The sequence below is a fragment of the Pungitius pungitius genome, chromosome 14, assembly GCF_949316345.1.
Source record: "Pungitius pungitius chromosome 14, fPunPun2.1, whole genome shotgun sequence".
Taxonomy (NCBI): domain Eukaryota; kingdom Metazoa; phylum Chordata; class Actinopteri; order Perciformes; family Gasterosteidae; genus Pungitius; species Pungitius pungitius.
Genome location: NC_084913.1, coordinates 14,416,152 through 14,533,821, shown reverse-complemented (window position 1 = coordinate 14,533,821; position 117,670 = coordinate 14,416,152). Strand labels below are relative to the sequence as shown.

General features: G+C 44.3%; 11 protein-coding genes across 23 annotated transcripts in view; 6 read left to right on the top strand and 5 right to left on the bottom strand.

Moving 5' to 3' along the window:
• sobpa (sine oculis binding protein homolog (Drosophila) a) overlaps positions 1-16,432 on the bottom strand; it is a 28,624-nt gene extending 12,192 nt beyond the window's left edge. For 2 of the 4 annotated variants that reach the window (XM_037487319.2, XM_037487321.2), the window contains exons 1-5: positions 15,948-16,432; positions 7,818-7,938; positions 6,691-6,900; positions 4,170-4,321; positions 2,866-2,889 (exon numbers count right to left, since the gene is read on the bottom strand). In XM_037487319.2, coding sequence (XP_037343216.2) covers positions 2,866-2,889; positions 4,170-4,321; positions 6,691-6,900; positions 7,818-7,938; positions 15,948-16,043 — 603 coding nt within the window. In that variant the 5' untranslated portion in view covers positions 16,044-16,432. The remainder of the gene's footprint in view (positions 1-2,865; positions 2,890-4,169; positions 4,322-6,690; positions 6,901-7,817; positions 7,939-15,947) is intronic. The other 2 variants (XM_037487320.2, XM_037487322.2) reach the window with 1 other exon arrangement.
• Positions 16,433-21,232: 4,800 nt separating this feature from the next.
• Positions 21,233-37,210, top strand: pdss2 (prenyl (decaprenyl) diphosphate synthase, subunit 2). Its single transcript, XM_037487281.2, has 8 exons — positions 21,233-21,757; positions 26,802-26,936; positions 30,607-30,805; positions 33,423-33,497; positions 33,815-33,979; positions 34,835-34,966; positions 35,294-35,329; positions 36,884-37,210. Exons 1-8 carry the CDS (start codon positions 21,510-21,512, stop codon positions 37,037-37,039), a joined length of 1,146 nt encoding a protein of 381 aa, XP_037343178.1. The 5' UTR covers positions 21,233-21,509; the 3' UTR covers positions 37,040-37,210.
• A 5,835-nt stretch (positions 37,211-43,045) lies between these two features.
• On the top strand, positions 43,046-48,011 carry bend3 (BEN domain containing 3). Its single transcript, XM_037486562.2, has 4 exons — positions 43,046-43,830; positions 44,644-44,698; positions 45,011-45,189; positions 45,294-48,011. The coding sequence occupies exons 2-4, from the start codon at positions 44,647-44,649 to the stop codon at positions 47,487-47,489; spliced, it is 2,427 nt and encodes an 808-aa protein (XP_037342459.2). The 5' UTR covers positions 43,046-43,830; positions 44,644-44,646; the 3' UTR covers positions 47,490-48,011.
• A 233-nt stretch (positions 48,012-48,244) lies between these two features.
• Positions 48,245-50,732, bottom strand: mtres1 (mitochondrial transcription rescue factor 1). 2 transcript variants are annotated; one of them, XM_037486564.2, is made up of 4 exons: positions 50,642-50,732; positions 49,141-49,603; positions 48,771-48,843; positions 48,245-48,668 (listed from the first exon to the last, which is right to left on the bottom strand). In XM_037486564.2, the coding sequence occupies exons 2-4, from the start codon at positions 49,581-49,583 to the stop codon at positions 48,486-48,488; spliced, it is 699 nt and encodes a 232-aa protein (XP_037342461.2). In that variant the 5' UTR covers positions 49,584-49,603; positions 50,642-50,732; the 3' UTR covers positions 48,245-48,485. The 2 variants fall into 2 exon arrangements, with proteins under 2 accessions (XP_037342461.2, XP_037342463.1); XM_037486566.2 differs by having other exon boundaries at positions 50,626-50,728.
• Positions 50,733-51,207: 475 nt separating this feature from the next.
• tmem151bb (transmembrane protein 151Bb) lies at positions 51,208-56,292 on the bottom strand. The gene is made up of 2 exons (XM_037486563.2): positions 55,469-56,292; positions 51,208-54,986 (listed from the first exon to the last, which is right to left on the bottom strand). The coding sequence occupies exons 1-2, from the start codon at positions 55,544-55,546 to the stop codon at positions 53,577-53,579; spliced, it is 1,488 nt and encodes a 495-aa protein (XP_037342460.2). The 5' UTR covers positions 55,547-56,292; the 3' UTR covers positions 51,208-53,576.
• A 2,865-nt stretch (positions 56,293-59,157) lies between these two features.
• utp25 (UTP25 small subunit processor component) lies at positions 59,158-65,728 on the top strand. The gene is made up of 12 exons (XM_037486053.2): positions 59,158-59,313; positions 59,696-59,735; positions 59,985-60,165; positions 60,251-60,475; positions 60,632-60,720; positions 60,821-61,240; positions 61,764-61,980; positions 62,064-62,266; positions 62,435-62,617; positions 62,870-62,979; positions 63,443-63,688; positions 64,345-65,728. Exons 1-12 carry the CDS (start codon positions 59,213-59,215, stop codon positions 64,598-64,600), a joined length of 2,271 nt encoding a protein of 756 aa, XP_037341950.2. The 5' UTR covers positions 59,158-59,212; the 3' UTR covers positions 64,601-65,728.
• A 168-nt stretch (positions 65,729-65,896) lies between these two features.
• On the top strand, positions 65,897-76,660 carry zmp:0000001267 (b(0,+)-type amino acid transporter 1). Of its 3 annotated transcripts, none has more exons than XM_037486056.2 (6): positions 65,897-67,553; positions 75,492-75,625; positions 75,746-75,875; positions 75,954-76,078; positions 76,172-76,259; positions 76,375-76,660. In XM_037486056.2, exons 1-6 carry the CDS (start codon positions 66,855-66,857, stop codon positions 76,603-76,605), a joined length of 1,407 nt encoding a protein of 468 aa, XP_037341953.2. In that variant the 5' UTR covers positions 65,897-66,854; the 3' UTR covers positions 76,606-76,660. The 3 variants fall into 3 exon arrangements, with proteins under 3 accessions (XP_037341953.2, XP_037341954.2, XP_062413228.1); XM_037486057.2 differs by lacking the exon at positions 65,897-67,553 and adding an exon at positions 69,618-70,352; XM_062557244.1 differs by lacking the exon at positions 65,897-67,553 and adding an exon at positions 73,464-74,539.
• Positions 76,661-77,542: 882 nt separating this feature from the next.
• On the bottom strand, positions 77,543-80,673 carry adprs (ADP-ribosylserine hydrolase). Its single transcript, XM_037487191.2, has 6 exons — positions 79,968-80,673; positions 79,527-79,623; positions 79,229-79,436; positions 78,844-79,031; positions 78,645-78,745; positions 77,543-78,422 (listed from the first exon to the last, which is right to left on the bottom strand). The coding sequence occupies exons 1-6, from the start codon at positions 80,353-80,355 to the stop codon at positions 78,028-78,030; spliced, it is 1,377 nt and encodes a 458-aa protein (XP_037343088.2). The 5' UTR covers positions 80,356-80,673; the 3' UTR covers positions 77,543-78,027.
• A 521-nt stretch (positions 80,674-81,194) lies between these two features.
• On the top strand, positions 81,195-102,562 carry LOC119227962 (zinc finger MYM-type protein 4-like). 7 transcript variants are annotated; one of them, XM_037487182.2, is made up of 30 exons: positions 81,195-81,356; positions 83,395-84,007; positions 84,746-84,798; positions 84,887-85,036; positions 85,299-85,362; positions 85,816-85,923; positions 86,507-86,703; positions 87,864-87,988; positions 88,247-88,472; positions 88,588-88,803; positions 89,283-89,433; positions 89,744-89,859; positions 89,987-90,349; positions 90,468-90,618; positions 90,731-90,906; positions 91,028-91,205; positions 91,394-91,507; positions 91,602-91,645; positions 91,844-91,982; positions 96,302-96,441; positions 96,553-96,670; positions 96,812-97,060; positions 97,486-97,562; positions 97,882-98,005; positions 98,123-98,274; positions 98,356-98,470; positions 98,833-99,081; positions 99,288-99,399; positions 99,501-99,569; positions 100,364-102,562. In XM_037487182.2, exons 1-30 carry the CDS (start codon positions 81,321-81,323, stop codon positions 100,506-100,508), a joined length of 4,770 nt encoding a protein of 1,589 aa, XP_037343079.2. In that variant the 5' UTR covers positions 81,195-81,320; the 3' UTR covers positions 100,509-102,562. The 7 variants fall into 7 exon arrangements, with proteins under 7 accessions (XP_037343079.2, XP_037343085.2, XP_062413365.1 ...); XM_062557381.1 differs by lacking the exon at positions 81,195-81,356 and adding an exon at positions 81,662-82,146 and having other exon boundaries at positions 88,591-88,803; XM_037487181.2 differs by lacking the exon at positions 81,195-81,356 and adding an exon at positions 81,662-82,146.
• Positions 102,563-103,088: 526 nt separating this feature from the next.
• LOC119227964 (tubulin beta-4B chain) lies at positions 103,089-105,888 on the bottom strand. The gene is made up of 7 exons (XM_037487190.2): positions 105,717-105,888; positions 105,373-105,481; positions 104,969-105,079; positions 104,565-104,809; positions 104,114-104,436; positions 103,670-104,014; positions 103,089-103,550 (listed from the first exon to the last, which is right to left on the bottom strand). Exons 1-7 carry the CDS (start codon positions 105,771-105,773, stop codon positions 103,403-103,405), a joined length of 1,338 nt encoding a protein of 445 aa, XP_037343087.1. The 5' UTR covers positions 105,774-105,888; the 3' UTR covers positions 103,089-103,402.
• Positions 105,889-107,374: 1,486 nt separating this feature from the next.
• Positions 107,375-116,577, top strand: nrde2 (NRDE-2, necessary for RNA interference, domain containing). The gene is made up of 19 exons (XM_037487189.2): positions 107,375-107,451; positions 108,296-108,401; positions 108,690-108,887; positions 108,995-109,135; positions 109,364-109,623; positions 109,720-109,952; positions 110,270-110,494; positions 110,786-110,975; positions 111,219-111,352; positions 111,633-111,753; positions 111,872-112,044; positions 112,138-112,309; positions 112,412-112,632; positions 112,730-113,213; positions 113,575-113,978; positions 114,128-114,267; positions 115,471-115,612; positions 115,876-115,947; positions 116,132-116,577. Exons 1-19 carry the CDS (start codon positions 107,391-107,393, stop codon positions 116,255-116,257), a joined length of 3,603 nt encoding a protein of 1,200 aa, XP_037343086.2. The 5' UTR covers positions 107,375-107,390; the 3' UTR covers positions 116,258-116,577.
• The last annotated feature ends 1,093 nt before the right edge of the window (positions 116,578-117,670 follow it).

Here is a 117,670-nt window from a genome sequence, read left to right as displayed (position 1 = left end):
TGCGTTTGAGGTGATGTGACATTTCTGGGCTGACATGAAGAGACACTCTGCCCCCTCCCGCCTGGGGGGTGCTCCCGGGTAAAGACACTGATGGAGGTCTGAGGGTCCCCGGGGAGGAGTTCCATGGTGTGAACAAAAAGCCCCACGCTGAAACACAGGCTGGAGTCTCCTCCACTACCTGCTTTATTGCTCTTTTCAATACTTTGGAAACGGAGGATTTCATTTCTTACATGAAGTTTGACGATATATAAAGATAAGATGAAGCTTTAAAAAAGCAACAACAATGGGATCCTTCCATGACAAAATGTGCTAAAAAAACTACAGTTGACAAACACTAAGCCACTCTTGGGGATTTTGAACGAGGAGTCTCTCTAGCTGCTTTTCAACAACAACAACAACAACAACATATTTAGACCAACAAGTGAGTATTATTTTCCCTGGGGAATTCAAGCCCTGCCCAAAAAAAAACACCTGCACACAAACCGAACTGCAGGGAAATGCAGATTGTCGGAGCAGCAGAAAACGTTTCATCACAACCGATGTCCCAGCGACTCTTCGATGATCCTCCATTGGTGAGCAGATGAGCCCGTTCATCGTTGCTCGTGTGGAGATATCGTGCAGGTCTGAGGGCCGTGACAGTCGAGCAGCTTCTACCTGTGGCTGGAAGCAAAGCTTCACCTTTAACTCAACGCCTCTAATCCCCTCTAATCTCAGCAAAACTTTCCCCTCAGGTGGTATCTCGCCAGCACTCAAACTTTGACTTGGGTCAATGGTGGAGAAGCGAGGTGACAGACTAATTGAGATGGTGCGAGCGGCGAGGAAGCGGCTCCCTCCACGCAAACTAATCCAGAGGCTTAAGGCGTACAGTATACAGGCGCATAACCGATTAGCCGCAGTTAAACCATCAATCATCCATCGCCGCACGCTACATAATGAGGATACATATGCATATATAGAGAGAGCCATGCAGGGTGAGGAAGAAGCAACCAGAGTCACCCTAGGAGGGGATTGGCCTTCTTGGACGAGGCAGCTGAAGATATTTCATGCAACATAATCCCCCATAAACCCCCCCAGCATCCACTATCCAACGCACACGCAGTCATGAGATGAGACTTCTTTTTCGGCCATGGCGATATTTTGCAGTTGGGGGTTAAAAAAAGGAAAAGCTGCAGGCTGCGATGTTGTGGCCAACCTCGTGGGTGCCCGAGAAAAGAAACACGTGGGGATTGCTTACACAAAGTGTGCGAATGTGCGAGAGCCCGACAACATATAGAGTCCGAGCCGCCGTGGCAGAGCAGGCCCTTCCTGTGTTTGGGATGTCTGATCGCTGTGCATTCAGAGGCCGTGCACCAAAGAAACATGGCCGAATTGCTTCCCGCGGGACGGCGTGCGTGAACGATGTGATGTTGCTGGACTGTAGTTGGGCGTTTCTGTTCTGGTGAGCAACGGAGGCGTATTAACTTTGCGATAAGATAATATTACTACCAATATGTTAGTGATCTCTATTAAAGACTTTGGAAGAAAATTCTGTTAGCTTCAATATAAGTCTTACATTTCAATTTACTAGCCAAGATTTATTTGTTGGAATTGCTTAAGAAATTCTGATTCACACAAAGCATCATTTATCACGGGTTACCCATGGTTACACGTCTCCAGCCGGCTTGGACGCTCTCAGGAAGTGGTAATTACAGCGAGATGAAGCTACATGCTCCATGCTTACTATTGTGTGAATAGCATGCCATTTCAGTGCTTAGTTCCATGTGGTTTCACAGAAAACAAGTGGATTTGATGATTATTTATTGTTAGCGTCTTAACCGGAAAAACCAGAGTATAAATTTAACAAGTCTTGGATGTTAAGTAGAAGGTAGCGTGGTTTATAAGAACCCAGGAAGTAGGTCATTGTCTTTAAGTCAACATCAAGATTTTTTGGTTGTATTGACAGGAATTTTGGCTGGAATTATTTTCACCTTGATGTGTAACTTAATAATGGCTTTTTTACACTGGCACATAATTAAATATAATTGCATCAAGCAGTTGCTGTCATAATCAAAGTGTGATTAAAGTACAGGGACTGAATGCTAAATTGAACAATAATTCAAATAAACCGAATGAATGTGTCTTATGAAGCTCCTTCTCAGTTTTATAGCAATTGTTATGTTAATACCAGCAGAAACATTGACTGGCATGCTGTGTGTCAGCGCTCATGAGGAGAAGCATTTTCTCTACTAATGATATGCTCCAGTCTCTCACTTTATAAGTAAACTTTACATGAGTAGAACTTTAGACTCTTTCTTCACAGCAGCTTCATATTCAACGTCACGTTGAAAGCCTTCCCGGATTGATCCGTGTCTGACACGGAGCTGCCTTGTCAACTTTGTTGTATGCCAAATGACATACGCTCTTATCCACCTATTTTCTGAAGCTCAGAGAACAAAACTAAAGCGGTTCAAACGCTGTGTTTTGATGGCATTTGAAGCTGCGCACAAAGGTTTTAACACGTCAGACTCGTCGTCGGGGCGAGACAGATCACCTGTTTAGTACAATGAATTCAAATCATTCATTAAAAACAACTAACTTTTTGGATTAACTTGAATGAGCTAAAATGTCGAGGTAAGAAAATGAAAAACACATAGTATGAGCAACAGTACAGTAGACGCAAGGCTCAGCTTGATTCTCATGCTTTGGGAAAAAAAGTGTCAGAAAAGAAAAAGAAACTGGATTTCACTAACTGAAAATGAACAGACAGTACTCAAAGTGCACCCCTACTACTACCTTCTCCAGTGCAGTGCTTGAAAAGTGATTATGTTTAGATGAACAACTGACTTTGGGACAGACAAGCAGGAGAGTAAAACACATCATACTCACAGCGTAATTCCTTATATATCCCAGCTTTGGTACAAGAGAGAAAGGAGATTGTTTAACTACAGTCATTGGGGAGGAGGGAATGAGAACACAATAAACACTTTGATATTTGCTGTCTGGCGTCTTATGCACCGTTATTAACAAGACATTTGGAGTTGACTGCCTTGACGGCGTTTTGTAGTAAAGTCTATGATTTACCCTGTTTAATCGGGTCTTATGCATTTTGTACTCTTTGAAATGGGATGTTTCCTTCTTGATTTTTTTAAAGACGTTTTAGTTGAAATTGCCTTTGATTTTGATTTCTTGAGTGCGATCAAGCGCAATAAATTGCAGAAGTTACAACAGATAAAGCCACTGCTCACAGTAAGCAGAAGCAGTGTATTTTTTTAAAGAGCTTACCAGATGACGTAACATTATCTGGCAGCCATATTCTGCTCTTGCTTTAGTTACAGAACTGAACTCCATGTGTTTGCCCCCTAAAAAAATCATTACATAATTTGTAAAAAAATGTCAACAAAGTTAACTTAACTATTTTTTGTGTGTAAATAATGTGAGCTAAGTGCACTAGCAGTATGACGTTAGCTAAACTTCCAATTGCATGTTGCAATTGCTTGTTGTAAATACACTTAAATACTATTTAAAATGATGAAATCTTGGTATTGTGGGAATGTTGTTAACATGGGTGCAATGTTTTCCCAATGGTTTTCCCTCTCTAAATAGATTACAGTGACGGAAGGAGAAATGGCAAAAAAACGGTAATAGTTCTGACATTGAAATGGTGTAAAAAGAAGGTGGTAGAATATAATTTATAAACCATGTGTTAAGTTATCACGTTACGCCCGTGAGTTAGCTTAGCAAAAACGGACTCATTTCAGAGCACTTCTTTTAGCTACCTAACTTAACTCTAATAACTCCAAAGAAACTCCAAAGAAAGAAATAGCGGACCGTTATGGGAAAAACACAAGTGACACCTTACAAAACCACAAATAATCTGTTTTTCATTACTGCCTGTGCTGTGGCAAATGCGATCAATGCACCTCAACCACCGGTCCCTGTGCTAAGCTAAGCTAATGTAAACTGTTTAAATGTATTTCTCAAACTACTCCTTTAAATGTTAAAACCTTTATGTACCCGATGTCATCACGGTAACATTACATGTATCACGATACATATAGAATCTTCTGCCCCTAGGACTCACTGATGAAGATCACATGTACTTGCCAGGAGATGTGTGACACACTGTATCAGTAAAGCCTAAAAATGGATTATATTAAAGTGTCCAGCTGATGAGGAGAAAGGAATTTTACCTTGTTTCTCTTGAAATAAGCCCTGCGGCAGGCGGCAAAGCACTTCTCGCTGCAGAAGCTCTTCAGCTCGCTCCCCATGCTCAGAGAATAGCGCTTGACACCGACCTTCTGGCACCAGGCGCACATGATCTGCATGTTGGATGCATCTTCATCTGGAAAAGAAGCACCCAGCAGTGAGAGATAGGACGGATCCCAAGGTTTCACGCTTCTTTTTTTGGAAGATCATTTTCCAGGATTTCTTCTAGGATATTTGCAGAGACGATCTGGCTGTTGTATGTGTAACTACCCACACACACGCGCAAAAACTAAACAAGTCAAACAAAAGACCAAACGGCATTAACTCCAACTGACTCAGCCCAGCTGCAGAGACGGATAAATCCACTCAAAAGCCAAGCCACAAAACCACTGTACGATTTGTAATTAAGGCCTGCCATGGGTAAATGTAGCACACCGGATGAGTCGGGGACATCAGAAGAGGATATTAATGGCTGTGCTGTTTGGGTGTATAAGGGAACCTGAAGTGGACACAAAGATGTACTTTTTTATATGCTCCTGTGTGAGTATTTACCACAACAGCGTCACAGGAAATGTTTCAGTGATTCTCTGTATGAGAGTTTGTGTTGTTACATTATGCAAGATGGATGAGGTTTGTTTTGCAGGACAATACTGCACATATTTTAAAAAAAAAGAATCTTTACTGTAATATTTTTATTTGGACCGCTTATTGAGGGGAGAAAGCCAACAAAGCGTAAGGAAAACGGACCAGATTAACATACAACTTATATAGAATAGACTGAAAAATGTGATTTGAAAAAAAAAGAATTCCCAATTAACAAAGTGCAATGGAAAAATGTATTACGTAAGAAGTAATGTGGAGCTGTAGTTTGAGGTTGTTTGTTTGTGACTTTGATTTAAACGTGGCTGCAGTGGCTTTCGAGTGCTCAATATGAATATTATTTGAACATTTCCTCGGTGTGACAGTGAAATGCCTCTTCTGTGGTAAACTCTGACTGCTGGTGACGAGCTGCTGGCTTTTAGCGCCGTCACTGTTGTAATAAGAGAGATCCTCCAAGATTCCCTCCAGTATCTCCAAATTATCACATTATGACTGCGCGGGTGTGAGGACGCCAAAACGCAAGCCCATTAGTCTCCCACCCCCGCTCACCTCCTTATCACAAGCTTTTCACCTCTTGTTGAGCTTAATGGATCTGCGGGGCCATCACATTTTAAGTAAAGACTATCTCACAATTAAGGGAATAACTCCCCGAGGCCCTAAAGAAAGCACAGAGGACCCAACATGCATATTTGATGTCTTTCCTCGTCTGCTGCTCTGTCTCATTCCGGTAGTGTCTGTGCCCGTATTTGTCTGGATAGCTGCCCACTGCAGTGATAACCCAAAAAACTAAAAACAAGCTATAGTTTCATTCTGGGCTGACTGGGTGGGTGGATCAGGGTGTGTGCATCTCATGGGATGATGTCGGTGTCACGGAGTAATGAACAGGGTCCAAGGCGTCTTGTGGTGGAGTTGTTGTGTTTTTTTTTCACGTCCTGGCATCTCATACCAAGCCCGTCTCAAAACACTCACATCTGCACGAGAGGAGGTGCAGGGGGGGGGGGGCGGCTGCTAGTAATTATGCAGCCTCCATACTAAATGCCACCATCGTCCACCGTACCTGCACCTCAAAAGGTCCTTTGTCGGATTCTGCGGGGCACATGAATAATTCAGCGTGTGTGAGGAGGGGTTGGTGGGGGGGGGGTTGAAGGAGGTGGCGGCCGGGTGGCGGGTTGATGCTGGGCTTTAAGTGGGACCACACCATCTGTTTCCCCGCCTAGGCAGGGCCAGCGGGGACTCCTCTTGGGTGATGCCAAGGCGGTTTCGCTCCGTCCGTCGGGGCGTACCAACCTCCTGTGCCACAGCAGACGCAAGGGATAATGAAGCCCTCTGTCTGGCCCAAGAGCGCCGAAATTTCCTCAGAGAGTTGACGGGGCTATATTGACACTTGGGCAGGTGGAGGAAAACAAGGTGTGCAGCGGGTAGAGCTGGCTCATTAGTCGCCTGTCCCTGCCTGGTTTGGACGGTTTGGAGGGGTTCATGATTCATAAACATTGTCCTGCTTTAAGAACCAGCAAGTAGGTTTTGTCCTTTTACAACAATGTAATCTGTCTGGAGAACAGCTGTGGACGGGATCATTGGCCGGTCTTCGCGTTAGGTGCTTTGACTGCAGCAATGACTGCTTGTGTGTGTTTGCTTTGGGTTGCCAGTTTGGGAGAATACATCAACAATCTGCCATGGGCTGGAAATGACCTTGATCTATTTACAGAGGCAAGCTGTAGCCAAGTTCAGATCACACACATTGGTGAACATAAAACAGTCATAATGTATGTTCTGCCATTTAAGAAGACTGCAGTTTTCTGACAACAAGTCTTTTCCTGATAAACAAGGACTTGTGGTGTATGCCAAAACTAATTTTAATTAATCACCTGAATGTGACTTTCCAACAACGGTATCAGTGCTCCATACCTGCAGGGGGCTTGATCAATGGCGGGGGGATCATGGGGACTATGATGGGCAGGTTGCCATGCTCCTTGGTGCTGTGCATGGAGGTGGACGCTGTGCAGGAGGACTCTGTGACTCCGTTCCTGGAGGCTGGCACCGACTGGGAGATGTTGGCTCGATCCGGAGAGCCTTCGCTGCTCTCCGTTGAAGTTGGAATTTTTGGCAACAAGTTTTCTAGACAGGGGAAATTTGAGTGAAACAAAGCATTACTGAACAACTGATGAGAGACTGTGACAATCGCTGCAAATCCTGCCACGGTGTCAGAGCTTATTGGGCCTAAAATCTGACACCAAGGGCCACTTTCTACCGTACTAGGGGTGCGAGTTACGAAGGATGCTTTTTGGGTGTAACCCTACTTATCAACAGACCATATGTAAGGTGATCCATAACATCCATGAGCTCATTGTTATGGTTTTCCAGCCCACAACTTTGCTAATGTCGGTCTTACCGCTTGCGTCAGCCACGTACTTTCTTTAGCAAAAGGCAAAAAATACCTAATTTTACAACTACCCACATGCATCCGTGAGGAAGCATTATCAGCTGAAACCACGGTTACATCCTGCTCAAGACGGCATTACTGCAAAGTTTCAATTAATTGCCTTTCTAGTTTAAACAACATTATTTGATAAAGTGTCTTACTTTCAACACTCAAAAAAAGTCACTCTGCTTCATCCGAGGGGATGTGGTTTAGACCAAGATTCAGCAGAATAGCAGAAACAGCCCATCTGTCAACATATTTATTATTCCATTCATTTAGGATTTGCAAAAATCTGATCGATTTACACTTTTCCAAATGAAAAACTGCTCCCTTAAGTGTCATTATCTAAACTTAATACAATTGAGTTTTAACAATTTGAAAAAGAAGTGGGTTCATGTGCAACCTCATTACTTCCGTAAGTAGGTTTCATAATTTAAGTTTTAAGGGACTTCCACACAATAACAGATAATAGTCGTGTTGCATTTAACATCATTCACAATCCATTAATTCAATGTTAATGCACAAAATCTCATAGTGTGTAGTGAAGGAACAGACTGCTGAATGCGAGGGCAAAGAATGCACATGCTTTAAAAAGAAAAGAAAAGTTCCATACCCTTGAGGACGGAGATGTGCTGCGGCGTCTCCCCGATCTCCAGGTTTTCAGAGTCTCTCAGTTCCACCTTGTCGTAGCCGTACCAGCCCAGCAGCTCGTTCATGGTGCTTTCTGCAAAACTCTGCAACGCAGACAGTCGGCTGGTGAGACCCAACACAAACTCAGAACATATCGTTTCAGTGACAGCAGAGATGAGGGATGAACTCATGCGGTTTTAAAGCTCCCTCCTCCTGTTTACAGATTCTCTGATAGGCTGAAAATGTTATCTCTGCTGACAAAAATGGCACAGGGGTTAAGTGCCCCGGAGGGACCAGTGATTCATGGGGCCTGGAGCTAAGGAATCCAAAAACAACATGCCACAGACCGCACATGTGTCATGGCTGCTGTTCAACCCCACCATAAAGGAAAAGACATGTTATATTTATTTATAATGATTGATTTAAACTGGTTTGTTTGTTGATTTGAGACATCCTCCTTCCCATCGAGCCTTAACCACAAAAGAATCCAACTTAAAAGTCCAATATGTTAAAACCATTCAACATGAAGGACAATTCTCCTATTCAGTGTTTTTCCTTTTTTGACTCTCATATCCGTGATTAAAAAGTGAACAGCCAGCAGGAGATTAGCTTAGCTAAACAGGAAGTTAGGGAAGGCAGTAGGCCTCAATCTATCTGAAGGTAAAGGTGGTATCTCTCCTTTGTTGATAAAAAAAATGATTATGATGACCTTGTGCTGTTTTATGCTAAGCTAAGCAATGCTAGTGCTACATCCCTTACACCACTAATGTGTCTTTCAGAAGACTAGTCCATCCCCGTAGACAACCGATGACAGCATAGTGAAAAACCCAAACATAACCGCCCTAAAGCACTTTACAGTCTTCCTCCAATACATTGCTGACATTCAGCAGCACCAGAGCGAGGCCGACTGGCACTCAGATAGTACATGTATGCAAAAATAAACACACCTAATCTATGCAGGTGAAACATTAAAGTTTCTCCTCCATAACAGCCTGTAGCAACACCATCAATAAGCACTCAAAACTGAAACCCATAACCCCGCTAATGCATACAGCCCATTACCACCATACACCTTTCAGATGGAATATTCCCAAACGCATCTATTCAGTGAACCCTACATTGTGGTAAATGGTTCAGCTACCGTTTGACTCGAAAACATAGATGGAAATGTGCTTTCTGGGAAAAAAACTGCAGCAGACATAAATCCGCTGTAATTATAAAATCTTAGTGACGGGTCACTAAACTATCGGCTATGATGGAACACTGGTCCTCTGCGCTGTAAATGATGCTTCCTACATATAGCTGCTGAATACATTTAGGTATATTCATCTTACAATGATAAACACATCCATCTCATATTTGTGCTCAATTAGCCTTGGGTACGGGACAAGCTTGTCAATTTGGCGTGCGATAACAGCTTGTAGAATCGCATTACAGGCTCGCAAGGGTAAACCGCCGTGCCCCGCGCGGTGCGTTGCCACGGAGATGACCCGCCCAGTCTCTCCATTGGAGGTCTTGCTCGACATCAACTTGACAAGTGAGTTTATTACGGCATAGTCGCTCTTTGCGCTTTATCTCATCGGGGCAGCCAGCGACACTCATCAGTCACTACATTAAGCAGCTGGATGTCAATTACAAACAGCTAGTGTGATATCAGTCGTATCAGAGCGCTTCAGTAACTCCGGGCTGATCCGAACGTAACGGCAGAATACACACATCCGCACATTTGAAAAGAGTATCTGCATCTGCAGTCCTAAAAAGAAATAGAAAAGGGCAAGAAGCTCATTCAGAACGGGGCAAAAGATAGTAGATACCTCAGAAGGATGATTAGACAGGAAAGAAGTTGGAAGACATGACACGTCCCACGTGAACCTCTCAGGGGAGACAGTGCCAGTTTGAAAAATTAAAAGATCATTTTCACACCAAGTTCATTTCTATCAATAAGGTCGTGTGAGAGAGAGAGAGAGAGAGAGAGAGAGAGAGAGAGAGAAAAGTTCTCCCTGTAAGTTTCTCTTGAGTGTGCACTCACTGCTGGAGGCGGGCTCAAGTATTGATTCGTGATTTCCTGTGGGTGGGAAAAGTGACCGTGTCTGCAACCAGAATTTCATTTGGGCAAATAAAGTAAAGCTACCAGGTCTCAGTGGAGGTGGGTTCAGTGTCATTTTTTTCCCCACAATACAAGACAGTATGCAGCTCAAAACCAACAAAGAAAATTAAAAGAGGTCCCCCCCCTCCAACCGCCACAACTCAATTGCTTACAAACGAAATTAATGAAGCCCCAGACAAAGCAGATTGAATATACTTACTGTGGATTATAGTAAGAGAGATAGCAGTGAGGAGCCCCCCCCCCCCCCCCCCCCCACACACACACACACACACCACAACACACACCACAACACACAGTTGTTTAGCTTGAAGCAGAAGTATCTCTTTGCATATTTGAGACACCGGCACAGCAGATGTGCGGCATGGGTGGATTTCCTTCTACTACCGCAACATTCACTCCGTTTCTAAGCACTTTGTGCTCAGTGCTGTATCGCGCCTCAGAGACGGAGCAGCGCTCTGTTCACACGGACCTGCTATTCCTTGCAGGGGGCCACTTGCCACACTTGGTCAAAGGACTTGGGCTAAATGCCAGGGAGGGATTATTGATGAAGAATGACAGGAGCTATTGATCCACCTGTTATGAAATACCACAGTGGGGTGGGGGCCAGTGAGCAGAGGGGCAGGCCACGGGGTGGACGTCAGAGAAGATCAAGCGCGCCAGCGGCAGCAGCGCTTCAGTGTGAATTACAGCATTTACAGCAATTGTTTACGGTTTGGTCGCAGAGGTTTGAAAAAGATGCGAGTTCAAGCGGCCTCTAAATGAGGACAGCTCATCCTCGCTCACGTGACAACGCTTCTGCTGGGACAATGCTGAGTGACAGCAGTCCTCGCTGCGCCTGAAGGTTCCTGGAGTCAGATTCAGCAGCACATCCTAAAGTAAAGTCCTGACACGCCCAGTGGTTTCACAGCACTTTGAGATGGCCAATGCAGTTCTGATTTAAACTGGGGGCAGATGCCACCTGCGTGTTCTTCTTAGTTTCTTCCAAAGCGTCCCATATGTTACTGTCAAATACTGCAAATACTCCACGGCTGTGAATGCAACTGACGCAGCTTGTTTTCTCACCCTGTTCCTTATGATTCTTGAATGAATCTATCAGGTTCACAAAATGTATGACGTGTCAACTGAGAAGCTGAATATTCTGCACAAGTTGTTTAATACATTCATTGTGGATTGCCAATTTAACCAAAAGGACTCAAACACAAGCACAACAGCGGCACCTCTGCAAGGATGAAAACCTTCAGAGGAAAATCATCCTTTGGAACTAATGAGTTGGAGCATAACCCAACCCGAGGGTAATGCCGAGGAAAACGGATGTAGCTGTAAAATATCCACCTCGCAAGAGACAAAAAGAACACAGCATCTCCCTTTGTCTCCCGTTTCTTTCTACCAAACTGTCCTCTGTGTCACCCTTCTACTTTGAGAAAGTGGGAGCGATATTAAGAGCGGAATCGAATCCCAGCTGGCGGCTCATCAAAGCGGCGGCACCGGCTCTGACTCTGGGAGGAAGAGGCGTTGGAAGCACATGGGGCAGCTACTGATGTCTACACGTTACACTGGATGTATGGCCCTTTTATCAGCTGTTATTCGTCCCAAAGTGTTCTGAGAGCCTCGGAGCAGAACTGAGGGTCGCTCAACTGGAAGCGAGGTTTCTGTTTCAGGCAGCCAAACATTTAAAAGATCTCTACCAAGTTAGAAATGTTTAAAAAAAAAGGCTGAACCTTGAGATGGGAACTTTTGGTCTGTCCATCTGTCCTCATTATATTGGTGACCTTTTGTTAACTGTCAACATCAAGTAGAAATTCCCCCTCGACCAAAGTTTTGCCAGCGATTTCTTAAAAACCAAAAGGCAGTAGCTCCAAAATATTTATGGTACCCAAATAATTAATATATTTCATTCACAATTAAACATTTTACATTCGAACCATTGTCAGATCAGACAGACCAGAATCAGAAGCCATTTATTGCCACGTGTGTTACACATACAGGAATTTGTCTTGGCGCAATATAAGAATAAAATATAATGAAGTAAAATAAGAGAAATGAACAATATACACAGATAAGTTAGGTAGGTTAAAACACGTATGTATGTACCCAAATGTGTCATTATTAACCTGATAAATAAATAGCTCACAATAAAATAAAACAGATGAAAACTGTTTGTTTGTCCATCCACTGTTCCAATTACCTTCATCCTGGTTTGGTCAAAATAAACCATATATTTACCAAGGTAGTGTGAAAGTATGCTGGCTATTCCTGTTGTTTTCACCCCACTCTCGTTCTTCCACAGTTCTTAATTGCAGCAAATTAATTCCAAAAATGAACAAATGACAACAACAAAATATTGCTTAGCAGTTGCTACGATAATAAAATAAAGCAGTTAGTAAAACACGAATTCAAGGGTCGAGTATGTAGTGATGAACAGACAGAGATGCACACACACTCACGACCTAATGCATAATCTCCCAGGGGAGGTCGTAATAACGGCAGCAAGGATGGATTGTTGCTAATCAATGCCTGAGTCATTGTAAAATCTCAAGAAATGGCCTAAGACATTATTTCATTGTTACATAATTGTTCTTAAACTGATATATTAAACACCACCTGCATTTTAGACAGCATTCTAAGCATCAGAACTGACGCTGTGAGGCAACTTGAGAGCTCGTGTCGCTAAACAATGTCTCAATGTGTTGAAAGGTGTTTTTAACATTTAAACCACCCCGATAAGTCATTATAGATAGATTGCAATACTTTGGTGCACCTTATACGCAATATAAGCAATTTGGGCTTCTTTGGATGCATGTGTCGTGCACTGCGGGTTAGACCTCTGATACGGGGTAAAGACCACATGGTGGTTTCACATAGTCAGAGATGCACTTCCCTGCTGTGTACTGAGCAGCAGATAATGATAAAAGTACACTGTGGTCCCCCTTGTTTCCCTCCAGTAAGGCCCAGTCGCGGCCGCTGGGGCTTGTGGTAACGATGATGGTGGGAATCGGATACCCCAGAAACCAGAGCAGGTCACTATACACTGCGATAAAATTCCCAAATCCACGCGCCAAGTTTCCCTTCGCCTCCTGCACTACACCCCACTTTTCCACTCCCCTGCTCCCTCTCTCCTCCTCCGCCTCTCCTCTGCTTTCATTTCCCTCTACTTTCCTTGATATCTGACCCAGTGGAGACGCACTCGGGTTACACTTTTTACAGCTCAGCCAGCCCAGCGCTGTATACATTCCTTTCTCCACTGTTCTTACCCCAGTCTCTCCAGCCTCTCATATCCCTTCCGATGCCCCCTCCTCCTTGTCCTGGATTACTCACCGAGGCTCATTTTACCGCGGCACACATTAAGCAGTCATATGAAGGAAACCCTGTCAGGCTGTTTGGTTTTGCAGAGTATGATCTTCTCACAAGGGCACATTGTGTGTCTTTCTTGCCTGTGTGTGTGTGTGTGGGGGGGGGGGGGGGGGGGGGACCTGAAATAGTGAAGATGAGAGCGGGAATGAACTGTGTCACATTGTTCTCCGTCTGAAGTTTTCCACAGGATATCCACACGTTAAACATCACATACTGCCTTTACTGTTGACATCAGGCCACTAAGCAGCTACAAGTCTTTAGTCTGATCTGCATCTCGCTCTCGTTCTCATACAGCCAACCAGTGATCTTATCATATCCGATACAGCCCTATTAGTTTAACATCATGTGACTTATCAACTCCCAGGGTCACAATAACAATGAAGGTACTGAACGCGACCAGAGCTACCTTCTATCCGTCAAGCAGTGTTTTCCTAAATTAAACGGGAGGGCCGCCGCTTGTGTGTGAGATACACTGTGTGTGTGTGTGTGTGTGTGCGTGCGTGTGTGTGTGCAATAGGAGCTGAAATTCAAGGGCGCGTAATGAGCTGCAATCGAACATGTTTAGCCTTTGAAAGTGTTTTGACACCTTAACCACATCTGCTGCTCAGTTCAGCAAAGCTTCCCCCGGTATTGACGGGAGATGCTGGAGTTGCCATGGGAGGTTTTCCCCCAGTATGCACCAGCAACACAGCAGCGCCTGCTGCGTTTGGTTCTGACAAATTAAAGAATAGAAAAAGGGCCACAAGCTGACATATTTGCCGAGATCTTCATATTGAAAACTAGAGATTCACAATTTGACAGATCACTGAATGTGCTTTAATCAAACAAGACGGCGTTGCATCTATTGCCTGAATAACAGCAAAACCCCTACCATCAAATACAACATCATATCTGACCGGTGATGGACATCCACTAATTATTTGGCTAATATGATAGATTAGAAGAGAGGACATTGGATTTTTTGCTCCACCACTGACACAAATGACCAAATAAAAAGTAAATGGTGTGCCTGAATGACGCTCATAAAGATTGCATCCATTCTAAATGCTCCAGTGAGACCACATCAAGTGCTCCCCTGGTAGGAAATACGGAAATGTCTCCATGGAGGGACACCACCACCCCCACTCACCCCTGTCCAGACAGCGGGAGGATGTATTAACTGTATAAACTGTATTTAATCCAACTGGGGACCATTACAATTATTTTTTTTATTTCATCAAAAAAAGAAACTTCCTCTTCAACACACTGTGATTCTCCTAAATGATTAAAAGCCCTTTCTCAGGATGCCGTTCTATGAGGTCAACTCTGAAAGCAGCTGCAAGGAGGTGTAACACGGCACGGTGTTACATTGCATGGTTTTATTAGGCTAAATAATCGTGCACTATAAGATCCAGTTCCTTCTGGACACTCGCCAACAAAGCATCTGCACTGTCATCAATAAAATAAACATCATTTTCCGTTTTACAGTAACAGCAAATAAGCGGTAACACGTGAACGCGGCTGGAATTGAAGCTTTTCTTCCAGCAGGGTTTTTTTTTTCCAGGATCCGCTCAAAGCGCCCTCACTGCTCCTCTGAAAACCTTAAACCTTAAAAATGATTTTATTTTTTAATTCATTTTTCAAAAACGATCACCTACACGTCCGCCCGTAGCAGCAGAGCCTGGGGTGCGTGTGTGTCTCCATAGAAATGTGTGTACAAACAATGAAGAGATGGAGACAAAGCGGACACACAGCCCGCCTCTCTCTCACACACACACACACACACACACACGCACACACACGCACACGCACACACACGCGTCAGGGACACTTTCTTTCTCCGCGCGGAGCTCAAATATCATAACGTGAATAACGAGCAACACAGAAATAAGGAATAGAAACAACGTGTGGGGTGATCATGGGGGGGGGGGGGGGGGGGTCCGCTGCAGGCCGAACACCGGGGACAATGTGCTCCTTGTAGAGTGCCTAAAGCTCACGGACGCACATTTGGATAACACGCCTCTGGACACCACACGCACATAAACATAAACACACAACCCAACTCAGGCAAACCCACGCATTCGGACCTGTTAAAAAAGCAGCACGGACACGCGAGAACCCCCCCCCCCCCCCCCCCCCCATCTCGCACACACACACACGTACTATCGATCCGCACTAATTGTGCACATCGGGTGCCCTCCGCCGCGCCGTACTTTCTCAGTGGTCATAGTAATAGTGGACGCACTGTTGACGCCTTCACTGACGCACTGGATTTTCCATCAACTCCGGGCGAGCCGTGGGGAGGCGAGATTATGACACGAAGCGGAGGGGAACGCGCGCTGTCGCCCTCACCGACTCCAAACTTACTACAGGGGCAATGAGTGGGTGCCGCATCCATTGTGCAAGGCGCCACACTGGCACGGTGCGCGGCACGGATTGACACCCAGCGTGGACGATAGGACTTGGATTCAAAAATAATAATAATTTAAAAAAACCTAAATCAAAGTTTGACGATCATGCAGCCAATTTCACTTGAGTGGGTCGTCTATTTCCACGGAGGAAACCCGGTGGGGAGCCTCCACGGGCATGCACGCTCCTCACAACCAATCTGCTTCCACGCGTAATCACATGCAAGCGGGCAACAGAACCACGTTTTTTGTTGTTGTTGTCTTTTACCTTCATCTCTTCATTTATTTCCCTTTTCACCGGGTGGGCTGGTTTTCGGCTTCTTTTATTTTCCGGAGGTCTGCCCTCTTTTTCCATCTCTGCCATGTTTTCTCTGAGATACTTCTGTCAATATTTGCGGTGAGGAGGGGTGAGATACGGGGTGGGAGAGAGAGGGGGACGGTGGGAGGAGGAGGGGGGGGCAGCGGCTGCTGTTTACAGTTGCCAGACAGCGGAGGTCTTGCGGCTTTTCAGCGGCGCATGTGACGCTGGTGATCCCGCCGAGGGTTTGCGGTGCCCGGCTAAGTCAGCCATCTTCTGGCCGTATCCTCCGCGGTCCGTGCGCCAGTGGCGAGCCGCCTCTGTGAGTCAAAGGAGAGGTTGAATGGGAAGGAGGGGGGGGGGGCGAAACGAGACAGGAGGAGGGGCATGCGCTGAAACATTATATGACGCGTTGATGATCAGAGGTGGGCTATTTCTTCTCGCGTTCCCCACGGAGCGCAATCAAAGCGGTCACATCCACTTAGCGCTGCGCTGATTCCCGCATCAAGGCAGTCTGCGGGCAGCAAACAGGTGCCCACACACGTTGGCCCAGTTACACATTCTTCCAGGGAGTCTCCCGACATGTGATCAATGTGCAGTGGCCTCTCCCCCGGTCACAGACGTCACTGCTTCAGTCCTTAAACCACTTCAACTCCATGTCTCCAAACTCCATGTCAAGTTCCACTGCGTATAGTTCAATGGTTATAATAAAGGTCAGTGCAAACCAGACAGACCAGAGCCTTGCTCAAAGTCACGTCGGTAGGTCAGTGAATGTTTAAAAAACACAGCCTAATTTGTCTTGCGAAGTTCAATTTGAATTGATTTTCAGTGGACAAAACAGGGTTCCACAAAGAAATGGTGTATAGTCCTATATTTTGACAAAGTTATTTCCAGTGCAACTAGTGCAAAAAATGTCCATTGGGGTGACTTGGTTCTGTGCATGGCGGTTCACCATTGTTATATTGATGGCACACTAACATGAGCCAAACCTTTATACAATATGTACGCAGTTTACATCAGCATGTGCTTAATCAAGTTTTAAATGCACATGCATTCAACATGATTTTTGACGTGACATGTTGTGACAGTTTTACAGTGGGTTTTGTCAGCTGGAAGCCATTCACTTACTATAAAAACACTAAAACTGGGTCATGAAACATTTACAGACCTTTGGAAGTAACTTTTGCTCTACCTGTTGTATCTGTGTGCTCTGGTCACAGGGTGTTTGGGGTGGTGCTGCTCATGGCATCGTGACACCTATTTGAGCCGGATTATCTGTGGGAAAACAGAAGCTGTGAACCATGATGCAGAGTCAATGTGTTGGAATTCTCATCTCTTAAACATTAATATTGCTGACACTTGAAAGAAAGAACAGTTTTCCTTAATCATATGTACAATATGTATTTCTTGAGTGTACCAAACCAAGCAGCATGGTATGGAAGCTTCACAATGACACTCTCACCAGCCCAGTAGTAAATGGAGCAGGATTCAGTGAAAGCATAATGCTATCTGGACATTTCCTTATAATAAAGTAAAACTGTCGTAACAAGGATCAAATTACATTAAGGCGGTTTTTCACAATTGAAACATGTTGGTATAATTGGAAAGTTAATTTTCTGGTATTTAACCCTCCTGTCATGTTGCGGGTCAAATTGACCCGTTTCAAAATTTAAAAATCTAGGAAAAATATTTGAAAGTACTTTTTTTGTATGAAACTTCTTCTGCTTGGCTTAATTAGTGTAAATAACGTTAAAAAAAAAAAAAAAAAAATATCATGCATTTGAAACCCCCCCATGCAGGTTTATATTACAGAGATGATGTTCGGGTCAATTTGACCCGGCAGTGAACGTGGAGGCTATAAGGGGTCAAGTTTAGACCATTTCTTTCTTTGAAAATGTGAGACTGTCTTTCTTATTCACTCTTCACCACATTTCTCTCTCTAACACCACACACACACACACACACACACACACACACACACACACACGTTCACAGCCCCACATATAAAGTTGTCCACATTTCAAACTTCAAACAAAGAAATCAAGTGTTTGTTATTGGAACCGATCTCTGTCCTGCACTTATGTGCCCATCCCCCCACGTGAACCAGACGTGCGTCTCAGATGCACTCTCTTTCTAACGGCCCCCACCTGTACAAGAAATAAATATACTATTTTGGTGGGAAAACCCCGGCCACATACAAAATGGTTGCTGTGGAATCTTACAAACATTACACTCTGAAGAGCATGCATACAACTCAGCAGCTCAGTAAAAAACTATGAGCAAAAAAAGAATGACGGCCCTGGAGGCTCTGGAGCTCATCTTTGATCGCAACAGCGAAATAGAGGAGGATGTGTCCGAAGATGAAGACCATCTTGAGATGAAATTCGGATTCTAAAACATCGGATGAGGAAAGTATAATATCTGTTCCAAGCGAAACATTCCTTTCAAAAAATCGGGAAATACAGTGGTCATCCTCACCTAACGCAAGTCAGCTGAGACTGACTGCCAAAAATATTATAAAGACTGTGCCAGGCCCAACCAGGATGGCAGTGACTCGTGTCACAGACATCAAGTCAGCTTTTGAGCTGGTCCTCCCAAAGTCATTACAAAAAGTAATTCTCAAGATGACTAATCTAGAAGGGAGACGTGTTTTGGGGGAGGATTGGAAGGAGCTGGACGAAATGCATTTTCATGCATATTTGCGGCTTCTCGTCCTTGCTGGGGTCTATAGGTCAAAAGATGAATCGGTAGCCAGCCTGTGGGATGCAGAGACAGGCAGGGCGATATGACAACAAGACAAGCACAACATGTGTGACATGTGCAAAATTTATTTGCACAAAGCACACCGTGACGACATGTCACTCATGTGCTGTGTAGACACACACACACACACACACACCCACGCATACACGCGCATACACACACCTCGTTAATTTTGCTCATCTCTTGTTCATTTTTGTAAATGTCTGTTTCTTAACACTATGAATGAAGTTTACTTTCAATAGAAATTCTTATTTACTCATTTGGCTTGATTTTGAGTAAGCGGGTCAATATGACCCTGAACAGCATAGGTGTCTCATCTCTATTTATCTACATCACCCCATGACATTTTTTTTTCTTCAAAAAAATAATAAAATATAGCAAAAAATACATGTTATGGTAGACTAATGCAAATTATGTCTAGGTTTTTCAAATGTACCTAAAATAATGTCTGAGCAGACTATTTTTCATTAAAACGAGTGAGTTATACTAATTTAACTATGAATTATGGAGGAGCAAATAATTTCATTCCATTAAAAACTGATTGAATTGTTAGTTAAGGTGTTGATGATGAGGTAAAAACTATATTTCATAGGTTTTTTTGGTTTCTGACAACATTTGGAAGATTTAACATGCCCCGGGTCAAATTGACCCGGGAACATCATTGCTGTACCTAAGAAACGAACATAGCAGGAGGGTTAAATAAATATCTACCTCAGCGTTGGAGTCACAATGAATTAGTGGTTTACTACATGATGTTGGAAATAGAAACACATAACAAGATGGAAGAGAATCAAGACGGATTTACATCCAAAAGTGTTCCCACATCGACGCTGAGTCTCAGTACGCATTTTTCTTAACTATATTTCATATATTAAAGATGCAGTGAAAATGTCAATGATGTCCCTGCCTCAATTGAATGAAGAGCAAACTGAGGCAGTGCTGTCATTTAATATATCATAAAGATGAAGAAGAAGAAGAATTTGTGTGCACAAGTTAAAATTCCCAGCCTTGATTAATTTAAATTGTTTCCACCTTTTTGATGAACTCAGGGGCCCAAATTGAATGATGAAATAAGTTTGGCAGTGTACAAGGCCAAGTTAATCATCCCATGCGCCACCTGCTGAAGGGACTCGTCCTTGTGGGTAGCAACGGATAGAGACTCATTCATGCTACTACTCATAATAGATTTTATTTCTATGCCGCATTAAAATGTACTCAAAGGCACTTTACATGGTAAAAAGTTAATCAAAAACAGAAAAGCATAGGTAGCATAACAGACTTTGGGGTGTAGTTTTGAAGGTGGCGAGTGATAGAAAATGTTTCAGGTGCTGGGGGAGACAATTTCAGAGGGAGGGTTCAGAATTAAAGAAAGCTCAGTGCCACCAATTGCAGTTTTTCACTGAGGGGGGTTAAGATGAGGAGAATCTTTGCTTTGATTGGTGGGGGTGCTGCAGAGGATGCTGCTGCAATGGTCCAGTCGAGAGGTGACGGAGGGGCGTAGACAGAGGAGGTTTTTCAGATGGAAGAAGGCAGTTTTTGTGATTAGATTGATGTGATGTTCAAAGGAGAGGGTTGGGTCAAAGATGAGGTTGCAGATGTGTGTTGAAGCAGGAATGGCAGGGCTGGTGATGAGGATTAGTTTAATTAAGCTCAACTTTAGTCTCGGGATGAGTTATTATGACATTGACAGCACTTGATTTGTGAGACATTATTATTAGTAAAAGTAAATGATTGAAAACGTTTAGAGGTTTGTTGATTATAGTGTCGACGGACAAGGAGGCTTTCAAAGATTCCCCATTTATTCAAAGTTTCTGTACAACTTCATAGTTGGCCAGCCATGGAAAACGTTGTTGTTGAGCATGTGCTTAAAGCAGTGCACCTCTCTTTTGGCTCACACTTACCTTGTGCACACCACTCAACCAAAATGTATGAATGATCTAATTCAATTGAAACCATAAATAGCTCATGGGCACAAATTACTATAACTAAAATAAGAGATGTTCTCTAACAACGAAAGATTACCAACGGATTAGATCATTCGTGGCCCATACCATGTAAAACGCCCACTTCTTCAGGACAAAGTATCCCTAAATGTTTTGGCAATCAATGCATTTTTTTCACTATCACATAATTTAGTAATTTTTAATAAACGATTTAGTAATTGATTTAACCAGATTTAAAAATAAACAACTTGGTTACTTGGACAACCAAGATTTACATTTAACCTTTACATTTAAATGAAACATTTATATTGTTGTACATGAATTTCACTCTAAATGTTTGAAAAAGTAACATATGAATATTGTCGTGCTCTTTTTTCATATGATGATGCCAAATGTACCAAAACTGAGCCGGATTTTACAAACGGCGCCCCATACATGACGCGTTCTTTCATAGGCAGACTTTGACGAGTGACAAATCAGAAGTGCTCTCCTATTTCATATATCGGGGCGCGTCCTGTCGGAATTCGACGTAAGACGTCATCACGTTGAGGACGACGTAACGTCATTACGTGTTCCAAGATGTCAGCTCGCAGTAAAAGACAGGACTTGTGTTGTGAAGCGTCTGGTTACTCCCACCGTGAGAGTATGTTAGTTTATTTCTGATAGCAGATTGTACGATTGTACGCTAAACTGATCAAATGCGGTTTTATTTGAGCACATGTGTGAACACAGTATGAATCTGGAGACACTGTTCAGAAAATGTTGAAAGCTACCCGAGTGGCACCGTAAGCAACTGTCTACAAACTACAAAAACATTTCAGAGAAAATGTTTCCCGCTACATGGACCCGACTGTCCTGCAAGGCCTTGTCCCGCCCGGCCCCGAGGACGCAGAGCCTGCTGGCCGGCTCCGGGCCGTCCTCCTGGAGTAAAGTGGTGTCCGACGCGGAGAGGATCGTCGGGTACCCGACCTCCTTCATGAGTCTGCGCTGCCTGCTCAGCGACGAACTCAGTAACGTGGCCATGCACGTGCGGAAGCTCATCGGGACTCAACACCCTTTGCTCAACACTGCAAGGTAACCCTGTGCATCGAGTGCATCGAGGTAGATAATCGATGACACAACTCGCTGTCAGCTGGCCTCAACAGATCGGTTTAATGAGACGACTCTAATCACTTTAATCAATTAAACTGAAGGTCTGAATAAAAAGAAACAAACACTTTATCTTTAATCTTAGTTAATAAGTATCAAAAGCAGTGGCACTGAAGATGAGGATAACCAAAACAAACATGAACATAGGACATTGGGTCACAGTTCACAGTGTGTGTGGTTGCATTATTATTTGAGCTCACTGTAACTTGAGACCCTCATTTAATCTTCATCAGTTTACCCACCAATCACTGTAGCTCATTTCAGGTCTATCTGCCACATGCACCGTTCAGCCCTCCCATATGTATGTTGTGGCTTTATCAGATCATAGCTTTCAGACGCACCATTGCATGTATTAATGTTGTGATAAATGGACTGTGTTACGGAAGCAAAATAAGCAAGTTTTAAGCAGGTTTTTCTTGTTATTTATTATAGTCTGTGAAATAACCAAAGAGGTTTTGAATATGTTTGTGTGAATGAGTCCTATACAAATGAGAAGTACTGAGTGTTTACCTATTGCAGTAAGCACTTTAGTGCAATTCGATTTTCTGAGAAATTTGACTTTGCTTTGGCTCATTATTATCAGCTAGCATTCTTCTTCCCCATCCTGCACTTCTTGGCCTGCTAACAGCCACCTGTTGACCAGTAGAATAGTGTGGCACCTCTCAGGTGTGAACAGGATGTGTGCATAAAGTCTCAATGTTCTTGTTAAAAATATGTGTATGTGTTCAAAATACTACTTGAGGCTATTCAGGAACAGAAGTATTGGCAGTGCAATGTATCTATCACAACTAAACGTAGAAAAGTATTCAATGTATTTTTATGATTGAATACTTATCTTACGCTGGTCAAACTGGTCAAATGCATCGTACTTTGGTGTAATAGCTATTTCTGTGTGTGTGTGTATATATATATATATATATATATATATATATATATATGACAGAGTTAACTACTGCACTCCAGAGGATCCTAACCGAGGGGTCACAGGATATATCTGAGAGATTATGGGATAATTATTTTGAGAAGAAAGAAAAAAACAACAACTGGGATCAAATTTGCCGTCTTTTTTCTGTTTTTAATGTAAAACATTGTTCAACTTGATGTTGGAAAAATTCTTACTCAGCACCTGATAATTAAAACTGACATTTATTAAATAATGTTTACAGACAGGAGACAGAATAGACAACATAACGTGTCATGCGTCAAGGCTACTTAAAACACGGGGGGGTGCTGGTAGTTGACCTCGGATGTAGAAACCTCAACGCACAAACATCTTGATTATCACATGACCCAGAACACAACGTGCCTCTGTGTGGAGGAGCACTGGCGTCCTGTGGTCTAAGTAATACTGACTAAGGGGAAACATTATTGCAGGTTTTCCCACAACTTTTAATGGGTTTTTTTTAGCAAGAATCCAATAATTCTTTCTGAAATGTTGTGTAGTAGAGGTTTAAAGTATCACAAAACACAAGCTGAGTGCCTGTGATGAATTACACTCCTTCAGTAGCAATGAACAACATCGTCTGGGCAGAAACCAAGTAAACCTGCTGCCATTCAAACTAAATACTTCCTAACCAGGGGACTGGGTCCGGAGCCTCCTGCTGAAACTCCTACAGAACTGTTTTACACTGAATCTTTGCATCTCTCCAATCGTTGAACCGCCTGCTTTCAAGCATGGCTTCCATTGGTTTTCACATCCAGCATTTAGCTGTATTTGAGTTAAGTTGGGATGCAACCGCTAGACCGTAATCATGCACTGACAATGGAGGAGCCAGAAGAGGTCACATGTTACAATGGGTCCAATGGCTCTTGGATGGCAGCAGCCTGCAGATTACTTATGTTTACATCCAGGAAATCGGGGACTCGGAGCACCGAGGAGAGCGACTCTTCAAACTCAAGCCAGACGGGTGTGTTGGAAAGAGGAGCCCAAGGGTGTAATAACCTATACACCTGAATCTGATATGACAATCCATTTGGGTGTTGTAGCAGAGGGGAGGTGTAGCAGACCTCTTGACAGTCTGACTCCTCACTGTCAGCTCGGGTTGGCTGGTTCGTATTTCCCACTGTGTCGCCGCCTTAGACGCGCGGCGGATAAAAATATCCATAATAGCAGACAGGCAGACCCTCGTGGAGTCGGGTGTCGGTGCTCCCTTTCCTTTCATTCTCAAAAAACAGCCGCTCAGCGAGCTTTGCCCCAAAGTCTGGAGTTACAGCGACGGGGACCGCGGCCCGGGAGGAGAAACTTGCTTTAAGGACAGTCCTTGAGACTTGGACTTTAGCTTTTTGTTTTTCCCTCACCGCTTCCCCTCTGCAATCTCCAGCTCGATATTCCATACCGCGATCGATACTCTTCTCAGTGCGATTAGTTTTAAATGGAGTCTAACTAGCCTGGTCATTTGGGCCACACGAGTGACGGCTGCGATCAGAGATGGGCTCTGGCCTAAGACGTGCCAGTGGCGTCACTTCGGCATCCTGCTGCATCATCGGCTCTTTGATTTCGCAACTTCCCAACATCGGCTTTTTAGTTTGGTGTTTTTTTTGTTTTGTCATGTGCACATGCAAGAAGACCAGAGTCATGGGCTGATCTGAGGTAATGTGGCAAGAAATGAGTCAGAAAAATAGAGGGGGGGGGACTGCTGGGAGGTGTCAAGATTTTATAATAGACATATACGCTATTAGCAAGCTGATGCGTAAATGTGTTTTAGTTTTTTATCAGGACCTTTTCTCTTTCACTGTTTGAGGCGAAGAAACAAGAAAACCACCCGCTGTACGTGTTGGAACTGTGAGAATCAAGTGGAAGATTGTAATAAACTGATCATGATTTATCTGCAGTGCTCACTAGACACAAACACGTCGGATACATCCTGTCCTCAAGAAAGGTGCAAGCGTATCGACCACATTCATTCTTCTCTCAGTGCTTAAAAAGCAGACAGAGGCTCAATACGCACACACACACACACACACACACACACGTGAGGTCATACATTTGCATGCATTGCCTCCAGCCCCTGCACACAGTGTCTGAAGTTCCTGAAATTCCTGCGCAGCAGTTACAGAGTAGGAGGCGTGGTGACCTGTTCACAACCCTTTTTAAAATGACAGCAGTCCATCTCTCTCTCCCCCTCTATCCTCTCTCTCTCTCTCTCTCTCTCTCCTCTCTCCCTCTCTCTCTATCCTCCCCCTCTCTCTCCCCCTCTCTCTCTCTCTCTCTCTCTCTCTCTCTCTATCTCTCTCTCTCTCTCTCCCCAGTCATCTTTGCCCCACCCCTTTGCGGGAGGGCGGTTGTGATTGATTGATGTGTGCCGGTGTGGCTAGTGACATAAATATTAATCATCTGCCAACACCAGTCCACTGGATAAACTGGACTCCCCAGGACGAGAGAAGCTTTATTGTCTTTTCTTTTTTTTTTGTGATTTGTAGCCAGTTTTCGGTTCATCAGGCTTTTTTCCTGATGGAGCAAAAATGTAAAGTGACATTAAATCTGTGATGAAAGACGGCCCTGCCTGATGTCAACCGTATCGTAATTATAATGGTTTTTGGGGACCAAAATGACTCTTTATATACAATGATATATATTATTTTTCTGGAAGGAACGAAGCTTCATGGTATTTTTCTCCCTTTCTGCACTGGAACACTGAATCCTGTGTGTGTGTGTGTGTGTGTGCGTGTGTGTGTGCGTGTGTGTGCGTGTGTGTGTGTGTGTGTGTGTGTGTGTGTGTGTGTGTGTGTGTGTTTCTTTTGTTTTATCGTCATGTTTCCTGGCATTCTCATTCCTGTCTGGCCTCTCTTCCTTCCATCCATCTCTGGTCGCCTCCCTCTCGTCACGCTTTATCTCGCGCAACCACTCTCTGCTTCGGGTTCCTCCACCTCCCCCATGTGGTGCAGCGGTGGGTCAGAGAGTGTGGGGTGTTGGAGGTGGCGGTCTGGGTGCAGAGCGGAGGGGGGAGGGGAGAAGGGGGGGGGGTGGAGGCGTGGCCGCCTGTCTGCCTCGGAGCCCCTAACGAGAGCGTGATTCATGGCACAAGGGGCTCCCATAGGGACGGGATTAGAGGTGCTCTGTCTAACCGCTCCCCAGAGAGACGAAAAGGATATTTAATCTGCCCACCACGCAGCCGGCCACCCCCGGACCATGCAGCGTCCTCCTGGGTGTGTCAAGTCCTACAGCAGTACACTTATCAATTATATATTATATGTTTGTTGTGTCGAGCTCAACAGTCCTCTCACATTCAGAACGAGTTGAGTTTGTCGCAGTAGCGTTTCGGTTGCTTTGTTCCTTTTCAAATAGATGACTTTAACATGTGTACATATTAAAGCCTCTATAATAAATATTCTTCTATTGACAAAGGCGAAAAGGAATCGCTCGTTGAGAATTGCCACCCAGATACGCCGCTCCTCATGCAGCGTTTCATCATCCTTTGACTCCAGTCACTTTTAGCGTTTTGGGTCAGTCTCTCAAGCAGTAATTAATTCCCATATTATTTTTGAAGCTATTATTGGAACCAACAGGGTGTCAAGTACCTTCTTCGCTAGGACTGCATGCCTTGTTCAGCACAAAGAGAGACGCGCTCCAGGTGTAATCCGTTGGCCGACGTTAATTCTTTTCCACTATTTAAACCGCACAGCTTTCTACTTCGCCGGCGAATGCGTTCAAGCTGTTGCCGGCCTCTTAAACATTGCTCATTAAAAACGGGGCGACGCGCTGGGAGCAGGTGTAACTGGAGCCCGGCTCTGCACAACAGATGGCAGCAGGGTGTCTGGAAAGATGTAAGAAACGCCAATGCTACATGTTGCTTCCTTTTTCTTCCTCTTTTGAAGTGCTCAAAGTCCTTTGCTGCTTAGAGAGGTCGGACCCCGCGGCGGCCTGTAAACACGATGACTGCGAGGAAAAAAGTTGTCCACGCGGTTGAATTGAGACGCTCTCGATGTCTGCCCGTTTGTACTTTAACCTACAGATGCTCTTTCTTCTCAGGGGCTACGTCTACGACAGCAGGAGCAACCTCCAGACCCGGGGGCTGATCGTGCTGCTGGTGTCGAAAGCGGCCGGGCCGAGCCACGCGGCCTCCGACCTCCTGCCTCAGGACATGGTCAGCGGCATCTACCCGAGGTACCGAAACATCCCAAATTAGAGCCATCAAATGGCCGTGGACCTTCCAGTAGGAAGTTGTTCTGGCTGTGGTTTGTCCCCCTTCCTGCCTTGACTACTCAAGGGCTAAAGTGTAATGTTTGCTTCTGCATGAAAAAGATGGATTTTCTCAGACCACCAACCCTTCTCACGGCTTTATGGCCACGCCGCACCACAGCTGGCTTTCCACCAGGCCACTCGGTTAGAAACTCTGCTGATTCAAGTCTGCAGCTATTGGTTCCTGTCAGTAACCACACACATGCCGCAGAAAACAGTGGGCAGTCTACATGTGGTACATTGCATTGTCGATCCTTAAATATGCACAGCGAGCAGAGCCAATCCCTCCCTGCTACATGGCTGCAGAGGGAGGGAGGGAGGAATAGTGAAAATCTGGGTAACAGGTAATTCTGTCTTGTCCTCTGTGGGTATCGTCTATATAAATTCCTGTAGATGAAGCACTACATCATCTTGCGAATATGATGGAATGTGAGGACCATATTTACAAGATGGAATGTTTTTACATTTTTCAAATTTAGATTCAGACATTCGTGTTCCTCAGAGGATGGATCCCTGATGCCTCGTGTAGGGAAGGACTTTCCTCCAGCACCCTCACGGGGTGAACGGTTGGGTTTTGTCCCGTGCTGAACTTTGGTCTTCCCTGACTTTACATCTAACACCATCTTCAGGTCAAAATGCACACAGCTCAGAGCAGGGGGACGTGTGCCAAGCGCTTTCCAGAAGTGACTGCTGTGTTTGGCTGCACGCTGGCTGCCTCAAAGGCTTCTTTCTGTACTGCTGACACAAGGCACGCGTGTGTTGGCGAGCCGCGGCCGTGCGTGGACATCCTAATATTAGAACTAATTGGAATAACCCCGGGCGCCGTGGAAACGCTTGAAGTGCCTTTTCATGGCTCATGTGTCTCGCCAAAGGGGAGTTCTCACAAACTCGCCTTGTGTCATAACCGGGCCCTCGCATCGCCGCGGCGACCTGATCGCTGAATCCAACGTGCCGCATTCCCTCACTCATGTGTGATGGATAGGCCCAACACACACACACAGCATGACTTGATCACCTCATTTGCACTATCTTCTCTCTCTTTCTCTCCCCTTGCAATCCCCCCCCCCACTCCTCCCTGGGCTCATTAGCACATCTGATGGAGGAGATGGAAGAATGGTGGGAGTTGGGCAGGGGCGGGTTCGGTGGGTGAGGGGGGGGGTGATCGAAACCTCCAGGGGATGGTCTCCTCCCTCCTGACAGGCAGCATTTGTAAAACATTTCCCACTTTGCTGCCTGACACTGATGATTCATAAAGGCCCCACTATGATGGATGGAAAGACGGACCTATAGATCGATAAGACACGCACACACAGATGCATCTTGTACCCACCACACCTCTCAGTTTCTGGTGACAAATGAACCCGTGCCACAGAGCACATCACGCCGCCGGGCTGATGGACAGGCCGCCTCTTTAAATCACACCCGGGGACGCACTCACATCCGCGAGGCTGGGTTTGATGGTGAAGGCAGACTGCAGAGGGAGGAAAATGGAACAGAGCAGTCAGGACAAGGGGCGTGGTGAGGGGCGTTACACCTCGGCAAGATGGCATCGGTTGCTATGCAACTGGGCACCAAAGCTATTTATACACCGGCCCCCTTGCCCCCCTTTTTTCCTCCCCAAGCTCTACTGTTGCCGATCAGGACTGCTGGAGGAGGCACAGCTTCAGCATGCGGATGCACTGGGGTTCAACTCATTTTGGTTTTTAGGTTGCTGACACTTTGAGATTCAAAGTAATTCCACGGGTTTTGGCTTCCTCATGTTTCCAAGCTCATGTTTTGTGCTGACACCATATTAGCGCACGCTGAAAGTGTCGATTGAAGCCAAACCAATAGATTTCTGACCCCTCCATTCACCGTATGAATTACAGTGTGGAGATGTCACAATATATGCTGAAAGATCATATCAACCACTATAGCAGATTTGACTATATTATCCCTCTTTGTATACACATGTAAATTAAAGCTTTCTGCTAATTTTACAACCATACTTTTGGATTTTTGCATAATTTTGATGAAGTACCATGATATATCATTAGATTTTTTCTGGTTCCCTTATCCATAACTAGCTTCTTATGGCTTTTTCTAAAAGATTTACTATATTCAAAACACTGTATATAAATATCTCAGAGGATAGCGTCCACACTGCTTCTCTGTAATAAACGATAAAAGTTGTTAGTGCCATTCATTCAAATTAGAAGAATCTATAATCATAGATTAACTATTGCATACATGGAAATAAAACGTTTTATAAAGGCCTTTTCTGCTCCAGAGGGAGCTGTATGAAGTCGGATTGATGCTTTTTGTTTCCAAGGTGATCGACCGAGCAAAGCCGTCATGAGTCTGTCTCTGGCCAAAACATTTCAAATGATAGTTCTGTGACCCCGAATCAATCAGCCAGCGCTCCTTGAAACCGGCCGAGCATAGTCGTCACGCCGAGGTGCCGCAGGAACACGCCAACAGTCTGCCAATCCATTAATTTCCACTTATTTCAAATCCTGAACTTTATTAATTCTCATTCGGGGCAACCGTGTTGTTGCTCCACGTCAGCTCAGCTGAGAAACCAACCAGACAATGGATGTGATTGAGAGGCGAAATAGATTACATTATTGAATTTTAATCACATCTTTTCCACGCCGGCGTTGAACACGACAATTACCTGGCTGCGAGGTGTGTGTGTGTGTGTGTGTGCGCGCGCAGAAAGGGGTTGGAGTGCAAGGCAGACGACCGGCTCATCAGGTTCTCACAGTGGCTGAAAGAAGGTCGTAAGTGGCCATCAGCGCACCCGACCCTGTCTGGATGGATCCCTCCTGTCGCAGCGTGGCGAGCTCCTTCCATATGGAGAGGGGCCTAATTATCCCCCACCAATGGCTGAATCAACATTTGATTATATCCTCCCTAAGGCTGCTCTGAAAGGCTCTATTCAAAGGCCACTTTTATGTCTTCTCTCTCTTAATCAAGAATGGCTTTTATTTGTTAATGATGAGTTTTAATTTCTTTTTTTTAACGCATCCTCCCGACACGCTGTGCATCAAGACGTCTGCTCATGCCCTTGACTACGCTGATTTTGACTTGAAAGGTTTTTTAAATTAAATTGTAGTTGTGGAGCTATCTATTCTCTCATTTTTTAAGATGCACAGTCATTTATTATTTTAAGTGGTCTACTCTGTTAATGTGTCTGATAGCAGTTGAATGAACTGTGATGATCCCTGAGGAGCTGTGGTGCATATTTAAGTCAAATGAAAAAATGAAGAAAAACAAGACTCCACCGTGTGAATATTGCATTTTATTGACTAAAAATATGTTTCTCCCTTTTTGCTCAAGGGAGAACATTAAATTGCACAAATCCTTTGTACCCAATGTATCCTTTTGTGGTCAGCACACCTGTACGTGATGCTGTGAATGAGTTTTCCAACCTGCATATTCCGCCGGTATAAAAACAATGAAAAGGTTTCTGTCAAAAAGCTCTCTAACCGTCAAGCCTCTGGAACGCCTCCTCTTAAAAGCTGTTGAGAAGAAAGAAAAGCGAGGAAAAAAAATGGGATCTTTAAGAAAAAAAAAAGTAATGTTTTTTCCTTTTGTTCTTTGTGTTTCATAGCCAGCGACACTTGGCAGAAATCACCGAGTTGATTCACACGGCGTTCCTGGTGCATCGTGGGATTGTCGATCTGAAGGGGTGGACGGACTCAGACGGCCCGCTGAAGGACATGGAGTTTGGGAATAAGATGGCGGTCCTGAGCGGCGACTTCCTCCTGGCCAACGCCTGTACCGGACTCGCTCAACTGAACAACACAAAGGTCTGTCCGCCCAAACACACGCAGCCCCCTGGGGCATCAGTCCTGATACGAGCTGCACATACCTCCACATGCCCGTCCTGGTCCTCACGTCTTCTCTCCAGCGCATCCACCCTCAACATCTCACGCCTGCAGTGATTATATACTGCAGGCTTCCCGCAGTTGATTTCTGAGAGCTATTTTCACCCATTACATGCAAACTGCAAACGCCCTCTTCACCGGATCTGTAATACCTCTGTTTTTTTTTATTTTGACTAAATCTCTGGAGCTTAGGGTGCATGGGTGTGATGTTTTCACTCGGAACAGCGAAGCCCGGATGCATTTCCTGTTTGAGGCATCGTCCTCCTCATAAAGTAAAGCACATGAGTCCGGGCCTTCACAACAGACGTGGACAGTGGTGGTGGTGGGGGGTGGGGGGTCCCGTAAGTGCACCTAGCCCCTCCCTGACAGATGCTGTCACCACCCCCCCCCCCCCCCTGACCCCTACCTCCTTCCCTGAAGCTTGGGATGCAGCACACGGCGGTCTGGCTTTAAAAATCGTCCGCGGCGCTTCTCGTGTGTGATAAAAAAAATAAAAATAAACCTTGCAGGAGTTACAACCAACATTTCCTTTTCTGAATTAAAGATCATTTTAAAGGTGTGGCACTTCCTTTTCAGCCCTAATTAGCTTCCATTAGGATGCAACCGTGCTATGAGCGATAATTGTGAATCTGTAGCTGTGCGGCAAATTACAGTAATAGAGTTGATACTGTTGTTTCCCTGAAAGGATGCAGAAGAAACAACGACACTGGGAATGAAATGATGGCGGGTCTGCTGATGAGTCGAGCTAATGAGGATTTAATCCCATTACGGGGTCATTCACAGCAAGAATGTCGGAAAATTGGTCCCTCTCGCAGCGCGGTTCATTGTCGACGAGAGCGATGGCGCTCAAAACTCAAGTGGCACCAAACACAGCACGCGGACGATGGCCGACACCATCGGTCCAAACAAACCCGAACAAGCAGACTGTAACCCGAAGCACCCACAGGAAACGTCCCCCAAAGTGGCCCTTTTTTTCTTTTAAGAGTAATAAGGGGACGGACATCCGATAGCCGGCAGTTTCTCATGGTTGAAAAGGTTAGCAAAACAAAATGAACGGGGGGGGGGGGGGGGGGGGGGCACAAACTACAGCTGATGCTCGTATTCGGCTGTGCTTTTGGGAAAGCTGTATGTCGCTGCTTTCTGAAGAAGAAGAAGAAGAAAAAGAAGAAGAAGAAGAAGAAGAAGGGGAATTGGATGACTGTGTGTGGTCATCATCGCCGATCGTCTTCATTCACAGGACAGATTTCAAACTTTTCTCAAAAAGCAGCAACTCCAAATCAGGGTTCGATTGCGATCATGTGTCGTGGCCTTGAGAGGCAGCCTGTGCCGCTACTGTTATGAATTGTAAAGTAATCTCACTGTGCCCCCCCCCCCCCTCTCAGACCTGTCGGCAAAACACGATCTGGCTGGATTTGGGAACGGAGTGGGGGGGTTGAGCTTATCTGATACTTTCCAAAAAAAGCCCACCACTGGCCCCCGCTTCCCAAGGCAGGCAGAGACACCACATCTGGTAACACTGTAGGCACATTGTCCTTTCAGGTCTGCGGGCGAAAGCTCGGGTTTCCTCAATATTTTCCCCCGGAGGATTTGGTTACCCATGGGGCACGGCGGGGCCAGCGGGGCGAGCCGGCGTCACCGGGCGTTTCTGACCAACCAAGGATGTCCGGGATGAGCTGAAGGAGCTCTGAGTGTAACCTCACTCCTCCGCAGGACAGACGGACTTCACTCTTTCGTCAGGTCCGGATTTGGAATCGTCACTTGGAAAGCCGCAGCGTCTCTCTGGTGGTTGAAAAGGAGCCCGCCGCGTGTGCGTCTGCCAAAATGTAGTCATGCATGCCCCCTGCAAGAGGAAACGAGCAACTGCAGCCTTAAACAAATTGTTCAGACCCAATTTGAATCAAATATTTTAGTCTATTTTTTAAATGTCTTCTTTCTTTTCTCGGTTTCCCCCGAAAGCAGCTTTTTTTTCTTCCCTGAGCGGCTTATGGACTTGAAAAGAGTCCAATGGGAGAAGGGGATTTTTGCGTCAGTCTGTCTGTGATTTCTGCAGAAAAAGAGTCAGACCATCACACGTCAACCTCGTTAACCGCTCTGCTCTCTGGACATCGCGTCCCCCTGACCACACCTGTCTCCATAGACAGGACTTCTCTATTGATACAGTCTAATGAATGAAGTGGAGCCCGGATCTGCTTCCTAGAATCAACAGGATCCACACTCCTCCTGACCAGCAGGCAGAGTTACTGGCAGTTCACCTGGTTTCCGAACCTCACCATACCAGCTGTTCAGATGAGAGCGCTGACAGTCATCGGGGGGGGGTGTTACGAATGTCCCGGATAACTGAGCGATGTGTCAGTTTTGATCGACCTCATTATTCGTATATATTGTACGAGGGTGTCGATCAGCGTGTTGCCAGATCTATGCACCTCTCCCGCTCTGTCTTACCCATCAGAGGGTGGTGTGTCCATGCACTTGGATGTTCTGATAATGCTTTAGGATCTTCTAACCCAAACGTCTTTGGTGTTTTTAATGTGTTTGGCAGGTTGTAGAACTGATCTCGAGTGCCATCGGCGATGTGGTTCAAGGGATCTACAGTGAGAACAGCAGTACTACTGAGGTACACCACTGTGACACCAAAACGGTCAAATACCATGATCCAACATGATTGACGAGAAGCACTTAACCTACAAGTTTGCCGCGTTCCGTGTAGCCAAAGCCTTTGTTGTCATTGTTGTCATTTCACTGTGCTGCTGGCAGCAACTTACTGCGTCCAACCCATTCTGTAACATGTAATTAACATCGATTCACCTCTTCAGTCTTTCGTATCTCAACAAACGGAGATCTCTGGGGTAATACTGAGTTGAATTTCTCCTGATGGGGTCTGTGGGAGCCTTTTTGAAGCTGAGGACCTCACAACCTGTGTTTGCCCTGCAGGAGAACGGCGGCGTGGACACGGCGGCGTGGGAGGACCGCGCCTTCCTGTCGCACGGGGCCCTGCTGGCCAAGAGCTGTCAAGCTGCCATGGAGCTCGCCAACCACGACAAGGGGTCCCAAAGTTTGGCCTTCAAGTACGGCAAGCACATATCACTCTGCCACAAGGTGAGTCTCATCTGTCTGTCCCTCCCGCACAATGGGGCGGGCGACTTTCACACCAGTTGGGTGCTATTTATGGGGGTTTGATTAGAGGCACAAAATCATCTCCTCGCTATGAGTGATGGGGAAACACTAGAACGGTCCATATCCAGCCAGAGAAAGAGAGGGGCCTTCTGTCCTGGCCAGGCGGCGCCTGAAGACGGGGTGGCTTTGGTGGCTTTAATGTGGTCGCTGCCCCTCCTGACCGCTGTACTCTTACTGGTTTAAATCAAAATAAAGAAATGAATCTGCTGATTGGCTGCTTGTCACAGGCTTCTCAAGAAAGCAGCACTAGCGAAACGTCTCCCGCTTCACAACGTGGTTTTATTTTAGTTATTTTTAGTGTGTCATTTGATGAGCCGCTTCAGATCGTCTTATGAAATACATAAGAAATGTACGACTTTTTGGGAATATAATCATTCCTGTGTAGATTCTCTTCTGGCAGTAATTAAGAGTTGAGTGTTTTTCCTTTCTCCTGACATCTGAGACAAACACACATATTTATTTATTTATTTATATGACCGCTCAAGGTTCACACGCGGTATCTAATTGATGGCATCTAAGTCATCGGTGGGAGGCCTCTGTGCTGTGGTGAGTTGGCCCTCTCCTGCTGTGGCTCCCTGCAGCTGTCTGCTGGCCACAGGAGCTACAGGGGAACCCTGCATGGGCCTAGAGCGCGGGCTAGCGGCTCATTAGGTAGGCAGAGCGCGCGCTCACCTGTTAGCGCTCTGTAATGGGCGCCCGGGAGTCACAGAGTAGGGGCTCGGCCCCCCGATTGCCATCTGTCATCTGACCGGCCGACGCGCTCCGTCTCCTCCGCAGCTAAACTCTGACCTGCAGCCGTTTGTGAAGAGCGACGCGGGAGAGCTGGCGCCGTTCAGTCTGAGCGCCGCCCCGGTGCTTTTCCACCGGCAGATCGTCGGCCAGGAGAGATGGCGTCAGCAGCTGCAGCAGGTACGAGCGGCCCCCACTCAAATGCCTCGGGTGTTCCTGTCCAATCCCCTCACGTCACCTCTGCAGATTGTCCCACATGTTTTCCCATTATATGACTTGTGTGAATTTCAAATGAATAGTTGGACAGTGAGATGCAGAACGTCAAACAAGCATTTGAAGGGTTTGTAGTGAATGAAAGGCATTTCTATCCATTCTTTGATTATCAAAACCAAACAAAGTTGTCAAATTCTACAGGTTCTTAAGTTTCATAAACTTGTCCATTTTTTAGTTTTGAAGAGTTTATGATTGCAATGTAAAGGTAACCTTACCCTCTCTTCTCTTTGCAAGGCAACAACACTGAGAAACCAGCTGGATTACTCAAAGGTAAGATCACTACTTTGTTTTCCTCTTTTTAGTGTGCAGCCACTTCCAATGGCCTTGGTGTTGCCTTTCTAAATAAAATAGTTGTCTTAATTCTACATGTTCCCCTGTATGCTCACCGGCACGCGGCCGACCGAGCCTTCGCAGAGAAACGGGGCGTCTTCTTACGTAACCCAGATCAAAGCTGAGACGTGAGCCTCCCGAAGTCAATGTGTGAGACGAGGGGGTGCAAGAAGAGAGCGAAGCTACGGGGGAGGGGTCCGGTGGTGTCGTGGGGGTTATCTGGTCCCGTCTGAAACCAGAGCAGGAAGGATTGGTTACCGAGGCCTATTTGTGGAGGAGACACTCCGGCTCGGAGACAGTGGCCTTGTGAGAGAATCTCCTTCAGTTTGAGGGGAAGGAGAGATGACACTGTGACAGTGGGGAGGGACGACATTTTTGGGGAGGAACAAGAAAGTCTGTGGGGCCTAAGGAGTGTCAAACTTTGCCCTCAATTCAGCACATTTAATGCCCTTTACTCAGATATATAACCTTTAAAAACTGTATTAGCCCAATTAGAAGACAATCCCAAAAAAGAAAAAGAAAAATTTTAATGAATTTAAAAAAATTATGAACCTACAGTCCAGATCCGGTCAAAGTAGATATTAATTATATTAGTAGTTTGTCACCTATAAAACAAGAACATGTGCCCACATGTCTCCTCCCCACAAGACATGGGAAGGAAACACTGTTGGCTGAAGTCTTCCGGTCTTCGGTTGTTCCTTAATAAAAGACTTCAGAAACTAGACATTGTGAAATGTAGGTGAAAAATAGTCTTTTAAAGCAACATTTTCATTTTTAAAAAAAAAGAAGAAACGCCGATGGGGATTTCCACCTCTGGAATTCATGAGGAATACACACCGGCAGTAAGACACGAGGAGACGCCCACATTCACTCAGTCGGAATCCTTAAGTTGCTGGTTGGGCGGATCGGAGTTGATGTTTTCCACTTGTGTGTGTGTGTGTGTGTGTGTGTGTGTGTGTGTGTGTGTGTGTGTGTGTGCGTGTGTGTGTGTGTGTGTGTGCGTGTGTACGAACGATCTAGTACTCTTTTTCAGAGTACATCTTCTAAACTAAATCAAATCCAAAAATCGAATCAAGGCAGTCACAAATTGAACTGGCTAACAAAATGAATTGCTAATCTTAATTGCTAACACTGTTGCATGGTTGGGTAGTACAGTCTCATATGCCCACTTTGCACTTCAGTTTAATTTACTACCCGGACGGCAGCAAGAGCTGCCTCTTGTGATCTGGTGCCATAATAAGGAGTCGGAGGCTGCGAGATGCATGAAAAGCCCCCACATCTTCCTTGTCACCGTTCAACGGCCTGCCGGTGTTTCTCTTGAGTCTGAAAGGTTTCCCATGAAGTTAAATGTTACATGAGTGTGTTATACAGTGGGATTCCAGTTGGGTTTTTTCTGCTTCCGTACCATCCGGTCACTTCAAGTGTGGACGGACTTCGCTCACAACGAGTCGGCCAGGGGAGCAACGCTAACTTGTGTTTCCTCCCCCCTGGCAGCTTTTGGCAGCAGTGAAGTCGGAGAAAGGCGTGAGCTCAGCGGTGGACTTATGCCGTTACCATGGCAACAGGGCTCTGGAGGCCATCCAGGTTTTCCCCTCCTCCGAAGCTCGATCCGCCTTGGAGAACATTGCCTCCGCCATCACCAGATTTTGAGCTGGACACACACACACATACACGGTGTCTTTGTCTGCAGAGGCAACAGGGCGCGAACCACTGAACAGTTGAGACGAATCAACTTCTCATGTGTGGAGAAACTGCTGCTGACGGTGTGCAAAGCATTGGCTACACCCGTAAATGGTCCTCATTAAACAGAAGAAAAGCCCATTACTTCAGCATTGTGTCGTGCCTTGTGTTGTGCTGTACATACCTTACCTCTAATTTCCTGTGGAGAAAAAAATTCCACCAAGCTGCATTTAAAAAGCTGCCTGTTTTATTACCACCTGGGTTATGAAGGAAGACACATTCCAAGCAGAACGCAGTTCACGATGTTTTGCCGAATTGTCATTTATCTGCATAATGTGCCATGATGCGGCAAGCATCTAACACAACTTCACCCAGGTTCACCTCGCTCGCTGCTGCACACCTCCGACGGGGCACAAGCCGTAGCTGCTGGTCGTGGTGGGGGTTTGCCAAACCGAAAAGAGCGGCTCCAATCCGGTCGTAAAGGTGTCCCAAAGTCATGTTCTACCAGGTGTGTGCTGCTACTGATAAGCACAGCTGCAACAACAACAAAAAAGTAGGTACAACAGGGTTTGGCGTGATATCCACTCCACAGGAGGGAGAGAGGCGGCATGGATCAGGACCAATGTCATCTATGTTTCCTTATTACGTCCGTCCCCATTCCTGTGTACGTGATCCAAGTTGACCCCTGGGCGGGGAAAGGTCACGTAGTCTCTCCCCTTGGCCCAGCCAGTGAGCGCATTGAAGCTCCGCCAAGCAGTAATTATTAATGAAGAGACCTGAGCAAATGGACAGGAAATGCAGAGGTATTGATCGAGCCAGCTGCCCTGCTCCAAGCCGCACAGGCTGGCGCCAGCCTTGTGGCCTGTGGTTCCCGAGGCTGCTGTTTGCCAGAGGGGGGGCAGAGGCAGCAGCCAAGGTGTGAAACCAGGCCACCGCTGGCAGCTGTCTGTCACATCCAGGCCACACCTGAAGGACAGAGCGCAGGAGACGAGAAACTGAGCTGACAGAGAGGATTCGGTGTAGCCGTAGAGAGCCGCAGCGTCAGAACATGTTAGCTAGCTAGCTAGCTAGCTAACATGTTCTGGGGTTACGCTGACATGTTTTTACCCCTCATGATAATACAAATATGATGTTTATCCATGCTAGCAATTTGGCTGTAGGGTCCACCACTTTGGTCTCATGAGCATTACAAAGAGACGTGTTTTATGCAACATTTACGGTCCCCAGAGTTGGTGTAGCTGTGCTCTCTGTTTAGTGCTAATTAGCATATGTTTGATGCTAAGGTATTGAGCACAGTAAAACTGTATAGTATCTCTCAGCCTTGTTCATCTGATGGATCTTTAGATTAAACTTTACATTTTAAGTTGCATCAGGGAAGGCTAATTTTACTGCCTTCCTCCGTGTAAAAAAATTATTTGTGGCTTGAAACTTGACAAGAATTCATTCATTACATTACATGTCATTTAGCTGACGCTTTTATCCAAAGCGACTTACAATAAGTGCATTTCCACATAGATATACAAACTCAGAAGAACAAGTAACAAGAAAGTACAATTTTCATCAAAAGAAAGTACAATTTTCATTACTTCATTCAATGATACCTTGCTCATATTCACTTTTATTTTTAAAAAGACTCAGACAAAAGTTGTTTAAACGTAAGTGATTATAAACTGATTAGACACTTTGTCAAAAGAAATATATATATATATATATATATATATATATATATATATATATATATATATAAAAGAAATGCGGCAAAGCAGCAGTAATGGAGGAACTGGCTGAGGTTGAAAGGAGATGTGTAATATTCAGAGGTTTGGAATAGGGGGGATGATGTGCTAAAGGGCAAAAAAGGGTTGTGGAGTGAACCATTTCTAAAACAAACTCCTGTCTGTTGCCGAGTTGTCCGTCCACTTCCTCTGCTGTTTTGGTTTTCCGCTGCCTGGGTACAAGCGAGGTACAGCATGTGCCAGGGAAAGCCTCCGGGTCTTCATGAAATATTTATCCTCGCCGTGAGGAGACATGAGGAAAGTTCCATGCAAAGTTAAAAGGACCAAACAAGGAAGGAGGCTGGTGCACTGCCAGAATGACAAATATAGTTAAGAAAGAGAACTTTTTTTGAAAGGGGCGACGTCTGGCCTAAGCAATGACACCAAGGATCCCAGTAGGAAACAACCAGCCGCTGCAGAAGTGGATTTGATGGGACAACTTATTTCATTGTTATTTTCAACTTCAAGAGGAAAGCCCAGTTCTTCAAGCTAAATGTTTAATAGTATAACCGATATTGTAGCCTTTTTTTTTGCCTGACAACATTGCTACTGCCAGCTGCTCCGTAACCTCAATGAAGAGCAGGCGGAGGAAGGAGACGGGTTCCTCAGGTCCTGCACCGCAGCAAGCTGACTCACTGTGTGCTCACAGTTCCCAGTTTGAGATTCTTGGGCATCACGAAAGCCAGAGGTGGCGAGAATGAGTTTACACGCAAAACATGAGGCGGACAAAAGCGGCCTCAGTGCGCCTCGGCCCAGACGATGAGTCGTGTAATTACAGCAGGGTCCAGTGGAGAGAGTGGGTCAGCACGGATTCCATTACACACACAGACACACACACACACACGGCTGTGGAGGCCGGAGACGGAAGGACCATCAGTTTGTGAGTTTAACATGAGGATGTGGTGTTCTTAAGAATTGCACTCAATTGTGGAAAAGTAGGCCGCTGACTTCTTAACCTTTAAACACCATTTCCATGATTTTCACTAGAATAATAAATCTTACTGGCCCTTTTGAGTCAAGTTCAGCTGATCCATATTTTTGGGGGATATTTTCAAACAACCCTTTGCTTCTAACGAGTAACGGTTACAAAGGCTGTACATTTCATTCTATCAGGAATGCTACAAAGCGGAAACAGAGCATTATATTTCTTTAAAAATATATATATTTCCTTTCAAAAAATGTTCTTCATAAACTCGAAATGGGACAACTTTCTCATAAAGCACGCTTCTTCATGTTTCTGAATAACAAACACTACAGGTGCTGGTAATATAATTTGAATATCATCAAAAAGTTGATTTTAATTCCATTAAAAAGTGAAACTTGCCTATTATATTAATATATTAGACATAGAGTGATAAATTTCAAATGTTTATTTCTTTTAATTTTGATGATTAAAACTGACAACTAAGGAAAATGCCAAATTCTCTATCTCAGAAAGTTAAAATATTGTGAAAAGGTTAAATATTGAAGACACCTGGGGCCATACTCTAATCAGCTAATTAACTCAAAACGCCCATAAAGGCCTTTAAATGGTCTCTCACTCTAGGACTGTAGGCTACACAATCATGGGGAAGACTGCTGACTCGACAGTTGTCCAAAAGACGACCATTGACACCTTGCACAAAGAGGGCAAGACACAAAAGGTCATTGCAAAAGAGGCTGGCTGTTCCCAGAGCGTTAATAGAAAGCCGAAGGGAAGGAGAAGATGTGGTATACGCAGCTATATACCAGGGGGTTTTAGAGCACTTCATGCTGCTAACCAACTTTATGGAGATGCAGATGTAATTTTCCAACAGGACTTAGCACCTGCACACCGTACCAAAGCAACCAGTAGCTGGTTTAAGGACCATGGTATCCCTGTTCTTAATTGGCCAGCAAACTCTCCCCATAGAAAGAAAATGTATGGGTCAGAGCAACCTGGGCTCTCATAACACCTGAGCACTGCCAACTAAGGATTGAGTGCTATACGTGCTCATACTTTTCATGTTCATACTTTTCAGTTGGCCAAGATTTCTAAAAATCCTTTCTTTGTATTGTCTTAAGTAATATTCTGATTTTCTGAGATACTGAATCTAGGGTTTTCCTTAGTTGTCAGTTTTAATCATCACAATTAAAAGAAATAAACATTTGAAATGTCAGTCTGTGTGTAATGACTTAATATAATAGACACGTTTCATATTTGGAATGGAAGTGAAATAAAGTTAGTGTTAGTGAAATAAATCAACTTTTTGATAATATTCCAATTATATGACCAGCACCTGTATAGTGCGCTCTTTATTGTCCAACTCATGGTCTCCTCGACAAAAAGACTCGATAGAAAATGTGATGTCACAAAAAAAATTGCAAATCGAGCAAGAGCACATTGAGAGGACTCTACAAAACGGATCAATCTACAGGTTGGAAAGGTTTGCCTCAAGGTCTGGGTGTAGAAAGGCAGACTAGGGGTGAATCATTTGGGGTATTTACTGATCTGTACGTACATTATATCATGTATATCAACCACAAACCTATTTATAAAAGAACAACAGACCTCATGAAGAGGAACCTGCTTATTCAATAACTTGTTAGCTGGGGTTGAGTAGTTGTCATTACAGTCGGAAACAAGCTGTCACCCCCTTTGACGCTCTTGAATGAGCACAGCTGTAGTTTGGTTGCTGGTTTCATAATTTATTATCTCTTGCTCAATCACTAAAACAAATGTGCCCATGCTTTTTGTTGGTTTTGTAGTGTACTTTGGCCAGGAAGGAAGCATCTGGTCCACAACAGATGACATGACTAGCTGCTGTACTGTCAGTTTCCCTTATAATCTTGGCACTGCGATGCTTCCTTTTTTTCTAAATAGGTTCAGTTGGCTCATTACTGCACATTTGATTTGGATATGGGGGTCAGGGTTTGCCAAAATTTAAGAGCAGCTGCAAACCAGTAGTGAAAAAAACGGTTTTTCTACCATGTATGTAGCTTTGCTGATAAGAAAAACAGATCCAAAAAAACTAAACTTTGGCATAACATTTTCTTTACAGCTCGATAAATTGTATGAATTAGTAATGTTGTCATCGACGATGCCAAAAACTTGATTTTGGAAAGAAATGTTACAAGTAATCCCCCCCTAGTGCATGCTGGGATCGATCTCCTGTGACGCGATCTAGAACACACCTGTATATATCAAATGAGCGCACATTCAGAGGCACCATTCGTCTTCCCGTGAATGGCCTCTCAGTAAACACCTGCTAATGTCATCACACAGCTGACGGTAATGGACGACACGACGGCTGATTGGCCTGCCTCGACGCAGACGAGCATATTGGCCAAAAACGACACTTTAACGAGCTCTTCCCGGCGTTAAGTGCCGCGCGCCAGCCCCCTCGTCGCAGGCACGTCGCAAGGCCGAACCCTGGGAGCCGCGCTCCCCTCTCCTCTGCCCCCTCACCCCCCCCTCACGAGTCGCCCCATTGGCTCCCGGATCAGGCTGCCATGGAGACGGCTCATTAGTCGCATAATGAGAACCTCACTTCGTCTCGTTAGATCCTCTACGTGTCTCCGCGCGGACGGGGGGGGCAGGACGTCGGGTCCTGGCGTGCGCGCGGAGTGACCCGCGATTAAGTCAAGGCACGGTGACGTGTAACAGTCCCTGCTCAATAACTAGTTGACCGTAGCACCGTAGCACCGTTGACCAGAGGAAACCAGTTCACGAGGTCAAGTAACCAGCACTGCAAAGCTGCTGACCCCGCCCCCTCCCCCACGCGCCAATCAAATTCCCCCTGATTAGCAACAATACGGTGCAGCCCCACAGGATTGCCTTCTCTTAATCATCTTTGTGCCGAGTTGCTTCCAGCTGCCACCAGCTCCAAGTTAATACATTTGAAAGAAAGACTAGTTGTTTCCACTTAATATTTCAGTCTGATTATTGAATTCGTGGTGCAAATACAAACACATGTGGTATAACAAAATTAGATATTGTTCGTCTTAGATATATCATGCAGATCATTACCACAAATCATGAATAAATGGGTAGGATTCAGCCCCCTGCTATATTTGATGATATGCATTGAAAAAAGTCGGATAGCAACTTTCCATTATGTAGGAGAAGGGAGTGGTTTGCGTCGTTATCCATAAAATTACCTTCCTAATAGATTCATATTTTGTCTAATCAATTGTATTTATTGTCTGTTGCTCCACTCCTGGTTTAGACGCAGCCCAGAGGCCCCATGGTGACAGACAGTAGGGTACCACACTGCTGTTGTTGCAGTCTCTTTCCACTTGAGGGCGATGTTTGCCCACCCAACGCGAGTTGTGTCGTTCAAAATGTACAAAGATATTGAATGCACCAAGAGGTGTCACTCCCATCCTACTTCTATTTTTGCTTTACTAAATTACTTTTATTACCACCGATTTTTTTTAATGCAATCGAATATTACATTTAAATAGAGCGTGCACAGACAAAGTGCCCATTTGGTGAAGCATATATTATGAGTGTACTGATTTATATATTATATCGTTATTACAGTTGCAATATAATGTAAGCATCACTTTAGTTACATCTTTGGCTACGGAACGAATTATTTTTTTGTATCATGTGAGCGGTTGTATTTACTGTATAATAAAATAGTAATGCGAAAAATAAAACTGCATATATGCAGCGAAGCTAAAATGTGTCAACTTCAGGTAATCACTTTTTTTAAAGCGCATAACTATTGTCATAATACACGAATACGACTTTAACGTCACCATTATTTGTTTCATAAAAACTTTTTGTTTATTTTTATTTTCCTTTATCTTACACAGCTGTGCGGAAGTGACACAGCAGGCGCGCGCCTTGGTCGCGTCACGCGAGAAAGCACAGAAGCCGAGCGAGGAAAAAAAAAAGAGATATTTATTTATATATTTCTATCAACAAGACTAACAGTTACCTGCAAATAGAGCACGGAGCTGGCCCGCAGACATGCCCGAGGCGTCGCTAGCAGTCCGGGAGGATTGCATGGACTCGTGAAGGTGAGCTCTAACCGCCGGGCACGCGCCTTTACCGTTAATTTCACTCGAGTTATAGCAGGAGGAAGGGGGGGGGGGGCACTGGTCCACGCAAACATTGCCGCGTCATTAAAATTGACATAAATGACGTAAAACGCTGCGCTGCTGCATCGACGGTCGTTGTAATGACCCGCCGGGGAAGCAGTTGCGGATCCGTGCGGATCCTTTTTGGTTCACGGGTTCACGGGCGAAGGAATGAGGAAGTAGCTGCTTAACAGCGCCTGTGTGTGCGGTGGAGCACACGCACGGGGGGGGGGGGGGGGACTCTCACGCACTCATGACAGTTTTCCTCTCCGTTGAAGAAGGCGAGTTGGCCCCGTCGGGCTGACGGGCCTCTCGTAGCGGCACCAGACCCGCTCCCACATGGTCATAGCTGAGCTATAAGCAGGGGTTTCTAGAAGGTGCATTAAAGCCTCGCGTGAGGCGTGTTGTGGAAATGTGTATCACACGAGGCTGGGGTTAAGTTAACCATGGTGTTCAATGTCCGCTCGTGGGCTTTTCTCAATGAAGCATTTGGTGAATTGTGGTCTTTTGATGCAACAGCTCACATACTAAAGGTTATGAAGCATTACATATTAAGAAAGACTTGAGGTATACATTCACTTTTGAGAAGGTGGAACTGACAAACTTTTGCTTAGAGAAATAAATTGATCTAATTTGTTGTCAGTTTCTTTTCTGTGAAATGATTTGTCTGCTGTAACGTCATGTATGTTGACTTGCTAATGGCGTATAGAACACTTTTTAGTGACTTTGTATGTCTGTGGTCTACCCTTCTAGGCTATGAATTCCTCTGAGCATGGAGAAGTTTCAGAAGAAGCAATGCTTGAGAAAGGTATCTACTACAACATCTATGCACCGCAACCTTACAACTTCTCACCAACTTGCTTCTTGATGACAAAAAAGATTTGTGTTGGAGTATATCAGAGTTATACTTAATTCTTTCAAAAAGGAACTGCCATAAAGCTTAAAAAACCCAGTAAAATTCAGACAACAGTATTTTCAGACAATTTACATAATGATGCTATTCTCAATAGATATTTCTTTTGTAATGGAACAACAATCACACATTTCTATTTCCCAGTATTTATGAATGTAAATCAGACAAATGCTTTAAAGAAGGAAGCGTTAATGTAATTATTTGCAGAACACAACCACGGCCAGGACGTCAAGGAGGAGCCAGAAGACTTTGCTGTTTGCGTGCCACCTGAAGGACCCCGAGGAGGCCCTCCCGGAGCCACCGAGGCTGCTGAACAGTCCTCTGTGGGGACGGGCCCTTTCACAAACCAGTCCTCCAGCAGCAAGAGACCCCGACTCTCTGGCGAGGTGAGCTGACCTCACAGCGTACAACACAGACTGCGTGCATATCCAACATGTTGCATAGATGAAGTTGTCTCATACGGTCTCTGACTGTGATTTGGTCCGTCTAGATGAGGCAGAGCTTAGTGGAGGAGAGCAGCAGACACAAGCCTCTTTGCCTCACCACAAGCGGGGAGCGGAGGAATTACGTCCAGCAGAAACCCAGGGTCTCCCACAGGAAGCCTCTCTTCAGCATCTCCCACAGGATCTCGGAGAAGAGGAACACGCCAAGCGTGGAGCAGCAGGCTGGGCACGATGCCGCCAATCAGCTCGATTACGCCCGCATCCTCTCCTCCAACGGCCCGCCGGAGAGCCTCCCCGCCTCAGACGCCTCAGGCCAGGCCCCGACAACGGACACCAGCCTTTATCCGCTGATTGAGAAAATGTTTCTCATCCTCAATACCCTCAATTCAAGCATGACCCAACTGCACAGCAAAGTGGACTTGTTAACCCTCGAGGTCATGCGGATAAAGAAGCAGATCAAGCCCGCCGAGATGGTGACGGAGTTCCAGCCGCCCCCCGAATATCTGCTAGCAAGTGACGAACTGAAGCAGCTGATGGAGCAGACATCGAGCGCCGGGGAGCTCGGGTGCCGGCTGCTGGTGCACCTCTTCCCAGAGCTGTTCAAGGCCAGGGACTGCTCCCATGAATGCATGGCGAGCAAGAGGACGCTGGAGTCCCTCCATCTGCAGCTGATCCGCAACTACGTCGAAGTGTGCTACCCTTTGGTCAAGAACAGCAGCGTCTGGCAGGAGGAGTGCCTCCTTCAGATCAATGACTTGTTCAATCGCTTCTGGGCACAAAGGGACATGGAAAGTGCTCGGCTGCTAAGGAAGCAGACGATCACAGGCGCCTTGATAAAGGCGGAGCATCCTCAGACCTACCGGTTCATCAACGAGGAGGGCCGGGAGGAGCACGTCCCTTTCGATAACCAGCAGAGCAGCGAGGCTTCCTCGGACCTTGCGTTCAACACGCTGGACGAGTTCTCCTCACCTGAGGATTTTGTCGTTTTTCTCATGCACCGTCTCTTCCCGGAGGTTTTTGAAGAAGGAAAAATGCCAGAAGGCTACGGCCGATTCAGTAGTGTGGGGCAGCTAATTCTGGACTCGGACAAGATGGAAATCATAAGGAAGTACATGGAGGCCAATTTTCCGGATGTGCCTGAAGACAGCTGGCTTCAGGTGTGCATTCAGCACATGGAGGATGCTCTGGAGGGTCCTCACAGTAACGGCAACGGGAGCGACCCTGACAATATCAACGACGAGGGTTACGACCTTGGCAGCCCCCCCGAGGATGTCTCGATCATTAAGGCTCGAGAAGCAGGAGATAACGAAAGGCCCGGTCGCAAGGCCAAAAAGTCGCTGCTTCCGCCGGTGGATTTTGACAATCTCGAGGTTCCTCCTCCGGATTTCTCTATTCCCCAGCAGTACCTCTTGTCCAGGGAGCAGCTGAAGAGCAACTATGAATGTAGCCTGTCCATCGGGAACTTCGCCTCTCGACTGCTGGTGCTCATGTTCCCCGAGCTCTTCACCCTTGAGAACGCGCGAAAGCAGTACAACTGCAGCGGCTCGCTCGGGAAAAAGCAGCTCGACCCCGTTCGCGTGAACCTCATCCGCCACTACGTGCAGCTGGTCTACTCCCGGGCCAAGAACGACCGAGTGTGGATGTTGGAATTCGTGGGCAAGCTCGACGAGAGGTGCAGGAGGCGCGACACGGAGCAGAGGAGGTCCTATCTGCAGCAGCGCAAGGTGTACGGTCAAGAGTCCGAGCAGGACTTTCTCTGCCACCTGAACCAGCTCAATCCGGACGGCCTGAGGGAGGATCTGGACGCTCCCTCTTTGCCCCCTGAGAAAAGCAGCAAGGACTTCTGTAAGATCCCCCTGGACGAGCTGACTGTGTCCACGCCAGACTTCCCAGTGCCCCTCGTCTACCTCCTCGCAGACTCCGAGGTGCGAGAAATCGTCCAGCAGAGTCTCTCCGTCGGCAACTTTGCCGCCCGCCTGCTGGTGCGCCTCTTCCCCGAGCTCTTCACTCAGGAGAACCTGCGGCTGCAGTACAACCATTCGGGGGCGTGCAACAAGAAGCAGCTGGACCCGGTCCGCCTGCGGCTGATCCGCCACTACGTGGAAGCCGTGTATCCTGTGGATAAGATGGAGGAGGTGTGGCATTACGAGTGCGTGCCGAGCATCGACGAGCGCTGCCGGCGCCCCAACCGCAAGAAGTGCGACATCCTGAAGAAGGCCAAGAGGTCGAGCGCTGTGTCCTAGTTACAGTAGCATTCAGTTATGCAACACCTGGTTGGAAAAAATAAAATAATATTGCACAGTATATAAGCTGAAACCGCTTTGTTGAACCTTTTTCAAACTGTTCTATGTAGGATGAAGCCAAGCTGTTCGGAGTTTCTTCAATACTATTCTTAGTCCTCTTTAACCTTGTGACTACAGCAGTAGATGTTTTAGTTTGTGTAGTCTTATTATTGTTGGATAAAACTGCTTCTATTTATAAGCCCAAATGGTCATAGCTCTTCTAACCAACTGTTGATAAATGTTGTAGCCTTAAACGATGACAGTAGCTAATAGCGTAGGCCACATATTTGCCCTATGGATAGAAATGGATCACAATGATGTGATGCGTTTCCTTTGCAGTTACCGATGTAGCATTGTGCCACCACTGTTTTAATAACAATGTGCTTATGTTAAGCATTCTTATAGAAATTTATATTATGACGATTTAACGTGACAATGGATCATGATAACCGATTTCTAATAAAACCACAGTTATAAATGTGACACATGGTCGGGCTGTTTTACGTTATCACACTCAAGCCATGAATGGGACCCTTTACAACCAGCTCAGTACATGACGCTTCTCATGCTTACCATCATACATTGGCGATAACCGTATGAAATGAGGATTCAAGGAAAAAATAAAGGCAGTAGCAAAACATACTGTTAAGTAATCTGATGTGAGAAAAGGTCATGTGATATTTCTTAGACGACTCATAAAGACTATGACCTCAAAATGTCCAAGAGCACCTTTATTGGGGGACTCACACAGTACCACGGGGAAAAGGCAAACACTCTAAATCTTTCTCCCGACCAGCTGCGTAATGTCTACAACCACTGAGAACTACAAACGCCACAATCTATGAGAGATCCAACTTTTTGGAGACCATTCAAACTCGTTGGCTCGCATTCAATTCTTCAGCTTCCGTCGCCTTCGCTGGCCGATGATTTCCCAGTCAACAACGTCCTACTCCAAGTTCATGTCTTAATGGCCTCCTCTTTGGAAAGCTCTATACTTTTCCAGCGTCTTATGGCGACCTTGTGCTTTTCTGTTGTACTGGATTCGCCCAAATCCCTCTGGAGGACAACCCTCATCAGAGTGATAGTGTTTGTTTCCCGGTTCTCCGACAGCACCAGGTCCAAGGTGTCCCCGGCTTTCACCTGAATAGGGAACGGAGTAGAAGTAATGAGAAACGAGGTACACAGGTGGATGAAGCCTACGGTTTGCCAGGCGCGTGAAACCCGTGATCCAACACCCCTCACCGCTTTGCTTTTCTTGAGGAGTTTCTGTCCGTTCAGCCTGAGCTTGTTGCTGTAGAAGGCGTCCTCAATTTTACTGCGTTAAGAGAAGAGGAAAAGTGTTTTAAAGAAGTGCATTTGAACATGTTCATGCAACAAATCTCACCCAAATCCCATCAGTTCTTCCCACAGGCGACAGAAACACTACTGGTCGCACACCATGAGAAACTGATTAAAGTAAAAAATGTTGTAGTATTACTGACTGATATGTTTGCTTAGAGAAACTCTGATTGCGGATACATCCACATAGCTCTTGTTTATTTACAATAGTGCAGCTATAAAGAAAATAAATGGCATTCAAAGCCGTGAAGACAGCCAACAGGAAGTGACTCACTTGCGTGCCATGTCCAGGCCAGCTCTCATTATGACATCATAACGAAAGGACTGCACATATTTTTCCATGTCTTTATATTCCTTTGGTAGATTCGGGTCCTCACCCACCTCATCTTCATAATCACTTTCCTCAGAGTCATTTTTATCATCATCTTCTTCTTCCTCCTCCTCCTCCTTCTCTGCCATCCTTGCGGCATCTTTCTTCTTGTTGCTTTTAAACCTCAGATGGTGGACGGACCAACCTCTGACAGCGTCTCTGCCGCGGAGAGCTGGCCTGTGACAGCCGAGCGCGGGGATAGCGGCGCAGCCCCACAGCTGGCGTGTGTGGATGGTCCTGGGACACCATTCGGTCTGCCTCAGTCCATATCCAGCAGCCAGCAGGTGGCGGGGGTTCAACTGTCCTAGCTGCCTCATGGCGAGCGCCTGCACCACCAAACTCTGCATGTTGGCACTCAACCCAGTCACTAGAGAGAACAGGAGCGATTAGGAAGCATTGTGTTAACAATCTAATCTCGGTTGTGAAAAATGTATAAAGATAAATCTGTAAGATTCATCAAGGTATCAACAACATCTATTAACAGACTGAATTCACTTTAATATATCATATTTTTTAAATGGATCATCAGGAGTCAATTGTTAACCACCTCTTAAATAACTGATCAAGTGTTGTTCATTAAGCTTGTGAAGAATATTTTTAACTGGGTTATTTTGATTATAAATTTTACTACTCATCGTAACAATCGTGTCATAAACTAGAAACAACATTGTTTGCTATCGACCAAAGCACCTTTGTAAAGAGTCAGGTATGTAGGTATGAAAATATAGCTTCAAAATGAAATACTTATTTTGTTTGTAGCCTTGATGTGCCACGCTTCCGTTGACAGTATATTTTAAATGCAAGACTGTTCTAAGACTATTCTATTGAAATAACATTTCAGCTTAACTGTATTTCAAATGCTTTTTGAAATGTTCACACTGCACTGTTGGCATGAATTGTATTGCTTCGATTACATTCTTATTCCCTCTGTGTATTTTTATCCTTTATATTATCGTAGTTGTTGCACCTACCAAAAATAATTTCGTTATTAATGAAAACCAACAGAAATCTATTTCTTATTCTTCCCGGAAGTGTTTGTTTGTTTTCGCCTGAAACGTAACGTGCCTGACACGAGCCGAAAACTAACATGTATGGAAGGGAGTCATTTTTCAGATCAGAAATATTCATTTTGTCCTTGAATATTAGTCCCTGTCCGCGCATTAAATGATGTCATGATTTTCCAGGCTGAAATAGTAAGAATCCAAGCAAAGCCTCAGCTAGCTAACAAGCTAAGCAGCTTTAACATTACTTTTCTTCATTAAGCGCGTGGACTCATTTTTTCAGGCCACGTGTTACGCACCACGGGCCTGCCAGCCAGTAAACGGCACCGTCCGTTTTCCTTTTATTTGCCAAATACTAAATGTTTAGTTGTTAACACTCAATACGTACTCGGTAGTCCACTCACCGATGGAATAACCTTTTATAGCTGGTGACAGCAGTTCATGGGCTCTTCTTCGTGGGTTGCTTGTCTTGAAGCCCCGTTGATGTGCTGCCACCTACCGACCGACTGATGATGGAGCACCAGCCAGCCCTAGTAGGGTTTGTTTATGTGTTTGTGCAAAACAGTCGAAATGCTCATCGATGAGATCAAAGTTCACAAGTGAGTGTAAAGTCACACATTGTGAGTGTAACTACTGTCTTAATCCATTTCACTGTGATGAATGGTTTTTATAAAATATCAATAATAATTTATTTGAATCACCAGTGAATGCTTTGTTGGAAGAGTTTTTGGAAGACGATCTTTAACCATTTTCTTTCCATGTTGTTGGGATACAACTCATCGGAAAGCAAAATCATCATGGACGAGTGTAGAGTGAATATCTGTGTAGCTCTAACTATGGAGAGTAAAGACTGTGCATTGTTCACAGCACACATTTGTTATACTAAGGTGTGCCAGTAAGTCCCATAATCCGGTTAACTGAAGGATTCAGTATTCAGCATTCGGTCATTTTATTTTTTGCACCTGTGTGACATGTCAAAAAATCCTTTGTGAAAGCATATTTGACTTTCCAAGGCAATTACAATATTCTAAATAGACATAGTTCAACCCAAACATTTATTGCAACTTTTATTTTTCCAACACAAGATCAAATTGAATACATATTTCAAAAGATAATGACGTTATTTATACAGCCCATTAGAATATAATGACAGTAGTATTTTTTACATTTGACAAGAAACTGTAAGTAGTCTTATTGTTTTACGTCCAAGCACTTTTTGCATTTTTAAATATATCAGCTTGAATACTCTAATATTTCAATGGCATTTACATCAACATTCAGCTTTACTACAATTCATAATGTCTAGTGTCACTTTAAGTGCATAATACTGGTGTCACCACGTTATTGAAAACAATGTAAGAACATGATGTAATACTCTCGGGTGCATACAATATGTTAAAAAAGTCTGTATCATAAAGTTGAATTGATTTGTGCATTTACATCCTTGCATATCTGCCTGTGAGCTCTAATCAAAATAGTCAACGAGCCCAGATAAATGAAGTGTCTTTAGGAAACATGGTGACATGTTTGTGCGTAATGGGCTCTTTCACTAACTGCATCTCATTGAAGATACACTGAACAGTGAAATCATCATTTTCCATAAAAAGAGCTGAGCATTAGTCCTTTGCTTAGACACGTAACTGAGATGTACAGCAGTGTATCATATATGCTGGTGGTTTACATTCAGGTGTTGTGGTTATCAAGAAATTGTCCTAGCAGAAGAAAATCATGCACATTTGAAGATGAATTAGATGACTATGATCTTTAGGCAGTTAAAACCGCACTGTGGTTTGTTGATGATAACGACGAATGTGGAAATTGTGTATTAGTACCCTTAAATTTAACAAAATAATAAGATCAAAATAAAAATAATAAAAAAGAAATAAAAAATTAAGACATTTGATTTTCTGTTACTAATTAAATATTATATATATAATGTTAACTTAATGTCTATATTGTCATTATTTAGAGAGTTTTTTGGGATACTAAATCAATATTTTAACAGATCTCTTTATTTCATCACAGTGTGAGAAAACGTGTTCCACAGATACGAGTTTTCGGGTTGTGGCAGTAAGTAGGAAAGAAATGTCTAATTTAAGACAACATCAATAAATTCAATTCATAATGCATTTTCGTGTGTTAAGGTGAAAGGCTCATGTGACTTGACAGCCTTACTCATCCAAACAGCCAATAGATTCGGTCAGTCAAGACCAAACAGCCGTCAAATGTTAAAGGAAAAAATCTTTTTTTCTAGATATCCAAACTGTGCCAATGTGCCATTACTTTTACATAATGCCAGCATCTACAGTGGCGGTTGGTTGGATAATATATTTAAAAAACAGCAACTGTAAACATCAACATTGAAAAGAAAGGTTTTTTCCTCTCAGGAGCCGCCAGGTAGTACCAACAGTCAACAGTCAAAAAAAAGAGAGAAATCCATTGTAAAAACAGCATATCCGTTACACTAAATTCTCTGTCCAACACTAACCTCAATAGACCAGAATGCAATGCAACCACAACACAGGTTCTCTCTGAAAAAAAGTAATTTTTCTCAGTTATAACAGTCACTCTGTTTTACTTTCATTTTGTCACAGTCCAATAACACATTAAACCCACAGCTGAAAATAAGTTTGTAACTATTTTCTGGGGAATGCACAAAGCCACTGACTGAAGTAGAAATACAGGAGGCCTATTGATAAAAAGTAAGAACCTCCAAAAAGTAAAGTTACAACACACACACAAACAATGTACATTTTTAAACATCATTAGGTATAATAGTGAGTGAGGTCTCTTTTAGATCGGGGGTCTTCACGTTGACCAGTGTTGCTTTGTAACATGCATTAGCCCCAAATGTTTCATTGATATTCCTCCTTCTACGTTATTACTTCACATGGTATTCATTTTCCTGGTTATTGCTGTAATTATCTGATGTGTTTGTCGAGCCGACATTTCACCGAACAGAACTTTTGAATCTACCCATCTTGTCCGTGGCTTTAGGACAAAAGGTCTTGAGAGGTTACAGCAGCTTCTGTTTCATATGTAAGACGAATAGGAGACAGTGTAACCGTCTTTGTCTGCTTGCTTGTCGTTGGAAGCCAGGCAGATGTCATTCTTCCACCATCGTGTGTCCTTGGAGCTTCACATGCCATCGTTGCTTTGTTTTCCACCCACTCATTTATGTTATTGCTTTGGTGATTTGCACATTCAGGATCCATTTGCTTCAGATAGTATGACAATACAGCATGAATAGGTCACCTCACATTAAGACTTGTTTTCACACTCTGGGGTGCAGTGTGTGAGGTGTTGCTACAGAACTGCCTCTGTGTTTTGTCTGCATAGTCATAAAGAAGTCTCCACGCAGGAGCCATTTCTGTGGAAAGACCTGTGGTTGTGGCAGTTCTCACTACAGTGGACAATGAGCACCGGGTAGCACAGTGCGTCTTCGTACTCCGGGGGCCCCTCGTCGCCCGTGGCGATGCGCTCTGACAGACAGCGGGTGTTTTCGCTGGGGCTCTCCTGGTCGTCCAGGCTGCCGCTCCGCCAGAAGCAGCTGCGCTGGGAGCCGTAGCGCCGCGCCAGCGAGAACCGGCTGCCGCTGAAGGGGATGCGGGAGCTGGCGCCGGTGCAGACGCTGAGGGCGCTCCTGGAGAACACAGAGGAGCAGCTGACGGCTCTGTGGCAGCGCTCGCAGTTCTGACGGATCCCGCTGAAGCTGGACGGGCACTGGGCCAGGTCCATCAGGCCGGCCTCTGAGTAACTGGGCACCAGTTGCTGGTTGGACCGAATGTGCCATTCCAGTTCCGTGCTGTCAATGGTGTTGACACGAGGGATGCGGCGCCAATACGGCCGATCGTCGCACGGAGTCACCGGGAGGTAATCGTGGCCAAACAGCTTCTCGACGCGGTAGTGGACATATGCGGTGTGGTACTCGACGAAGACTCTGAGAGGCCAGGAGAAGGTGAAGAACGAGGCACACCAGAAGACGTAGTGGGACAAGTACCAGGGGTGGTGCTCCGGGTCAGACAGCACCATGACGTACTCCTTCAGGTCAATGTTCTTCAGGTGCATACCCTCCCTGGCCTCCATGTAGTCGTCAAGGCCCTCGTTATCAGTGAAAAACCTTGCTCGTTGCGTCAGGTAGGAATTCTCGGACTCCACGTTGGCAAAACTGAAGCACTTGGTGAAACGCATCTTTGTGAGGGCAGACTTCTCCAAGCCCAGCAGCTGCTTTGACACATCTTTGACGCCACAGTGGCCGTAGTCATATTCAGCCTCTGCCACGTGGGTGTTGACGCGTTCGTGGTAAACTTGAGTGCTAGTGTAAGTGTCTCCGTTGCGGTAGCGCGTGACCTGCCGCGTTCGGCGAACGTAGTGGTAGCTGATGGCCTTCCACCAGATGCACGGTTTGGCCTGCTGCATCCTTTCGATGCACTCGTAGATGCCCTCCACGTCCACTTTGTGCTGCAGCTCGCTCTTCACGTGGCAGTGCCAGCACTCCACCAGGTAGACCAAGTAAAGCATGCCCAGCAGGGCCAGGGGGATGTAGATGTATCCGTCAGAGCAGGGACTGTCATGGTACATCATGGATTTCCCTTTAAAGGCACTGTCAAAGGTGAGGCGGGTCACCTTGGTGACATGACACCAGACCATCGCTCCCATGCAGCCATACATGAGAAGCGACAGGAGCAGGCATTTCCAAAAGCTCTCCCGGCATAGAGACTTGCTCAGAGATTGCTTCAGAGGTCTTTGCTGTTGAGTCAAAGCACAGAAAAAACAAGACCGGAAAGAAAATGTTGTCATATACCGATAGTCTGCTTGATGGAGTGTATACATCCATATTTAACGAGTCTTATATATAGTTGGACTAACATTTAATGGATGAGCAATGAAACTAGTAGCAACACTAAAATTAAAATACAAAAAATTCCCTTTGTTTAGTGGATACCAAGAAAGTTTTCAGTTCTCTGCCCTTTTATAGCTTTGTGGTGGAGAGAGAGATGCTGGCAGCAGATAGTAAAGGTATTGTAAAGGCCCAATCAATAGCTATTAATGTGGGGAATAATTCAAAAGAAATGTCTCCTGTCACGCCTAATCCCTGGCAATTAATTCACCTGCAGCGTGTTACGTTCTGCACACCGTTCACATGGATCCATCAGATCCCTGCGCCACATCGAACAAGCAACAAAACAACAAAAGGCGCTCTTTGGCATGAAGGAAATCAAAGCCCATACCTCCTCCCTGGAGTCCTCCTCGAAAACGGTGGTCGCACTGCTGTCACTCGCTGTCGCGGCCGATGCCGGAGGGGACATGGTGGCGGGGCGGCTACCGACAATAAAATGCACAGGGCGTGGAGGAGGAAGAGGAGAGAGATTTCACCACCTTGTTCCGGAGAGAGACCCCCTCAAGCGAGACGGGCGGATTGCCGGGTGCGCGTCTCACCTGCTGCCATTCACAGCCGCTCCAGAGACAGGCAGAAATTAGGCGACGGGGGTTTGTGGATCGCCGAAACCCTTCCAAAATAAACGTATCTTTCCGGTAGCTGAGAAAGTAGCAACAAAAAAAAGGGAGCGGGGTCTATAATAAATTCCGCATTCCGCCCTCTGCTGTTTAGCTGTCAGTGCCGCAGTATCATGGTCGCAGACTAGGCTGGAGCTAGTACTCGTTTACTAAATAAATAATAAAAACCTGTCCTGTCCCTGGGGCCCCGGTTGTGTCCCCTTTGGCCGTGGACCGTGAGGGGGCCCGTGCGGAGCGGGCCGGGTCGCTGTCCGTGGTGCTGACCGAGGCAGGTGTGCGGTGAGATGCTTCAATCTGCTGCTTAAAGGGAAAGTTCACCCTAAAACTGTGTGTCGTTCCAGTTATGAAAGCGATGGCAATGTCCCTACAGATAGACAGACGGGGCTTTTCTTCGTTGCTAAAAGGGAGATCAAATACATCGACACTTGTTGAGTTGATCACGTGATCACTTTATGGGGTGGCATTGTCAAGTGATTTATCAAGGCTTGTATTTCGTGGAAATGGTTTTATTTTAAATGTGGAGCAAATGAACAAGAACATGTTTATCTTGATGAAAAAATGAGCTGAATATTGCAGACAATTCTAATTAGCTGGTTAATACATTTTGTAAGCCATACAAAATAAAGTATCCGCGAGTAATGCTATTATAGATCACAGTGGCTGTAATACAAAAAATCCCATTATACAATTAGGGAGATTCTTGTCCGATGGGAACTTAAAAAATACAATCAAAAATCAAGTAATGAATTAATGATTGATCAATTGTATGAATTTAGATGTATGGTATCTTAGTTTTGTGGAGTTCATTTACTTGTATACAAGTAGTACAACAATTTAAAAAGTAATGCTCCTGCAGTCAAAGTATCACTGAAATCAGAACTTACATGGACAGAATTAAGTACAGCCTAAACTTAATAAACAACTGTATGGATCATTGGTTATGTCTTTTTTGAAAGCAAAAATAACCATATTTGCTTTGTTATAGTAGATGGAATATATTTGGGGTTTTGACAGTTTGAGAAGAGTCATTCTCGGAATTGATCAACATTTTTTGGCATTTCATGACAGAACAATGAACCAAGGAAACAACTGCTGAAATCGATAATGGAAAAGAATATCAACTGTTTGTTAAAAACACTGTAGTCTAATAAACATAAAATATGCTGCAACAGAGCAATGAGAAAGACGGACATCAACCTCTTAAAACAAAGGCAGGTTTATTCAGTCCAATAGAATTATGGATAAGAAATAATCTGAAACACGTAGAAAAACATGCATCCTCACTTAAAACAATAAAACATCAAAGACACTCAAATATATATCAAAATTATATAAATCATGTGTCTCAATCAAATGCCTATGAAAAATACAGTCTTTTAAAAAATCCATTCAAAGTCTCATGGGCCAAAACAATTAGCTTGTTTGTTTAACTGTATCTTCATTGAGTGTATACATTATAGTATATACATTTGGATATGGGTCATTTGAGGAGTTTCAAATAATTATTTCAAAACTATAAATGTATGGACTTAAAAGTGAATGACATATTATATGAATCCCAAACTTAATCTGACTCAAATAACTGGACAGTAAAGGTTTATTTGCGGTAAAAGGAGGTCATTTTTCTTGAAAATGATATCCATTATAGACCAAACTGAAAGTCAATCTTCAGCAACATGATCTTTTTCTTCCTGTTGACCACATGGCGTCAACTGTTTCACTGCTTTTCCCAGGGTCTCCTTTTCTGATGACGAAGGGACCCCTTAAAGGGAGATAGAACACATGACTGAACATATGGATTTTTTATTGTCTTCAATCCTTCAATGGCCACGTGCAAGAAAACAAATAGCCTTGGACTGAAACAATCTGATCACAGCTGAAAAGTGAGAACAGATAAGCAGTGTGGCAGAGTACTTACAGTGTACATGCTGGAGAGGCTGTTGAAAAGCTCCTGGCCTGCGCTCACTTTGTGCCTCACTCCTCGTATGGTCCCGTTCTTGCTGCATATATTGATGCGTGTGTTGCTGAAGAGTGTCTCTCTCTTGGCACTGGCGTACAGAAGCAGGTCATCCGGTTCGCAGCCATTCGCGTCCACGCCGGTCTCCACCGCCAGGCCGTTCAGGTGGCTGTTGGCCTCGCTGCTACCCTGCTCCGCCTCCGGGCTGCTGGTGCAGTCCGAGCCCACCGAGTGCGACGCCGAGCCGCTCCAGGCCGCTTCATCCTTGAACACCTCCGCCAAGACCCGTCCGCTGTTGGCAGACGCGACTCTGAATCGAACAGTTTTCGCAGGCTTTACTTTCTCTTGTTTCACTTCTGGCCCCTCCATTGAAACACAAAACTGTCTTGCATTGTTCCAGGTCCCCTTCAGCCTTTAAACCATGGTCTGCAATTATCAAATAATAATATGGCTATTGACGTGTCAGAATGGGCTGAAAATATCCCATGTGCAAAAACTAGACACCCAAATGGTTCATAATACATGAGCTTCTGTCATGGTAACAGCTAAAACAAGCAAACAGTAATTTGATATTACCATAGGTTCAATAATTGATCAAGGTTCAGACAGCAGACTACGGCCTCTCTTTTACTTTCAACACACACTTTCAAAGCAATACAGATAACCTTGGTGCACTTTGCCCATGCCTTGCCCATGCCTTGCTGTGCAAATATTTCGAGAAAGCTATTATTTGTCATTCTTTTCCAAATATCAGAAAATATTGTTCAAATAAGTTCAGGAAGAGCCCTGAGCAACCTTCCTCAGGAGCTGCTGGTCTTGTTCTACTCCGCCATCATCCAGTGTGTTCTCTGTTCTTCCATCACCGTGTGGTTTGGATCGGCCCCTAAAAGGAAACAGACTAAAGCAGATCATCAGGTCTGCAGAGAGGATCATTCGCTCCAGCCTGTCCTTCATCCTAAATCTCCAGAGTCAGGAAACAACAAGATCCCTGCAGACCCTTCACACACTGGATCTTTTCCATTTCCTCCCCTCTGGTTGGCGCTAGAGAGCAACATGAACTCAACACCAAAACCAACAGCAAGAGCAGCTTCCTCCCTCTCTCTGATGGACAGTCAGATGGGACCTTAATTGCACATTACCTGCGCTTTCATCCCATATTCAAAGAGTTTATTTTCATAATTTTTATACTTTTGAATACATATTTAATTTTATATGATATAATTGTTAATATATATGTAGAAATGTTCTCTTTGTTTTTGCTATTTTTATTCTTATATCAATTCATTTTTCTTAATATCCCTTTTGAATATCCTGTTATTGTATGCACTGTGTATATAAATAAATATAATATTGTCAAATATTAATTATAAATAAAAAGCCTGCTTCTGATATTTATATATATATATATATACATGCGATCTCCCTCCAGAGGCGCTAATGCGGCTGCTGATTCACCACCACCGAAGAAGCCGCGGAGTCACACGTGCAGGTTACTATCAACATGGGGAAAAAGAGGCAGAACTCGCAGCTTTTCAGCAGTTTGACCAAAAAACAGAAGAAACACTTGAAGGAATTCGGAGAGGAGCATCCCTTCCATGACGTGTAAGCAGTACAGTGGACCTCGCAGTGTCTTAAAAGAAAAATAAAGCAATTTTAATGTTAGCCAACTAGCTAGTTTGCTTCAGGCTGCGGTCACGCTCGAGACCGATTTAACATTAGCTAACGTAATGGTTACATAGATACGTGTTACTAGTAAATACCTCAAATAATTAGGTTATACTTTTCGAAAGAGCTCATTGAAACAGCCCAAATGTTGTCCCTAAATATTACTTAAATGTTATAACTTAAGGTTCGCTGTTAGTGATTTACTTTCTTAACTTTGACATGGACTCTAAACAACATCAAGACAACAAACAGTAATCCTTTATATAACTAAACATTTGTCTCAGTGACTATATAACCCCATTGTGTTTTTTTTTAACAGAGTTGGCGCAAGACCTGAGAAAACCGAGATATTGCATCTGGTGAGTAGTGCTGCACGATTCATGATTCAACGTTAAATCATACAGTATATGAAACAATGTAAGGTTATTAACTGCACAAAGGGATTTTCAGTGTCAGTAAGAAGGCGGTTTTATCAAATGTATATAAAATATGTGGTCGGACACACGTTGATAAACTCTGGATTTGTATCTCTGGATTTAATATTTCACCCACAGTATTATTATAATAATAATACCACAATAACGATTTTGTCCTCACCTTTGTTTCAGCCACCAAGTCCAGAACAGTCTGACGTGGAGCACGATGAGCTGGAGGACGAGGAGGTAGAAGTGGAGCAGGTAACCGCCTATCAGAAGCTTCTTTCCACTCTCAACCAACCAGGGATTAATGACAACAGTGAAGAGGAGAGCACTGACGATGAAGATGAGGAGGACGAGCTTTTGGATGAAGGTGAGTTGTTTGTTTCTGGCACACTGAGGACAGGATACGTCAACCCACATTAGTCAACTGACTATTATTGTGCTTCTTCTTGTAGGGGACAGTGATGGAGTTGCCAATAACAGCGAGCATGGTGATGAAGATGACGATGGAGAAGAGAGTGCGGACGAGGCGGTCGTTGGAGCGGTCGCCGGGGAGGAGAAGGGGGCAGGAGAAGAGTTTGTAGACAAGGAGCATGAGACACAGTTCTGTTTGGAGACCAACTTCACGGATGCAGAGGAACGAGGGGACGCTGACGGCCCCGCAGCGGAAGACCATAAAGGTACTGCTGAGTTCAGTCCATTACAAGTGTATAGCCATTAATGTAGTCAGATGTGTGTTCCCTGTAACATCTAGGCGACGCAACTTAACAATTGTCTTGCTTGCTCAAATCTAAAAGTTTAGGAAGTGTTCAACAGTTTTGTTTCTGTATACGCAGACATGTTTCTGCAGCATTTAGACACAGAGCTTGGGGAGGAGGATGTGCAGAAGATAACATCTGGCAGCAAAGCCAAGGCTCAGATCACGGTATTAAGTTCACCATCATTTGTTCACAGCATTTGTCATCAGAGTAAATTCTAACTACAGTTGATGTGTATAACTATCTTTTGCCTTTCCTCAAATGTAGTGGCCAAAATTGGGAACTTTACTCTGTACCTCACCCTTGGAGAGGTTCGGAGCCATCGGCCCACACAAGAATACAAGCCTGCCAGTTTTCCACAAAGTGTTGGAGTCCCGCAGGAAGGATCTGAACCAGACCGTCGATCCTAATGGGCCGGCTGGGCCGGCTGGGGAGAGCAGCCCCCTGCAGCTTGAGCTGCTAGCGCTGATGGGCTCCTACAAGGACCTCTACTGCTCGGACATCTGTCCTGTGGTCCAGGCCCCTCAGGTCTGCAGTGCATACTGCCTCCACGTTCTCAACCACGTACTGAAGGCCAACTCCCGGGTCTTGGCTCACAATGCACTACTAAGGGAGCATAAAACCCAAGCTGGACCTGGAGCTGAGCCCCAGGATGAACCCAGGGACCAAGGACTGACCCGACCCAAGGTAAAGTACTGGTTACTCTGTCACCATCTGACATTTCATTTCCCCTTCAGTTGCAAATCAGGCCTGTTTTGGCTCTAAAGCAGCCACTCGCAGCAGTAGATTAAATGCCAATTCTCACATATTGTGAGTGTTTTTTAAAGCCGTCTGGAGCGCTTTCCTTTAGTGCCAAAGCACGGCCAACTGCACATCATGCCGAGATGCATTGTACAACTAGAACAAATTATTGAATCTTTGTTTTGTTGTGAAAATGCATTGCAAATGTTGAAGGAAATCATGAGCTTTATTTGCACATACAAGTCTCCCTGCATGTTTTTGAGTAGTAGAGCTCGGCCCTATCGGACTTAGTGAGTTAAATTACATATACGTTGACCTTCTAGTCCATCAGTTAAGTCGTATGAATGAGTGATCTGAGAGAAACTCCAGAAATTCGATCATTTGTTGCTCCACCTTTTTAACAGAAGCAGCAGCATGGCTCCCTCATGGTCTTTTAGGTAGTCCAGTACATTAATTGTAATGGTTGCAGGTCCTGATTCTCGTTCCGTTCCGAGGCGGAGCTCTGCGTGTCGTCCAGAACCTCATCAGCCTGCTGGAGACGAAAGGCAAGAAGATCATGGTCAGCAACAAAAAGAGGTTCAAGGAAGAGTTTGGCGAAGAGACAGATGTCAAGCCGCACCATGTGCAGCGACCTGACGACTACGAAGCCATCTTTTCTGGCAACGTAGACGATCACTTCAAGATAGGTACGCTTTTAACAAACAAGTCCGCTCACCGTTAGACAAAAAGTCTTCCTGTCTGATGCTGTGTTGCTGTCCCTCGTCCTCAGGCATCTCCATTGTGAAAGGCAGCATACGCCTGTACTCCCCCTTTTACTCGTCCGACATCATCATTGCGTCACCACTTGGCCTCCGCACGGTGCTGGGAGCAGACGGAGAATTCAACCGAGACTTTGACTTCCTCTCCTCCATTGATCTGCTGGTGGTGGACCATGCAGATGTCCTCCTCATGCAGAACTGGGAGCATGTGTTGGTAAGAACACACTCGCTCTAGATGGCACATTACTGTGGAGCGCCATCTGCCTTTAATGCTAAATCTAAACACTCCACGGATACAAACTAGTCAAAGGTATTGGTAATGTTAAGGTGTATCCTGAAGGTCATGTTTTTATAAAAATGGACATGGTCCGCCCCTCTACAGCACGTGATGAAGCACATGAACCTGCAGCCGCTGGACTCCCATGGAGTCGACTTCTCCAGGGTGAGGATGTGGAACCTCAACAACTGGGCCAAACACTACCGGCAGACACTTGTGTTCAGCTCCATCCAGGACCCGCAGATCAACAACATCCTCACCAAGCACTGCGCCAATTACCGTGGACAGGTACTCATTACAGTTGGCATGACAACTGTTGCAGGGACTGAGCAAACAGCGCAGGCTAGTTTGGTTAAACACATGTCTCTGAGGCATACATGATCTCATAGATGGAGTTATCCCCAGCGGTTGGAGCCGTAGCCACGCTCAAGTTGTTTACTGTAGGCAGTTGGCTAGCTGACGCGTGCACTGGTTTCTTCATTGCTTTTTTGACCCGTGTAGTTTTTTCATAATAAATTTGCTGTGTGGTTTCTGTCCCAGATTGCCACTAAGAACATGCCAAAGACAGGCTCCATCTGCCAGGTGCTGGTTCAGCTGCCTCATGTGTTTCAGATGTTCTCCGCTGACAGTTTCATGGACCACGATGCCAGGTAAGGTCTGCCCACCATTCCAGCCAGACCACATGTCGACGCTTAAAGATGCTTTGGTTTTGATTCAGGTAGCCACTATGAATTGGGACGGAGTCATCAGACTGTAAATAAAGTATGTCAATCGGCTCAGGCACCAAACGCGCTGCGTTTTGGTGGTATAGGAACCGGTTCCAATATGGCACCGGTTCTCGGTACCCAACCCAAGACATGATACTATTGGTTGGTACGAGCACACTTGACGTACAATCATCTTTTATATATTTTGTTTCCATCGGTGCACAATCTGACCGTGGACGATATCAAAAATCTAATGTATGTTTTTTTTATTTGTCTAAATTACTTCATTTATTACCATCTGCGTTCCTCCCATAATATATGTAACGGATCATGAGATCTTGGCAAACTCTTGGTTGATGCAAATGAAATCTTATTTGTATTTGTGCCGTCCTTCTGCTGCCTATAGGTTTCAGTTCTTTGTAGATAAAGTGCTGCCTCAGTACAGGGACTCTGTTATGTCCCACACTCTGATCTACATGCCGTCTTACTTCGACTACATCCGGCTGCGCAACTACATGAAGAAAGAGGAAATCAACTTCACGAGCATATGCGAGTATTCCAGCAGGTCAGAAGTGTCCCGAGCCAGACACTTCTTGCAAAAAGGGGATAAACAGTTCCTGCTCTTCACTGAACGCTTCCACTTCTACAAAAGGTCAGTGGTTTCTATATTGGGATGCCCATCTGGTTTTTGGGATCTGTGGTTGGCTTTGGGGGGTTTTGTTCAGTGACCCAGCGGTTGGTACAACAGATAATGCATCCTTCCTCTAGAGGGGGGGCAATTGTTGATACAAATCTATGATGAGCATTCTCTGATTCCGCATTTCTTCCTTCCTTCTCCAGTTCCAGGCTGTCAATAGTAAAGCCTTTATTACCTTTTTAAGAGCTATTGACAATTGCGATAACAGTGAGGATATCAGTGAGTTCAGAAGATGGACCGTTTCAAGGTTTTTCAAAGGGAGCATTCGATCCCTTTTCTCTGTTTTCTTAACAGGGTAATCAGAAAGTGTTGCTTCTTTATTGATTCTATTGATGATTAAAACACAGAGGAGTTCTGGCTGAAATCTTATTTAAAATAAATACTCTTTCTGCCTTTCTTGCGCAAATCTGTTTCCTTAGAAAAGAGCCCCACAATTTAAAAAGACAAATATTACTACCATAGACTTTATTGTTAGTTCTAACTGGAAAATATTAAACACTGTTTGATGCATTAGGCTCTTCAATCTCTCTAGTCTTGTCTAATCTTCTGACTTTGCTAATATTTGTGGAAAGAGCAGAAACTCTGACCTCACTCTTCTTTTCTTTTTTTAGGCACACCATCAAAGGGCTCCAGAACCTGATATTTTATGGATTGCCCTCGTTCCCCCATTTCTACAGCGAGGTGTGTAACATGCTGGCAGCGGGGGGGCTAGCGGAGGAGGCCAGCTGGACCTGCACTTCCCTGTACTCCCGTTACGATGCCCACAAGTTAGCTGCCATCACAGGAGCACAGCGAGCCGGACAGATGCTGCACTCCAACAAGACTGTTCACCTCTTTGTCACAGGAGGGGAAGATAAAGCTCCCTGATGGAGGTGGGCGGAGAAACGGGGGCTGCTTCATGAAACCATGGCAGATATATACTGTACCGCATTACATCAAGGACACCCTGTATTGAGTGTATTTGTGGTTGCAGATTGTCATGTGACACATTGCAGGGTGACTGGTTTGACATGAGAGAACCACGTAACTTCTCTCATGGTGAGAAAACTACCAATTATGTTTTTTAGCACAAAGAAAAACATGTTTATGGGTGTGTTTAATGTGTTGTGGGTGGAAACTGGCCAGAAACATCTATCGAAAGATTTAAAGAGATCCTAAAACCTTGTTGTATTGTGCTATGAATCGCTGAGGCCATTTCTGAAAAGCTGTAGTGGTCGCTCAGTGGTTTCATGTGTGTTTTCATACAACCCAAGTATTTCATTGTTATTATCTCTCCATTGTTTGATAAGAGTTCATATTTGTAGCAATACCTGTCCTGAAGGTACAACGTGCTAAAATGATCATCAATCCATTTCAATAAACATTAGTATGGTGTTACTCCCCAAATACGTTATACAACGGCTCATGCTATTTTGTAATTGTATTTTAAGCAAGTTACTGTTGCAGTAAAGGGAAGCCAAGCTGCCAAACCATGTGACACGCGACCCGAGAACATGGTCATTTCTGCAATTTGAACAGCAGCTGACTTGATGATGTCACAGCGTCAGCTGGTCTTGCTAATACAGTTCTTTACTGCATTTTACTATCAAGCTTGTTTCGTTTTTATTTAAAATAAATGTTTAGTTTTTTCTCACTTTTTCATGTATACTCTGAGATCTCACAACATCATGGAAATGTTGTTAGTAGTCATGGAAACCATTGGTCATAATGTGTATGAACCCTGACTGATAACCCGCGCTACATATATAGAAATATATGTGTATAACAAATACATCTTGTATGTATATTTGGAGGTTTTTGTTGCTATGGAACATGGTTTGACTAAATCTTTATTCTACGGTAGTTTGTTCACGAAACAATGATTGTGAAATAAATAAGTGAAATAATTGGCCGCTAATGACGTTTATGTTGATATATACTAATGAATATCAGGTTGATAATGTGCAACTTTGACACTGAAAAAACAAAAAAAGGGACAGTAAAAAGAAGAAGAAACATGTGTCTGAGTAAATGTGACACCTTGAGAAACCAATAGTTAACTGGCACCTCTACTACTAGGGGCAGGGTGCATGTGAATGATTTGCATTATAATGACAATATATTTAGTCTTTAAAGTGCATGAAATATATGAATCTTAACATTTTTACACAATCATAAAAGAAAGATGTTCTTTGGTTTTTAATGCAGCGCTGACGATGACAAACACCATCGGGCTCGTTCACAAGTCAGAGGTCCAAGACGATTTCTACTGGCAGCCGTTTCTCTTCCGAAGATGCGCCAAGATCACCAGCTTACAGGAGAGCCAACCTCACGTGCACACACACACAAGCTAACAAAAGGACAACAATGAGTTGGTTATTTTCAATTGCTAACAAGCATTGTTCAATACTCAAACCACATTTTCAAAACTCTTCACATATTCAGCGACACACAAGTGTATACAGACGTAACTGAATCCTTTTTCATTGCTTTCAGACAAAATGCATCATTCACCTCGTGTTTCAAAATCTGTCATTCATACTCCACAAACGGCAAGACACCATATTTGCAGGATATTTTTCATATGCTAACACACTGCTTTCAAAACCACATTCAAATCAGAATGATGACACATTTCTGCAGGAATTATTTTGAAATATAGAAAATCGTAGGAGAATATCAAAGAATTATCAGTCCAAGCTAACATCAGGTTAAAAGTCTGAATGTGAGAAAAAGATCTGAAGGTAAAAATATTTGTTTTGAATTTGAAAATATAAGATTTGAATCTGAAAATATAAAATCTGCACCCGAAAAATATAATGCAGTGAATAACAAAATATATTTTAAAGTGAGAAAAAGATTGAAAACAAATATTTTATTCAACCCGAAAAAATGTCCACTTGTTTATTTTGAATACATTAATGTTCAACAACGAAACTTAAACTTTCAGCTTCACATTTGTTTTTCAAATGAACACAACTTTTGACCTGGATTTGGCTCCATACACAACTCCTTTTAAAAAAAAGGAGACCGGACCCGAGTAAGTTACCTGCACCCAAACCTGTAATTATTAACTCCCTGCGTGACTTTGTCCTCGCAATTATGGAGGCTGCGCCACTGCTGCAGGTGGGGGACAAACACTATGGACGGCCAGGCCGAGATGCTGAACCTGAAGCGGGAGGTCGGGCTGGTGGGGGCTGTGTCCCTCATCGGGGGCACAATGATCGGATCCGGGATCTTCATGTCCCCTCAGACGGTGCTGTCCTCCATCGGCAGCCCGGGGGCCAGTCTGCTGGTGTGGGCGTGCTGCGGCGTGCTGGTCATACTGGCGTCCTTCTGCTACGCCGAGCTGGGCACCGTCATCCAAGAATCCGGGGGGGAGTACATCTACATCCTCAGGACCGCGGGCCCGGTGGTGGCCTTCATGCTGATCTTCAGCTCCGTGCTGTTTGTGAGACCCGCCGGTATCGCCGGCGTCTCTCTGAGTTTCGCGCAGTACGTCGTGGCTCCTTTCTACCCGGACTGCGCCGCCCCGCTGCTGCTGGTGAAGTGCGTGGCCGCGGGCTCCATTGTCGTCCTCGCCACGGTGAACTGCCTCAATGTCCGCTTTTCTATGTCAATCCAGGTGTTTTTCATGGTGGTCAAGGTGCTGGCACTGGCGGCCATTATAATCGGAGGTTTAGTCATGCTTGTGAGAGGGCACACTGAAAACTTTGAAGACTCATTTGAAAACACAAATCTGGCCATCAATTCGATTGGCATCGCTTTCTACCAGGGCCTGTGGTCCTATGACGGCTGGAACAATCTGAATTACGTCACTGAAGAGTTAAAACGTCCAGAGGTGAGTCGTGCACAGCAGATTTCAGAGAGTTAAATTGACTCTGTGAGATACATTTTCCTAATCTTATCCATATTAAATCAACACTCAACGAATTGTTAACAATTTAACCCCAAATAAGTGTCAAAATAAATCTGCTCAGTGTTTAATACAACGTCTATTAGCTGATGCTTTTATCAAAAGCAACTTATGTTGTATTTTTAACACATGGTGTTTACATTTTAGCCCAGGAAGCAATTCAGGGTTAGATGTATTACTCAGGGACACTTTGACAGGGAACATGGGTAAGCCAGGGTTCCTGACTCACCCTCACCAGTCCATGCACCATATTACATGGAGTTAAGCCTGATACCAACAAGTGTGACACTGTACAGTTACATTTCAATCCTATGTCAGGAATCTGACCTTTCTTTGCAAACATTTGCACCTTAATGATAACTGCCATGTTTTTATTCCTTAAAAAAGACCATTCAAGCAGCATGTGTTTGAGAATTTACTGTAGGGGTGAACGCTGCAGCTGCTGAACTAGTTGAAACTGTGAACTATTTGGCTATTTTTTGGAATAACCTATTGGTCAACCCCCATGTGACATCAGCAGGGGATTTACAGTGATAAAATATGGTGTTAAGGATATGTTATCTGTTATTCATTTTTTTGTATTTTAATTAGGGCTGTCAAATGATTAAAAATTATAATCAAATTAATCAGAATTTTCAGTGTATTAATCATGATTAATCACACCTGAATCCTAACCATTTTTTCTTTCTGAAATGCATACTAAAGATTAATAACAGGACACAGATACATAATTATTATTATCATCATTATTATTTTTTACATAAATACATGTTATTGATATTTGATTTTTTTTTCAATAATCAAAAAATAATGCACAGATTATTATCAAATAATCAAAGCAATGTTATTTGATAAGTTACAGACTGATTTCCCTGCATGGCTCTAGAAGGGTCTCGAACCTCTGCAGTTTATCCCACTCTGCTGTGAGTTTGTGCTCCTGATGGTCCAGGGCTGCGATGACCAGACATGACCAGACATGTCAACCCTCCCGATGTTTCAAAGCCCCTCCCGAAAATCTCCCGGACCGACCTTTCTCCCGATTTCCACCCGAACAACAATATTGCTGCACCACCCGTCACTGGGCGCGCCGTTTCAGACGAACAATAATAAAGGTTACACCTTCAAGTCGAGCGCGGCGATTAGAACGACGGGCGCTGCACAGTAATCCGCCAGCACCCCCCATTTCAGTGTGAAATATTCCCATACCTGGGAGGATTTAGATCGCATTGGCTTCTCTTCCTCCGCATGTTTCAGAACAGTATTACGGCAAACGACTTGTTGAACCTGACGGCCTGACATATGCCTGCAGGTGGCAGTAATGTGTTGTATAGGATGAAGTGCATTCCCTAGAGGAAGAGGCACTTTCCTGACCTGAATCATTTGTCACACTGCGCGTGGGTGAAATGCGTCAAAAAAATTGACGTAATTAACAACAAACAGCTAATTAACGCCGTTAACGCGCTATTTTTGACAGCCCTAATTTTAATCCATTAAGGTGGGAAATGGGGCAATTAAAATCACTGAATAAAAAGATGCAGTTGGAGAACGTGTCTGTTGACTTGACTAGGGGCTTTCAAGATTGGTGAAAAGCAACATTCAAATATTTTTTTCTCTACAAACACAGGTTTGAAGTAATTAAGAGTCTATTTATTTTTTAACTTTTCAAATATAAATCAATTTTTTGATCATTTGTTGACATTTCTCTTTGAGAAATCAGCTTAATCATTTTTTAAATTATTCCTAGCCGTATTAATATGTTACAGATAAGCAGAAGAAGCTCAACGTTGGTCTTACACTGCCAGAGCAATAAAACTCATCAACAGCATTCAAGCTTTGCTGTAGTAAAGAACCGTTGAAGTTATGAGCAAAGTTGAAGGCCATGGTTAAATTGCTCTTAAAGAGGGATTTTACTTACTGTCATTAACATGGCTCTAACATTACTCAACATTTAGTAGTTCATTTACAACCAGTGCTGTCTGTCCAGTCCACAGTGAATGCCTTTCAAGACGCAGCCGCTTTCAAACGATGGAGCGTGACACGCACAGACTCAATCTGGAGAGGGGAATTGGGATTATAGGAGCGGTGTCATTCATTGCTGGAACCATGATTGGATCCGGCATCTTCATGTCCCCCCAGTTTGTGCTGTCTGCCATCGGCAGCCCCGGGGCCAGCTTAGTTATTTGGACTTGCTGTGGGTTGGTAGCCATGCTTGGTGGACTCTGCTACGCTGAACTGGGGACAGTCATACCAGAGTCTGGAGCAGAATATATCTACATGCTGCGGACAGCGGGGAGGGTGGTGGCCTTCATGTTTGTCTTCAGCTTCGTTATTGTCATGAGGCCTGCCAGTGCCACAGCCATCGCCCTGGGTTTGGCTGAATACGTCATGGCCCCCTTTTATCAAGGATGCATCCCTCCACAACTCGTGGTGAAGTTGGTCGCTGCAGGAGTTATATTGGTGCTGGCCTTAATCAACTGTATGAGTGTCCGCTTGGCTACCAGCATCCAGGTGGTGTCCATGGTCATCAAGCTGCTGGCTCTGGCTGTGATCATATTGGGAGGTGTGGTGATGCTCTTCCAGGGACACACTGAGAACTTTGAGAACTCCTTTAAAGGAACAAATGCTGACGTCAGCTCCATTGGCATTGCTTTCTATCAGGGCTTGTGGTCTTATGATGGCTGGAACACCTTGAATTTTCTAACTGAGGAGCTGAAACATCCAGAAGTAAGAGTTTATTGTCATTAATTAAAGCATACATTGAAGCTGTTAAAATCAATTTTGCAATCAGGCTTGAGATCTACAATCAGGATCATGTTTTTTTATCGCGCATTATTCATTGATTTAATTGGAAAATCCATTATTCATCAATCACATTGATCACTATCTATCTATCTGGTCTCCATGATATGCGTTACAACATGGCGGTCAAGGAACACGAACCTCCAAAAATGAAGTGTGACATTGGTCTGATTGGAGGTGTTGCTCTAGTTTCGGGGACTATGATCTGAATATTCATGTCCCCCCAGTTTGTACTGGCATGTGTGTATTCAGAATTTTGAAAGAAGACATGTTATGCTCATTTTCTATTTTCATCCACATACATTTTTTAAATTGAACATGTGAACAGTTTTATTGCTAAGAAGACACATATTTCTCAATAGTGTCTGCCCAACTATCCTAATATATAATAATAGTTCTGATTGGTTGAGAGCAAGTCACGAGGTGGGCATTATTCAGCGATCAAAAGGTACACGGACCCCTAAAAAGGAACAAACCCCTCTCACAAAACAGCAAGAGCTCCCGTGTTCTGACACCACAAGAGGAAGAGGAAGTCAGCACTGCTCATTTAAGAGCATATCTGAGTCCGAAATGTGTGGATTTCAATGTGAATTGACAATTTAAAAAATATGGAAAACTCTCTTTTTACATTGTGTGACGTAAAAATCACGTTAAGTGTTGTATAGCAAAAATACTAGGGCTGGGACTCGATTAAAAATATTAATCTAATTAATTAGAGGCTTTGTAATTAATTAATCGAAATTAATCGCATTTTAATTGCATAAATATTTGACCTGAGAATAGTGAGAAGTAATTTTTTTCACATGGATTTTTATTTTTGTTCAACCAATTCCAGCAGACAAGTGCAGCAATAGCATATTTAGAAATATAGTACTTTCAGAAATTCAGGTAGCCTATAGGTAAGTAGACCTTCTGTAAACTATGTTTTTTTAAATAGATCAATACTTTTAAGTACATTCAGAACATTGGTTATTTTTTCAGACGTGGACTTAGTTACCCTGGTCCTTAAAGCAGTCATCTGGTGCAGTGTGGGTTGGGTGTGGGTCCTTGTACGTCCACGCTAGCTGCTAATTGTGTTGCGTTGAGGTGATACTTGAGGCTCGATGTGAATTCCTTGTTGCACAGCTTGCACACAACCACGCTCTTATCGACGCTTCCATCCGTGTGTTTATTATAATAAGATTTCAGCTTCTTCGTTCATGTGCTCCAGTATAATCGGTCCGCCGAAACTCATCCGGTGAGAAACGTTCCGCGGTGCAAAAAATACGTGTAAAAATTCGTAAAAAATGTTTAATGTGTTATTTTTTGTGTAATTAATTAATCTTAATTCACATTGTAATTAATTAATCGTAATTAACGCGCTAAAGTCCCGGCCCTAAAAAATACCTTTTCATGCAGTTGCTTCGTTGGGAAAAGCTTTATTCCAACTCCAAAATATTTGTGGGAAGAGCGCTGAACCACTCCGCCGGTCCTTCTGCTTGGTTCAGAAAACAGACGTCTCCCTCATTCTTTGTCCAGGTCAAACAATCACATTGGGATGTCAGCAAATTGAAAGAAGAAACGAATGCATCGAACGAACGAACGAACGTGTTCAAAATGTGAAGCCCGGTTGGGGACGTCTGTAAGAATTTAGCCAAACGGCTTCTCTCGTTCTGGTAGATTTATTTGTCAGATCACAGGTCAAGTAACAGCGCTGCGTTTGCAAAGGCAGGAGCAGTCTGTCGGCCCGCAGGCCGGAAGAACACCAACATCAGCAAGAACATCATGATGTTTATTCCTTGTAAGACAGAAAAAGATTTCTATTGGCCCTAAACTGGCGTAGAGGAGGAGCAGTTCCTCCCACCGCAAAACAAGATCCAATCACATCCAATGTGTGGTCTCCTAACATTAATGTAACATAAGGAACAAAGCATGAGCGTTGTATGGTGCCTGGTGTGTCTCTAACTCTCATCCTTATCAGATCCGTGTCTGCCTGGTTGGCACATTTTTGCTTTGCCCTCTGACCTTGCACTCCTCAACCAGGACAATACAGTAACTCCCTAAATGAGCACTATGAAGAAGCTTTTGATTATCAGATGAGCATTTAGATTTTTATTGGTTTAAAAAAATGATGATTATACTATCAGACTGGCGGTTGCACAAGTTGCATTTTGACTCCAAGCTCCAGTTACTACTTGAGCTCCGTCTCAAGTTACTAGTTGCACTTTAAAGAAGGATTAGGACACAGAAAAGGAAATCTTGTCACGGATAACTGCTGACTACACTGGAAACTTAATCGTTTTGTTGAGTTGAATTTAATGAAACTTCTAATTGGGAAAATGTTTGTAGCTATTTCAGCACATTCCTTTTTGTTGGTTGAGGTAGTGTAATAATCACGGAGGAAAGATTTTGTTGATGATTGTAGTTGATCTGAATCGCTTCATTGTCTTGTGATGCTTCTCTAGAGCTTACCCTTTGTCAACATTGCAAGTGTGTTGTGAAAGCTCTGAAAGATCATATCTGTCCCCAACTTCAACAAGTTTCACTGATCAAGGAACCTATTTTGCTAAAGTTATATTTACAGGAATGAAGTTTGATATCTAACATACACAATATTTGACAGACCATTCAGTAAATCAAGGAGCTACTGAGCTTCCATCAAACTCTAAACTTTTACATTACATGTCCCTTAGCAGACGCTTTCATCCAAAGCGACTTACAATGAGTGCATTTCAACCATAAGAATACAAACCCAGAAGAACAAGAAACAAGAAAGTGCAATTTCATCAAATGGGCTGATTTGCTACAGATAAGAGCCGGGTCAGGGCTTGTGATCAAATGATGGAACTGCTGATATGGATAAAAGTGTCTATTATCAATGTAAAAACAAATTAAGTTGCCTCATCAGTAGCAACAAGGAAAAAAACATTAGTGAACAATACATTAAATAATGCATATACATGGCAAGTAGAGAGATGATATACTTATTCAATCATCGTCAGCAACTGCGAGTGTCGTTACATCTCGTGTAAAAGTGATTTTAGCGAAGTAAAATTACAGTGGATTCATCATCGTAGACGAATCTATAATCAAGATCTTTCAACTTCCTCAACAGTCTTATTGATTTTGTTGGGAAATGAATGGTTTGGCCTGTTTAGATACAATAATAATCACCTCAAAGAATTGCACAACATAAGTTGTGAGTTTTGAATCAACAGCTGGATGAGCTATTCAAATATTTACAGCTATAGTGGATTTACTATTGCATCTTAGTAACACATTAAGCTGGTTTTATTATCTTCTAACCAGTCATTGTGTTCGAGATGTGTGAGTTACTTTCTAATCAGGGTGTCTGTTCTGTCACTCTGTCAGGGTGAATAACAACTACAGTATATCCCTCGTCTATACGTTCCAACATGGCGGTCAAGGAACCCGAAGCTCTGAAATTGAAGCGTAGCATTGGTCTGATTGGAGGTGTTGCACTAGTTTCTGGGACTATGATCGGCTCTGGAATATTCATGTCCCCCCAGTTTGTACTGGGTTATGTGGGAAGCCCTGGAGCTAGTCTGGTGATCTGGGCTCTCTCAGGGCTTGTTGCAATATTTGCAGCGCTCTCCTATGCTGAGCTCGGGACAGTCATTTCTGAATCTGGTGGGGACTTCATCTACATACTGAGGATCTATGGTTCATGTCCTGCTTTCTTTGCAGCAGTCACTTTTATCCTGGTGGTGAGACCGTTCGGCATCGCAGCAATGGCAATTAGCATTGCAGAGTACGCTCTAGCTCTCTTCTACACGGGCTGCCCTCCTCCTCAGCTTTTGGTGAAGTGTGCTGCAGCTGTGGCAATACTTGTTGTCGCCACAGTCAACATCTTGAATGTCCAAATTGCTGTCAGAATCCAAGTGGTCTTCTTGGTAGCCAAGGTCCTGGCATTGGCGTTTATCGCGATTGGAGGAATAGTGGAGCTCATACAGGGCAGCGGTCTTATCGTGGACAATTTGAACGTTGAGAATGCATTTAAAGGCACTCAGTGGTCTTTAAGCACTCTAGGAATGGCTTTTTATCAAGGACTCTGGTCTTACGCTGGCTGGTACAACTTGAACTGTGTCACAGAGGAACTGAAAAGACCAGAAGTAAGTGCTGGATGAGGCATGTGTGCTCCTATGGGTTAATAAGCAGCGTTCTAACAGTCCCTCTCGTAACATGACATTTGATTTTGCAGGACAGATGTGTCCAAACGATTACAGATGTCCCTGAGGACACTCAGTGTGGGAGTGTTTACTGCAATTGTTATCTTATCACAGTGGGATAAAGGTCTGTTTGCCAATTATGTTGTCATGTCAATGTTTGGACTGCATGCAAAATAAAGCAATTAAGCAACGAACGGCAGTTAAAAGAGTTTTTGGCAGATAATACAGAGTTTTCAGTCTCCATTTATGTAGCTCTGGGCTGTATTTATTGCAATGTAAAATTTAAATTGACAATCACTAACAATGATTGCAGTTAATCACCAGCCACGACATTTGTTTTGCTTTTCCAAGAAGATATACAGTTGAAACTTGAAAAACTAGAATATTGTGCAAAAGCTCATTACTTTCAGTAATTCAACTTAAAAAGTGAAACTAATATATTATAGACTCATTACATGCAGTAGTTAGTTTCACCTTTTAAGTTGAATTACTGAAAGTAATGAGCTTTTGCACAATATTCTAGTTTTTCGAGTTTCACCTGTATTGTATAATTACAAACTTCAAAGGGTTAGCTATTAACAATTATAACACAAATTCATCAGCTTAAACAAAGACTTTGCAAGAAGAAAAGAGCTGCAACATGGTTGTGGTTGTGCGGAATATTACTGAAAGATCTGAGGACCTTAATAGCTCGTTCAAATCGCTTTTTTGTGAAATCTCTTAAACTGTTGCTTTCTTTGTGAAATGTTGGGGGCCAAAATCGTTGGTAAAATAGTGTTTATGTTCTCAACCTGCAAGTCCTGCATCCTTTGTCATTCCAGTATCAATATTATCCATCGTGCGAGCACATTATTCAGAACATGAAAATGACGTTGCCCTTTTTGATCCCCACCAGGTGAATCTTCCTCGGGCTGTCGTGATCGCCATTTCTCTGGTGACTGGCTTGTATCTGCTGGTGAACGTTAGCTACCTCACTGTTATGACGCCGACCGAGCTCATGTCCTCCAACGCAGTAGCAGTAACCTGGGGGTGAGACGGCACCTGATGCCATTTTAAGAGCAGAAACATCTGAATGCATCAAAAGGATTACCGTACCAATTTATACACAGGCAGCGATACTCCTGATGACTCTCCAACCTTCATCCACAGGAACAAGGTGTTGGGAAGCTGGGGCTGGATCATGTCTGTGGCCGCAGCGTTGTCTGCTTTCGGTTCACTGAATGGGACGTTCTTCAGTGGAGGCCGCGTGTGCTTTGTGGCCGCCAGGGAAGGACACATGGTGAGAGGCTCCTCTTGTCGTTATGTTTATCCGGAGCTTTGACACAGAATTTCACCCAGACACGTGTCTGCTCTGCAGCCCGATATTCTGGCCATGGCTCACATCCACCGATTGACTCCGTCTCCGGCCCTGATCTTCACCACCATCGTCTCCCTTCTGGTGCTGATCCCTGGAGACTTCCAGAGCATTGTCAATTACTTCAGGTGAGTAGGATTCGGCAGGTATTTATCGTTGACGTTTCTTCTCTGTTACTTGTATAAATAAATGTTTTTATTTGTCCTTATTGCTGTTGTCAGTTTCACTGCCTGGTTTTTCTATGGCACCACCCTGTCTGGACTACTTTATCTCAAGATTAAGAAGCCGGAGCTCCACAGGCCGTACAGGGTGAGTGTCACACATGCCCTCCTATCACAAATAAATGTATGCTATATATCACGATTGTCATTTTGTTGACACACAGATAGAATCACCCCATGTCTGTCCCCTCCTCTCTCAACAGGTTCCTATCATAGTCCCCATACTGGTCCTGATTGCGGCAGTATTCCTTGTACTGGCACCCATCATAGACAACCCTCAGATTGAATACCTCTATGTGACTTTATTTATCGTCAGTGGAGCCATCGTCTACATACCCTTCATCCATTACAAGCTCTGTCCAGGGCTGTTGACCAAGCTAACAGTGTTCCTGCAGTTGTTCTTGGAGGTCGCGCCGGCTGAGAAGAACCTGTGATTTGAGCAGAAGTGTAAATTACATTTCACCTTTAATATTACCTCCTGTTTCTCATTGAAACAGTTGGGTTGTGCGTTTGACTGTTTCTGTATATTTGCAGAAGATTGTAGTCATGTTCGCCTATTGAAAAAGAAATATCATTCTGAAGTAAATCTTTATTCAGGATGTCAATCTATTACCAAAAGATGAAATATAACAATTTTTCTTAAGACCTAAAACACTTTCTGGCAGTGCAACAATAGGGAGAAAACGCATGCACTTTAACGGCTGAAACCTGATTGGTGTTATTGTGAATATGGGTTTCACAATAATAGCAGGCTATGCACAAAGTCAGATTACAAATGAATGATGTGTAAATGTATTTCAAATAAGTTTGGCAACAAGGAACAGGCTGTTCCACTTTATTCGGTTGTCTTGAATGATGAGTCTTATTTCATTTGAAGCTGCAGGGAGCGTTCCCAGTGACAGGAGGAACATGCACAAGACATGAATACTGGTAACAGACCGTTCTGTTCTCCAAACCCACTGATAGCACTAGATAACATTACTTATTGTCTAGCAGCATCATGTCAAAATCATAAATTGTACAGTTTCTTGGTCTCAAACCAAATACAAATACAATACAACCAAAGCTATTGGAATTCCAATCAACCTCAGTTGTTTATCGTTTTTAGTGCGGATTAGAAAATAGCAAGTTAGGACACAAAACTAACAAGGTGAACCGATTAAACATCTTACCTGCTGAACATCAGCATAGTCACCTGGACCCGAACGTCTTGTTCACCAAATACATGCAATCTCCTGCAGTCTGAAGGTGAGGAGCTGTGCTGAGCTACAAGATCAGTGAGGAGCCTTCTCAATGGAGGTGACATTCCTGACACATTGGAGGGTTGAGTATTAAATTAGAAATGAACACTCGGACGGATAAAGTGAATTAAAAAAAAAGAGTTTATTAAATAACTTATCCACCAAAAGGATAAAACAAGACATGGGCAATTTATAATGCAGCTTTCAAATGACAAAGGACAGTTCATCACAGAGAGGGGGGGCGGGGGGGCGTGTGTTACTGTGTGTGCATAAACAGACCATATTTCTGTATGACAGTTTTCACAGTCAGTCTGTCATCCGTTTGGCTTCTTGATCTTGGCTAATTTTTTTCTGGCTTTACTATTCTGCTGTTTCCTGAAAGATTTAGTATTTTTATTTTTCTCCATGTTTTGGGGTCTCAGAAAATAATAATCTGTTTTGATCACTTAAATACCGTTGCAATGTTAAGATAACTTACCCTTTATCTAAAATATGAAAAAAATGAAAAGGTACTTATTAAATGATAGTTTGTCATTTTTGTGCGTGTGGTTTCAAGAGTAGTTTTTCATCTCGCACATCTAAAAAAAAAAAGTTCCCCCAAATTCTCTCAAAGAATCACTCGGCTCGAGCTTTCTTCTCCGTGCCGTTAGAATCGCTTGACTGGCTTCCAGATGCGTCTTCGCAGCTCCGCTTCCCCGTCCCACGGGCGTCGCCTGCCTGAGAGGACCGGCAGTACAGCATGTGGAGCCACTCTGCGTCAGTGTCGGCGTCCTCCGCCCCCTCGCAGCACCTAATCCACGACTGTGGAATGGCCTCGATGCCGTAGTGGGCCCCGGCGATGGCCCCCGCCATGCAGGCTATGGTGTCCGTGTCCCCTCCTAGGGCCAGGCTGTACGCTATTGTCCTCTCAAGGCCGCCGTAGTTGGCCGGGAGGAATTCTCTCGGCTGCAGGCAGTGGAGGACGCAGAAGATGGCGGTGGGGACCGAGTGGAGCGCGGCGATGCCGTTACCTGGAAGGGCAGGCGGGGAAATGATGAGTGATATGAAGTCAGGAAAATTAGACTTGAGCGTGAGCTCTTCAACTCTACAAAACTATTGTAAACCAGTTATAGTATAAATGACTTCTTAACACTGATTTCTTGTTTTCTATTGATTCATCTTCTCTATGAGAAAGGATGAGTGAATTACAAAATGAAAAGTCAAAATTCAGTCAAAGACAAGCAAATACTGACCCAGCTCAGAAATGACCTCCTCTATGCTGACCTTGCTCCTGTCCATCAGGTCTCTCACTCTGTGCAGGCGCTCGCAGAAAGGCTTCTCCGCTTCTTTCAGGCTGCTCGAAAACATGTCATGTTAAAAAGGAAGATCAACTTTGAAAGCCAACGAACATCAGGTCACATATCAGACTGCCAAGAGCAGTGCACTACTCACATTCTGGCATCGTTGCGTGTCTCCTTGTTGTCCTCCACTTCCTCCATCTCCGTGATTAGTCTGCTGATGAACTGCTGGGGCTTGTCTATTGCCCCCTGCAGGGAGAGGTGCACGGCTAGCGCCTGCAGCACTGCCCCGTTATAGCCCAGAGAGCAGGAGTGGGTGAGCATGGCTCCCTGACACGCACACTGGAGAGGAAAAAACACAACAAGTCAGTGCTCCTTGCCTGATTTGGGTCCTGGTGATGTGGGACTTAACTTGGCAGTGACAATTGATTACTCGCCGCATGTGTAGAATATAGTGTTTTAAATAAATAAAAAATGGAAACAGCTTTAACATATCGCCCAAGGATGTGGGGGTTGGCCCGAGGATGCCCACTGCTCACCCTTTTAACATCTGCCGGTTCGGGGAAAGCCAGCGCAAAGGGCGCCGCCCTCATGGCTCCCCCGTTCCCAAAAGACCCTCGACCATTGAACTGGTCCTTCGCCGGCTGGTACACGTCACTGAGCTGAGGGGACAACAGCTTCTTCAACACCTGGATCACTCCAGAACCATAGCCACGGCCCGGGGACATGCTGTACTCCTTAGCAAACCTACAGGGGCGAGACACCCAGAGCTTCAGTTTGAACGCGTGCTACTCTCCACAGAGCAGATATTGGTATCAGCGGTGTGCACTTGAATACCTGCGAGCCATGTCCTGCTCATCAAAGCCAGCACGAGTGAGTAGAGACTGGACCACACAGCGCGCCATTGCAGTGTCATCGCTGTACTCAAGGATACCTAACACATGATGCACAAGAACACGTTACATCACATATCATACAGGAATTTAAAACCATTTTGAGAAGCTTGGTTTTCAATATTAAACGGAATACTTTGGATTTGTGGAGGTAATTCTGGGTTCCCATAACTAGTGACCATTTAGTAATATTTCAATGTATCGCTGTCAAGTGTGAAATGAAATAGAAGTCAATCATTCAGAATGACTACAGGATTGTTTAGCTTTTGTGAACCGCCTAAAGACCCCATGTTAATCTGTGCTGAATACCTGATTTTCAGACATTTCGAGAGTAATGCGCCCCCTTGTAAACGAGCTAACGTGATTTTCTCCTCCTTTCACTGACCGTTCCCTTTGGTCTCGTCGTCCAGGTTGCTCAGGTGCTGCAGCACGCTCTCCATGGGCACCTCCTCCGCTCCTTCAAACTCTCCACCGACACAATCCCCCAGCACGGCCGCGACCAGCGCTCCTCTGAACCGGGACAAAGACGCCGGGGCCCCCGCAGCCGCTCTCACCGCCGTCGCTGCCATTCGGTCGCCCGGGGAAGAGACTTCTTCGAGGTAACGCTGAGGAGAAAACACCCTCTCCCCCCGGTTGGTCGGAACCACGATGGACAGCGACGATAAAAACAACAACAATAACAAATGGTCGACCCAACTCCGCCTCTGCGCTGTTTCCTGACAGCGTAGCGATGGCCGTTTGACCCCGAGGAGCGCGTGGGGACGTGCGCACATAGATCTAGAGTTGGGTAGAGCGGGCTCTCCCTGGCATACGGGCCGCTGTGTGCCAAGGGTTCTGCATTTCTATAAAATGAGATTCGCCCGATACCGCTGTGGATGCAGAACGTGCAACCAACTGCATGTGTGAAAAAACGGATAATTGGCGTTTGGAAACAAGTTTAAAATGGGACATCAGTAGGTTTTGGTATTGTCGCCACCGAGCTCCTTCTCCTCCTGCCTGCTATAGCATGCGCACTTTACGCCCCACTTACGGTAGAGCTGTGCTTTTGTTCAGGTCGCCCTCTGCTGGATTGGAGCTGCGGCCCTGACAGGATGAGCTATGGGTCTCATCTTCAAATTGGTAGACATTGTAGAATACTGACAATTTAGAATATATCACAGGGGCACTGCCTTGGTATTATTTTTAACTTTGCTTTGTACAATTTGTCTCGATGGTATATATCACTAACCCCAGGTGGTAGCTGGTTGACTGGCCAAATCAGTTAAAATAACAGTAACAACTACCCTCACCCCAACCCTGTGTTACAATTAATGTCATGTTTCTATAAGCGATCAAACAAATATACAGAGACCAAAATTACTTTTGGATTAAAAGACAATGTCTCATGCTGCTTTGATCTTTAATTTGCGTATTAGTTGATTGAGCCATATTGATCATATTATGGGGAAATACTATAGATTTTGTTATTTTCATGTGCTTCCAACTGAATTAATCACAGTAAATCTATACCACATTCACCTTTATTTCCTGTTCCGTGGATATTCGAAACTGCAATTACCGTAATGACGCGAATACAGCAGGGCGTATTTTTCTGTGGACGACATTTGATAAAGTGGCGTCGTCTACACGGAGGACCAGAAAAGTAATAGTAAATAGGCATTTTTAAAAAAGCGGATGCTTGAGTGACATATGTATGATCTCTCCATGAGCAAAATACCATAACTGACAACTTCCTGCAATGTCAAAAGACGGAGAAGAGCCCCCCCAAAATACGGTAATGCTAACGTTGTATTTCCCCACCTTCTTCTTCATAGTCTTTCTTTTTAAAGGACCAGCGTAGGAGTGGATATATTGGAAGCCATTAAAATACAATGTTAATTATTTTTTCATCAGTCCATAACGCTAATAACCTGAAACTGTGAATCTATAAGTTTAACGCCATTTGAAAATGAGCGCTTCTCGTGTGAAAGAGCGATAAACTGTGTTTTCAACGGGGCCCACCATGTTATGCCGCCATTTTTCTACTGTATCCCACAATGGACAAACTTAAGCCTGGCTTCACAGCGTTTTTCCATTGAAGTGTGGATACATGCGCGGGTTGGAAGGAGAAGTGGTTAATGGTCACCGGTGCAGGCTACCCATCCTGCTTTGGGAGAAGTTGAGAACCCGACTATTGACAAATGGGGAAAGAAATTCAAGCACAAGAAAACGCGAAGCGGCGTGAACCCTTGCAAATTAGTTGCATTCTTCAACCTCACCGATAGAGGCCACTAAACACCGCGACTGTGTTTATGTGCAACATATTTCTAAAATAAGTTGTATCGTAAATTATTTTGTGTTTGACTTGCTCGACAGTTGCTTTACCAAACCCGCTGGCGTTAGGCGACTTAAAGTAGCCGCGTCTCTTCAGTGAGTGTACAGCAGCTTTCTTTTAGTCAGTGATGTTAGCTGCTTAAGTACATGATCCATAACCAAACAAGGGCGGGTGATTGAAAGCACGGCATCTGCAGCATAATAATTTAAACATGGCGGAGTCGGAAGAATTTAGACTTAAACGGTTAAAGGTAAGACCTATAAACATAATGTATTCCATGTAGCACACAGACGGCCGGTTAAATGGGTTAGTGGATATCTGGCTCCACATTAAGACATTTACCGCTAGTGATGGAGGGCTAGCTTCTGGCTGAGATGAGCCCTTCTGAGCTAACGTTAGCTAATTAAGTTAGCTAGCCTCACGCTACAATCCCCTGGCTGGCTAACTCCAGCAACTACGCAAATGTCTTCGTGGATTACAACAGGGTTAGTGGACGACCTCCCCACACCGGACAGCCGTATCTTTATAATCCATAATAGCAAGACATTGACAACATTGAGGTTAATATGGCCCTTAAAAGTGGACACGAAGCTATGTATTCAGTGAGGGGAGGATGGCATTGTATGGTTCCTCTTCTTAGCCGGGGACATACTCATCTCTACTCATTACAGTAGGAGAGACCATATTCACTCTTCTCTGCTCAAAATTCTACTATACTGTAGGTTAATTCACTTGTATGTGTCGCTAAAAAAACTTTACTTATGTTATTATAAAATGGATTTGGTTTTCCAGACAATTGCATGGAAACTGGGTTTGTTATTGGAGGCTGACTTGACTACCAGTCCACAGTGGATAGACCTTCAATGTAAGCAGTGGTTGGTAGTTGGACCAGTATAGTACCTTATTCTGTGGCAGGCATTTGGACACGTGACAACAAGAACAGCCCAGATGTAACAAAAGACAACATTAAAGGTGACTGAAATCGCTTCACCTTTGGTATTGTGCTTGTGTCTTTACATGCTTTTAAATGGAGAAGATTGGTTTGATTTTACTGTACTTTTCCTGCCATGAAAAACAAATACAACATCTACACAGGCCATTAAATTTTTCCACTAAGGTTACACATAACCTTTTAAACATACTTGCTGGGATCGTAGGTTGGTTACTATGGTTGGAAAGAGACAACAGTGTAGACTGGATCCTAAATGGAATAGTTTCAAATCGGTGTCAAAACACTGAGCCAAACTCTCAAGTTGGATCTAAATTGCAACATTTTTCAATTGAAAAATGAAGAAAATTTTAAACTTATACACAACAAATAAAGTTAATAGTAATAAAACATTCAAAGAACTGATTGAAAAAAAGGTACAATTAAAGCCCCCTTCCAATTAAAAATGTATAAATACTCAAACCATTATATAAATGCATAAGACACTGTATAATTCAGGAACACTACACAAAAGTGGAACTGAGTAAAATCTTTTTTTCCCCTCTACAGCACGAGGAGCGTCTGTCCAGAGTGTTTGATGAAGTGATGGGGCTTGGACACTTTGCTGACTCCTCCAGGGGCTCTGCCAGCTCTTCCCGGAGTGGAGGTCGGGACGAAGCAAAGGGTGGTGACGACACCTCAGCACAAGGGGAAGGCCAACTGGTAGAAGAAGAGGATAGCAACTGCAGCAGCAAAGAAGATAAGATGGATGAGGGAGCGGGGGAGTCATCCTTGCCTTGCACGTCCTCTCCTTCCACTGTCCTACCCTCCTCGTTTAGCGTGGGAACTAAGGAAAGTGGAGGGGCTGCATGTGATGACGCACTAGATGGCCTTCCTGCGTTTGGGCCAGAAGAAGAAGAAAAAGATGAGGTGAAGGAGGAAGAAGATGAAGACTGGCAGGTTGCCCTGCCAAATGACAGCCTTGAGGGCGCTAATGTGGGTAATGCAAAGAGAAAAGCTGCCCAAGGAACCGCAAACAACACAACTCCAGGTGAACCCTCTGTCGGTCAGGCCATCGAGGACAAGGGGGAGGTAGAGGAGGAGGAGCAAGAAAGCGGAGAAAGCACAGTGTCTGCTAACACCTCACACTCCTCAAAAGACCACACGCTTGATAAAAGCCAAGGTAAAGAAAGCTGCATTTATGTGGAAAATGTAGACCGTTGTAAAGGCCAACAAAGCTCACTAATGGCATATTTAACATTGGCGTAGTTCATTTGTCACAGATTGCTATTCAGCATGTGAAGACAGTTGTATAATGTCCCCTGTTACTCTAAAGGAAGTTTCCCGCAGTCTGAGAAAAAATTACGGTGGCGATGACGTAGGCATCAACCAGGCAGGGAGGATCTCATGAAAGATTTTCATTATGGCCATTATGGTTTATTGTACAGTATTTATTATTAGCCATACAAGTTGATAAAAAGTTATTTTGCACACACAAACACTCTAGCAATATGTTCACAGAGAAGTTGGACAGTATTATAAGTATGACAATAAGCAGCACATTAGTCTGGATATCTTGGCCTCTACTTCAATGTTCAAATTTTTTTTTTTATCTGTATCTTGTAAGTCTGTTGTCTTCATGAAGGTGCACTGTAAGTGACTGCAGTGGTCTTTACTAATGGGTTCTGGTTGGACCGGATGAGTATGTTGAATCTGCGATGTAGGCAAGAGTTGGGAGAGATGACGCTACCACCAGTGCAAAGCATGTTGTGTTGTCTTATTACATCATTTTAAATTGGTCTTAGCACATGTAACGAGACACGTGGAAATGTAAGCCTTGTTTGTTTTGTTGGTGTTTTATTTCTATATTATGGATTATATTTCTTTAAATTGAAGATTTTTCTTTCTACCCTTCCATCAGATGAAGGCGTCCTGAACCAGACGGAGGAGACAGAAGATAGCCAAGAGGGAGACGTAGGGATATGGAAAGCTTGTCATGCTACTCCAATTCTAAAATATTTGAGCCTTCAGCAGCTAATTATGAATACTTTTATTATTTCAGAGATGCGAAGCAGCTCCAATAGAAGACAGTAATCCTGCATTGTCTTCTACGATCAATATTAAAGACGAACCCATAGATGAGGGCTACGACAAAGCTCTACTGCCTCAGAGCTCCATCAGACAGATCAAAGAGGAGCTGGAGAATCAGGAGGTAGGTGTGGGGGATTCTCCCACAGAAGTGCATTATTAAGGCTCGAATTTGTAATCTGTGTGTGTGTGTTTCCGGAGTCAAATGGCATGTTTGGATCTTGCGCTGATTGTTACTAATTATATAATTTTTTCTTAGAAGGTATTCTTGTTGTCTTCAAATCAATAATTCCATTATATAACTTAAATAATACTTGGAAATCATACTTGGCTGGAAAGGTCCATTTAAAAAAACATCGTATTTCTTTGTTGTGTGCACATTTCAGGAGGAGCTGAGGATCAGCTCTGTTTACTCCGTGGGTGGAGGGAGCAACTTTACGTCCCCTACCGGTGAGTTCACTCATTTGTTGGGACCTATTTTCCTCATTGTAACATCTGGGTTGGCATTTTGTAGTGTCCTGTTCATGTTTGTATGTTGGATATGATTGGGACATTAGATAGAAGCTAATGTGGGAAGCTAATCAGTCTGAAAGCATGAACAAGAAATGCTGTGTGCAGTTTGGTTTCTGCTGGCAGGAGCTGTGATGTTCACTCTGCTTTCACCCTCTCTTCGTCCATGCATTTTCTAAAGCACGCGTAGTAAGACCATATTTCAGCTTTTGTAGTGTTTCACAAACAATTTTATACTGTCAAAATGAAATGTTAGGTGGTATGCTGACCTTTTTTATATTCCCTCTTTCACTTGCCAAAACACCTCCACATTTGGAACTGACGCTTCTTCTGATTTTTCCTGTAAAACAATTTTTTACCAACTTTTACCCTGGCACTAAAATCCTCCTGTAGTTGGATCGATTAGCAGGACAGATATCCTGCAAGGAGGGATGAAGAACTTTGTCAACTGTGCTGTGAATCTGCAAGAGAGATCTCAAATCTGGATGACTTGTCCCACATGTAGGTTCTACTGGTACAATGTAAACAAACACAATTTAAACCTACATTTGTTTTGTTATTGTTGGGAAAATAGCTCTTTTTCAATAACATAAACTATGTGCTCTGCTATTGAGCTGAATGGGAATGAGCTACCCACTTCCCCTCTTTAGAAGATTGTGGGCAAGTTTTTTAAATTTAACGTTGGGGCAGTGCCTCTTCTGACCAGCGGCAGCCATTGCACAGACATAATGACACACAAGCAAATCAATTGCCTTTTGTAATTGATGACGTGGATTTAATCAAGGAATCTCTTCTGTGCTTTTGTGCACCGCAAACCAAGGGTACTCTGGAAGTTGGTAAAACAACATATAACACATGCAGCGCCGCTCGCTTGATTTGGGAAGACAGGATTTACGGGGCTGAGTGGAGAACAGTGGACCTTTTTAATATCAGATAGGCAGACAAATGATAGCTTATGTGTACCTCAAAGCGTTAATAACTACTGCATTCAAACAAGATATTCAGTTCTATTGTCGTTTCCACTGTTCGCAGGTTTACCAGAATCTGGTTTTTCAACTCATTTTTCCCCTCTTATCCACTCAAGTTCCAGCACCAGTCCCAGCTCCCACAACGACAGCCATCTTTATTCCAGGTAGAGGTACTGTACTCCAAGGCATGGCTTCCTTCCCTCTCAGACAGCCAGCTCCAATCACAAGTTCCATACCTGCTCTGATACCAGCTCCACCCCGCCAGCCCCTGCCCTCCGTTCCGGGGAGCGTGCGATGCAGTGGCTGCTCTAAGGTACATAGCTGTCCTTATTGTGAAGGAAAAACTATTATTAATGTGTAATATGTACTGCATTGATCAGATTGTTTTGCAACATGATATATATATATATATATATATATATATATATATATATATATATATATATATACTAGGGCTGTCAAAAATAGCGCGTTAACGGCGTTAATTAGCTGTTTGTTGTTAATTACGTCAATTTTTTTGACGCATTTCACGTGTGACAAATTATTCAGGTCCGGAAAGAACCTCTTCTTCTAGGGAATGCACTTCATCCTATACAACACATTACTGCCACCTGCAGGCATACGTCAGGCCGTCAGGTTCAGCAAGTCGTTTGCGCCAGAAACCCGCACCCCCCCCCCCCTCCCCCCGGTTCTCGCGCAGCGGAACAGAGAAGAAGAAAAGCTCCGCCCAGCAGAGCTTTGCTAAGAAAAATAAATAAAGAGCAGCGCTGAGATAGAGGAAAGACCATTGGAGAGACCCGTAATACTGTTCTAAAACAGGGGATATTTCACACTGAAATGGGGGTGGTAGTCGTTCTAATCGCCGCGCTTGACTTTAAGGTGTAACCTTTATTATTGTTCGGTCTGAAACGGCGCGCCCAGTGACGGGTGGTGCAGCAATATTGTTGTTCGGGTGGAAATCGGGAGAAAGGTCGGTCCGGGAGATTTTCGGGAGGGGCTTTGAAACATCGGGAGGGTTGACATGTCTGGTCATGTCTGGTCATTGCAGGAGCACAAACTCACAGCAGAGTGGGATAAACTGCAGAGGCTCGAGACCCTTCTAGAGCCATGCAGGGAAATCAGTCTCTAACTTATCAAATAACATTGATTTGATTATTTTCTGGAATGAATTAAAAAATCAAATATCAATAACATGTATTTATGTAAAAAAAAAAAAATATCATAATAATAATGATAATTATGTATCTGTGTCCTGTTATTTATCTTTATTATGCATTTCAGAAAGAAAAAATGGTTAGGATTCAGGTGATTAATCATGATTAATCCACTGAAAATTCTGATTAATTTGATTAAAATTTTTAATCATTTGACAGCCCTAATATATACATATATATATATATGCTTTTAATGTGTCTGCACCTTTTGGGGTTTTATTTCTTGGTCCAATGTTGGTGGTTTTCTAAATGCCTGTAGATTCTGCTGAAAGGCCAAACAGCATTCCAAAGGAAAGGTTCGACGCAGCTGTTCTGCTCCACGGTCTGTCTGAGTGGTCATCTGCCTGCGGCCAGCAAGAACCGGTCCTGTTTCCAGTGCAACAGGTCCATCTTTGTCTCTTCTTGATACCAGCATTGTCTCACTTGTTATTATGTTAATTATATATGCAGATATTTTTTGCATGACTCAAAAATAAACCGTTTCATACTGGCTTCTAGTTCTATCCAGGTAACAATACTTAATGATACTATTGCGTTCAAACATTTAAGCTTGAATGTCTAAGCTATTTGACCTCCACATGTAACTCTCTGTACTTGTATGTGTTCACTCCGCTGACCTTACTGCCGTATTAAACTCTGCAGGGAGATCCTTCAGCCCAGAGACACGATAACGATTCCAGGAGACGAAAACAACACCGTCTTTAACTTCTGCGGCCAGTTCTGTCTGTCTGTCTTCAGACACAAAAAGAAACCTGCTAACAAGATCCCTAATAAACGAATAGAGAAGAAGCCAGAGAAGCTGCCCGAGAAGCCGGCAGAGCAACCAACAGACAAACCCGTTTGCAGTGTGTGCAGGGTCTCTAATAAAGTAAGTAGAAGCAAAGGTGCAGAGGAGCCACGTTGGCAGTGAATCCTCAAGGTCCTTTGCGTCTTCACTGTACGGTCTAATCCGTTCTTCTCTTTTTGTTTGACCGTCTTTGCAGCAGATTGAGCACGAGGTCACCCATCAAGGTCGTCTCCACAGACTCTGCAGTGATGCCTGCTTTGTAACGTGGCGCAAGATGCGGCACCTAGCGATGAACTGCTGTGAAGGTTGTGGACTTTACTGCAGCAGCAGCTCGGGAGCCTGTCAGACGCTCACAATCGACAGATCGCAGCTCAACTTCTGTGGCCCCACCTGTATTGGCACGTACAAACAGGTATTCTTTTGTGTAAAAGTTGGGGGGGGGGGTGAATATAATATATATTGGTGCCGTTAGATTGCTGCTGCACATCACTGTTGATAGGACTGTGTGCAGGAAACCTTTTCTGATGGCGTTTCTAAAGGGTTAATACACACAAATATAAAGGAAGGAAAAGGATATTTTGTTAAAAACATGTGAATTATGTAAATGATTTAACTAAAAAACCAAATTCATTTAAAGACACAAACTAGAAAGGTGTGGAATTCAGTGCACCTTTGCCCTTTTATAATGTCAACCTGTGTGAACGAACAACATTGCTATTGTAGTAGTCAACTTGACACGTTAAAAAGAGCTCATCTTCACCTGATATTTGTGGCTCCAAATGGCAACAGGATGTGACTTTTAAGTTACAAATCGTGTAACTACAAAAGTCAAACACTTCACTCCTGTTTGGCGAGCAAATGTAGACATCTTCGACTTGTGTTTCCTCGTAGAATTGCAGAAAGACTGTCGAGTGTGCCTACTGTCACAAGATGGCGGTAGTGTCTTTCACCATCATGGAACGAGACCAGAAGGGGAAAGTGCAACTGTACTGTTCATCTCCTTGTGTGGAACGCAGTCGACCACCGAGACACGTCCTCACTGGTAAGGACTCACACAGATGTATATGCAGAAGTGGCTTCAGTTCATCCCAGCAATCACGGTCTCCTTACAGGTTTATGATAAATATATACTAATGGCAAGGATCAATGGAAATCAAACATTAATGGTGCCACCCAACCTTTTTAATGAAATAAAATAACGGTAAGATCAAACGCTATATATATTTGATCTTACCGTTCTTTTTTGTCAGCTGTGTAGCAGCTCAATTCTCTTGTTCACTGTTTATTATTACACACCATGCATGCTCACATGCTAGCAGTTTGGTCTGGTTAATTCTACCTTTTTCCTGTAGGTACTTCATTCCCCTGCTGCCTGTGCAAAGTGACAGCTGTTCCTCAGTATCATCTGGCCATGGTGGACGGCACCATTCGGAACTTCTGCTCCTATGACTGTGTCACTATATACAGGGTAAAGGCACAAATGGCGTATCAACTTTTTTGCATCCAACAAACATAGATGGACGGTCTATTGATTTAAACTATGTCATAGATTTGACCTTTCCTGTTCCATGTTTTTTCTCACCTGATCCTCACAGAAGTCCGGTATAACCTCTCAGCCGGATCTCATCAATGGAACCTCCGTTCTCAAGGAGCCATCCATCAAAGAAGCCCCCAAACCAGGGCCGTCTGCAGGAGCCAGCTCAGTCCCTCCCGTCCCTCAGGGCCACCAATCTTCACTCCCCTACCAGGCCCACCATCCCAGTCATACCTCAGTGCCCCCGCTGGTGCCTCCCTACCCAACCATGTCCTCCCCCTCTGTCCCCGGGCAAGCCCAGGCCAGAGCACCTGCTGATCCGCCCCGGAAACCAGCACAGGGCGGACCTAGTGACACCTCAAAGCTGACCTGCCATCAGTGCAGCAAACAGTTCAACACGAAGCCGCTGCTACTCAGTCACCAAGTAAGGAACTCGGCTCACATGTACACGCATATATGGATAATAACCCTAACCCTTATGCACGATGACTCAACCAACCATGATGATAATAAATCAGTCAATCCTCGCTGTTTTCTTTCAGGGTCATATTTCTATGTTCTGCAGTAAGACGTGTTGTGAGCAGTATAAAACCCAGAAGAATATCCTCATTGTGTGTGAGTTCTGTAAAGAGGAAAAAGTGTTCTTTGACACCATCAACTACAACCAACAGGACCTGATTTTCTGCGGGGAAAGTGAGTAGACATGATTTCACACCTTCAGCTTCTCTGGTACATTGTTATTCCTGTCTCTTCTGTAGAAGAAAGTAAGTTGTATAAGGTAAGGTCCCTCCTTCCTCTGTTTCAGGCTGTAAGCAACTTTTCAAGCAGGACCTGACATTTCGTAACAAGGATCATCCGTGGCGTCCGTGCACCTACTGCTCCGGCATCAGCCAGAAGATGCTGCACAGCCACTACGGAGGCAGGCTGGAGGAGTTCTGTAGACCCCATTGCATGTCCCAGTTCACCGTGCTCTACTATGGGGTGAGGCGACCTGTTGCACTGTGCGTTCTTAGCCATTGAACCCAGAGGAGTGCAGGACTGTGTGTTCAAACTGGTTATGTTTGTTTTTCTTCATCTTCCCTCCTGCTCCTGTCCCACGCAGATGGGTCGGTGTGATACTTGTCGCAAACAGGGCTACATGGCTGAGAAGCTGCAGTGTTTGAGCTCAGTCCGTAATTTCTGCAACCTGCCCTGCCTGCAGCAGTACTGCTACCTGCATTTTGAGGCAAGCCAGCACAGCAGCAGTAACGGCACAGGACCGACTCCGCAAACATCGCACGGTAAATTGTGTTGCTGCATCTGTCTTGTACAGTATGATGTTGAATAGCAGTGTTCATGTACATAGGAGTACGTGCAGCGTATGATGTGGAAGGAATGACATTGAACAGAAGGAGTAAGAAATGTAGAAATGTCACATGGTAAACTACCAAAGAGGAACCAACCTGTGTATGTTTGTCTCCTCATCCAGCACCAACGCAGCCCCACCACTCCTCACAGATGAACCCTGTCATAGCCGATGTCGTATCGCTGGCCAATGGCTCTGCCTCTCAGCCCAGTGTGTCAGCAGACACTGCTCTCACTGGTGAGCCTTACCACTCAGTTGATGTTCTACATTTATGATACGGATTACTCACAGTGGGATTTAATGCTGTGCTCTTTGTATTCCTCTCTTGTAGGATCACTTCCAACCTCCAATGTTGACGGCAAGAACCTAGACCATGTACGTGCTCTGTGTGTGTCCGTTTGTTCTTAGACGTGATACACAAATATAAAAACGCCTGCTGACAGAAAAAGTTGTCACTTTTTTTTTTTGAAAGGTCATAATAAGATTTGATAATTGTCCTGAAATGTGACACAACCCGACGCAGCATATTCCGGATCAAGAACCAGGTTGGCTCTACTTTTATGTCTGTTCCAGGCCAGCACTCAGACTGACGCCATGCGAGTGCCGACGCCCCGCCGACGTCAGATGAAGAATAAGTCTGTTCTGTGTCGGCCCTTCACCATGGACCAAGAGAGCATGTGCCAGCTCCCCACGCCCTTCGATGACTTAACAGGTAGTTACAAAAAAAACAAAGAATTCCAGTGACACATGTTGCGTCGTCCAGGTGTTTCACCTCGTCCAGACGGCAAACCGAGCGGCTGCACGGCCGGATTGAGGTGTGAAACTTTGGGAATGTGCCCGTGTTTCTTTAAAACACACCACGGTGTCCAGACACCAGATGTGTATATGGTCTACTGACTGGACATTGTTTTGTGTAGACTATTTTCAATTGATCTTGAGATAATGTTGCCCGCTTTCATACTTCCTTTTTTCCTGTTGTGAGCGTTGACATTATATCTGCTGTCTCTGTGCTCAGGCTTCAGTTCTGCTTGGTGTGTGTGGGAAACATCTCTCTCCAATATCTCCTTGTTGCTGATTGGTCAAACCAACAGCTTGTGGTTTTGGGTGTCCGAAGTTGCTATGTTTCATACTTTTTCCATAATATCCGATCAGTTTGTTGGAGAAGTTGAATCGTCAGCAAAGTGAGAGCTTTTAGCAAGGTGCACTGTGGGATATGATGTGGAGCTTTGTTGCCGTCCCAGTCCACTCAAGAGAGACTGATATATTAGGATAATATCAACTTCTTATTAAGTATGACCTATCAGACATTTGCCATGACAAAGATGATATTCTACATTTTGATAATAACAAATGATTTAAAGATGAAGATGGACTAACTGTGCCAAATACTGTTACAGACTTAAGATTTTTGCGATTTCAGTCTAGAATATTTTGTATCATTCAGTGCTAATACCCACTGCAAACTTTCTCAATAATATGAATAATGTAACTCCTAGTATTAATAGAACTATTAAAGCAGCTTGTTATCTTACTAGCAATGGCTGGATGGCCTTTTGTAGGGTCGTTGTCACAACCCTATACACCATCTAATATATTTTCATTCATTTTCTTTTGTTGGTTCATCCAATCATTCGTTGTTCACAACTAGCTGTTTCAATAATTGCACCAGCTCTGCTAGATAGCTCCTCGCTACCTGACCAGCCATCCACGGAAGCATCCACGTCGCCGGAGCCGTCCCCAAAACCTCAGGAAGAAACCCAGCTGCCTAACGGCGTGCCAGCGCGCCTCAACGGACGCCATTTCCTGGACAGGAGGGAGACCGACTCTGACTGCAAGGTCTGCTCACAACACAAGAGGAAGAGAGAGGAGGAAGAGGAGCGGGTGGAGAAAAAGTCAAAGGTGGAGGAGGAGCAGGAAGAGCAGGAGCAGGCAGTGACGGAAACCGATGAGTCGGAGGAGACGAAGGGAGTGAACTTGCATGACTCAAAAGAGGGCGAGCACTCGGACAGCAAGCGTTGCGAGCAGGAGATTGGGACAGCGAGGAGGAAGACGTCGTATTACTGCAAGACATGTTCAGGAGAACCCAGCCTCTGTCCTGTGCCCTGTTTTGAAATCTACCACACCCGACTGATCTACAAGACGGCTCCTGAGCCGGATACACCAGGTGAGCTTCCTGAATAACAGGTCTACCCTCCATGGATTCTTCCTTTGATCACTATGCATGCCATTTGCAATAATTGTCACTTAATTAATGGGTTAGCTCTTTTAATTGGTTTTTTTTCCTATGTAGAAATGAACTACTTTAGTTAATTGACTTAAGTACATGGCAGTCGCCAAGTTTGGAGAAACAGACAATTATCTTCTTTGAACTTTGGCAGCAGCAGCCTTTCAGACAACAGAAAGAGAAATCAATCAGTTTAATAGTAGTAATAGTAATTAATAGTCCGTCCTATAATAAGAATCATTTCAAAGCTTTACCTTGCCAGCTGACAGCCCTTTGCAATGGAAGCTGAAGCTGCGACATACAAAGGACAGAATTGAAGAATACAGGAGTTAAATCCAAACTAACAGGTCAAGGCTGGAATAGACCAGCAACCTGAGGTCTGATGATGCTTTGAGGAGAACATAAACCAATTACACAACTTTATTCCACTTAGAATGGTCAATATAAAATATTTTAAATAAACCATACACTAAAACTGATCCATATTTTTATGGGCCTATAATACATTTTACTGCTGCCCCCCCATCTCTAAACTGCCTAATCTACAGATAATTACCTCATGCAGCCCAAACCATCCCAGATTATGCTGTTAAACTCCCAGTACTGACATGATCTGTTCCTATCAATGTACTTTTTCCAAGTCAATTTAACTGACTTCTCAAGAGAGTCAAGTTTGTCACCAGGTTTTTCTCTCCACAGCCTCGTGACCTGCTTTCACAAGAAGGTATCTTCTGCCCGGACAAAGATTACACTGCAGGATTAACCGGCTGTGTTCACACCTACACTACTCTGCTCTGGTCTCGTTTCAGTTTAACCTGACACCTTATTGCTGAACACCATCTCGTCTTCAGCAGTTACATGAATTTGTATTTGCAAACTGACGGTTTAAGGACACGACGCACTTAAAGGGGTGTTTTGTTATTCCCGTTGATCACTGATGGCAGTATTTATACAGAACTGGTCCTTGAGGCCGTCTTTGTTTATTGTCTTCCTAAAAGAAAAAAGAGTGGTGTGTGATCAGTGGCTGATGGACTAACAGTCAAGACAAGATACTTCCTTAAGTGCTTCACTAACCCACAACACAGTGCTGTAACATGCAAGTTAAAATACCTCCTTTATGAATCTGTCATGACACATTAATATATTTTATTAAAGCTGATCATTGGCACATTTGTCGAGGGCCCTAAACCTTATAATTCTGATGTTTGTTATGCTTGATTTGTTTATGTTATTTAAACTGTTCTTGTGTACACATACACATGTTTTCCTACTGCTGCATCCCTCTAACATACCTTATGTAGGCTGTTCCACGTTTATTCAGGTCACTTGTGCCTACCTGTTCGCCCAGATGCATATGACTAAAGGGATACTGCATTGTTTGAATAAACTTTGAATATTTGTTTTTTTTTGAAAGTCATATGCTGTTTACAACAAGGGGAAAAAAATGTGTGTTCAAATCAAACAATATTTGCCCGAACATAAAAATGCAGGTATGTGTAGCCGTATCCAGGCAACAGTGCTGCTAAGTGTGCTTCCACAAAACACTCAAGCACTGAATCAGTATTAAATAATACTTTGTTTAAGTCTTTTTTGTTTTTGTTTTACCAAATCGGTACCCCCAGTAGAGATGAACCAATTAGGTTGGGGCACAATTCGGTCATTGAAGATCAATTTGCTGGAATTAAAGATGCTGGATACCTTTAATTTCAAGTGATGTGTGAGTGATTGACCTTATTTGTACTGTGAAGCTATATTGATGTTTATTATGAACGTGTGATGTATGTGTCAAAGTTCAATAAACGAGTCCTCTGAGCCAAAGCTGACTTTAATTCCGTCGGCTTGAGTTGATTCAAGCTCATTGGTGCATCTTTAACAAATGGTTTACTTCTTTTGCAACCTCCTGTCTGTTGTGGGTGGGACTTCTCCACTGTTTTTGCATATTTCAATTAGTTCCTTTTTTGAATGCCCCTTGACATGCCTTGGATGGCAGAATACGCAGTATATAAAATACAGTATGGATGTTTTTTTTAAACTCAAATAAAATGGTCGATATATTTTTGATTAGTACATACTCAGCAGACGGATGAGGAAACCATTTACAGTTAAAGGGCCTAAAATAAATAACATTTCAAACATAGACATTATTATAGACAAACTTCGTGAGGTGGACATGATTCCACTTCTTTTAGGTTCTGCTCATAGATAAAGAATAGTGCCTGAAGGCACGCTGCTATCAGGCAGAAACGGTGCAGCTTAATGTGTTAGCTGGAGCTCTTCAGGCAGTTGAAAGAGGACAAAACCAGTGTGAAACAAGCACTGGTCTGCTGTGCTGTAGCTTCCCTCCTCAAGTCTGAAGAGAAGTTGAAAAGCTTGTTGCTTTGCATGAATCCAGGTATCAGTGGAGTCATGAGTTGGTCCACCGATGGCCTGCTACAGCCGTTCAGATCAATGAGTAATTGACTTATCGATCAATTTGTCCATCTGCAATATTAATGTGTTATTAATGCGTGTATTATTGAATATTTGAATGAAAATGAAACGGTCTTCATGCCCTCACATGTACTAGTTTGATTTGAGATTGACCCAAAGGCTGCAGCCTCTCTTAACTAGGTTCTCACTTCTGGCTTCTAAGATGCAGCACCGTGACTAAACATATTAGTATTATACATTGTTTTTCAGCATATTTCATCTTAATGTAGAAGTTGAAGTTATCCTCTTATATTTAGATAATGTATCTTTCTCTGTGTTGTCATGGAGACAGTTGGGGGGTTTGAGCCTAATCTCTCTCCTCTCATTTCCTCCTCCAGCTCTGGCTTTGCCCCCAGTAAGCTCCTCTGCAGGGCAGGACAATCTGGTGATTGTGCCAGTTCCAGTACCGATCTTCATCCCAGTGCCTATGAACATGTACTCCCAGCATACACCTGTTCCAATGGCCATACCCGTACCTGTACGCCCCATCACTACTTCTAGGAATTGGAAAAAAATTCTGCCTTGTGCCTTGTGTTGAGCATGTGCCAGAGCAGATCCAATGATAACCTGTTCCTCCTGTTCTCTCCAGCTTCCAGTACCCATAGTGGTACCACCACAGAAGAAGGAAATGAAAGATGCATCTGTCCAGTCAGAGCCTGTCGCTTTTGAGGATGAAAAGCCAAACGATGTGCCTGTTTCATGTGCCGGTGAGAGCCTTTTTTGTCCTCATTTCTATGCACTCGTGTTAAGTAAGTATTAAAATGTATTACTCCCAAGTGCTCAAAAATGTAAAGCTATGCCGGCAAAATGTCACCTCATCTCTGTCTGTTTTTGTGTGGCTGCTGCAGACCAATGCAGTTCCTTTAACACAGACAAGTCAGAAGGGGTCACTCCCGTAATCCGTGAAGAGGAGGACACTGAAAAAGCGGTGCAAGCTGACCTGCCGCTTGCTGTTAGCGAAGGGAGCATCCCTAAGTCAGCGCATCCCCAACTTAATACCCAACCAGAGGAGACCACGGGCCACCCACCACCCACCACTGCTGACCCTCAAGCGCCTTCCTCTCCGCTGATGGACCTGGAGGCGGACATCCCGAATGGTGAGATGTCATCTTACTATGACGCCCAAGTGGGGGGTGCGAGTGAATCGCATCACTGCTGAATGACCTAGAAATGACAGATTGCGTATTATTTAAATGAATGCAGAAACACAAACTTAGATGAAAGAAAACACATGTGCCTTAAGTTGTTAAGAAAATGGGGCGAAATTTATATTAACTGAAATACATTCTGGCCGGTGAAAGAAAATTAAAAAAACGAGCTTTCTTTATTATAAGAGAAAGAGTGTCACCATCTGCTTCCCAGATTAGAAAATATTTGAGGAACTCAGTGAGATTATTTTTTTCCCTGTTCTTATGTTAAGAGAGAAACAAGTTTGGATCAGACTTCAAACCTGGTTTCAGTTTTCCTTCTTCCCTCTAAGGACTTCCATGACCGAAAGTCACTGTGTGTGTTTTTCCAACAGATCCGTTGGACCAGATATCGCCTGCTCCACGCAGGGGCGTGAAGAGACCCAGAGAGGGTTACTCCGGCCGCAGACGGGTAGGACAGTTCAGCAGTACGTCATTCATGTGTTATCAGCCTCTGATGTAGCGCTCATTCTGCTGACTCCAGTTTGTAGGCGGACGAGTGGTCCTGCAGGCGCCTCTGTGATCCTCTTGCTGCAGGGAACTTGTTTTAACGAAGAGCGCCTGCCTTCCCATCAGCGCGTCATTGAATATCACATGCATTCATAGAACCAAAATGTTCCCACGCGCCAGACTTTAGCCTTTAACGTGCGTGTTGTGCCACAGTCAACCTGCCCGTCGCGTCGACTGGTTCCTCCACTGCCCAGCGTTCATTTGCCTTTCCATCCATCCAGGGTCGGAGGCGAACTGTGAGCCGCAGCCCTGTGGTGACTCCAGCAGCCCCCAAACTGAACCACCTGTACGGGGTCAAAGCCTGGAGGAGTTGGGTCCGGCAACAGAACAAACTCCCGAGACCATGTGAGCCGCAGCTCTCTTTACATCCCAGTTGGGGCGCTTCCTCTGACCCATCGATTAGATCCATTGTCACCTCTTTTATTCCATACCAGTTGTGTTTCGTGGTCTCTTCCCCTGCAGCCAATCTAGTGGACATTAAAGAAGACGTCATTGAGTGCGACTCCGCTGAGCTGAGCTTTGCTCTGTCTTACTTCATCAGAGACGTGAGACGGCCCAATGGAGAGACCTACAGCCCAGACAGCATCTTCTACCTCTGTCTGGGGATACAACAGGTACACACACACACACACCTTCATTCTTTTGTGTGTGTTTCTTATTAATGCCTTCTGTCCTGTGACCCTCTCTTTGGCCAGTATCTGTTCATGAAGGGCCGCATAGAGAACATCTTCACAGACGAGCTGTACAGTCAGTTTGCTGCCAGGATCAGCGGGATGTTGTCCCTCTGGAAGCCTCGACTTCTCCCTGGTGGTACGATCAGTGACGTCAAATCTTTATCCTCAATAGCCATCCAGTATACTTCCTTTAAATAACTACTTCTCTAGTTTTAATTGATTTATTCTGTGATGGATTCAGAAAGTTGCACTTATCTACATATTTTTTATAATAATGGGTCTTTCAACACATCATTGTTGTGTTTACAGCTTGTTAAGCTGCAACCAACTGGACAAAAGTAGTTTTTTCTTTCATGAAAATGATCCATCCCTCATTCATTGTGTCACAGTCATGCTGAAACATATCCCAGCATGCAGCAGAGGCGCCCTGAACTGGTCGCCACCCAATGCCGGCTGTGGGCACTCAGCTCCTCCCCTGCTTTGTCTCTCCCCCTGAAGGTGGGGTTGCCTCCTCCCGTGTGGCGGAGTCCTACCTGTGGGAGTGCAAGCAGCTGGGCGCCTACTCCCCCATAGTGTTGCTCAACACGCTGCTCTTCTTCTGCACCAAACACTTTGGCTTCACCACGCTGGCGCAGCACCAAAGTCTCTCCTTTACCAACTTCACCCGACACTCCAAACCCTGCAAAGGGGCCCCCAAAGTCGACTACCTCCGATACCACAGGGGCAGCACCTCCACGCCACACGCAGGTGGGTCTCTTTTTAAACTGGACTGCTGATGAGAGCGGTTTGCCTGTGCTGCTGTGCTTTAAACAACAGATTAGATGTTCCCACTGACCTAATTTAGTACAAAGTATATCAAGTAACGCTTGTATTGTTTAATGGATCAGATTCACCTTACTTCTAGACTGCAAAATGATATCTATAACACGGCGATGCCCCTTTTTTCCCATTAGAGCGATCGAGAAAGAGAAAGGGAGGGGAAGCAGAGGACCTTGAGATGCTTGAAAATGTTGCCAACCCTCTGCACTGTCCTGTCAGACTCTATGAGTTCTACCTCTCTAGATGGTGACACACACACACACACCTATTGGAAACTAACAAATAAAGACAAAAGCAGACATGTAAAGCAACTGAGCTTCACCTCTGTCCCTTATGCTCCCTAACAGCCCGGAGTCGGTGAAGACGAGAACTGACGTGTTCTTCCTGCAGCCCGAGCAGCTTGTGCACACCAACAGGTCAGAGTCCATCATCTGACAGTAAGGTGACCCACTGACCAATGTGTCCCTCATTCCCAGGGCTTCCTCTCCACCCTCAAACATGCTGCAGATTCACTGCGCTTCATGGTGCTCCTTTTTAGGACATCAAAAGGAATCAAGATTTAATTCTAGCCTGTACCTTGCATGCTATTTGTGACTTGATTTCTCAAATGAGCTTGTAGCACTTGGACAACAGTAAGTGCATCTTGTATTAATAGCACCACACAAACGTAGTCAAACTCCTTTCTGAGCTCTCTTTCTCCAAAGTAAGATCGTCAAGACTGTCTCAGACTGAGAAGATTTATGGAGATATGGCAACAGTTTTCATGAAAATGATGCACTTTTTTTGTATGGCGCATAGCAAACAGTACATTGTTACACATTAACGAGTATAGGGCATCAAATGCCAGAGATTTGAATGGTTTCAGAGTACAGCAAAGCAGGGAAGGCTTTACTGCTTTACTCTCATCCGTTGACATCCGTTGAGCATGTCATTGTGTTACGGAGAAGTGAAAGTAAAGTAAAGGCTGCTTCAAACCACCGCATCATACAGAAGAAAAACATTGAAATAGAGACTCTAATCCAGGACACATTAACTATGAAAAGCAGTTGAATGGAAATGTAGATGACATAAGCAATAGATAATGAAGGAAACGCATGAGCATTTTTCTGAATGTGTCAAACGTATTTTTTTTTATGGAGACAAGGAAAAAGACAATGTACAGCAATTGTATTTACTTCTTTTGTTTCCTTTCTATCTCTGACCTCGACAGTTCCCGCTGGTACACCTCTCAACCCCTAGACGCCACCACTCTGCAGAACATGCTCACGCGCATCTCGGCCGTCAGAGAGGTTCACCAGCAGGAAGCAGCTCAGCAATCGCCCTCCGTCGCCCCTGACAACGGTGGCCTACAGTGACACAGAGCTCTCCTCCGGCCCACAGGCTCCTCTGCAGCGGACACCCGATCTGATGGCGAGCTGTGAGCGAGCGACGGCGACTCGATGGAGACACAGCGAGAGGACGTCTTTGCGTTCTGCATAACCAGGCGGCCATTCTGATCCACAACATCCACACACAATGTGTCTACAAACATTTGATGGTCTCAAATATGATGAAGGAGTGTCAAAGAGTTCATTTCACCCGAGCGCTGTTTATGCCCAACACCATCGGTAATATCCATGTCAGGCCTGTCACAGGAACAGACTTCTGTAACTGTTCAACTCTTCTGTTTTATTGTTTTTAGCCCAGTATTTATCCATTACTTTTCAAAATTCACCGAAATGTTAAGATAATGACCTTTTGAGAACAATAAAAACCCTGTCAAATACACCTAGGTACGTAGATGACATTTGACCCACTGAGCATTAGGAACAGTGGGCTGATGTCCAGTGTCTGGCTCCACCCACCGAGTCACAGGAGGAGCAGGTTTTGTGGCTCGATGGTGTGGAGTGTTCATCATAAATCAACATACTGCATGTCAGTGTAACCCTGAGAGAGTGGACACACGGGGGCTCTGATCTTTGGTGTTGGATGGTGTTCTAGCTCCATGAGGATTATGTGGTTCCACTCGGTTCCTTATTGTGGGTGACCTTAATTCCCTTGGGAGTTTAGGGTTAGGGTCATTAGCTTATGGAGCTAAAGGGAAATAGCTGATTACCCACATTTACCTATATGATATTTTGCAGGGTGCATAATTTACCGCATCATGCCAAATGTGTGGCCGACTCCTGCCCTAATGCTCAAAGCATGGCTTCATTTAACGAGCACTTTAATCCATTTTAGAATATTCAGAGTTACGTCCGCACTTAAATCATGACATGGAGATTTGCGATTGTTATGATAATTATTACAATGGGACCTCTCTCCATATGTGCTTTTTTTACCCTGCCAACATTTTCTCACCTCATATTTGTTTCTTACTTTGTTTTTGTTCCCTCGTTTTAAAAATGGAATTGGGAGACTTTTGATGAGCAGCAGATCTGTCAAAGTACCGTCACAATACTCTTTACCCTGACCCAAGACTTTTCCTCTATTATTGCTAATGGTGTTTATGGTATTTGTGTTTAATCATTTTCAAGTACTATGACGTGTATGTGTCTGAGGTATGAAGTGGTGTAGCACTGTGTCTGTGGCAGATTAAAGCTTCTTAGAAACTAGGTTTCTAATTTGGCAGATAGTCAAAAGTAGACTAAAAGGCAAACCTGTTCGGCCTAATTGATTGCTGCTGAACCACAGCACAGCCCTTGTCAAAAAGATGTGAAGCTTACACAATCATGTCTTATAGTTTCCATTTGAGGGACTCTAATTTGAAAACATGATTTTGATTTCTTTTTTTCATAACTTAAAAACTCCTTTCACATGAATTTTGCATTGTTTTCTCGACCCGTTTACATTCAATGAAACTATTGCCATTTGTGGCATTATAGTAATAATCACTACCCACAATACACCATGTGTTTCATAATTGATCTATTTCAGCTCTCACAATGTGTATCTTGGAGGGCAACGCCTCTACTTTCACCTCATGTTGATGTTTTATATCAAATATACAAATATAGAGCTAATAGCATTAGCCACAGAGCTTTGGAAACACTAGGGAATCTCTTGAAAACAACTAACTCTGCTGGTGCCGAGGACATTCTAAAAGGAAGTGTTTTTGTCATGCACAAAATGCTGTATTTTCATGTGTTAAAAAGTCATCTTACTCCTTTCTTTCCTCTGTTGCAATGACGAAAGCATGATCGAAAGTGCAAATTAAGTGTGTATTTGTGAAACATTTGATTCTTAAAGTTTGAGTTATATTTGATAAGGAGATGTCGCTGTTATTAATGGGTTCTTTAATGGGTTGACTCCTGTTCTTATTCCCACGAATACGCACTAATGTCAAGCTGAATGTAACAGAAGATTTGTAAAAACTCAACAATGTTTCTTATCAGAAAACGTCGCCTGGTGATTAAAGACTATCAGCAGACCTGCTTGTGAGCAGAAACTTGTCATTTGTTTGAATGTGGTCAGATTACATTCGCTCCATCCACCAATAATTTACACCTTCTTTCCTCAACGGTGCATCACAAGAACATTCACAAGGAGATACAAGGGGAAAAAATGGATTCAGAGTTGTACTTTGTGTTTAAGTGAGGTTGTGTTTAACTAACCGCCAAAGGGAGGTTCATACATTAATCTGAGGGCGTGGAAGCAAACCGACGAGGATGTTACTGCATATCAGATCTTCCTGTTCTACGCGGAAACTTCCTTTGAACAAAAACTTTACAGAACAGGCTTACATCGCTAATGTAGCATAGGACTCATTCTGATGTTATCCTCATTTACTCTCAAGATATGAGATTATGATGGTAGGAATTCTCTGGGCATTTTAACTTGCTTGGCATTAACGTTAAAATGACTAAGCCGGCCTACTGAAATGTTCTTTAAGTTGCACCACGGTACACAGGGTGAAGTTTTATCAGTAGCCACAAAGAACAAAACAGACCACAGCACCAAGTCATAAAATCTTTATTAAAATCCAGCTATGATCTGGTCTGACCAGTTCCTGATGAAATCATTTTCTTCCAAAAGCAGGAAGTAAGAAGACAGAAGAGACAGAAAAAACAAGACTGGAGAGATGCTTTGCATTCACGCTACGGCTTGACCAGAGTTGTATATTACCACTTGACGCTGATCAGTGGAGATACAGGGAGACTCTTTCTAACTCTTTGTTTTACAGCCAGTTGTCCACAATTCTAAAAACAATACAAACCATCATTACGACCACTAATGGTTGCATAGAAAGGAAGGAGGTCATGTTGGGTGTTTAGGCCATGTCCTCTTCACCCTCCTCCTCGAACTCGCCCTCCTCCTCAGCAGTGGCCTCCTGGTACTGCTGGTACTCGGACACCAGGTCATTCATGTTGCTCTCAGCCTCGGTGAACTCCATCTCGTCCATGCCCTCTCCGGTGTACCTGAAACGCGTCAACAGTTACTGGCGCGTGTCACACCTGGGCATTCTGAGTGAGAAGCAAAGTACGAGGAAACCCCCCCCCCCCCGGTCCCGACAGCAGCGTGTTTTTTTTTTACTCACCAGTGGAGGAAGGCCTTGCGGCGGAACATGGCGGTGAACTGCTCGGAGATGCGCTTGAACAGCTCCTGGATGGCCGTGCTGTTGCCGATGAAGGTGGCGGCCATCTTGAGGCCCCGCGGCGGGATGTCGCAGACGGCCGTCTTGACGTTGTTGGGGATCCACTCCACGAAGTAGCTGCTGTTCTTGTTCTGCACGTTCAGCATCTGCTCGTCCACCTCCTTCATGGACATGCGGCCCCGGAAGATGGCGGCGACCGTGAGGTAGCGCCCGTGGCGGGGGTCGCACGCTGCCATCATGTTCTTGCTATCGAACATCTGCTGGGTGAGTTCGGGAACCGTCAACGCCCTAAAAAGGAGACGGACAATATGAATTGGGATTCCTTTTGAATTCATTAAACTCGAGGGTGGTTTGCGCTCTCTACGAAGCGGGTTCCCGCCCCTGTACCTGTACTGCTGGCTGCCCCGGCTGGTCAGCGGTGCAAAGCCCGGCATGAAGAAGTGAAGCCTGGGGAAGGGCACCATGTTGACCGCAAGTTTCCGCAGGTCGGCGTTGAGCTGACCGGGGAAGCGCAGGCAGGTGGTCACCCCGCTCATGGTGGCAGAGACCAGGTGGTTGAGGTCCCCGTAGGTGGGCGTGGTGAGCTTCAGCGTGCGGAAGCAGATGTCATACAGGGCTTCATTATCAATGCAGTAGGTCTCATCTGTGTTCTCCACCAGCTGGTGGACGGACAGGGTGGCGTTGTACGGCTCCACCACGGTGTCAGACACCTGGGGAGGGAGCGTGGATGACCCGGGGCAGACAAGGGGGAGGAGAAAGGCAACAGCATTTAAAGCACGCAGGAGCGTTTGGGGGGACAAATATTAGAAGTTGAAATTTTTGCAACCGCCATGTGAACCTTGGGAGACGGCACCACGCTGAACGTGTTCATGATGCGGTCCGGGTACTCCTCCCGGATCTTGCTGATGAGCAGGGTGCCCATGCCGGAGCCGGTGCCTCCCCCGAGGGAGTGCGTGAGCTGGAAGCCCTGGAGGCAGTCGCAGCTCTCCGCCTCCTTCCTCACCACATCCAGGACCGAGTCGACCAGCTCGGCTCCCTCGGTGTAGTGGCCTTTGGCCCAGTTGTTTCCTGCTCCACTCTGGCCTGCGATGGATGCAAATACAGTCACGTGTCACCGCTTCGGTGTCTCTAAAGTCTGCCGCAATGAGCAGTGCATGGAACCCTCTGTGGATACACAGCTTTAAAATATGGGCCACACACCGAAAGAAAAGACAACAAATTTGTCGTTGATTTAATTCTCACCGAAGACAAAGTTGTCTGGCCTAAAGATTTGTCCAAAGGGACCGGACCTCACGGAGTCCATTGTGCCCGGCTCCAAGTCCACCAGCACCGCACGGGGGACATATTTGCCACCTGGAAATTGCAAACAAGTAGACACGTTAAGAGTATTATTACAGGTTACAACTTCTCAGGTGAAGACTGAAGATAACGAACATTTTCCTCCTATACATTTGGGATAACATCATCGGCTTGTTGGCTTTTTGCACCATGGAAACGGCGACGGTAACTCGAGAGGAGCGTTGTATGGAGCTCCTAGCGGCTTCCGCCGGGACGACCCCCCCCCAACCGCGGATCGCTACACTCACTATTGAATTACCGTGGCTCATCTATACAATTAAGTTAACCAACGTAAAGGTAAAGTTCACCTGATGCCTCGTTGTAATACACGTTGATGCGCTCCAGTTGCAGGTCGCTGTCCCCGTGGTACGTCCCGGACGGGTCGATGCCATGCTCGTCGCTTATCACCTCCCAGAACTAAAAATAGGAGTAAAAGAGAGAGTTGATGACAAAGGTTAAATTAGCCAGCTTACTAGCATGACGCACCGTAACGAGTCAAACTTGAGGCAAACAAATTGTTGGCATAGAAACTGAGGCCCGGTACGTTAGCAGTCGTCGCTAAGTACGCTAACGGATCAGCCCGCCCAAACTCATTAAACACACGCACTTTTTATCGATTTGATCATTCCCTCTAAAACAAAGCTTCGCTTACCTTAGCTCCTATTTGATTTCCACACTGGCCGGCCTGCAGGTGCACGATTTCCCTCATGTTGATGGTAATAAAAAAAGTATCTTAAAGAAATAACGAGAAAAACAGACCGTTTTGATGTGACGTTGTTACACTTTAGCGCTCCAACTACGGACTAACCGGAACACTCAGCGGGCGCGCCAACAACGGCTGCCCGAGAAATGCTATTGGACCAACTACATGTCAGTCAAGTCTTACTGGATATCTCATTGGTCCATAAAACTTAGTATCGAGTTTGGATTGGATGGAGCTCCGTAGCCTTGGTAACACCAACTATAATCCAGTGCACAGCACCGTTGCTACAGAAACTCTCCAGAGGCTCACTTAACCCCACCAGAGATGTTAAAACCATCCAATATGTATATATGTATACATACATACATACATACATACATACATACATACATACATGTGTGTGTGATACGTATGTAATACGGTATATGATAGGCGATAGATCGTCACCTTAAACGCATACTTAAATTTCACAAACATTGTTGTTTGTTTTAAATATATATATATATACTTTAGTGTTGTCTCATGTTTATAAAGCGACTAATAGTAAATCCAACGCCATGGAAACTTCCATAGGAAGTGTCATGTACGAACAGTTGTTGTGGCATCCTTTGCCAAAAGGTGGCGCTATAATTCAACTGCTGCACCAGGGGGTTAAGGGGTTATTCTGGCCGGTGCAGGTTTATTCTTCAATCTGTTGTGGGGCCTAAACTGTAAATTTTGCAAACAAAGTAAAATATTCAGGTCAAATTCAAAATTTCCTTCCTCCGTAAATAACACAGCTTTAACAGACATCACCAGATAATAATGTTAGGATAGCATTCTGGTGATAAAACCTTTTCAGCAAATGTATTGATGACCTGTTTGCAAGATCTAAGAGGACATAAGATCTATTTGTCTCCATTTTAGGAGATTAAAGCTAAATAGAGCTAGCAAAACCTCTTCTCAAACGTTTTGAGATTATTCATTGAGGATGCAGCAATTTCAACATTTCAACTGAATAACATCCTTCACAACAAAGACATGTACTCGGCCGCTCTGTCATGCAAGCTCTTCTAATGTATTGCATTTGTTCAAGCTAATCGAGCTAAGCTAATTATTTTGTTGGAGATTTCAGTGGCAAGCAGAAACATTGCCTCCCAAATATATTATGTGTCTCTCTTTATTTTGAAGTAGATTAATTTAACTTTTGTGTTTGTCCAAATGACTTAATTATCAATCCAAAACAGATTACCATCTCATCACAATCAAAGTTTTTAACATTGTAAATCGAAACCACACTCTTCATTTAGGACAATAACTCTTAAGATATTAAAACAATAAAGCAGCACATTTAATGAAAAAAATGATTTATACAAGGGCGTAACCATGGTTTAGACATAATTTCAGAAAGAAGATTCAATTCATGTATTTTTCCCAGATATAATATTTAATTGTGCACATAACTAATTAAAGGGAGTTCAAATTGTGAAGTAAAATATATATTATTTTAAATCAACTTGACCCATTCAATTCACCATTTTAACATTAAAAGCATTATTAGGATAATAAACTGGTATAACTTTTTCGTCCTTGCCCAGTCAAATGACGTCATATTCCTGCGACTGTTTATGTGCGACTACCATCATGGCTCTCTTTCCAGCTTTTGCTGATCTAGAGAGTGACAAAGTTGAAGATCCGTCAAAAGGTGATCACTCTTTCATGTAGCTCACATTTCTATATGGACTGATAGTCCCTTATATGTTTTCATTGTGTTGAGATAATAAACCTGTTGAACTACGAGCTGACGTTAGTTGACATTAACCGTCTCAACGTCGGCTGGCCGTTGCATTTGAATGACAGACGTTAGCGTTAGCTTCCTTGTCAATTAACGTAAGCTAACGTTAGTTCACATTCCCTAACACGGCTATTTCTGAATCCAGGATAGCGTCTACTATGGGTTTATCTGGTATTTTACACTTTTGTTACATTCAGTTAATTATAGATCAAGCAAACAATAGTGTTATGGTTGCATTGCCTTGCAACGACATGTAACAACTAACGTTACGTAACGTTACATTTGCGTTCTGGTAACATTACACCTAGAAGACAAAGTGGGCAACCTGACAATGTTGCCATACCAGCTGTGTATTTCTGCTTATAGGTGAGGACTCCTGAATTCTGCTGCTACTACTACTACTACTACTACTACTACTACTGCTATTTCATTCTTCTCCACGTGTTGTAACGTTAAAGTTCGTTTAAAGGGAAAACTATTCTTGTTGTCTCTTATCATTGCATCCATTGAAGAGTGTATTTACGCAGACTCTAGATTTAGCCGCTAACTCAGTCTGGTTTGTCTGGCTTCTTAAAACATGGATTCCAAATAATCTTCGGTAATGATGTATGAGAGAAATGTAGCGGATGTGGTTGCATGGTACAACCCCAGCCCACCCTCCCAGTTACAGCTGTCATCCTACACTGCATGTAACACACTGCTCCTCCACCTGCAATTGTGAGGAACATGTTTTTCATCCATTCTCTCCTTGTAGAATTGAACTGGCTGAATAATAAGAGTTTCCAGTCTGGTGATGCCCTTACTCTTCACAGTCGTTTTTTTGAGAAGACCAGTGAGAGGCGGAACGAGAAAGATTCAAGGTACAGGTCAAAAATCAAATGCTTGTTTCATTGCTTGCAGACACACCACTGGACATTCTTCTGTACATTTTCAACCTTGTCGTCTTATATATATATATATATTCTTTTTAAGCGTATTCTTTATTGACAAAGCCAACGTGACAAATGCTGCAATTTTATTGTTGCTTCAATACTATAATTTATTTTTTGCATTTCTCCTTACTTTTTTCCTCATTCTTCTTTGGTGCCTCTGTTTTCCTTCCTTGCTAAGCACACATTGCTAATATTGCTAATCCACTGTGTTGGCAGAGATGTGAGCTCTGCAGAGGAGGAGGAGGAGAAGGAGGAGGGTGATTTGCCACAGAAAAAGAAGAAAAAAAAGAGTGAAAAGAAGAGGAAAAAGAAGAAAAAACACAAAAAGAAGAGTGGAAGATATTCGGATAGCAGTGGGACGGACTCAGAAACGGTTTTCCCCAGTGACCTCAAAAAGAAACAAGAGTCCGATAGGTATGGATGCACACATTTACATCTCACACGCTTACACTATTAATCGTATTCACAAAAGCGCTTGCTTCTGTTCTGTATTTGCGGTTGGCGTCTGTGCTGCCATGCAGTCCCCAGGCGGCTCCGTTAGCAAGCTGCTTCTCCTGGTTAGATGACCTCAAGTCACCCACGGAGCAGCCGTTCTGTGTGGACCGTAAAGCCGACCCAGCCAACTGGACGTACAAGTCCTTGTACAGAGGGGACGTAGCCAGGTAACACACATGCACACATGCTTAAAGACCACGAGGGCAATGCCTTGGCATCTCCCTCCTTCATTTAGTGACTGTCCCATCTCATGCAAAACACCTTCAGTTGGTTCTTCATTTGAATTAGAAGCAATTATTTTACATTGCAACATATCATCTCGGCTTCTGTCACAAAAGGGGAACATAAACGCCTCTGTGTTGTGGAGGTATGTTGACACTCTCCGTGCTTTTCAGGTATAGGAGGAAAGGCAGCTCATCCTTGGGCCTGGACCCCCGCAGACAGGGAGTCAGCTGGGAGGAGTCAAATAAGAAACAGAAAGGTGGAGACAAGAAGAAAGCAGCAGACAGATACTTCTCCTCAGTCAGTCGCCAGCTGCTGAGGTCCGAGCCCCCTGCTCACACATTACCTAGGGTTCCTGAGTGCGGCAAGGCCAACAGCCCCACCTCCTTCCTCCCGCTGGTTGACGATGTGGGTAACAAAGAAGGAGAGACGGGTAAGAGATTTAGCCACAACAGCCGTTGAAGGGGTAGGCTAACAATCTCAAAAAGTCCTTGTCTTGTGTTTGACTAAATGCCATTTGTCAATCCAGGTGTCAGAGTGCAGACATGTTCGGTCAACCCTCTGGGTGTGTATGACTCCTCCACGGCCCTCTGGCTGCAGGGGAAGGGAAAGCAGGAGCAGACAGAGCAGCAGCGGCAGCAGCAGGACAGCGAGGCCGGGCAGAGCGAAGTGCCGTTGGCCGGGAGGACTGAAGAGTTTAACCGGCGGCTCAGAGAGCAGCCAGCAGACGCTCAGCTGTGGATTCAATTCATACGATACCAGGTATGAAGACCACCGCTTTGAACCCTAACCCCATTTCTGCATCACTAATGTAGTTTGTCATTCTTTTACAAAATGCTTCATCATTTTCTGCTCAGTGCAGTTAAAAAAAATATGGTATTCAAACACAACATTTCAAACCTATGTTTATGAACCGTGTAGAAACAAGAGCTTCTCACATGCTGAATGTCAAATCCCATGTATGTTTTCACTCCCTTTGTATTGTAATGACGCTAATTTTACTATAATCATCAGACCAATGATTAATATGACCTGTTTATTATATCCAGAACTACTTCTAAACCACTACCTCCCTCTAGGATGAGCTGACTGCGACAGAGTTCGGAGGCGAGGAGGAGCAACGGGGCGGCGACGTGGCCGAGCGGTCTAAGTCTTCTTACAGAGCGGTCCTGGAGAAGAAGCTGAGCATCGCCGAGCGCGCAGTGGCCACCAACCACGGCTGCGTAGCTCTGCAGCTGGAGAGGCTCAGGATCTGCCAAGAGCTTTGGGAGCCCTCTCTTCTGGCTAAAGAATGGAAGAAACTGGTCAGTCTACAGTCTCTATGCGCTTCCATGAAATTCAAGCTGTGCTGCTGTATTTTGACTGCTACTATTTATAGAAAATGGCTCTATTCTAAACTTTGAATGTGGTAAACTCCATTTTACGCTGGTCTTTTCATGCACAAAGCCTTCTCCGCTATAAGTAAATCACTTCCTATAACCATGTCTTGAATGCTTCTCTGACCCCTTCTGGTCTCTGGCTAATGTTGACGTGTCTGAAGGCCAGAGCTCAGAGTAATTCTAAGGCTAACCCGTGTTTCATCTGTTGCGACGCAGGTGTTCCTCCACCCGAACAGTGCCCCCTTGTGGAGGGAGTATCTGCTGTTTGCCCAGAGCTACTTCAGCAACTTCACCGTGTCGAAGGTCAACGCCGCGTACGGGAAGTGCCTGAGCACGCTCAGTGCGGTGCGCGATGGCAGCATGGTCTCTCACCCGGCCCTGCCAGGGCTTGAAGAGGATATGTTGGGTAACAGAAATTTGTCCCTCCAGTGTTTCTACCACTTAATCGGCTCCCCCACTCACTTTATCAGTCTGCCGGTTTTATCAGTAGCTTCTGTCCCAAGGCAGTCACCTTGGTGCATCATCTTGCATCTCGCATCTAATAATGCACCGTTATGCATTTGTGTTAGTCAGCCTTTTTTCTATGTCTTAATGCTTACTAAAAGTTGTGGTCACTGTTCCTGGTTCTCTTTCCTTTCCTACTCTCCAGATATCTTCACCCAGCAGTGTCATTTCCTGCGTCAGTCTGGTCACTCTGAGAAGGCGGTTTCTCTCTTTCAGGCTATGATCGACTTCACTTTCTACAAACCAGACAGTGTACGAAAACTGTCCACCAAGCAGCAGGTACACACACACACACACAGTCATTTCTTATTCTAAGGCTAACAGATGGTCAAGCACCTCTCATCCCCGCTATCCTCTTGTGTGTTGTTATCTACAACGTGATAATTAGGGAACTTGTACACAGGGACACTTGTAGTCCTATGGATTCCTACTTTTAAGATCAATCTTGCTTAACTTCAAACATGCACACAACAACACACACACGCCTCTTTCTTTTCTCATTCAAAACAATGCAAGAAAGCAACCTTCCAGTTAAATTCTGTTTTTCGTGTGTGTGCAGGCTGAGTTCTTTGAGCCGTTCTGGGACAGCGGGGAGGAGAGGGTTGGAGAGTTGGGTGCCAGAGGCTGGAAAGCCTGGATGCTCCAGCAGGAGCGAGGAGGGTGGCTACAGCCCAGTGTAGGTGAGAGACACACTGTTGACTATTCATGGAATAATCTCTACATCACGTTGTGGGCTGGAATCATAAAAATCAACAAGAAAACCAAGCATGTGCGTGTGTTTGTCTGTTTCTTCCGCAGAGGAAGAAGAAGAGGAGGAAGAGGACGAGGAGGAGGTGAAGGATCGGAGCCAGCCCAGATGGACGGTCTGGTTGGAAGTGGAGCCGTCTCGTGAAGCAGCTCACTGGCTGCCCTGGAGGCCCGACAAGGCCAAGGGGCAGTCGGAAGTGGATTGTGAGGACCCGGACAGACAGGTACTGGTTTCATGTAAAGAAACCACTAAATGTTGTTGGCGTTACCACTTTGCTTGACTTTTCTCTCTCTCACTCGTTACCCCCCCACTCTAGGTGTTGTTCGATGACATCGGCCCATCCCTGATCTGTCTGTCTTCACCGGAGCTCCAGCTCCGTCTTCTTCTCCGTTTCGTCTCCTTCTTGGGGCTGCCTGTGGACTCTGTGCTCTCTGCTGACCCCTGTCAGCCGGGCCTGCTGCTGGAGAACCTTTCTCTGTTCACTCAGGGTAAAAACCTTCAGTCCGACCAAAATCAACCAGCTGTTTCTGTTTTTTTTTTAGCTTTTAGCAAATCATTTGATGCAATGTAAACTTTTTATCTCATCCTAGGTAATGACCTCAAACGTCCTCTGACCTCACACAACCTACCTGACCCTGGGATCAACTCTGTGGGTCACACGACCACTCTCCAGGGAACGAGGAAGTGGGTGGGGCTTGGGAAGCAGGGCGAGAGGTTTGTCACCAATGTCTTCAGAGGGGTCCAACCTGTCCTTCCTGCCCACCACCGTGCCACTCTGTCACTCAGCTGGATGCAGTACGAGAGACTCAAGGTAGACGTTTTTTGGACTCAAACTGTGACACGGTTAAAAGTTGGTAGAAAAAGGATGTACTCATGTGTGCTTCTGCGTGTGTGTGTGTGTATGTCAGGTCTTGCGCTGCTTGCATGGCGGCAACAAAAAGCGTCTGCGCTCTCAGGGCAAGAGCAGCAAGCGGGTTGCCAAGCAACTCCTCAAAGAACCCGACAACCGCTCGTCGTTGGTGCTGTGGCAGGAGTACGGCCACCTGGAGTGGATGCTGGGCAACCTCGAGGAGGCTCGCAAAGTCTTCTCAACGGCCACGGAGATAGTCGGAACCCAAGGGCTGAAGAGCCCCGCCCTCTGCGAGCTGTGTTTGCTGTGGGCCCAGCTGGAGGTGGAGGACGGCTCGAGTGTGCGAGGGGGGGGGCTAGCAGATGTCACCGTGTCCCCAGGGGTCTGCATACTAACCAGGCTAGCAGAGGGGACCTCGTCCTCCTCCATGTCCCTCACTCCGGTTTCTGTCCTGAAAGCCAGGAAGTCGTATGAGCAGGCTCTGACTGCCGGCCTGGCAGCTCTGAACCAAAGCCCCCCCAACCCTCCAAACGACACAAAAGGTTCCCTTTCTAACAACTTCTTTGTGTTTCATCTGTCACGAGGTGCTACGTGTTTCATAAATCAACTGATAAAATCAGTTGTTCGTGGATAGTTTTCAGCTAAAAAAAATAATCAGTTTTGCATGTTCTTCGGTTACTGCTAATCAGGTTTTCCAAACACTGCATTTATTTTGATTCATTACTGCATTTGAATTAAAAAAAATTCAGATAGTTTTCTTATCACTTGTGTCTCCCAATATATAAGAAGTGATTGTTGAATTCCATTGAACTGATTTGGGTGGTGGTGCCGCGCAGGCCAGCTCACCGTCACACATGGAGTAAAACCCTTTCATTACGTGGCTCTCTCTCCTCTCACCAACAGGTCACGAGGACCTGCTAGGAGAGAAGCTGAGGCTGAGAGGCCTGATAAGCTGCTACGCTCTCTTCCAGTACCTCACGGTGGGCATCAAAGCCGCCAACTCCGTCTACAGTGAGGCCCGGGAGAGGACGGACGAGCTGCACCGCGCACTGACTCAGCTCAACCGCAAGGAGGAAGCCAACCTTGCCAGCACCGGTGCCAGCCAGGCTGAGGACTCCAGCCATAGGCGCAGGCGCTATGTTAACAGGCTGGCCTCGGAGTGTGAGGCATTAGCTGTGCAGCAGGTGGCGTTGCTTAGGTACCACAACAGCGTCAGTGTGTTTCCACTGGCGACACTGAGACAAACGCTGACCTCCGCCCTCGCCGCCTGGCCGACTAGCGCCCGGCTCTGGAGCATTTATATACAGGTGGGTCTCTGCATAAGTTAGGGTTAGGGTCATTTCATTTTTGGCACAGTACTTCTGCAGATGTCTGTTGGCTCTTATGCACTCACTTTGTACCGAAGTGGTCCTTGTGTACTGATGTATGATGGCCACCGTGCAAACCTGTATTTCAGGTGGAGAACCGTTACCATAGTGCTGGTCGGGCGCGCCGCTTCTTTCATTCTGTAACCAGGGACAACAGCAGCGTGGTGCCACGCCTCTTTGCTATTGTTGCAGAACAACAGAGGAAGCAGCTGGTGGATGCTGCTCAGAGGTAAGAGCAGAAAGGATGACGGGCAGATGCCGGGTTATTCTGCACCCTGGGTGGGAATAAGCATTTTAACAACTTAAAAATTGAGGTGCCATGTGTAGCTTTCTCTAATATTAATATTAATTCATATTTAATTGTGCTGGGAAAAGATGAAAAATTTAACTCAACTCAACTTAACTTAACATAAATTGCATTATTTTATGTGATTTTTGTTTTCAGCCAAAAATGCTTTGCACTGCTAAGGGGGTACTTGGCTGAAATAAATATTTCTTAGGGGGTACATCACTAAAGTGTTTTTGAGAAATGCAATAGTGCCAAAAGAAATTCAAACTGGCTGGTATTTATCAAGATAATTGCTAATCCAAGTTCCAAGCTAACTTTTTGATCCATAGTAAAATGTTAGAATGATCAACATGAGGTAACATTCTGTTTATTAACGCATTTCCTCAATTGTTATAAATCTTCTTAAATCAATCTTTTATGACATAAATGTTATACGCATTTGTTATATATCAAAATTGGCAGAACAATATCAGTTCTCTATATAATGATTGTCCTACCTACCAACCAAACCAACTAAATGTGAAGCCATCAGCATTGGTTCTTCTCGGCCATATTTTTTTCCATCGTGGCTACTGGGCTTTTTTTTTCTTTTTTTTTTTTTTTTTTTTTCCCCCAAGTCTTGAAAAGAATTTCTACTAAATGTGATGCTTGCATCACAAAGTGAAAGATTTGTTTCGCTAATCTGCTGCCCCGGGATGATAATTTATATAGGACTGAAATAAGACATGTTTTCTCCCAGGTGATATTTAATTTCCTCATGGATACACTGTGTTTTAGAAAGTTGTGTAAATTGAGGCCTGTGTTTTTATATGGCCTGGGGGCTACATAGCCCCACTTGGTTGGATGATTTATTGTCTAAAAAAAAAACCTTGGTGCTCTATGAGTCATGTGCTACTGTTATTGCCTAAGAGAAAAAACCTATAAACCTATATAAAACTAGTTTATCTTTATTTGGTATAGAAGATTAACAGTAGGGAAAATAACTGTTAATTTCACTGGATATTTAAGGAACTTAAATAAAGATTATCCACCTCTAAGGCAACAATACAAGTTCAGAAAAAAAAATTGTCATGTTTCTTCGGGGTACCATATTTTATGCTTTCTGAGAATCTTAACTATTAATTTTTTCTATGGTCATTACAGGTCATGTGGCCATGATGCAGCCTTGCCCATCTTGCCAGAGAATGGCCTCAGCAACCGTATCCGTGGATTGTTTGAAAACGCCATAGCAACAGAGATGGGGTCTCACTGTCCTTTACTTTGGAGGATGTACATGTACTTCCTGGTAAGACGACAAAAACACTCTCTTACACAGTCATTTTAACTGATATTTTGAAGACAGGATGTTTACTTGAACTCATTTCTTATCTTAGACCAGTCAGTTAGCCCATTTCTTTTTCAATGTTTAAATATCGACATGGAGATAAAACTAACGACTAGCGCGCACAGTGCGCACTGATGCAGATTTACTCTGGGCAATTTGCATATTTGATTATTACAAACATGCCAGTCAGTAAAGTCTCATGTCTGCACTGTGTGTATTGGCAGGTGTCGGAAGGGAAGGTGGATAAAGCCACAGGGATCTTCTACAAGGCCTTACAGAATATTCCCTGGGCTAAGGTGAGCTACAAACAGTAGAGATATTTCCTCACTGCAGCGGACCTCTGGTTACTTAATTTTTTAAAATGTATTCATGAGAAATCCGTGTTCTCTTTCTCTCTCTCTCTTTGGGTGGGTGTGTATGAATGTGAATATGCATTTATGCACATGTGTGTGTTTGGCGTGTGTGTGTGTGTGTGATCAGGGTCTCTACATGGACGCAGTGAAGCTGTTCCCTGAGCATCTGCAGGAGTTTGTAGATCTGATGACGGAGAAGGAACTCCGACTAAGACTTCCTCTAGAAGAACTAGATATATTGCTGGAGGACTGAAAACACACACATATCTCATTCAAGAACATGAGTTGGTCTTACCGGCGACATGCCTATGTCGGCACACTTGATGGCAAGAAAAAGAAACAAACATTCTGACACCCGGATGCATGCACACACATTTAAAGAGTGTATTAATGATTATCCTTTGTACATGGGTTTTAGTACCAGACACTGTTAATAAATGCATTATTCTAATTCATGTAATGTGTGCTCTGTAAGTTTGTAAATGCATACCTTTTTAATGCATTCATACTGAGGTTAAGGGACAGTGAAATATATGTTGAAAGTTGACATGACATGTTTTATATTAGAAGTGATTGTGAAGGGCAACTCCACGTTGGAGACCAAGGAACAGTGATTGAATACTGAGATAAATGAGAATTATGAAAAATACTTTGTAAAATGCAATGTAACATTGCATCAGCATTTAACTCTGATTGTTAAAATGTTTGATGATTTAAAACAAAGAAAAACTCATTTGATTAATGAAATTAAATCATGTAGTGTCCCTGCTCCTTGGTGAGACAATCTAACCAGTAATCAAGAATAGAAAGACCAGTTCAGGACGTTTTCACTTTCCACACAATGTTATTATTATGTGAGTTTTAGCTTTTAATAACTGTATGCTAGAATTCATGTTAATAATGCTTCTGCAAAATCTGAAAACAAAAACGCATTGTTGCATTCTTGAAATTATCTAATTTCAAGATTTCCAATTTTAAGATTTAATGTCCACAGAAAGTATTATTCATGAACTTCCTCAACTCACCTGTGAGCTATCTTTACGTTTTACCTGCCCTATTTTATCACTCGTATCACGGAACCTACTATACACACGGTGACGGGTGGCCCCCACCCAACCAGTTGTTGCAGCGCCGTGGTTTGACGCATTGCAGATCCTCTCTGACCAATCAGCGGTCTCTGTACAGTGTGCAGAATATTGCAGGTCTGTGTAATCCAATCACAATCCGCCTCTCAAGAGCAAAACCCCAACTTCCTTAGTGCCGCCAAACGTATCATTCCGCCTGCATAAAAACCTGTGTAACAAGCTAGTCCGTCACTTTATAAATATAAAAAAACTGAGTAGATATGAGAAACTCTTTTTCTTTGGACAACAACTACTAAAAGGTTATGGCTATCTTCCGTGCCCACGACCATTTTATCCTCAAAAGGCTTTTATTTTATGACAATAATTCAACATATTACTTACACTTTACTTGAACATGAAATGGTAAAATTAAAATGTTATTTAATTGTTAATGAAAATGCTAAATGTAAATAAACTTAGAAACCGGTTGCAGGAATTCAGCTGTGGATTACCCTAATTTTGTGTAAATGCTATGAGGCTTTTTTGATGGGTGCCACATTGTGTGTTTTATGACTGAATAAGTTTATCACAAAAGGGGGCTT

Bases quoted from the DNA above. Each gene is read 5' to 3' on its own strand.
- pdss2 (XM_037487281.2), top strand. From the start codon at position 21,510: ATGTTTCCCGCTACATGGACCCGACTGTCCTGCAAGGCCTTGTCCCGC. The intron at 30,806-33,422 runs GTCTGTCCGCCC...TGTGTTTGGCAG, and splicing joins CTCAACTGAACAACACAAAG to GTTGTAGAACTGATCTCGAG. The intron at 33,980-34,834 runs GTGAGTCTCATC...TCTCCTCCGCAG, and splicing joins ACATATCACTCTGCCACAAG to CTAAACTCTGACCTGCAGCC.
- bend3 (XM_037486562.2), top strand. From the start codon at position 44,647: ATGAATTCCTCTGAGCATGGAGAAGTTTCAGAAGAAGCAATGCTTGAG. The intron at 44,699-45,010 runs GTATCTACTACA...AATTATTTGCAG, and splicing joins AGAAGCAATGCTTGAGAAAG to AACACAACCACGGCCAGGAC. The intron at 45,190-45,293 runs GTGAGCTGACCT...TGGTCCGTCTAG, and splicing joins GACCCCGACTCTCTGGCGAG to ATGAGGCAGAGCTTAGTGGA.
- mtres1 (XM_037486566.2), bottom strand. The intron at 48,844-49,140 runs GTGAGTCACTTC...CTCTTAACGCAG, and splicing joins GGCCTGGACATGGCACGCAA to TAAAATTGAGGACGCCTTCT. The intron at 48,669-48,770 runs GTGAGGGGTGTT...TTCCCTATTCAG, and splicing joins TCCTCAAGAAAAGCAAAGCG to GTGAAAGCCGGGGACACCTT.
- tmem151bb (XM_037486563.2), bottom strand. From the start codon at position 55,546: ATGTCCCCTCCGGCATCGGCCGCGACAGCGAGTGACAGCAGTGCGACC. The intron at 54,987-55,468 runs GTATGGGCTTTG...TTGACTCAACAG, and splicing joins AGGAGGACTCCAGGGAGGAG to CAAAGACCTCTGAAGCAATC.
- utp25 (XM_037486053.2), top strand. From the start codon at position 59,213: ATGGGGAAAAAGAGGCAGAACTCGCAGCTTTTCAGCAGTTTGACCAAA. The intron at 61,241-61,763 runs GTAAAGTACTGG...TAATGGTTGCAG, and splicing joins AAGGACTGACCCGACCCAAG to GTCCTGATTCTCGTTCCGTT. The intron at 63,689-64,344 runs GTCAGTGGTTTC...TTCTTTTTTTAG, and splicing joins CGCTTCCACTTCTACAAAAG to GCACACCATCAAAGGGCTCC.
- zmp:0000001267 (XM_062557244.1), top strand. From the start codon at position 73,823: ATGGCGGTCAAGGAACCCGAAGCTCTGAAATTGAAGCGTAGCATTGGT. The intron at 75,626-75,745 runs GTGAGACGGCAC...CTTCATCCACAG, and splicing joins GCAGTAGCAGTAACCTGGGG to GAACAAGGTGTTGGGAAGCT. The intron at 75,876-75,953 runs GTGAGAGGCTCC...TCTGCTCTGCAG, and splicing joins CCGCCAGGGAAGGACACATG to CCCGATATTCTGGCCATGGC.
- adprs (XM_037487191.2), bottom strand. From the start codon at position 80,355: ATGTGCGCACGTCCCCACGCGCTCCTCGGGGTCAAACGGCCATCGCTA. The intron at 79,624-79,967 runs GTCAGTGAAAGG...ATCATGTGTTAG, and splicing joins CGACGAGACCAAAGGGAACG to GTATCCTTGAGTACAGCGAT. The intron at 78,423-78,644 runs GTCAGTATTTGC...CTGCCCTTCCAG, and splicing joins GGAGGTCATTTCTGAGCTGG to GTAACGGCATCGCCGCGCTC.
- LOC119227962 (XM_037487181.2), top strand. From the start codon at position 82,108: ATGGCGGAGTCGGAAGAATTTAGACTTAAACGGTTAAAG. The intron at 96,442-96,552 runs GTACGCCCCATC...TGTTCTCTCCAG, and splicing joins CAATGGCCATACCCGTACCT to CTTCCAGTACCCATAGTGGT. The intron at 98,471-98,832 runs GTACGATCAGTG...CTCCCCCTGAAG, and splicing joins GCCTCGACTTCTCCCTGGTG to GTGGGGTTGCCTCCTCCCGT.
- LOC119227964 (XM_037487190.2), bottom strand. From the start codon at position 105,773: ATGAGGGAAATCGTGCACCTGCAGGCCGGCCAGTGTGGAAATCAAATA. The intron at 105,482-105,716 runs GTAAGCGAAGCT...TCCTATTTTTAG, and splicing joins GAAATCAAATAGGAGCTAAG to TTCTGGGAGGTGATAAGCGA. The intron at 105,080-105,372 runs GTGAACTTTACC...TGCAATTTCCAG, and splicing joins GTATTACAACGAGGCATCAG to GTGGCAAATATGTCCCCCGT.
- nrde2 (XM_037487189.2), top strand. From the start codon at position 107,391: ATGGCTCTCTTTCCAGCTTTTGCTGATCTAGAGAGTGACAAAGTTGAA. The intron at 108,888-108,994 runs GTATGGATGCAC...GCTGCCATGCAG, and splicing joins AAGAAACAAGAGTCCGATAG to TCCCCAGGCGGCTCCGTTAG. The intron at 112,633-112,729 runs GTAGACGTTTTT...TGTGTATGTCAG, and splicing joins TGCAGTACGAGAGACTCAAG to GTCTTGCGCTGCTTGCATGG.